Source organism: Meriones unguiculatus, chromosome 10 (assembly GCF_030254825.1).
Source record: "Meriones unguiculatus strain TT.TT164.6M chromosome 10, Bangor_MerUng_6.1, whole genome shotgun sequence".
Classification (NCBI taxonomy): domain Eukaryota; kingdom Metazoa; phylum Chordata; class Mammalia; order Rodentia; family Muridae; genus Meriones; species Meriones unguiculatus.
The window spans coordinates 42,033,883-42,155,441 of NC_083358.1; the positions used below are offsets into that span (position 1 = coordinate 42,033,883).

The 121,559-nt window shown below is 43.9% G+C and overlaps 2 protein-coding genes across 8 annotated transcripts; one reads left to right on the forward strand and one right to left on the reverse strand.

Moving 5' to 3' along the window:
* The first annotated feature begins 39,089 nt into the window (after positions 1–39,089).
* Positions 39,090–59,488, forward strand: Dnaja2 (DnaJ heat shock protein family (Hsp40) member A2). 2 transcript variants are annotated; one of them, XM_021644691.2, is made up of 9 exons: positions 39,090–39,287; positions 40,480–40,539; positions 41,031–41,254; positions 46,685–46,765; positions 46,992–47,125; positions 49,043–49,239; positions 56,715–56,859; positions 56,994–57,121; positions 57,709–59,488. In XM_021644691.2, exons 1-9 carry the CDS (start codon positions 39,210–39,212, stop codon positions 57,898–57,900), a joined length of 1,239 nt encoding a protein of 412 aa, XP_021500366.1. In that variant the 5' UTR covers positions 39,090–39,209; the 3' UTR covers positions 57,901–59,488. The 2 variants fall into 2 exon arrangements, with proteins under 2 accessions (XP_021500366.1, XP_060248288.1); XM_060392305.1 differs by lacking the exon at positions 39,090–39,287 and adding an exon at positions 39,746–39,927.
* Positions 59,489–68,137: 8,649 nt separating this feature from the next.
* Gpt2 (glutamic--pyruvic transaminase 2) lies at positions 68,138–102,037 on the reverse strand. Of its 6 annotated transcripts, none has more exons than XM_021644683.2 (12): positions 101,472–102,037; positions 100,862–101,105; positions 91,417–91,506; positions 89,515–89,623; positions 85,659–85,789; positions 82,323–82,566; positions 78,316–78,395; positions 76,366–76,502; positions 75,091–75,265; positions 73,364–73,519; positions 72,298–72,410; positions 68,138–70,139 (listed from the first exon to the last, which is right to left on the reverse strand). In XM_021644683.2, exons 2-12 carry the CDS (start codon positions 101,081–101,083, stop codon positions 70,049–70,051), a joined length of 1,548 nt encoding a protein of 515 aa, XP_021500358.1. In that variant the 5' UTR covers positions 101,084–101,105; positions 101,472–102,037; the 3' UTR covers positions 68,138–70,048. The 6 variants fall into 6 exon arrangements, with proteins under 6 accessions (XP_021500358.1, XP_021500355.1, XP_021500357.1 ...); XM_021644680.2 differs by having other exon boundaries at positions 101,421–102,037; XM_021644682.2 differs by lacking the exon at positions 101,472–102,037 and adding an exon at positions 101,320–101,442.
* Between the last annotated feature and the right edge of the window lie 19,522 nt (positions 102,038–121,559).

Genomic DNA, 121,559 nt, shown 5'->3' on the forward strand with positions numbered 1-121,559 from the left:
GTACACAGAAGATTAAATGATTAAAGCAAAATGGTTAAAGCCACAATTATTATCTCAGAAGGTGAATGAGCTGGGCTAAAGTTTAGCTCAGTGGTAGAGCACTGGCCTTAGGATTAATAACCACACCACAGAGCAATACAAAACACCCTTAGGGTCAGAGTGTGCCCAGCCTTCTCAGCCATTGAGGGATAAGGCAGCAGGTCCTGGTTTTCCAGTTCCCTCAGTAAACAGGACTGCTTTGTTTGGGAAGAGGCAGTGCTATCTCTTCAAAGCTAAATCACTCTGGTACCACTGAACCTTGGTACCACTGAATCTTGCTTTCTATCTCTGAAATTGAGGGGGAAAAATAACCTTATTTTTGTCAGTTTAGAAAATTGGAAGTCAAATTAGAAAACTACCATCAAACATGTTCTGTATCGCTGATGTATACCAAAGCAAGTAGGACAGTGGCCCCGCTGGAATAGTCCCTCCCAGGACAGCAGAAACTGGGGACCCACGAATGTTTATTGAATTAGAAATGAATCAAAAAAGAAAGAAAAATTAATCAACTCATCTGAAGAAATAAAAATAAATAAATAAAGATTTAAAAGCACAGGTTTCCTAAGATGTTTAACAAAAAGTGAGAGAACAGGTCAAATCCTTCCAAAGAGAGCGTTCCTGTCTTCTCTGCTCCCTTCCCATCCTTTGACTGGACCCCTAATTTTTTAGGAGCAGGGACTGTCAGTCATGCTGATTACAGCCCCTGGTTGACAGAGCATTGTCACATTTTCCCATTTGACCACTGAAGTAAATGAAGTGAGCTTCACAGATGTGGACAAGGAGCCTCAAAGTCATGGGCTCTCTCCAAGGTCACACAGGTCTGAAACCTATAGTACCATTCCTCCCTCACAGTCATCTCCCTGCTCTCCTGCTATCTCCCTAGACTCTGGCCCCTCTCACTGCTTCCCCTTTGAAGCTAGAAATCAGTATCCCAAATGTTCAGGAGGAAACGCCATTGAGAGGTCCCCTTCCTACAACGTGCTCTTTCTTTTCAGACACCCTTGGAATTGTGACCCAAACAGCTATCTCTTCCTCCCTCCCTCCCTCCCGCTCTTCCCTACATGCCCTCTGAGCAGGAGGCCTACCAATAAATACTGGGAACCGTCTCTGGCCGGCTGAGGGCACAATGTTTTGTTAAGATTCACACAGTTGAGTTTTTCTCATCTCGGTTCTAATGGACCAGCTGTCTAAAAGCAAAGCTCTAGTGATGGGGGGGGGGGGGGAGAGGATCATTCCACAAGCCAGCCTGCCCTCTGCTGACCAGAGTTGGAAACTATGGTTAATTTATGTGGAAAACCACTCATCTGAACTGTTCCACTGGCTGCAGCCAAGGGACCCAGCTCGCCTGAGTCTTTTCTGACAGCATCTTTCGGCCCATGCTCTCCTTAGCCGCAGGGGCACCCTCCAATTACGTCCTCACCAAGACCGCCGCTTTCTGGAACCTTTCCCCCCAGCTTCCATCAGTCAGAGTGGTTGGCAACTGAGTGTCTCTTCTATTGCAGTAGTCTTGCTGTGAGGTGTTCCCTGTGTGACCAGGAGGTAAGTGCTTTAGGGTTTAAGCCATTTGGGAAGAAGGTTCAGATGAATTTCAGAGAAGCCAGAGAAGCTGTGTGGTGGCCGAGACAGGAGAATAACTCACTTCACTCGCCCATGGATTCAACATCCATCTAGTAACTGATTTTAGGGTCTCGGCTCATGAGCAGAGAACGCAAGGCAGCTGTACCGATATTAATTGGCAGGGAGACCACTGAGGAAGGCGCTTTCTCTGTCATGGCATTCTCTTTGAACACTTATCAGAGAGCCTAACTGATGTCCTGATCAGCTCCTAGCACTCCAAGTCCAGAACCAACCCTAGCTTCTGCCCTGCTGAAATGCTGGGACCCCATGTCCCAACAGCCACCCGTGGAGGGGCCTGTGCGCTTCTGAATGAAGAGTACCTGTCTTTACTAAGAAGTCAACTCTGGAGAGAGAAGAGGCACAGACATGAATAGAGCCATTGCCCTCCTGCTACATGACCAGAGGACCCCCATCCCTTCGGATCTACTCCCTCTGACAAAGACCTCCTCAGCAAAACACAGCTATAATGCCCCTGCCTTGCATTTTTTTCATATTCACTTGCAGTTAGGACTGAGAATTTCCTGCTAAAAGACTACTTTTCTAGCTTCCTTGATGGCCAGGCCAAGCAGTCTGGAAGGAAGGGACCAGGGCATGGTTCTGCCGCTATAAAGAACTGAGTCCCATCTTCTTTTGCAGGCATCTTAGGCTACTTAGGGTAGCCTGAGACCCTACCAAGGTATTTGATAGGGACACATAAAGCCAAGAGAGAATGAAGAACCAGGCTGCCTCCATCTTAGGCTTAAATGCCATCTTACAGTAAAGACAAACTAGGTTCATTTCTGTTTATGATTAACCCTCTGTTTCTCAATGACTGGGCTATGCCCCACCTGTAACCTTAACTACAAATGGTTTTATACAGCCTGTTCCAGGAATGGAAATAATCTTTGCTTCAAAAAATTGTTTATAACCATCTTGCAACCCTACTTTTGTTTTAAAGGTTATATGACCACCTATAACCACCTTGTCATACCCACCTTGAAACCATGCCTTTGTTTCAAGAGGTCATTAAGACTAACTTATGTTATTCTCCTATAACCCTACTTATTTTACTCACCAAATCCCCCATTTGGAAACCCCCTACCCCTGAGCTATAAATATAAAAGCCTTGTCTTCTTCAAACACCATGGTAGGGAGAGGTGGCCTGTGTGTACGAATAAAAAAAATAAAAACAAACCTTGCTTTAATTAATTGCTTGCTTTAATTAACTTAGCCAAAATTATTTGGGCCCTTGGTCTTTCTCCTACCATCTCTGAGATTAACAGTACCTCCTACAGAGACTAGCTAGCCCCTCCCCCATGCTGTACATAATAAACATGTTCTAGGTTGTTGCACAGTTGGTACTACAGCAGAACATCCACAACCCACCTGACCCCAGCTTCCCTGTGTGTTTGTCCTTTCATCATTCTCTCACTGCCCCAGTCAGGCTCCCAGGACCTAGCCATGCAGTATGTGGCACTTTCTCAGAATCTCCTCCTTTCCCTCTGCTGCCCAAGAACCAAGGCCAACCCGGCTGCAGGCTTGAGATATTCCCATGCTCTGAGACCAGAAGAAGGTGTGAGGTCATCTAGGGTTGTGGGAAAAAATAGATTCCTTTTGTTGGCCGATTTCAAGAATAAAAATAAGATAAAGCAAGGTCTCAGCACTCGGCAGATTTTGAAAGCAGAAACACACACAGAGAAAATGAGAAGAGACATATATAGCATAGTACGCAAAGAAAGACAGACTCTCCAGAGCCAGCCGGGAAGCCAAAGATGGTGTTGAAGTTGGGGTTTGTATATGTTTTGGTATGACTGATTTAAACTACTGCAGGGACTAGGTAATCCAGAAAAGGAAAGGGAAGCTGATTATTTCTCCCCTATCCCCAAATTTGGAAGTCTCCTTGTTTTCAAACCTGGGACAAATGGCTGAGATGCCTATTTAACATATCAAAGCCGACCTAGCCTCCAGGTTCTCCCGGAAATCCCTCAGCACCTGCCTGGTACAGGACCCTCCAGGGCATATGCTGCCCCCTACCCTGAACTCTCCTGCCCAGGGAGCAGGGCTGGTCTTTCCCTATATTACCCAACCATTTTGGTTTCCTGCTCTTTTTTTTTTTTTTTTTTTTGTCTTTGGGTCTCCTGGCTGCTGATCAAGTTCACCTCTCTCCCCTCCCCCTCTTCCCTCATGGCCCAGCTCAGGGTCATGTATACCCTGGACTCCCCTAGATGTCCCTGCTTCCATATGCTACTTTTTATCTACAATAAACTTTCTCTTCCACCATACCTAGGAACAGTCATGCTATCTTTCCTTTTCCTTTTTATTTCTTTTCTTTTCATTTACCACTCAACAGTTTCCTCCAGAGGAAGAGCACCAACTTTTTGTCTTGGTTAGGAAGAAGAATGATGAAGTCATTAAGTATTTAAGTAAAAGGTACATTAATTATCTAAAGTTCTCAACTTTCCTAAAGCTGCAATGCCATGTTGTGGTGACCTCCAACCATAAAATCACTTCATTGCTACTCCATATCTATAATTCTGCTACTGTTGTGAATCATGATGTAACTATCCGCTGTGACCCCAACCTATCTGCCTCCTGATGGGGATCTGTCTGACTCTTCATCCCGATGGCCTGCTCTGCCTCAGGGACCTGAACTATTGTTCCTACCTTTTACTATTACCAACCTAATGCCTAGAACTTCTTTGCTCTATCTAGATAAAAATCATGGATGAGCAAGAGACTATTATTTTTAGGTATTCTGCCTGCGTGTACACCTGCAGGCCAGAAGAGGGCAACAGATCTCATTTTGGTGGTTATGAGCCACCATCTGGTGGCTGGGAATTGAACTCAGGACCTTTGGAAGGACAGCCAGTGCTCTTAACCTCTGAACCATCTCTCCAGCCCTGCAAGGGGCCCTTTAGACACTGCTTTATGTCACTGTTCGTTTCATCAGTTGTTGACAGCAGCAAGCAACAGCAGTGGGCTAACAGAGTGTAACAACTGGCAGCCTCTATTCTGACAATCTTTTGCCAAGCATGGGTATCAGGACCCTAGAGCCATAGCAGTCAGTGTCTGAGACCTTTGGGGCAGCAGAACACAGGGATATCAAGAAGGTAAGGAAAGGAAAAGGAGTTTCTCGTCCTGGAGTCTAGTTGAAGCTTCTCTCCAGCTGAGAACCAAGAATTCCGGCACAAGGGCTAGAGAGATGGCTCAAGAGGCAAAAGCGCTTGCTGAGTGAGACAACCAGAGCTCAACCCTGTGGCAGCAACCCCACAAAGTTGCCTTCTGAGCTCTACACACATGCCGTGGCACATGTGGGCCCAAACTTACATATATATCACACATGCAATAATAATAAAGTCTTAAAAATTCTGGTTTTGTTATAATGAAAAAAATTCCCAATTGTTAGATTTTAACAATCTAACAGGAGCCAGATGCTGGGGTGAAAATCTACTAGCTCCGAGAAGCAGAGAAAGCACCCCGCCAATCTTCCTACTGAGCTGATGTTCCAGAAGGAGAAAGCCAAAAGCCCCTTCTTTTCCACACTGTCTTAAATACCCTTCAACTCAATGCCCCTTCCATTCTGTTTACTCCCTGTCAGCTGGTTTCTTGCTCCACCTCTTGACTTAGGGTTAACTTTTATTTTATCCTGTGTACAGAAAGCTTTTGAATTAAAGGTGTGTGCCGGGGCTGAGCCACACCATAACTAGAAACAGGTTTTTACAGTTCACAGTCTTGGGGTTTACAATGGGATCAAATATCCTACAATATTCTACCACACTTGTTTGCTGTGAAAGTTGCCTATATAAAGATAATGCTATTATTATATATAAATATTTTGAGGAATAATATTAAGGAGCTGGAAAGGCAGCTCCGCAGTTATGAGCTCCTGCTATTCTTGCAGAAGACCTGTATTTGGTTCCCAGCACCTACATGAAGATTAACAACACTGTAATTTTAGTTATGGGGGATCTGCTGCCCTCTTCTCACTCCCACAGGTGCCAGGCAAAAATGCAGTTCACACACGTAAATAAAATAAGAAAAAAATCTTTAAAAGAATGTTGAGACAGCTGTTTATCCAAGGTATTCAGCTTTTCTCTTTTCCCAGCTATAAACCCCATTTTTCTAGAAATCTCATAAGAAACCTCACTTACAACAATCTTAACCGTCTTGTGTAACATTTGTGGTGCAATGTTTTATCTCATCAGGTAATAAAATCTACCCAAAGCACTTACAGAACCAGCCTATAATCTGAGGCAGTGAAAAATCAGGGAAGGAAAGTAGGAGAAGAGTTTGCTCTTGAGAAGCCCACGCCCCTGCTTGAGTGTATGCTACCCTTTCTGAGTCCCTCTTTATCAAGCCCCATGCTTAAACTAAGTTAAAATTTCTTCCTGATAAACTCCACAGCTTCATACTGTTGGAGTACACCGGCTCAACTGACTCACCCTAAAATGCTTTGTGGCAGTTGAGTCAAGATCCCTGGTTTTGCCGGAGTAGAGATCCAAGAGCATCTCAGTCTGCTGGAGGTGACAGTGTGGAACTAGGTCTCTCATGCTGTGTCCCACTGTTCACAGCCTGGTCCTGTTACCTGGGAAACCGAGGTCTCCTTTTGGGTTCTTAGTCTCATTAATTAAAAATAAAATAAAATTTAAAATGTACTTGGAAGGAGGCTCAAGGGCAATTTTGTTGATGCTAGCGGCAAAACAACAGGACAGACTGGCTAAAAATCTTGGCAGCAACCAGAAAGGGGAAGATGGAGGAAAAGACCTGCTTTTTATGTTAGGCACAAAGGTCAGAAAAACAGTAGGAAAGCCCAGACTGTCAGGGAAAGCGTGCTGAGGCTTTTTGCTGGTGCTCAAGAAAGAGATGAGGAAAAGATCTGCTTAGTGTCAGGCTGCAGATCTGACTTAAGGACACTAATTTGGATACCAAGATCATTCAGAAATTTAAATATATATTTCCATACCTTTCTGCTTTTGAAGTTTCTGCTGTTATTCTAGTGAGCCTGCCTTTATATGTGACTTGCTCTTGCTCCTTATAACACACTTTCTTTGTTCTGTATAGTAAATATTTTAGCTATAATATGACATGGGAATTTGCTTTCTGATCTTGTATAGTTGGTTTTCTGTATGCTGTTGGCGTACTTTTTAAAACTATTTCATTTACATTTCTTATACCTCTTCTTCCCTTCTCCACCCCAATTACTTCCCATTACCCCAAAACCAGGTAGGAGAGAAAGAAGGTTATTGGTAGACAGAGGTTAGTTTTCCTTAGCCATTTCCTGCTGGTTAGGGCCGTCGGATTGCTTGGGGCAAGTCCAATTTTCGTTTCAGACTATCTCCAACTTCTTCTCAAACTGCAACAACAGCAACCAGGAACAGCATTGGAGGGGTGGGGAAGGCCCTTCTCTCTCTGGGCCCTGGCATTTATTCTTTCCAGAGTCCTCAGAATTAAACTATATGCATCTGGCAAAGAGCCCTTCTCAGAGCCTGCACAAGGCAAATAGTCTGCTGCTGTGGACCATCTGAATCAGTCCCACATCCCACACCTGGGATTAAAACAAAACATGTTTACATAATATAATTGAATTTTTAAAGATTCCAAAACTTCCACTACAGTATGCCTCGTATATTTAGATGGGCTTCTCTCTCCTGCTTTTGGAAAATCTTCTGCTATGATTGTACTAGAAGTATTTTCCGTGTATTTGGCATGGCATTTTTCATCTTCCTCTATGCCTACAGTTTATAAATTTGGTTTTGCATGGTGTTCCACAGATTTTGCATGGGTTGTTCTTTTTTCCTTCCTTCCTTCTTTTCTTTCTCTCTTTTTAAAATTGTTGTTCTGTTTTTAATACACCAATTTCTGTACTTTGTTTTCAAGACCTGCTTGTCTGTCTCCTGTCACCAGTTGTGTTACTCAGGCTTTCTATCGTTTTAACCGACCTGGTGAGTTGTTATTTCCAGCATCATCGCCAGTTGGCTTTTCTTCATCATTTTTTGCTTACTGACTTCTATTGTTACATCCCACCTTGTCTAATTCTCTTGGGATTCATTTTGGAGTTAGTCATGTTTCCTTCACTTCTTTCAAAATATTTATCACCAATATTTTTAAATCTTTATCTGCAATTTTATATTTGTGGGTCATTATTCTAGGACTAGTAATTGTTGGAAGAAATATATTGTTTTGGCTTTTCATATTTCTTGTGGTTTTTTTTCCCCAGGGGCAATTGCACACCAGGACCATGATCTCAGTTGGAAATGTTTCAGATATTTGAGGTGCCATATTAAGGTGCTCAGGGCATTCAGCCTACAAGTTAGTACAGAGGGCCAGACCCACTGTGATAACAGAGCAATACTCAACTGAACAGCCAACTCTGATATAGTGATGGTTTCACAGTGAAGGGATATTGATGGTACTGTACATGTGAGTATACTAGTTATTGTAGATATGCGTCAAAAGAACAAAAGCAAAATAAGAAAAAACACAGTTGATAGTGGTATAGAGAGAAAGTAAAGGAGGTGTATGTAAGTATGAAGGGCAACTGTATAGTGATGAGAGAACCATGTCTCCAATTCCAGGAACAAGATTGTAAAATCTCCCACCTAAGAAACAGCCTAGAGATAGCCACAAAAATGGGAAGGGACATCTGTTCAGGGGAGCCTTATTTTATCTTCTAGCAGAACATTCTTCTTTTTTTTAAAGATTATTATTTATACAACATCCTGCCTGCACACCAGATCTTACTATAGATGGTTATGAACCACCATGTGGTTGCTGGGAATTGAACTCAAGACCTTTGGAAGAACAGTGAGTGTTCTTAACCTCTGAGCCATCTTTCCAGCCCTAGCAGAATATTCTTAACACAATGAATATAGCTCATTGACCACCTGGATGCAAGCCAGTCAGGAATTAAACCTTGTGACTTCCCTGCCACGTACCAGTTTGGGCTGGTTTGGACAAGTTTAGAGAGCCCCTTCCCCTAATTAGGCCTAGCCTTAGGCAATCATAGATGCACTAGTTCCCTTGATTTTGACCTGTGCCAACCACAATAACGATGACCTACCTGTCCCTGAAATTCCCCAATTTCCCTATAAGAAGATCTGTGTGCCTTTGTCTAGGGTCTCCATTTTGCCTGGATTGTGGCCCCAGCATGATGGTCTTCTGCAGAATAAACACCTATTGTTGTTTGCATGCTACTTGAATCTGGGGTTGTTCTTTCAGTGTCTTCTGGACCCTAACAGTGAGAATTCTGCAATTTTGGTTTCTTTAAAAAACACAGGGATATTATGTTTTTGTTTTAATTGCGGTGTTGTGCTATGGGCTGCTTCAGACTGCCCACAGCAGCAGACTATGATTTGCCTCATGCTCTAGCAGGGGCGTGGTTTTGCCAGCTGCAGATAGTTTCTGTGATTGTGTGATATTTGGAATTCTGAGAACTTCTCACAGGGTATAAAAATGCTAGATTGTTGGTAGTCATGCTCAAAGAAGAAACACAATGCAAGAAATTAGATTCAGGGATCTCTCTCTCTCTCTCCCCCAATTTGCTTCTTTCTCTCCTATCTAGTGATAGGGGTAAAAAAGGAGAGGGGGAAATAAAGGGTAGAAAAAAGAAGAACCTACAAAGTGAAGAAGACCAGGTACACAACTGTAGGGACAAAAAGTCAAGGTGTGATGAGGGAATTGGGGTTAAAGGTGCTAAAGAGAAAGATTAAAATATTCTATCAGAAAATATAAAACAGTCTGACATCAGGAGGCTGAGCCATGGCCTGGGCTCTGGACTATGGAAGCTAAGATAGTTGGGTCTTGCAAAGTCTCTCCCACCCCTGCCCCTGGAGGCCCTCTGCAATGGACAGCCTGTGCTCCTTGTTGAGTCATCTCATGGATGACGGGATTCCTGATGTCTCAACGTAGGTCAGCACTTCACAGGAAGAATTTCAAATCTGCTCACATCTTTGTTAATTCCTTCAAGGCTCTGGTTAAAACACTGGCTCTGTCCTCTAGTGTATTCTCAGGCTCCTTCCTAGGTTTTCAGTTTTTTAAATGCTGTTCAGATATTTACTCAAAATAAAAGAAAAAGTCTCTTTGTGTGTGTGTGTGTGTGTGTGTGTGTGTGTGTGTGTGTGTGTCTGCAAGCACCATGGTGTACATGTGGCAGTCAGAGAACACCCACGTGATAGTCGGTTCTCTTCTTCTACCATATGAGTACTTGACATTGAACTCAGGTTATCAGGCTTGGCAGTGAGTCCTTTCATCCAGTAAATCATCTTACAGGTCCAAGTTTCATACTTTTAATATCCCAATACATATACAGTCTTTTTTTGGTGGGAGGGTTGGGGGGGCAGGGTTTCTTTGTGTGTAGCCTTGGGTGTCCTGGAACTTACTCTATGTAGACCAGGCTGGCCTTGAACTCACAAAGGTCCTCCTGCCTCTGCCTCCCAAGTGCTGGGATTTAAGGTGTGTACCACCACTGCCCACGTCATATAGTCTTTTATTTACAAACTAAAATCTCTGTTTAAAGACAACATGTATTCCACGACTGTGCCTAACCAGGCCTCCCACTTCTATGCCCTGTAGCCTGTAACATCACAGAGACAGAAAACCAGGGATCTATTACATCAGCAGACAGAGAAAGATAGTGTGTCTCTTAGCCCAGCACACATGGCATGTTCCTTGTTTTGCTCTAACTTTATAGCAAACATTTTTATGTTCCATAGTGCTCCCAGCTTCTTTTTGCTGCCAAGATTAGATTAAGAGCTGATGATTAAGATTAAATTGATGATACAGTTCTATGTTCTCCAAAGCAACAGTGGGCTGAAATCATCTCAGAACTTTCCAGAGCAGAACCATCTTTGCAGGACCAGCTGTGGGTCTAAAACAATCTAGGCTACAAGTTGCTGCCCATAAACAGAAGACTAAGACTTACTCTATATTGTGAGAAATTTTTCCAGGTATCTGTGTGTGGCAGGGGGTGGGACAGGTGACCAGGCAACATACACCTCCCCTCCTCATAAGGTCCCAATGACAAAGCAAAGTGTAAGTCTACCAACGTTTATTCTGAGGAATCAATGAGTTTATTAGATGTTGAGTTACAGCCAGGAATGTGGTGGCCTTCAATCGACCACACTGAAAGGACTATACCCAGCACACAACTTCCCTTTGGCTGCATAAATGGAGCCCCTTTCCTAGTCTTTTCCACCCAGTGGACCTCTAGTCCCTCCCGAAGGCCAAATGCAATTAGGGAAGAATTGCTTATGCCTAGTTGGGATGGCCCTCCCTGTCCTTCTCTGATGAAGGAATGTCAACAGTCAACAAGCCCAGCTGTGATGATGTTTTGCACGCAGGCACAGCTGAATCATGAAAATGGTGTTTGGCTCAGAGGATGGTTCTATACAACATCCTGCTTCTGGTTTCAGAACCAAACAGGCTGGAAAGAAAATGTCTTTCCAAACTCAAAAGCTGGCTTCCTTATATGAACAACTTGTGCTAAGTGCTAGGACCTATCTCTTGTTCTTTAACTATAATTCTCTTTTTACAGGATCATAACCCCTCTGAGTTGCACCACCACTCAAGGGAGCCTGAAGGGGTAATAACTAACTTAATAGCTAAAACAAATGTTTAAAACCTTTGTGGGGGAAAAAAAGTTGCTTTATCACCCTACTTAAGCATTTAACTAACTATACATAGATGCCTTTCCTACTGAGACTCTCCCTACAGAGCTGGCCAGAAGAAATAAAAACAACAGCAACAACAACAACAACAACAACAAACAAAACAAAACAAAACAAAAAAAACATGTAGGTATTTTTTTAATCCAGCAATAGATGACTGGGTTGAAGCCAAAGCAGTAGACCATTGCCTAGCATGTACAAAGTCCTCAGTTTAATACTCAGGACTTAAAAAAAAATCTAGGGAAAATAAATGACAGTATAAACAATGCTACATTTAAATGAAGATCTGCACTTTTCAGACAATTCTTATGGATACCATGATATAAAAACCTCTTTTTATGTCTACTGACCTGTGTTTTTTTTTTTCTTAAGAAAGTAACTTGATTTGCCTATTTGATTCTTGGACCATAATTGTACATCTATCGGTGCCAGTCACCTGCCTCTTGAATGTATGACACTGTAGAGTGGTATACGAGGCATGTTGCTATGCTCCTCCGACATTATTTTCCCGTGCCTCTGCTCTGGATCCTGTCTTCTGCTGGCCCCAACAACCAAAGGCACAAAGAATCACTGTCCAAAGATTGGGTCAATCTGATCTTCTTCATTATACAGACATATGGCCAAATGAAAACATCCTGAGGAAGGGGTCCCTTCAGTCTTGGATGGGAGCCAGAGAAAAGCTTCACAAAATATCACTGCACAGCTGTGTCCTAAAAACACAGAAGGGGTTTGCACAGTTCTCCAGTAATGGCTTTCTCCAGCTAAAAGTTGCACTGCCCCTTTGCTACACATGCTGGCAGTGCTGAACCCTTTCTTTGCATGTACCCCATCATCTGTGAAAAGTGCTTCCTGATTCTAGAAGGCAGATTTCCTCGGGCAGGCATCCTTAGCCCTCCATTTCTCAGTTTCATCAGCTGCTTCTGTTAACCCAGTCACATAGCCTGTCAATGCCAGTTGTGACAGGGGGATGCCAGTGCCCCTTGTTATGGGAGCCATCATAGTTGATACTGTAAAAGCACTTGTCATTTCAGCTTAGAGTCCTCCAAGACCTGCTTTATTTTCTTTTTTAATTTATTTCTTTTATGTATATAAATGCTCTTTCTATATGTACACCTGCATGCCAGAAGAGGACACCAGATCACATTACAGATGGTCGTGAGCCACCATGTGGTTGCTGGGAATTGAACTCAGGACCTCTGGAAGAGCAGACAGTGCTCTTAACCACTGAGCCATTTCTCCAGCCCCAACACCTGTTTCTTTTTGTTTTTTCTTTTTGATCTCCATAATCTTTTCTCAGCCCATTAGTCCTTGTCTAGACATTTGAAAAACAGTTACCTCTTTTGCTAAACTGCTCAAAACATTCTCAAATCCTTTCAGACAACATTCTATACAGTATAGTCCCCATTAAGAATACCCAGTTTAAAACAAAAACAAAAACAAAAAAGAACATCCAGTTTGTGAAAACTATTTGTGGAAAACACCGAGGCACAGTCTGCCAGAACATCCAAAGAACCAGCTATCAGAAGATAACCAATGTCCTAATTTTATTTTACCCTCTACCTCTTACTCTTGCTCTGGGTCATAAGACAACGTCAGGAGTCGGTTCTCTTATTTCACTGTGGATTCCAGGGATTAAACTCATGTGATCAGGTTTGTGTGGTAAGCATTTTACCCACTGAGATATCTCACTGATCCAAACTAGCAGACATTTTAAAAGGAAAGGAATATGCTGGGCTGCATCGGCATTAACTGGAGATAGCAGGAAAAGCCCTCTGTCACCAATGGATACTCAGCACTAGGGTAACTGACAGAATGGAATCAAGGCACCATTTCATAAAGGATTGCTGCTGGGTAGCTCAAAAACCTCTCTAAACCACAGTCTCAGTAAATTCAGAGCTCAGTGTCATGGAGCTATATAGTGGCCAATAAATGCTGTTAGACAGTGGAGAAGGAACTTGGGGTCAGATCCATGGTTCAGTCAGTGAGCTGAAAACTGAAGAGACCACAGTCTATACTATAGACTTTCCTGTAGACTACAGGGAGACTCTGAGTGTTCAAGGAGATTAGGGATACAAGAAATTGATAACCAGCAAGTTTGTTCATTGGGCCAGAGAGTTGGCTCAGAAGGTAAAGGCACTTGCTGCCAAACCTAATGACCAGAGTTTGATCTCCAAGGCACACAAGATGGAAGGCAAGAACTTATTCCACAGCTTCTTTTTTAGGTGTTCACACTTGCGTTCCTATAGGGTTAAAAAAGGTGGGGGCTGGACATAGTGAAGACACCTTTAATCCCAGCACTAGGGAGGCAAAGGAAGGAGGATCTCTGTGAGTTTGAGGCCAGCCTGGTCTACAGAGCAAGTTTCAGGACAGCCAAGGCTTTCTCAAACCTTGTCTCAAAACAAAACCAAAAACAACAACAAAACAAAACAAAAAACCAATGTGGCGGGTAGGGTGGGGGCCTAAAATTGAGGCAATAACAATAATTTAAAGGCTTCCCAATGGGGAAAAAATGTCCAGGCCCAAGTGGATTCACTATGAAATTTAGCCAGTCTTTTAAAGATGAACTACCACCAATCCTTTTCATATTATTCCATGATGTCTATTTCATAGAAGAATAAAAAGTTTCAAATTATTTTTATACAGCTAGTAGTACCCTGCTACCAATACCACATAAAAGACACGACAATAAAAAATAGACCATTCTCCCTGATAAACATACATGCAAAAATTCTCAATAAAATACTTGCAAACCAAATTCAAGAATACAAGAAAAAAAAGTCAGCATGACCAAGTTGACTTTACCCAGTGATACAGGGATGACTTAACATATGCAAATCAAGGAAAATAACCATGAGATCTTTTCAATTGATATGGAAATGGCCTGCGACAAATTTCAACATCCTTTCATAATAGTCCCTATGCCTGAAGAGGGTAGGAGGGGAAACATCTCAACATAATAAGGACAGACGGAAGAAACCTACCATAGGCTTAGATTTTTCAGCAAACCTACTTTACTTACCTTCCTTCCAACCCCCGAAACCTTAGGTAGGAGATTAATAGGGAACAGGGCTGTAGTTCTCTTTTATCTACCTCCTGCTGATCAGGATTGATGGGTCATTAGGGGATTACCAGACTCAATCATCAAGATACCAGCAGTCCAGTCCAAAGGCCAACATGGAGTAGCAACATGAAGTCAGTGAAAGCTACAAGACCAAGTTGGATTGCCTGGAGAAGAATGTTTCTCTTTGCGAAGTCAAGCACGAAGATCAGTGCAGTGATGCTGATCCAAAAATCGGTGTCTCACTCTGCCTTGGCCTTTATCTATGTCCTCTTCTCAAAGTCTACCCATGGATGTTCTCAGCTGGCCAAAGTCACGCTCCTCACACATTGAGGGGTCACAGCAAACCATCATGTGCCCTCTCACAAACCAGCCTGGGCAAAGCGTCACATGCCCAGCTTGCACTTCAACCTATACCCTGCCTGAAGAAATGGCTCAGAACTTAAGGACACTGTCTGGTCTTCCAGAAGACCTGGGTTCAATTCCCAGCATCCACATGGCAGCTCACAACTGTCTGTAACTCCAGTTCCAGGAGATCCTCACACAAACATACATGCAGGCAAAATACCATGACACATAAAAATAAATTTTTAATTTTTTTAAAAAATTTAAAAAAAATAACCTATACCCAACATCTTGTAAGTGTCCACTAAGATCAAGAACAAGAAAACACCATCTCCCTTCTCCACTTCTGTAAAATACAGTGCTTGATGACTTAGCTAACATTAAAGTCAAGAGAAGGAAAAAAGAAACAACACATCCCCCAAAGTTTTCTATTGGCAGATGACAAGATTATGGTAAGAGATCCTAAAGACTCCACAAAAAAACTCTTAAGCCTGATAAACATTTCCAGCAAACTAGCAGGATACTTCATTAAACAAAACAAAACAAAAACGAACAAACAAAAACCAACCAACCAACAAACAAAATACTGAGAAGGAACTCAGTATTCTATTCACAATAGCCTCAAAATAAGAAAACATTAAACAATTCCCCACTCCTTCCCACCCCTCTTTCCCCCCCTTGGAATACTCCTAATCAACAAAGTGAAATATCTCTCCAATATAAACCTTAAAACACCAAAGAAGAAATTGAGAAAGGCACTAGAAGATGGAAAGACTTAATATTATGAAAACTGCTGTTCTTCCAAAAGCAGTCTGTAGATTTGATACTATTTCCATCAAAATTCCAACATCATTCTTCACAGAAAGAGAAAAAAATCTTAAAATGCATATGGAAGCAAAAGACCTCTGTCAAAACAAAAAGAAAAATTCTTGAGAACAGTGTGTCCATCAGGCCATTTATTGATTAAGTTGTTTGATTTCTTGTTTAATTTTCGAGTTCTTTGTATACTGTAGATCCTTTTTTTTTTTTCAGGATCTCCCATTGTGCCAGCTAGTCCAAATGGCTTTCACATTTCAAACATGGAAACAAAGATTAAAATCTAAAGACCAATGGCAAATCAGACTGTACCCAGAAGAAAACAAATTGAGAGTTCTGTGATGTGAAACTTGATCCCTGATGTCATATTATCAAACAACTATTCAGCAAATGGCTCAACTGAGACTTCAAAATAACAGGCACTGTAAGTGTAACTTCTTTAAAAACTGGTACCAGAAGCACAAACCAAACCATGGTCCAAAAACACAAGGGTTTGCCAGGAACTTCCTAAGTCATAAAGGTGAACAACTAGAATACTTCTTCACAAGTAAGACTGGGGCAAAGTGAAAACTTATTTTATTTAGTAATTAACCCATCTGGGTTTATATGAAACCACTATCAAGGGTTAGGAACCAGAGAAAGACCGAAAAGCTACCAGTGGGGAATTTCCTTGTGTTCCAACTATAGGAAACCACTTTTGCTCCTGGTGGCTTCATTAAAACTGTTACAGGTCGGGCTGCAGAGGCTCCTCCAGAGGACCCAGGTTCAATTCTCAGCACCCACATGGCGGCTCACAACTGTCTATAACTCCAAGGTCTGACACCCTCACACAGACATACATGCAGGCAAAACACCAATGCACATAAAATTAAAAACAAACAAACAAACAAACAAAAAACCTGTTAGAGATCACTTAGATGATTAAACTCAACCCTCTCAGTTTCCCTGTTTTGTCGTTTTCCTTCCTCCCTCCCTCCCTTCTTTCCTTCCCTTCTTTCTTTTGTTAAACCCGAGAATCATGAAGTCCTCAATTGTCCAATTACAGCAGGTTGTATTTTGGGGTGCACCTGGGACTGGCAAACCAGCTAGCAGCTGCTCCACCCTATGTTGGGATCTGAGAGAGCAGCCCCCGCCAGCCTCCTCAAGTCTCTTTTATAGGAGACATAAGGTGTTCACAAGGGTGAGAGAACTGTCGTCCATATATTGCTAGAAAGATGAAAAGGGAAGAAACAAAGGCAAGAATAGATATCATGTGAATGAGGTTGCAAGTAGTTTACATCAGATCTAAGGAACAGGAGCGTCTTAATTACAAATAGAAACCTTATTTTGCAAGGATTTAACATAGGACACAGAACTTATTCTTTAACACAGGACAAACGGGAGCTTCTTTTTAATTATAATTAAATTTTAAAATTTTAAATTAAAATTGCAAGGACTTAATAGAACAAACAGGAACTTCTTTTTCATTGTCTTAATTGCAAACAGAACTCTTTGTGTGTGTGTGTGTGTGTGTGTGTGTGTGTGTGTGTATGTGTGTACCAAATTGTTTTTTATTATCATTTATTACAATTTATTCAATAAGTATCCCGGCTATGGCTCCCTCCTTTGTCGCCTCCCAATCCCACCCTCTTTCCCTCTTTTCCCCCTATGCTCCTCCCCTAGTCCACTGAGAGGGAAGGTCCTCTTCCCCTTCTTTTTTTTTTTTTATTCTTTATTAATTGCACTTTACTCACTTTGTATCCCCCCACCCCATGGTTCCTTCCCTCCTCCCGTCCCAATCCCTCCCTTCCTCCACCCTCTGCATGCATGCCCCTCCCCAAGTCCACTGATAGGGGAGGACTTCTTTTCCTTCCTTCTGATCCTAGTCAATTAGGTCTCATCAAGAGTGGCTGCAGTGTTTTCTGTGGCCTGGTAATGCTGCTTCCCCCTCAGGGGGAGGTAATTAAAGAGCAAGCCAATCAGTTCATGTCAGAGACAGTCCCTGTTCCTATCACAATGTAACCCACTTGGATACTGAACTGCCATGGACTACTTCTGTGCAGGGGTTTTAGGTTACCTCCATGCATAGTCCTTGGTTGGAATAGCAGTCTCAGGAAAGACCCCTGTGCTCAGATTTTTTGGTTCTGTTGCTCTCCTTATGGAGCTCCTGTCCTCTCCAGATTTTACTGTTTCCCACTTTTTTCCCTAAGATTCCCTGTACTCTGCCCAAAGGTTGCCCTTAAGTCTCAGTATCTACATTGATAGTCTGCAGGGCAGAGCTTTTCAGAGGTCCTCTGTGTCAGGCTCCTGACTTGTTCCCTCTTTTCTTCTTCTGATGTCCAGCCTCTTTGCCTTTCTGGATAGGAATTGAGCATTTTAGCAAGAGTCCTCCCTCTTGATTAGTTTCTTTAGGTGCACAAATTTTAGTAGGTTTATCCTATATTATATGTCTATATGAGTGAGTATATACTGTGTGCATCTTTCTGCTTCTGGGATAGCTCACTCAGGATGATCTTTTCCAGATCCCACCATTTACCTGCAAATTTCATGATTTCCTTGTTTTTTATTGCTGAGTAATATTCCATTGTGTAGATATGCCACAATTTGTGCATCCATTCCTCCACTGAGGGGCATCTGGGCTGTTTCCAACTTCTGGCTATTACAAATAAGGCTGCTACAAATATGGCTGAGCAAATGTCCTTTTTGTGTACTTGAGAATCTTTTGGATATATGCCTAGGAGTGGTATGGCTGGATCTTGAGGAAGCACTATTCGTAGTTGTCTGAGAAAGCGCCAGATTGCTTTCCAGAGTGGTTGTACAAGTTTACATTCCCACCAGCAGTGGAGGAAGGTTCCCCTTTCTCCACAACCTCACCAACATGTGTTGTCTCTTGAGTTTTTGATCTTAGCCATTCTGATGGGTGTAAGGTGAAATCTTAGGGTTGTTTTGATTTGCATTTCCCTGATGGCTAATGAGGTTGAGCATTTCTTTAAGTGTTTCTCTGCCATTCGATATTCCTCTGCAGAGAATTCTCTGTTTAGCTCTGTACCCCATTTTTTAATTGGATTACTTAATTTTTTGCTGTTTAACTTCTTTAGTTCTTTATATATACTGGATATTAGCCCTCTGTCAGATATAGGGTTGGTGAAGATCCTTTCCCAATCTGTAGACTATCATTTCATTCTGAGGACAGTATCCTTTGCTTTACAGAAGCTTTTCAGTTTCATAAAGTCCCATTTATTAATTGTTGCTCTTAGAACCTGTGCTGTTGGTGTTCTGTTCAGGAAGTTGTCTCCTGTGCCAATGAGTTCAAGGGTATTCCCCACTTTTTCTTCTAAGCGGTTTAGTGTGTCTAGTTTTATGTTGAGGTCTTTGATCCGCTTGGACTTAAGTTTTGTGCAGGGTGATAAGTATGGATCTATTTGCATTTTTCTACATGTAGACATCCAGTTAGACCAGCACCATTTGTTGAAGATGCTGTCTTTTTTCCATTGAATGGATTTGGCATCTTTGTCAAAAATCAGGTGTCCATAAGTGTGTGGATTTATGTCAGGGTCTTCTATTCCATTGATCCACCAGTCTGTTTCTATGCCAGTATCGTGCGGTTTTTAGTATTGTTGCTCTATAGTACAGCTTGAGATCAGGGATGGAGATACCTCCTGAAGCTCTTTTACTGTAGAGAATTGTTTTAGCAATTCTGGGTTTCTTGTTGTTCCATATGAAGGTGAGAATTTTTCTTTCAAGGTCTGTAAAGAATTGTGTTAGTAATTTGATGGGAATTGCATTGAATCTGTAGATTGCTTTTGGTAAGATGGCCATTTTTACTATGTTAATCCTGCCAAGCCATGAGCATGGGAGATCTTTCCATCTTCTGATATCTTCTTCTAATTCTTTCTCCAGAGACTGGAAATTTTTTTCATACAAGTCTTTGACTTGCTTGGTTAGGTTCACACCAAGGTACCTTATGTCCTTTGTGGCTATCGTGAAGGGTGTTATTTCCCTAATTTCTTTCTTTCTCTGCTGTAGGAGTTCCCTGGTAGAGCAAACAGAACTCTTAACCTGCAAAGCATATTTTTCCTATTTTGGTCTCCCATTAACTTATGAGGTGTATATTGTCCCTGTTTTTGTGGGTCTCTCTCTTTCCCTCTCCCTTTCCCCCTCCTTTTTTCTCTTTTAGGTTAAGACAGGATCTTACTCTGTAGTTCAGGCTACCCTCAAACAATGTATAACAACCCTGCTTCAGATACATGTATATTTTGGTTTTGTTGTTTTGTCTTTATTTTTCAAGACAGAGTTTCTCTGTGTACCCTTGGCTGTCCTGGACTCCCTTTGTAGCCCAGGCTGGGCTTGAACTTGTGATCCTCTTGCCTCTGCCTCCTTCAGCAAACTCTACTGGCATATGCTACCAAATCTGGCTCTTGGCCCTCTAACATTTAATCTTACGTCTTTAAGACCCTGCAGATGGACTTGAGGGGGTCACTGGATCTCTTTGTCCCTCTCCCCAGTGTGTCCACATTGACAGAAATCTCTTCTGTGTGCTTTTTTAGTATTCATATGGCTTACTATTTACTAGTCCTTGGTTTCTCAACAGTGCGTAGCCAACCCTGGCTTCTTAGGATATAGCATAACCCCAAGTTTGGTAACAACAGCATCATGTTTTAATACAGTTAGTAACAAGACACTAGAGCAGAACTATGAAGAACCAGATATGGTAACACATGCCTAAATCACAGCACTTGGGAGGCTGATGAGACAGAGTCTGAGGCTGGACTGCACATTGAGAACCTATCTCAACCAACATGTAGCAATAGTAACAATGAGTATAATAATGGAAAGTAAAACTACCAGACCAGAATTGATATGCAACTTTAATAAAGAATAAACAGTGTGGGCAGAAACATAGGAGGCAAATTCAAAGTGGGGGAGGCATATGCCCTTGCTGAGGAATGGGACCCCTTTATATCAGTTGAAAGGAGTTACCTAGGCTGGCTTGCCACATTGGCCATTTGTTGGGTTCCCATCTGAAATGAGTTCAAGACAGCAGCTCACTATTTTATATGTTATAATGACACTTGTCTTCCCTAAGATTGGCCATGTGAGGCTACATTACAAACTTAGAGTCACAGTCTATACTTCAAAAATCAAGTTCAGCCACATATCCTTGAGAATTAAGTAGCTGATTAAAACAGCCAAATTAATAGTAAAAAGCAGAAAACTCCCTCCCCCCATGTGGCTACACTAGGAAGAAAGACAAAGAGGTCCAGTGACCCCCTCAAGTCCATCTTCAGGATCTTGAAGTGAGAATAAAGGTTAAATGGAAGGCCAGGGCTGTGCACATCTAAGCAGTTCTGGCCAGATGTGGCCCTGCACATTAGTGACCTATCATTGGCCGGGCTCAGTCTTATTCTGTATGGCGATGGAACTGTGTGAAATCTCTTTTTCAGGAGACAAGTTCCTATCTGGTGCTTGAAATTTCTGTTTCTTTGGGGCTCATTGTTTCAATAGTTTTGAAGTGAGAGGCACAAGTGTCTTTTTAGACTATCTTCCTTTCCGCCAGGCCAGTTACCAGGGGCCATTGGGGTTAAGTCCACTTGTTCATCTGAGGCAACATGGGTACACTCCAAGCTGTGAATGATCATCTGCCAGAGAGTGGATTTTCTTTCTTTCTTGAGACAAGCTCTCACTATGTAGACCTGGCTAGCCTGGAACTAGCTACGGCTATGTAGATCATGCTGTCATCAAAGTCATAGCTAGCTACTTGTCTCTGTCTCTTAAATGTTGGATTAAATACACAAGCATGTTTAGCCTCTAATTCTGTAGTTCCCTTTTGGCTATTTTGTCTCTACAACACACACACACACACACACACAGAGAGAGAGAGAGAGAGAGAGAGAGAGAAAGAGAGAGAGAGAGAGAACTATTTGACTGTATAAAAATTTAATATAAAAAAGGCTAAGGCTCAGTGGTCAAATGCTTGCCTAACATACACAATACTTGTGGTTTGCTCTCTGATATCATATATACACATAAAGTAAATAAAATAAGATGAAAATGACAACAGTAAACTGAGAAAAAAAGCAAAACATGGGGCAAAGGTTAATATCTTTAATTATATGTAAATACTTGAAGATCTTTAGAAAAAAAAAAGGCGCGTAAATTGCTTACCTAGCATATACAAGGCTCTGGATTCAATCCCCAGTACTGGGTTGGGGATAATGTACATATTCATTGAATTGCCAAGTGTGGCAGCAAAGGCCTGTAATCGCAAAATTTAGGAAATGAAGGCAGAAAGGAGTTCAAGACCAGCCTGGGCTATGAAAAACAAAACAACAGAATCTGTAGGAAAAGAAAATGGCTGAACAAGATATGATGGTGATCAACTTAGCAACGAGGAGGCAGAGGCAGGAGGATCACTGTAGGTCAGTCTAATCCACATAGACAGTTCCAGGCCGGCCATGGAACCCTATCAAAAAAAGAGAAAGAGAGGAGGAAAAAAAAAAGGAAGGAAGGAAGGAAGGAAGGAAGGAAGGAAGGAAGGAAGGAAAGACCAATTAAGTAGGAAAAAATTATAGCATCTTCCTATGGTGGCATAAATCCAACTGAATGACTAGGAGATAGACTCAAGGTAAGGCAGATAAGGAGAGGGCCCATGATGAGGTAAATTTCCTAGATGACTGGCTTTTTCCTTAATCTGCTCACCTGGACAGCCTGGTAGCTTAAAACAAAGCCCTGACCAACTTCTTCTCCTACCATTAGGGCCCCAGCCTGTATATTGGTCTGCCAAGTTCAAGGCCAGATCAGGATATGTTTAGCCCAAACTTGTGAAAATCTATTATCACACCCTTTCCCCAATCATCACAGATGAGGAGCCAGAAAGACTGTAAAAAGCAGAGGGAATTGATGTTCGTGGCAAAACACTATTTGCCAGACATGACAATGCCACTGCACATGTAAACTCACAGCACCTGAGACTCCATGCACAAGAACACACCCGATCAAGCCAAACCAAAATGAGGGAGGTGCTCAGGAAGTCCCGCCCCATCTAAAGAGCATTGGTGTCTTGTGGGAGATAGTGTTTTCTTCAGAGCTGTGGCTCCTGAGAGACTATCCATGATTCAGTACATGGTCTTTGTGATGGTTTAAATGACAAGGCCCCCACAGGCTCTTATATTTGCATGCTTAGTCTCCAGTTGATGAGCTGTTTGGAAAGATTAGGAAATGTGACCTTATTGTAGTAGGTGTGTCCCTGTTGGAGGAAGTGTGTCTCTGCGGGTAGGCTTTGAGGTTTCAAAAGCCCACACCAGCTCGGTCTGCCTGTCTCTCTCTTGTCTCTCTCTGTCTCCGTCCCTCCCTCCCTCACTTTTTCCTCCCCCCACCTTGCTACCTACAGATCAGAATGTAGCTCTCAGCTACTTCTCCAGCACCACTCATGCCTTTGTGCCATGCTCCCTGCCATTATAACGGACTAACCCTCTAAAACTGTAAGCAAGGCCCCAATTAAATGCTTTCTCTTATAAGAGTTGCCTTGGTCATGGTGTCTCTTTACAGCAATAGAACAGTGGCCAAGAGAGTCCTATACTCATGCACAGACAGACAATATTAGTAGACTCAGTGAGTTTTGGGAAGAAAAAAAAAAAAAAAAGAACATGAAATTAAAAGGGAAAGTGATAGGAGTCTAGGGAAGGAATTGGAGTGGAAGAAATGGGGGAGGGCACATTTTATGTATGTATAAAAATTTCAAACAACAAAAAGTATTTTAAAAAGAGAGAGAAATGGTAAAAGATGGCTGTTATGGTTTGAATGAGAATGGCCTATAGACTCATATATTGGAAAACATAGCCCCCAGTTGGTAGAACATTCAGGACATATTAAAAGATGTGGCCCTGCTGGAGGAGGAGTGCCACTGGGGTGGGCTTTGAGATTTTCAAAAGCCCACACTATCCACAGCTTACGCTCTGCCTTCTTCTGTAGATCAGATGCAAGCTCTTAGCTGTGGTTCCAGTGCCATGCCTGCTTGCTTGCTGCCATCCTTCCTGACATGGTAGTCATGGACTCTACCCTTCTGGAACTGTGAGCCTCAAATTGAATGCTTTTCTCCTGTAAGTTGCCTTGGTCATGGAAACAGAAAAGTAACTAGGAAATGGCTCAGTAATTGAAACTACTTGCTACTCTGCAAATGTGGGTTCAGTTCACAGCACCCACAAAGTGATTCACAACCACTTATAGCTCCAGTTCCAGAAGATCCCAACACCTTCCTTTGGGTCATGGGCGCCAGGCATGTACATGGTGCACATATGCATACATGCAGGCAAAACACACACCTACAATAAAAATTAAAAACGAAGAAAGATGTTTTTATAGGAAAGGCGATGAGAGGATGAAGGGATTAGGAGCCATATCATTCAGCTCTCTGGAAGCTTCCTGCTGAGCTGAGGTATCAATGGATTGGGGTGCTCCCATCTTACCTGCTAATGGGTAGTCTGATACTGGTCTTGGGTGAGTAGCTGGTGTTTGTATTTATGTATCAGTAAGACACTAGGCATTATAAAGCCATTTGAAATTGAATTTGTGTAATTCTAGAAGAAATCAATGTTTGACTTTAAGAAAAGGTTAAGAGTAAATAGAAGAGTTATTAGGACAGATGACACCAGAAGAAGGAATGCCTACAAAAGCCATGTTTCTAAGTGTATCAGCTCCCTGAAGGATATATTTGCTATTGTTAGATTAGAGGAATGTAGGGAATGGCAGCAGAGTAAAAATAATTATATAATAAGTTAGTTATGGAGTCCCTTAAGGTTTATCTTGGTTAAATGATTATATAGCTTTGGAGTTTCCACTTAGAAACTATATTGGCAGAAATTAGCAGACTTGTTTTTAACATGTGGGTCACAGATCCTTTACTGTAAAAACAGAAAGGTAACATTTGTTCTATCCTAAGTTAAACATGTAAACCTGTGAAATAAACTTCTACTATAGTCAGTTTATGAATGTGGTGGTTTGAGTAAAAATGCGCCCCCATAGACCTTAGAGAGTGGCACTACTAGCAGGTGTGGCCCTGTTGGAGTATGCGGCTTTGTTGGCGGAAGTGCATCACTGGGGGGGAGGGGGACTTTGAGGTCTCAGAAGCTCAAGCCAGTGTCACTTTCACTTCACTGCTGCTTACATTTCAAGATGTACAGCTCTCAACTTCTTCTCCAGCACCATGTCGGCTTGCATGCCAACAGCTTCCCGAGATGATGATAATGGACTAGACCTCTGAAACTGGAAGGCAGCCCCAGTTAAATGTTTTGTTTTCTGAGAGTTGTTGTGGTCATGGTATCTCTTCACAGCAATAAAACTCTAAACAATGACTGCAGCACATTTTTAGGTACTGTCTTAAGGAGCCTTTGGGGAGAGGGGATAATAATCACTGACTGGCAGAGGACTATAATGGTCAGTCTCATGTTCCCTGTGTTTCCTAAAGTCTCCCCTTGAGCTGACGCCATTTGTATGTAGCCTTAGCCTTGACTGAAGTCAGATAGCCAGAAACAGTGGGTGAGATTTGAAAGAAAATTAATTTCATTGGCTGGTTATTAGAGGTGGGTTAACATGGAAGGGAAAAGAAGAGGCAAAAGGAAGGTTTTTAGTGCATTTATGACTTCTAACAGAAGAGCCAGGCTTAATTAAGATGGCCACTGGAAGGCAAAAGAATGATTTCACTCTGGATAAAGTACACAAGTTCTCATACATAGGTCTAGTGTAGAAAAGAGTGTGATAGAACTACAACCCAGAACATGGCATTGCATGAGGGCTGCCCGATTAATCATCAATTATCTGTTTGGTCAGGGAAACTTCTAGAAAGGAATTTCAGCTCTTGTGCTGGTTCACATGAGGCAAGCTGTTGGCTGATCACTTTTACCCCGGAATCCTGTCATAGGAATGTTAGGCTACACACAGAGCTAAGTAATAATTTGACTATGGGGGCTGGCAATGGTTAAGAGCACTGGCTACTCTTCCAGAAGACCTGGATTTGATTGCCAGTACCCACATGCTGGCTCACAGCCATTTGTAACTCTAATTCTAGAGGAATTGAATGCCCTCTTCTGGCCTCTGCAGAGACAAGGCACATACACATGGTGATTCACAGACATACAGGTAGGCAAAATACCTACATTAATATTCTATGTTAAGAGACTAAAACAGCCCAAAATAATGTTTGACTTTTGGTTTAGATAGGTTTCTATTGTTGTGATAAATACTAGCAAATATCTGACTTTTATTTTTACCAAATAAAAGCAACTTAGGGAGAAAAGTTTTATTTCAGGTTACAGTAGCAGTCCATCATGAAGGAAAGTTAGGGCAGGAATTCAAGGCAGGGACCTGGAGGCAGGAACTAAAGCAGAGACCATGAGTAGTGTTGTTTATTGGCTTGCTCAGTTTGCTTTTTTATATACCCCAGAACCACCTGCCCAGGTATGGCACTGCATATAAGTAGCCTGGGCACTTTCACATCAATCATTAACCAAGAAAATATTCCACAGACTTGCCTACAGGCCAATCTGATGGAGACAGTCCCCTTAAATGACATTCATTCTTTCTAGATGACTTAAGCTTGTGTCAAATTGACAAAATCTATCCAGTACAACTGTCCAGTACAACTGGCCCTATAATATTTAAATTTCCCACAGCTGCTGAATTAAGTTGCTGAAGTTCTAATCACCAAGGTATTAATTTTGTTCTGGGAACTCTATTTTATACTTCCCCTGTTGATCAAGCATATCATTTTGTGTATTTAGAGCATATTGTTTCATGTCCCTTGGTACTAGAAAGGATTATTCCTAGGATACGCTATAGGCTAAACAGGCAGGAAGTCAGTCTTCAGTAGAGAAAGTGGTTGGTAAAACCACTAAGAAATCTGTGAATCATATTAAATCTACTAGCCTTCATGGTCTGTGTCTGAGTTTTCTCTTTTGTCCTATAAAGGTAGCAGATAAAAAACAAAAAACAAAACAAAACCAATCAAGTATTTTAATTTGGATAAGAAGAGCTAACCCAAATCGTTAGATATCTCTAACTAGAGCTATGAAGTTCTTTTAAGATTGTCAGATGGCTGACCTTTAAGAACATTCAATGTGCTGTATCTTAACATTTTTATTTTGGGGGGTGTGGGGTCACTGGCAGCCTAGAACTTGCTATATAGACTGGTCTGGCTTTGAGTTCATAAGATCCACTTGTACTACCATAGAGATAAACAGTATGGTACTGCTACCAAAACATAACAGAACAGAGGACTCAAATAAATTCACACAGCTATGGACATATACTTTTTAGCAAAGATTTCAAAAATACTGACTGGAAAAAGACCACCTACAATGCTGGCAAAACCTACAGAAGAATGAAATTAGAACTCTATTTTTCTTTCTGACTGTCCTGGACTGACTTTGTAGACAGGACTGGCCTGGAACTCACAGAGATATGTCTACCTCTGCCTCTTGAGTGCTGGGATTAAAAGCCTCCACCAACACTGTTCAGCTAAACCCTAATTTTCATCCAGCACCCCTGCCAAAAAAAAAAGAAAAGAAAAAAGTAAAACAGGAAATGCAGAAACTGATAGAGAATATAGTAATTTCAGATGTAAGTATAGGCAGACACTTTTTGAAAAAAATAAAAAATAAATAAACAGCACAGGAAATTGTCCCAAGTACTGACAAATGAGGTCAGGGTAAAGGTGCTTGTTGTGTAAACCCGGAACCCACATGAAAGTGGAAGGAGAGTACCAACATAGTTGTCCTCTGACTCTTACAAGTATGTCACGGTGCACATGTGCACACATAACAAATAAAGAGCTAAGCTTCTACACGACAAAGAGAACTATAAGCAGCAAAGTCTATAGGAAAAAAATCTTTGCCAGCTATATTTCAAACAAAAGGTCAATAGATAGAAAATATAAAGATTTGTGAAAATTAGCCACCCAAAAAGACTATAAATGAGTCAATAAACTGAGCATGCAGATAGAAATGAGCAATATTTAGGAAAATGTTCCACAGCTTTAGCCATTGGGGAAATGCAAATTAAAACGAACCAGAAACTCCATCTCATGCTAGTCAGAATGGTTATAATAAGGAAAACACATGACAAACAGTGCTTATGTGGGGGAAAAAGGAAACCTTAGACACTGTCTCTATAAGGGTAAATTAAATAGAGAAAATCTTCTACACAAAAAGACATAGCCATGAAGCAGGCCCACAGCTCTAGAAAATGTGCTGCCCATGGGATTCCAAAAAGCAGCTAAGCAAGCCCCAGCTCTGGCCCTGGAGCCAGCAGTTTCTGAGTCTGTGAAACTACGTCTTTATCCTTCCCACTCTCAACTACAAACACTGTTCTCAAGACCAGTAGTCCTGGGTCCTCCTGTGGCTGTCACCAGGTCTTCCCACAGACATGGATACAGGTTAAAGGCCCTGTTGATCCCCAGTAGAACCCTGGGACTTTGACTTCCTTTCAGATCCTTTTTTCCTCCAGGATCCCTGAGAAACTCCTGGAAACTTCAAACTCTGGGGGATTCCTCAATGTAGCAAACTAGCCAGGTAAATTTTGACCTACAACCTGTACAACAGCCCTTGATGCCTAAAAATAGAACTTTGGTCTGTTCAAAACTTTGGGCTTCAAGTTGAAGTTGATCCACCCTTAACATGCTCTCAACAACCAAAACTGCTGTACTAAATTTGGCATGTTCAAACGTGCAGCCTTGTGGGTATGAAACAAAGTTCCTCCAGTGAGTTGGCAAATGGTCATAGTTCCCCATCTTCAGGCCTCCTTTTACCACTAGTTCTGCCCTTCCCTTTGCTTCTCTATTCTTCATATCATGTTTTAATAAGCTTACACTTCCAAACCTAATTCCTGGGATCCTTTCTCAGATCCTGGTCTGGCAAATGAGCCCCTCCTTATCAAACTCCAACAGGGCTTCCTCCATCTCTGCCTCTCTCTCTACACACACCTTCCCTTTGCCCACACCCATCACCACAATTTATCCACTGCTGCCCTCTAACTTATTTAACTTCTGACATTTGCCCTCTCTATTCCTCAGGATTGAACTCTTGGTCTTTAGATCTCTTTTTCTTTGACACAAAATGTCCAATTGAGATCTTTGATCTCTTCCCTCCTGGAGGACTTCCTAGATTTGCCCAGAACAGGAAGACAGTTCTGGTCCACATGGTTGCTGATGGTTTTTAATTATTCCAGGTGTGCCATAATAAAATTTATCTGTGCTAAGGCACAAAACAAGAGCTGCTGGAGCAAAAGCTATGGCAGCAAGAATGCACCAGCCATGTCCTCTCACTGATCACAGCCTCTTTTTTGCTCCATGAAAGACCCAAGGAGTCTCAGCAACAATTGCCAGCTTCCAGGTCTACTGCAAAGTGGCCCAGCCAGTTTTCAGTTCAAGCAGTCCCTCAGCAGGCCAGACTGTATAAGCTATGCTGGGTCTTAATATCTGCTCTTTCTCCTTGACCTTGACATCAGTTTCTGGATTCATTAGGATGTCTGGCTTTTACAGAAAAAGAAATGTCTTTTATCTATATATTATATTTGTGAATTGTCAATCACTGTTTAAAATTATTAAGAAATGTCAGGAGATGGTGGTGCATGCCTTTAATCCCATCACACAGGAGGCAGAAGCAGACAGATCTCTGAGTTTAAGGGCCAGCCTGGCCTACAGAGCAAGTTCCAAGACAGCCAGGGCTACACGGAAACCCTGTCCCTGTCTTGAAAAAACAAAACAAAACAAAAATTGCTGAGAAGCTGGTTCTGGATATGGGATTTGGACTACTTCAAACTCAAACATGTTTGTTTCAAAATGTCCTCTAAGACCTTTGTCCTGGGTCAGGCTGGTCCCAACTCTGTGGCAAGGAAAAGAACAATAAAACAAGCCAAGAGTAAAGTCATTGTGCCCTTAATTTATTCCATGATATAGAGATTTTTATATTAGAAGCAGCTAATGGGATATTCATCTACAGAGAAAATGGAAAGGACTTTCTGCCTTGAAGTTTCTCAACCAGTAATTCCAAAGGCAATAGTTTTGACAGAGTTTCCTTGATTGATTTCTACAAGAGGTTGTAGATGTTCTGCTACATACTCATTCAAAGCCAAAAGCATGGTTATGATAGATGACACTATGTACTGTAGAAACAGTCTTGTGTTTTCTATAACATTTACCTGGAAACTTACAAAGCCTCATAGTTTAACAGTATGTACATAGGTAAATGTAAACTTATTACATTATCCTATTATCTTACATTATGTTTTCTATTGCTGGGACAAACCACCATGACCTGAGTTCTTTAAAAATCTTTTTATTGTATTCTCTAGACTAAAGAAACTTAAATCCAGTTTACATGTGGCAAATTCAAGAAACCTTCCCAATGGAGATAGTCCTCTCTAAATAAAAATAAATTAAAAAAAGAAAATCACGATGAGTGTTTATCATGCTTGCATCCTATCTGGAGTTTTAAAACTTAAAAATGGACTTAGAGCAGGTGGAGGAAAAGAAAGGTACACATTGCTCCAAGTGAAACAGAAAGGAGAATTCCTCTGGGTACTTATGTACCCTGATCTCATGATCATTTTCTTAATCTTTAATAAAGAAATTATCATTTTATCAGTCACTTAGTTATTGTTGGTATCAAATCATTTTCTAAAAATTAATTTGGTGCTGAAGAAATGGCTCAGTGATTAAGAGCACTTGCTACTCTTACAGAGGACCTGGGTTCCATTTCCAGCACCCATGTGGTAGCTCACAACCATCTGTAGACATGCTCCTGGGGCACATACATGTGTAGGCAAAACACTCATGCTATAAATAAAATAAATGAATCTAAAAATATTTCAAATTAATCTGTTCTTTGGCATTTAACACATATAACTCATTTGGGTCTCACTCATCCCTCCATTATCTCTTATCCTTTTCTTTCTCCACTTTCATTTCTGTTTGCTTTTGGGGAGTGTATTTTTGGGGAGTGTATTTTTGGGGTGATGTTTTTGGCTTTTTGAGACAGGGTTTCTCTGTGTAGCCCTTATTGTCCTAGAACTCACTCTGTGGACCAAACTGACCTCAAATTCAGAGATCTACCTGCCTTTGCCTCCCAAGTACTAGGATGAAAAGTGTCAGCCACCACCTTGTCAGTATTAAAGTTTTTAAAGTAAAAAATCAAACATTACAGCCAAAAGCGTTGGCGCACTTCTTTAATCCCAGCACTCACGAGGCAGAGGCAGGCCAATCTTTATGAGTTTGAGGCCAGGCTGGTCAACAAAGCGAGTCAAGGATAGCCAGAGCTGCAGATAGAAACCCTGTCTCAAAAACAAAAACAAAAACAAACCAAAAACCAAAAGAAAAAAAAAACTATTATAAGAACTGGCTAAAATGTGTCTCTTTAAACTACTTACAAGCATGTGGTTCTTAAAACATTAGGCAGCAGTTAAAACCCTGGACTGGTGTTGCTTACCTTCTGGGTATTCAGTAACCATATTTGGAGGTCTATATTGATATAGTCAAAGGGATTAACAGGAAGAATGTTCTCCCCCTCCAAGGTCAACTAGATCCTAGGGAAGTGTGGGACATGCCTTGAAATACTCTGTAGCCACGGGGTGTCACCTGTCTCTTGTACAGGGAGGGCATGGAGCACTAGCTGGTGAATTCCAACCAGTGTCCAATCTCTAAAAAGGACACTCAAAGGAGGAAAAATTTCTTCCATACTTCCAAATGAAACAATGGTCGAGCAAGACCTCTATGTTATCCTCGCATGGATGGAACAATCAACAGAAGAAAGACTAGATGAGCTAGAGGTTTCTCCAAAATCGAAGAGACCTTTGAGTACAAGATCTTCTACTGGCCTTTGCAATAAAAGGAAAGTAATTACGTTTGACACCTACATGGCCTAAACCACCCAGCAGAGAAGTATAACCAGGATTAACATGGTAAGCACATTTCTTTAATAGTCCATAGGACTGCACTCCTCAGATATTACTCTATTTTTCACTAATGATTCTCATGTTGGGAAAAAAAATATTGCTCAGATATATGACATGATCTGGGCTCAATGCAGCTCTGTCTACCTGCAGGAGTAGAAAACAAGCCTAGCTCCTTAAATGCCAAGCCCAAAATCAAAGAAGACTAGATGGCCTGACTTTTGCTGACAGAGGGATTTGTGCTACACCAACAGATCCAACAAGGCACCATCAAGCACACAGACTTCAACAAGCTTTCTCCTCTGGATTGGCTCTTGGGTCGCTCTCATCCTGGCTCCTCCCCTCATTCACACTTTCTTCCTAACTAGCCACATACTTTCGTTTCTATCCTGCCTTTTAAACCTTCTGCATTGAGTTACCATATCGCTTGGGTCACAACATAGCATGCTTTTCGTCAAGTCATGCCAGACTCAATAAGCTGAGTGATTCCAGGCAAAGAAAAAAAAAAAAAAAATCAAAGGTTCGGGTTACAGAGAAAGTTTCAGGCCATCCAAGGTGACACAGCATGATTCTATCTCAAAATACCAAAAGGCAAAGAAGTAAAGTAATGCTGCTGCATAGTTTTATGTCAACTTTATGCCAGCTGGAGTTATCTGAGAGACTGTCAATTAAGGAAATGCTTCCAAAAGATCCAGCTATAGGCAAGCCTGTAAAAATTTTCTCAATTAGTGATCAATCGGGGAGAGCCTAGCCCATTGTGGGTGATGCCCTTCCTGGGCTCGTGGTCCTGGGGTTCTCTAAGAAAGCAGGCTGAGAGCACCATGAGGAGCGAGCCAGTGAGTAGCACTCCTCCATGGCCTCCGCATCAGCTCTTGCTTCCAGGTTCTCGCCCATGCTTGAGTTCCTGTCCTGACTTCCTCTGATTAGGAACTGTGATGTGGAAGACTAAGCCCAAGTTTCTTTTGGTCACAGTGTTTTATCACAGCAATAAGTAACCTGACTTAGACAATTATTTATTTCAAAATTTCTAAAAGAATAGGTTTTACAGCCGAGGTGGTGGTGGTACATGCCTTTAATCCCAGCACTTGGGAGGTAGAAGCAGGTGGATCTCTATGGGCTCAAAGTCAGCCTCGTCTACAGAGTTCCAGGACAGCCAAGGCTGCACAAAAAAACTGTCTCAAAAAGAAAGCACTCCCTGCAAAAAAAAAAAAAAAAAAAAGGATTTAATTTTACTTACTTACTTTGGGTATGCTAAGTACACCCAAGATACATTTTAAGTGTTTATGCCACAAAACAATGTAAGTGCAGTGATGAATATGCTAATTAGCTTGGTTGGAATAATCACTTGACAAAATAAGCACATATAAAACCATCATATTGTACCTCATAAATATATACAAATTGTTCTGCCAGTAGATTTGTTAACTTTAAAATAAATTTAAAAGTATTTCTTCTTAAGCATACTCTGAATGTGAATAGCTTATCTTTATGATAGGTAGTGTTAATAGTCTATCTTGAAGTTAGAGCATGCCTGTGGGGATTATCTTGACTAGGTAATCAATGAAGGAAGACCTGCCCACAGTGGGTGGCACCATTTCCTGGCTACAGTCCGGGACTGTGTAAAATGGAGAAAGAGGAAATGTGGGAAAACTCAGTAAGTTAACATGTTTGCCACCAAGCCTGACAACCTAAGTTTCTCCCATCAAGTGGGCCCAGCTATAGGCAAGCCTGTAAAAATTGATGGGAGAAAGCATACTCCCACGAGTGGTCCTCCCTGCTCCACATATGGGCTGTGACATACATGCAAACACACACACACACACACACACACACACACACACACACACAGAGTGAGAGAGAAGATAAGCACTAGCGTTCATTCATTGATCTCTGCTTTATTTTTTGGTCGGTTGGTCGGTTGGTTGGTTGGTTTGGATTTTTGCGACAGGACTTCTCCGTGTAGCCTTGGCTGTCATGGACTTGGTTTGTAGACCAGGATGTCCTTGAACTCACAGAAATTGGACTGCTTCTGCCTCCTGAGTGCTGGGATTAAAGGAGTGTGCCACAACTACGATTACCTGAGGATCTCTGCTTCTTGATTATGCTGCAATATGATCAATTCCTGTTGCATTAACTGCTGTGTCTCAATAAACTGTAGTCTCAAATCATGAACCAAAATAAGCCTTTCTCCCTTAAGTTGTTTCTGTCATTGTTTTCTATCACAGAAACAGGAGAAGCAATTGACACAATTCATTTGTTGTTGGTGGGTTTGTTTTTCGTTGTTTTTGTTTTTTGAGACAGGTGCTCCCTGCAGTCCAGGCAGGCCTTGAACTAACAGCAACCCTCCTAACCTATCACCTCACCACTGGAATTACAGGCCTAAGCCACCACTTGGGCTACATTTAATTTAAGTAATTTAAATGAATGTTTATTTATGCCTCACCCTCATTTCCACCTTAAGTTCAAAATATATCCAGAATCTAACCATTCTTAACCAACTCCACCATTTCTACATTAGTTCAAATAATATCTAACCTGGATTTTTTTTATTCTTTTGGGGGTTTAAAAAAGAGTTTATTACATTTGTGTGTGTATGTGTGTGTGTGCACAACTGTACAACTACATACACCATGACATGCATATGGAGGTCAGAGAACAACTTTCAAGATTCAGTTTTCTCCTTCTACCATGTGGGTCCCAGGGATTGAATGCAGGTCATACGGTCTGGAGGCAAGTACCTTTGCCATTTCCCTGGCTCATTTTATATATATAAAATAGATATATATAATATATATTATATACATAATATATAATATATGTGTAATGAATATTCATAAACATGAATATACATATTCATATGTATATACCCACACCATCATACATATAAATACATCTACAAAAAGTTTAAAAATACATATATACACATACACATGTATGTGTATATATATACATTTAATTTTCTAAATTATGTGTATATATGTATATATGTGTATATATGTATATATGTGTGCATATGCATATGAGTGCTGGAGACCACAGAGGCCAAAGGTATTGATTCTATGAAGCTGGAATTACAGACGTTTGTGAGCTGCTTGATGTGGATCCTGGAACTGAACTCAGGTCCTCTGGAAGAGCATCAAGTTCTGAGCTATCCCTCCAGTCATATTTTGGATTTTTAAGACAGGGTTTTGCTGAAAAGCTGAGTCTGGCCTGGAACTCAGGATGCCTCAGCCTCTGAGTGTTAGGATTCAGGTCTATAGTACCATTTTGGCTCATTAGACTGGGTTTTATTACAACAGCTTTTCAATAAAGCTAAATGCTGGTTTCAAAGCAGCATTAAGACTTAGTTCAGTAGCATTATAGTTGCCTAACGTGGGCAAAGGTCCCCAGCACCGAAAAAGAAAAGAAAAACCAAACAAAAACCCTAATCAGAACCTTTAAATGACCTTCCTAGCTCACTCAGACTTAGTCATATTTATAATGGATCCCAGTCCCCACAGTTTTCTGACATTAGCTTTTCCAAGACATTTCTAAATTGCTTCCTAGTCATACTAGCCTCCTTACTTTAATTGTTAGGCATGTTCTGCCTTCAGGGATTTCATCAAATGTCTTCACAGCTAAATGCTTCATTTTGTTCAGATCACTTTAAATTTCAAGTTTTCACTTTTCTTTTTTTCTAAAAGGCACATTACCATTTGACACCTTACATGGTTATTTTCTATTTGCCTTCCCCCAGTAGGATGTAACTTCTAAAAAGAGCATGAATTTTCATTTATGGTGGTATCTCTAGAACTGAACAGTACCTGACACATAGTAGGTCCACTATAAGAAGACTGACATGCAAACTTCCAAAGGAGGGAAGCAACTAACAAAGAGTCCTACCCAGTAGGACTATGAATTGCAACAGCCAGTATGGCAAGATAGCCCCCAGGGTACTGTAGTAGCACACACACCCTGGCACTAACAAAGAGCTCACTAATTAGACTCAAGATATGCTCAGCAACAGAGAAATCATGGCTGGTGCTGGTAGCCTAGCCTCCTTAGTCCTAGTGAAGTTACGGCTCTTGGTGGAGAACCATCACTTTACTAAACCACCGTAATCCCTAACTACATTCTAAATATTTGTCCCACACATAAATGTAGTCCTCACGAATCACAGAAACCTCTTTTTGAAACAGACAGGGATGATTAAGAAAACCAAATTAAACCAGGTATGGTGGTATATGTCTTTAATCTGAGCACTTAGGGAGGCGGAAGGAAGGAAGGAAGAAAGGAAAGAAACCAAATCATGGAGCCCAGGAGCCCAGTCCCAATGGACACATCCAGAACTTTTGAACCCAAGGATCAGGGAACAATGAGGAAGAAGGTATGGAAAGAATGAAAGAGCCAGAGACTCAAGAAATTTTCTGTGAGACTGTGTTTCCTCCTAAGGTCAGAAGCTATACCCCATAACATCTTACCACTATGACTGCTTAAACATGAACCAAGCAAGAACAACAATAGATTCGGTAAAGTGCACAGGAAAAGTCCTTAAGGCTTCAACCCTACACCAAGAACTACTGGCAACTATGGAATGCTGACAGTGGGAGAAATAGTGCCCCTTAAGGAAGCAAAAACTGACTGTTATACAATACCAAATGGTCAGCCTTGAAAAAAGAACATTTTAAATAAATAAAAAAAAAGAATAAAGGAAGTGCTAGTTAAAAGCAAAAAACTTTCTGAATAATATATACAGGGTTGTCTAAAATAATAAACTGCACACTTCCACATTTAATTACCTGTGAATAGGAATGACCTCCAAAATATAATAATGTAACTCATACACTCCTTCCCCAGTTCCTATCCATCTCCTTTATCCCAACCCGAAAACAATCACAAGCATACTCAATCAAAAATAAAGGAATTGAACAACACTATAAGCTTGGAAGAAACCTGAAATCACCTTAGCCTCAAACTAAATTATTTGCCTAATGAGAACAGCCCTCAGATCCACTGTGACTCAGCATTTTATGATCCTTAAATATGAAATAAGATGAGGGTGTTTCCTTCTTCCTAGCATTAGCTAAATAATAGAGCTAAGATAAAGGACGTATCGCAAAAACTCAGAAAATGTCTAACGTGCTAGAATGCTCACAGACGATGCCAGGATGACAGCACGTATCAGATGACACACAGAGCTGTTCTGAAATAACTTGTGACCCTACAAAATTAGCAGACAAGATGCTGACTACAATTACAACTCAGAAATGAACACAATATTATAAATAAATAAACACAAAAATTAAAAAATGGTTTAGAGGTAAGTAATAAATAAATAAAGTAACAGAGCTAAAGGAATTTCCAGATGCTGGTTACCACAATATCACAAGCTAAAACTTAATCAAGTAAAGATTACAACAAAGAAAAAAGATAAACTAAACTAAAAGTGAAACCAACTGGAAAATCCTGTTCTTTTCAACAGTTCATGGACAGAAATAAGATAAAAATAGTAACTATACATAGGTACTTCCTTTCCTGTGTAGCTGAATCTGGCTGAAAAGGGGAGAGAAGTGGAATTAATCAGCAAGCAGGAGACGTAGGGATGTGAGAACATGAGAAGGGAGTGAGGCACATTAATCACACAATAGAGGAGTAGAAGCAGCCCAGGGAAGCCAGATATTTCAATGAATAAAGACAGCAGAAACAGCCTGTAGGTAAGTGGGCCAAAAATAAAGCTCACACTTCATTGCTCTTACTCCTACTGTTTCCACGCCCCAAGCATTGGGACTACAGGTTTGAGCTACCACACTGCATTTATGTGGCTATGGAGATAGAAATCAGGGCCTTGAAAAACAAATTTGTTCACTGATTTATTGCAAAGCCAAAGGGCAGCCTAAAAAAAAAAAAAAAAAAAAAAAATTAAAGCAGTTGAATCAAAAGTTCCCTTTTTGTTTTTCTACCTTCTCTTTTCCTTTTCGCTAGAGGCTGAACCCAGGGCCTTGGTGCAATCTATGAAAGCATTCTACCAACTAAGCTACATCCCCAGACCATAATACTATTAATAAATGCCATCTTACACTGAGGAAACAACCCCAGGAAAGTAAATTGCACAGCTCACTGTTAAGGCAGAGGAAGACTACCAGCTTACACAATCTAACTTCACGATTTACACTGTCTCATAGGAACATCTCAAATTGGTGAAAAGTGGAGAAAAGGCATTTCACAGTATTAGATAGGAGAAAATCCCTAGTCGTTTTAAATGGAAATAGGACTTATGCTTTTGATGACTGAGGGTCTTTGTAACATTCAAAGCCACAAGAGAGGATAAGCTGACTTCGAAGCAAGTGTGATCAGGCTTCAACATCTGTCACTACCTTTGATTTGGCTGATCTGGGTGTGTAGGTAAGTGTTCCCTTTCCTCTTCATTGCTTCATGTTTGTCCCCTACTGAAACTTTTCAACATTTGGTCAAAAAGGATGACCTTCCCCAATAGAGGGGACAAGTCTTTGTCCAAGGGTATGGAATAGCTGCGATCTCCTGCTAGAACTTCCAAGTAAGTTCTCAAAACCAGATAACGAATCTATATCCTAGTAAAGAATTTAGACCCACATTTAAGAACAGCATTCATGTCATAAACCATATCTGTCTACAAAATAAGCATAGTGGGGCCTCAAATAAGACAGGAAGGTTCTCCAGGTTATGAATCAAGGAAAACATCACAGATGGAGCATTTTGAATGGTAGAAGGAGCACCTGATATTTTCATCAGACTCCTGAGAGCTTTCAGGCTAAATTTTGGAAGTCCTTGGCATGACAGTGAAGGCCCTTCCACAGCTCGGCCAGGAAGAATGACAAGAAAGCATATTATCTCGATTGACAGACTTATGGTCAATGAGCATTTGTTTACTAGTTCAGGTTTTAACAGACCACAAATGTTTTACTATCGGAAAACTAGTTGGAAGGCAAGCTGTATATTTTGGTACGTCGTAGAAGCACAGAAATCATTCGCGCTAAAGCAAATGAGAATCGGCTGACAATCACCAAGTGATGGCACGCAGCCAGACTGCTTTATGCCAATCAAACCTTTGGTGTTAGTTAATTTTAAAGCTGTCAAGTGAGACAATGTAACACATGATCCGGTGGAACAGGGTGGCTTTGATTTATCTGAATGCCCCAAACCAATTTTAAAGGGGCGCTATTTGGGGAATGTGTAAAGAGAATTGTCCTTTCCTTCGATGTGAGAGGCGTGGCTACGCCTTTAAAAACTCGTCTGCATATATATGTATATGTGAGTATTTATGAATGAAATTGCTTCCCATACGCAGAGATGCTGAGGGGGGAGTTAAGGAGATGAAATGAACTGGTGAACGTGTTGATAAAATCACACTGGGGGTGTGATACGCGGTTTGGGAACCTCACACCCACCCACGTGCTGTTTTTCACCAGGGCCCCGGAGCACCACTCCAGGGGGATTCCAGGCCGGCTTCTTCCCCTCAGGCCTCAGCCGCACCGCGGTTCCTCACGATCGCCGCCCGGAGCTCTCCTCCTCTCGGCGGGCGCCCGCGTCACCGACCGGCGTCAGCAGAAGAGCCCACCTGCCGCCCACCGGCGCCCACCGCCCCGCCCGCCTCCGGGGCGGGCCCGTCGGCGACGTCACGGCGCTGCGCCGGGTCAGAGTTCAGCCCCGCCCTCCTCCCCGTGCCGTCTCCTCCGCCTGCGCCGCCGCCGCTCGTGGTCCGGGTCGCGCTCCTTCCGCTCCGCCGCCTGCTCGCGAGTGCTGCCCGGCAGGCCGCCATGGCGAACGTGGCCGACACGAAGCTGTACGACATCCTGGGCGTCCCTCCCGGCGCCAGCGAGAACGAGCTGAAGAAGGTACTGGAGCGAGCCGGCGGGCGGGCGGGGCGAGGGCGCGGGGCCTGCGCGGTCGCGGCGGCCTGAGCCGGGCGGAGGCGCGGCGGCGGCGGCGGCGCCGGCGGCGGCGCCGGCGGCTCGGCTGACCTTGGGCCTCCGCCCGCCGGCCCTGCGCAGACGCGGCCCGCCAGCTCGTCGCCCCCGGGCCACCCGGAAAAACAGGTCGGACCGCGGTCCCTGCGCCGCGCGGCCGGGGAGGCGCTGACCGCCGGCGCCGGTGTGGGGCCGCGGGCCGCAGTCGCCGGCGCCGAAGCTCCTCCCTCGCCCGGCAGCCCGAGCAGCGTGGGTCTGTTTGGAGGCATTGTTCTGTGGGCACCTCTAAATGCCCCGTGGCCGCTTCAGGGATGACTCCTGTGTCCCAGCCTAACACCTGAGTGTACGCTCCACCAAAAATAAGACGTCTCATTGTTGTCCTTTGTAGTGGTACAGAATCATCTCGGGACTTCAGAGCTCTTAGGGCATTAATAAAGTCCCACAGCATCTCCTCTGGCTGTCGGTGTCCAATCTGAATTTGTAAACTGAGAAAAATGAGAATGTCCCGTAAGCAGTGGGACCGGTGAAGTCCAAAGGAAAAAGACTTCCTGTTACCCTACCGGAAATGGTAGGCTGTGTTATATAATTCATGAGTCTGAACACTTACATGGTGCATGCCCAAATCACTTAATTGAGAGTATGTAGCTTCACTTCCATCTAGGATCCCCGTCAACCAGTCGTGAGCTAATGAAACATCGGGGTTTTTTTCCTGTTAGAGGGTAGGTAGGAGCCAGCATGGGCAGTAGAAATATCCTTTGCTTAATTTATAGTAGTCCTTGAGTTTCTGTAAAGCGTAGTCACTTAATCGGGAATTTGTTTGGTTATTGTGGTTTTCTTGGTTGCTGGCCATCAAAGACATTTGATAACAGTAAAAGTAATAATAATGTTTCAGCGACCTTTTCTTTGTAGTTTTGTTTTATTTGTATTTTTCATCTTTTTTTCGACAATAATTTTGGGTACATTATTAGCATGTAGGCAATATTTAGATGAAAAATGTCAAAGAGTTCTGATGAGTAAGTGACATTTTTGGGAGGCTGTAACGGTAGAATATTGTTTCCAGAAAAGTGAATTTCTTAAATTTTTGGCTGTGTATAACTTTTTTCCAAAATCTTTTTTGAAGGCATACAGAAAGTTAGCCAAAGAATACCATCCTGATAAGAATCCAAATGCTGGAGACAAAGTAAGTTATTTGAAGTTTTATTTTTGGGGTTTTAGTTTTAAACTGAAGTTTAAAATCACCTTCCCAGAAACAAGGAATGTTGTAGGAAAACCAATTATGTCTACAGAGTGAATTTTTTGTTACTATTTTAACTTACTTGAAAATGCCATAATGAAACCTAATGCTTGTAATAATTTTAAAAAATAAGAAAAATGATAGCTATTGTGATAGCTCACTTGATTGATGATGGAAGGAAAGTTGTGCTTCGACCTCTCCATACATGCTCCCACACTCACATTATAGAGACACGGTAATGATGATGGTGTCTTTCAGAGGATTGTTTTAGTTTTACAGTGAGAATGCTAAGATTTTGAGCAATAGGTGGTAAAGAGGAACTCAAAGGTAACTTGAAGCTGTTTTTTAGGATTAAGTAGCTTCTGGGTTTCTTAAGTCTTTCTCACATTCTTCCACTTAAAAACCCAATTGTTTTCATTTTTACTTTTTCCTTATAGTTTAAAGAAATAAGCTTTGCCTATGAAGTACTGTCAAATCCAGAGAAGCGGGAGCTGTATGACAGATATGGAGAACAAGGTCTACGGGAAGGTAGCGGTGGAGGTAGTGGTATGGATGATATCTTCTCACATATTTTTGGTGGAGGATTGTTTGGCTTCATGGGCAATCAGAGTCGAAGTCGAAATGGCAGAAGAAGAGGCGAAGACATGATGCATCCACTGAAGTGAGTCTCTTTAAAAAGTGCTTCTCCAAATGGTGAGATGCAGAATGTAGTTATAGAACATTTTGTTCTTTGTTTTAAAATTTTTACTGTGTTCTCATTAAGTGACTAAATAAATTAATTGAATTTATTGTGCTTCAGATCTTAAAGGATATAGGGGTGCTCTAGAAATGTAGGTCAGTTGATAAGTGCTTACCTCACATGTCACACGTGCGTGATTCTAGATTTGATCCTGGGCACTGCATACCTATAATTACAGCACTGGGAAGGTGGAGACAAAGGATCACAAGTTCAAGGTCATATACACTCAGCTGAATAGCTAGGTCAGTCTGGTTTACCTGTAAGCCTGTCTGAAAACAACCAAGATCCCAAAAAATAGTTGGTGTTTACTGATATCTTTTTCACGTGTTTGTTATATGATAGAAAATTTCAAGTGTGAAGGTTATATGCTTTGAAGTATTTAAGTCCAGGCTTAAAAATAATGGTTGTTTGCTTAGATTACTTAACATGGTAAAGTCCCTCAATCTCATTACTTGATCCTCAGTGTTAACTCCCCTAAATTGGTTTCCGTGGTGCTTACTGGCTTCTAGCCTGGTATAACCTGCCAACAAACGAATGTTGTGGACCTCGATTTTTGGCTAAGACTCCACAATTCTACAATCTGAAAATAACCATTTCACTTTATTTTGTAAATTATTTTCATTAATAATGGTTTTATGAGAGAGAGAGAGTGTGTGTGTGTTGTGTGTTAGGACAAAGTTTCATGAAACCAAGGCTGATTATGAATTCCTTGTATCCAGCTTCCACCCCAGAAGTGCTAGGATTACTGTGTTGCATGATCATGTTCTCAGTTGTTTATTTAAAGTGTTTTAGTTATGGCTTTTGATGTTGTTATGGGGAGGACAAGTGCCACAGTGCACACATGAAGATCAGGGGACAAATTGTGGAATTGATTGAGTTGGTTCTTCTACCATGTGGGTTTCAGGGATGAACTCGTGCAGGTTTGGTGGTAATATAAGAGTTTTGCCTGCATGTATGTATGCACCCCACACAAGTGACTGGTGCCCTGGGACGTAAGAGGGTGTCAGATCCCCTAGAACTAGAGTGACAGATGATTGTGAGCAGCCATGTGGGCGAAACCAAAACTGGGTCCACTGCAAGAATGAGTTCTCAGCCCACCATATTTAGCTTTTTATACAAGTGCTGGGGATTGAACCTGGATACGAATGCTTGTGCTACAAGCATATTTACCAACTGATGTGTCTTCAGGAACACCCCCCACCCCACCGCCTTTTTAATTTAGAACTGCAGCTTGTTAGCTGGCCTGCAACACAGAATGATCCTCCTCCTTCCTTCCTGGATGCTAAGATTGCAGGTGTGCACCATTGTACTTGCCAACTAACATTCTTTTGATTGGCTCTATAATTCCATTTCATAAACTTGGCTTTTATGTGATGGACAGGGGGGTTACAGTAAATATTGTTGCTGTACATGTCTTTGTGTGTAGTTTTATCACTCTTTGGCAGATTCCCGGCCAAGCATCCATGGCTTTATTTATTTTTGAGATAGTCTCTCACTGTAACCAAGCCTGACCTTGACTTCGTAGCAACCCATCCTGCTTCAGCTTCTCAAGTGTTGGGATTACAGGTGTGAGGCTCTGTTCCCTGATTTGACATCCATGTTTTGAAGCTGATAAAATCTAATAGCTTTATAGAGGAATTTTGCCAGTTTAAGGCTCACTGGAGAGTGTGAATATTGTCAGATCATTACTTACATTTTCCTTTTCTGGTCTTGTAAGACTTAAGACGGTAAATTAATATTTTGGATGTGGTGGTATGTTGTTGGTAATTTTTGATCTATAAGTGGTTTTTAAGATTTTTATTTTGAATATGTGTGTTCAAATTTTTATTTTGCATATGGAAGTCAGAGGACAACTTGTGGGGTTTGTTCTCTTTCCCTATGATTGAACTTAGGTTACCAACAAGTGCCTTTATCTGCTGAGCTATCTTGTTCACCTGTGTTACTTTTATACTGTCTGCAATATATGAAAGTTTAAGCTTCAGAGTAACAATTTGGTGAGGTTGAGCACCACAGAATACTATATGTGCCTTGGAGAATGACTGAATTATCTGTTTCTTTACCAGAATTCAAGGGTTTTAAAGTAGTAAGGAAGGCTTAAAGTCTGTGTGTACATAGATCAGTGACACAGCACCTGCTTAGCATGTATAAGGTCAGGTTTACCCTCAGCTCTACGGGGGAAAAGATTTCAAAACACAAAAGTAGCCAGGTGTCATGGCTCATGGCTTCAGTCTTAGCACTTGAGACAAAGGGGTAAGATCTCTTGAGTTTGAGGCCAGTCTGGTCAACACAGCCAGAACTATATAGTGTCTCAACCAAAACAAAAATCCAGAACAATCAAAAATAAACAAGATTATTATTAAATCTGTCATGTAAATGGATAGTATTGGTGAATAATTTTTAGAATTTTTTGATACCTTTTCTTATGCTTTCTCCTCCAGATGAACCTCTCTTTCTTTCTAACAAATCTCCCCTAATTTCCTGTCATTTCTTCCCTTGGCCCTTTTTATTTAATTACAGTTCCCTGCATGAACATGGGTGATGGGTTATTTACTTGAGCAAGGTCGACTTACCGTTTGCTGCATCACTGAGAGTGAGTCCCTTCTCTCAAGCAGCCATTAACTACAGCTCCTCATGGAGGGCTCGGGCTGTTTTGTTTTTTGAGATTAGTCTGGAAATTGATCTTTTAATTGACCTATGCTATATATGAATAAAATTGTTGTGTTTGATCGTTTATGTATATACATAAACACACATGTATATATAGTTTGTATGTTTATGTGAGACTGGATTTTTCTATTTAACCTTGTCTGGCCTCAAAGTTGCTATATAGAAAAGGCTGACTTTGGACTTTGGCGATCTCCCTGTCTCAGTATTAAGATGATAACGTGTGCAATGTATATATCTGTACACCATGAGTAGGGAGTGCCCCTGGATGCCAGGTATTGAGTTGTCTGGAATTGGAGTTACAGACAGTTGTTTGACATCCATGTTTGGAATTGAAGCCAGGTTCTCTGCAGGAACTGCTGAGGCATCTTTCTAGCCTCCATGTATATTTTTAATAAGCCTTTTTTTTTTTTCTGTACCACTTTTTTGGAGTATTATGGATATATATAAACTACTGTATTCTTTGGTGTATACAGATTATTTTGGTTCTTTTTATTTAGTCTTTTGAGTTGGATATTTTGAAGATATATTAAAATTTTTTCGGGGCCACCATGCTGACATTCCTTACAAACACCAAGGTACCCCACAGCTCCATGTCAGGGCTTCCTCTCGGAGCTCACCCTGTAGCAAGCCCAGACCAGATCTGTATCAACTACTACAACATGAACTTGCCTGGCCAGGTCTAGAATGTTGTCATCTCTATTTGAGAGCTGGCCCTGCACTGCCATCCTTGGAGCCTTGCTGCACACAGTATTCTGTGCTTATTCACCTGTAGTGATGCTCACCTCCTAACCAGGAGAAAGAAATGGTTTAAAGGGAAAAAAGAGAGTTGTTCAGATATACAGTAGCATGATTTGGCAAACAGGATAAACATCAGAAATAGGAGAAGACAAGGAACAGGACAGGAGCCTTCCACAGAGGACCTCTGAAAAACCAGGGTATCGAAGGAGATACTGAGACTTATAGCTAAACTTTGGGAAGGTTGCTGGAATTTTTGTGGAAGAAGAGGGAGATAGACCTGGAAGGGACAGGAACTCCACAAGGAGAACAACAGAGCCAAAATACCTGGGCCCAGGGGGTCCTACAGAGACTGATATTCCAACCAAGGACCATGCATGGAGAGGAAGGAAGCCCATTGGCTGCTCAGTTTTCAAGTGGGTTCCCTAGGAAGGGGTACAGGGCCTGTCTCTGACATGAACTCAGTGGAAGGCTCTTTGATCACCTCCCCCTGTGGCATGCAGCTTTGCCAGGCCACAAAGGAAGACCATGCAGCCAGTCCTAATAAGACCTGATAGGCTAGGGTCAGATAGAAGGGGAGGAGGTCCTCCCCTATCATGGGACTAGGGAAAGGGCATAGGAGAAGAGAGAGGATGGATGGGACTGGGAGGAGACGAGGGAGGGGGCTGCAGCAGGGATACAAAGTGAATAAATTGTAATAAATATATAAATAAAATTTAAAAAATGAAAAGTTGTTCAGATATACAGTATAATGTTTGATAGGGTCTTTAAAAACTGAAATGGTTGAAAGTTTCCCCATTGAAACTATGTTCTTTTCTCTTCCGGCAACAGTATGTGGCTTTTTAAACATACAACTAGGTGCCTCTTAGTTTTTTTTATTTTTTAATTTATTTTATATGTATGACTATCTACATACATGTACCTGCACCACCTGTGCGCCTTGTGCCTGCGGAGGTAAGCAGAGAGTCAGATTCCTTGGAACTAGAGATACAGACAGTTGTAATCTTCAATGTGGGTGTTGGGAATTGAACCCAGGTCCTCTGGAAGAGCAGCCAGTGCTCTTAACTACTGAGCCATCTCTCCAAGCACCTAAGTGCCTATCTTAAGCTATAATACACATTTGTAATTTGATCATCCATAGTGTGTGCCTTGCTTCCCTATAAAGCTCTGACTCCAGAATCAGTGCTTGCATGACCTTGGTCAAGTTAGTTAGCTTTTCTGTGCTTAGTTTTATCACATAAAATTGGGTAATAATTGCAGTTAGTAGCTAGGGATTTAGCTTAGTTGCTGGAGTGCTTGTCTGATACAGAGGAATCTCTGGGTTCTCACTATGCACATAAAATGGGCAAGATGATATATGCCTGTAATCCTAGCACTTGAAAAGTAGAGGTGGAGACGGAAAGATCCATAAATTCAGGGTCATTTTTGTCTGCGTTTTGAATTTGAAGCCATTGTGAACCACAAAATCCTGTCTTTAGGGTGTTGCTGATGATTTGGAGTCATCAGTGCATAAATTGCAGTAAGTTGTTGGTTCAAGAATTAATTTTTTCTGGGTGGGGTGACACACACCTTTAATTGCAGCACTCAGGAGACAGAGGCAAACAGATCTCTTGAGTTTGAGACCAGCCTGGTCTACAGTGTAAGTTCCAGAACAGCCAGGGCTACACAGAGAAACCCTGTCTCACAGAAAGAAAGAAGGATTAATTTTTGTAATTTTGTATGTGTGTACCTGAGAAAGCCAGAGGCATTGGATTCCCTAGAACTGTAGTTATAGATGGTTCCAATGTGGCTGCTGGGAACCAAACTTTTGTCTTCTAAAGAGCAGTATTGTCCATATTGATAGTTATTTTTGAGTTCTTTGTTACAAATAGTCACAGTGAAATTTGCCCTGTAAGCTATATTTTAATAATATTGGCACAGTTTGGTTGAACCTGGTTCTTTTCTCTGCAGAGTATCTTTAGAAGACCTGTACAATGGCAAGACAACCAAACTACAACTTAGCAAGAATGTGCTCTGTAGTGCATGCAGTGGGTAAGTGTGTCGTTGCTTACGCAGTATCTGTCACTTTTTGAGTGGCATGCTCAAAATCTTTATCAGGTAAAATAGTTTCTTGATTTAAAGCTTAATAGGAGCCAAGCATTTTCTGATACCTCTAAAGATCAATTTAGTTACTCCTGGGAAGTGAAAAGCACAATTCGTATTTTTTAATGACTGTAATGGTTTGTAGACAAAAGTGTGATTTATGCTTTTGCTTTAGCCAAGGTGGAAAGTCTGGAGCTGTTCAGAAATGTAGTGCTTGTCGGGGTCGAGGTGTGCGTATTATGATCAGACAGCTGGCTCCGGGAATGGTGCAGCAGATGCAGTCTGTGTGCTCCGATTGCAATGGAGAAGGTAAATGCACCAGTATTTTCTTTGCCTTTTTTTTTTTTAAATATGTTGGGAATGGAGAAACCATTTACAGTTTTTTTTTTTTTTTTAATAAGCTTATATTCATCTTATTTACAAAATGAAGATCCATTAGAAGATTAAATATTATACCGTTACTGTTTGGGCCTCGTATCTCTAACCTATGCTGACTTTGAATTGTATATTCAAGGATGATTTGCAGTTCCTAATCTGCCTTACCTTTGAAGTGCTGAGATGCTGCCAACGGAGCTAGAAATTAGTCTTTATAACTTACCTAGACCTGGGGGTATTCTGAAAAGTCCTAATTAAGTTCGAAATCTGTTTTTAATAGTTTGGTTTTTAAATGAAGTTGCTTTAATCAAGGGAAGGAGAGATGTGGCTAGTGTAACTGAGAAATTGTTTTAATTAGATTAACTTAGGTGGTAGAGCTTTGCCTCCCTCACCGACACTGGCGAGTAACCCCAAGTCCTTGAGTGTGCTTGGCAAGTAGTGAACTATACCCACCAGCCCTTATTCTGATCAGTTACCACTGCCTATGCCTACCCTGCCCTGATGTAGGCATTAAACTAGGATTCTTACTGCTGAGCCACGCCCCCATCCTTTGTTTAATGGTTATTAGTATAGTTGTAGAGCTCCCTTTTGCAAATTGTTCTTGTAAGTGCTGAGGTCATTTTTTAAGAAGGTATATATTGGGCTGAGGTGACAAGGTAGTTCCTATAGTGCCTGCCTTATAGCATTAGGGCCTAGCCATGAGTGTAGTCCTAGAACTCCATGTTAAGAAAAGCCAGTAGTATACACGTAACAACCCCTATGCTAAGGAGAGAAGTTGATCCCAGGTGCACACTGGCCAGCCAGCCAGCCTAACCTACTAACCTCTAGGTTAGTGAAAGTTTCTGTTGTAAAAAGTGGGACGGAAGATAGCTGAGGAATGACACCTGAGCTTGCCTCCCTTCCCGGCTTCATGTTGTATTCTGCTGAGGTGTCTCTGTATTTTACCTTGTTAAAATTGCTCACTTCACTATCAAAGAACCAAATCAGCTGAACTCTTAACAGTTGAGTTGAACAAGGTGTAAATCCCCTATGCACTGTAGGAAGCAGGGGCAGGAGGATAGTGAATTTCAGGTCTGCCCAAGCAACATAGTAGCACCTCTTTTTAAAAACAAGGGCACTGGTGTCAGTTATTAGAAAACCTTGCTATTTTCTTTACACTGTTATAAACATCTGGACTTGTAAATCATCATACTATAAGCAAATATCACACGAGAATATCTGCAAAAGAAAAACTGTTACTTTAAACTTGATAAAGAGTTGTTCGGGGCCAGCTAAACACTCAGACATCTCTAGTTGGTTTTGAGAATTAATAGTCAAACTACCTAAAAGCAGGATTGGGGGTATGAGGAAAGTTCAGTGGTAGAACCTGTGTTTTCCCTCGACCTGGGTCTGATCCCTAGCTAATATCTGAGCAAGGTTTAGTCTTTGAAATAAACTGAGGTACCAACTGTACAGTTTAGTAACTGGCCGTCAAGAGTATTTGAAGATTGAATATAGATGAGTTCTTAGGCTAAGGCATCCCTACTGAAAAGAAAAATTAACATTTTCCTTGGACTGTCTCTGTCCAGTGGTAATCTATTTGAAGTTAGAGCTGAAGACCTTTGCAGAAGTGTTGCTAGAATCTGCAGCGTCTGACTTGAGAAACTAAGGAAGTGTCAAGATATGTTATACTCTAATCATGGGTTGCTGGGCCCTTTGGGTGACCTTTAGTAAGATAGGAGTTTCTTCATTCATGGGAACTTCAACCAGTGCTGCCCAAATTGTATCTTTTTGAATTAAGGCATTGTTAAGACTCAGCTTAATATTGGAGTACTCTTTGTTACTGGAAGCTTGAATGACCTCTCTTTGCAGGAGAGGTCATTAATGAAAAAGACCGCTGTAAAAAATGTGAAGGGAAGAAGGTGATTAAAGAAGTCAAGATTCTTGAAGTTCATGTAGACAAAGGCATGAAACATGGGCAGAGAATTACGTTCACTGGGGAAGCAGACCAGGCCCCAGGAGTGGAACCTGGAGATATTGTTCTTTTGCTTCAGGAAAAAGAACATGAGGTAATTTCCTATTGATTTATTCACTTTTTTTTTCCTTTTTGTTTTATTCCGAATTGATCTTACCTGTGAGAAACAGGATAGATCTGTTTGGATGCCTTGAGTGAAAGTGAACACAAAGTTGTTAAGGTGTGACTGGGTTGACTTTTAGCTCACAATGAGCTTGGCTTACTTACAGAAAGTGACTTATGTAAATGAAACTGCTAAGACAGGTATAGTAAAAAGAACCATCAATGTTAGTCTTTGCCTTGTTCTTTCTATGTAGATCACCATACCCTTAAAGAATCCTGTTGTCTCTGCACCTCATTTTCCCTTCTGTGAAATAAAGGCATTTGACTGTATAGTGTTAGACAGCATAATTTCGCTATAGAGCTCCTTGGATGCACTGTGAGTGGGTACAATCTTCACTCCTTGAAGCACCACTCTTGATTAATCTTAATATACTTACTGGATAGATAGCCAGCTAAGTTTTGTAAGTTCAGGAGTTTGTTTGTTTGTTTTTATAGTCTGTTTTACTGTGATGTGAGCAAGGGGCTTATTTTTGTCACAGTATGTATTAGAGGATAACTTTGTGGCACTTCTTACACAGTGGGTACTGGGGTTTAGCCTCAAGTTATCAGTCTTTTGTGGCAAGCAATTTTTCTCTCTGAGCTGTATTACTGGCCCAAGTTTCAGAGATTTAAAACTTATTTCAGTTTCTAATTGAATGTGTTACATCTGTTATATTCAAGGCAAAATGAACTTATCTGGCAGTGAGGTCCATTGTGTCTTGTTTTGATCATACCACTGAACATGTTTCTTAATTCATTCCCTTACCCCCCCCCTTTTTTTTTCTGTCTTATACCCTAGGCTGACCTCAAACTTGTCATCCTTCTTTTTCTGCCTTATTCCACCATGCTTGACTCACCTATAATTTTTAATGTCTTAGTGGCACATGCCTATAATCCCAGGACTTAGGAGGCTGAGGCTGGAAAACAATTTTGAGGTCATCCAGGGCTAAATAGGAAGACTCTTCCTCAAACAAAAGTAACGGCCTATATGTAGTGTCTTGTCAACTTCTGTCCTTAAGGAGTGTATCTGGGACTGTTTATAGAAAGAATCGTTCAGGAGGTTCATGTGAAAAAGCATTTGACACAGAGTTGTGTTTTGTACTTGCTGAGGTTTATTCAAGAGAGCTTTAAAAGGTTGCATTTACTCTTTATTTACTTATTTTACATAGCCTTGATTCTAGACTACTGGCCACGTCAAGTCTGCTTTAAAACCTCATTCTTAAATGCTTTCCAGGGGCTGGAGAGATGGCTCAGTGGTTAAGAGCACTTGCTTTCCTTGCAAAGAACCCTGGTTCAGTTCCCAGCACCCACAGGGTGGCTCAGAACCTCTTGTAACTCCTATTTCCAGAGGATCAGATGCTCTTTTCTTTGTGGGCACCTGCATACATGAGTTGCCTATGCATACACAGAGGCACACACAATAAATTAATGTTATTAGGATTTTCTAGAGGAACAGAACTTACAGAGTAAATATGTGTGTCTGTTATATGTATTATTATAAAGGAGGTTTATTAGAATGGGTTACAGGCTGTGGTCCAGCTAGTCCAACAATTATGGTCTACCAGCAGAAAGTCCAAGAGTCTAGTAATTAGTTGTTTAGTCCATGAGGCTGGATGTCTCAGCTGGTCTTCAGTGTACGCTAAAATCCTGAAGAAATAGGCTGAAATGCCAGTGAAGGAATTGATAGTGAGGGTGAGAGCAAAGAGAGAGAGCAAGCTTTCTTTTTCCGTGTCCTTTAATAGGTGTTTAGCAGAAGGTGTAGTCCAGATTAAAGATGGATCTTCCTACCTCAAAAGATCTGAACTAAAGGTATATCTTTCTCTCTCAGAAATCTGTATAAGTGGGTCTTCCCACTTCAAATTATTAAATTAGTGTAAAAAAAAAATCTCTCACTGGCATGCCCAGCCATTTGGGATTTAACTAGGTGTAGTCAAGTTGACAACCAGCAATAATCATCACAATTAACATAAAAGATAATTGCTAGGTAAAATTCAATAATCTCAGATTATTTGATGGGTAAAGAGAAGAACTAGGTCTTCAGGGCTTGCTCTTCATGGCCTTCAAAGACAGTCCAGTCCAGCTTGATTACAGAGCCATTCCATGTCTTAGGCTTTACCTTTGTATGCTCTTACAACCTCATGCTGGCTTCCAAGGCAGGGCTGAATCTCTGGTAATTATTGTCGCCCCCCCCCCCCCAAAAAAAAAAAAAACAACCTTGGTCCATTCATTCATTTGGTATTTTCCCAAGGAAGAATGTGGCTTTTTTTTTTTTTTTTTTTTTTAATAAATCACTTCAAAATTGCAATAGAGAACAAGGTCATACTGAAAAGCACATTTTAGAATTTGACTTATTTTCACAAAAGTGCTCTCTGGACTGTTCCTTCTGATATATTTGTCAGATCTTATGAAGAAGGATGTATTATTGGGTATTTTGCCTTTTCTTCAGTACTACATATTTGAGATGGCTGGAAAATGAGAATAGTTTCTAGAATTCTGCTTTAAGGTCTTTCTGGTTTTGTTTGTTTGTTTGTTGCTTTGTTTGGTTTTTTTTTTTTGGCTTTTCAAGACAGGATTTTACTATATAGCCTTGGCTGTCCTGAAACACTTGACTCAAAAATCTGCCTGCCTCTGCCTTCCAAGTGCTGGGATTAAAGTGCCTTAAGGTCAGTCTTAAAGGATAAAATATTAATTACTATTTTTGATGAAGCCTGGGTTTTGTAGGGATTAGAAAATGCTCTGTCTCTGAGCCACATCTCCAAGTCCTGAATTTTGTTATTTGAAGATTTTTCCTTGGTGGGAGTTTTGATTGCTTCCCATTTATTCTATATTAGTGTGCACAACACCTACAAGGCAAGAGGTGGAAAGCTAGAGAGGTTAGCCACATCATTGAAAGGCAGTAAAGTATAGATTAAACAACAGTGCTTTATGGTACAGGTATCACTATGATATTCTGAGTGTTGTTCCAGTATTTGAGATTAGACTTGTGGACAGCAGTAGGATTGCATGGAGTTGCCAACTAACTGCTAATGGATTGCCTAGGCTAGAAAGTAGTGAAGAGTACACATTAGAGTGCCAGTTCTGGTTTTATTGTGACCAGGGCACTAAAAGTGAGCCAAGGGTGAGGTTTAGACAGCTTGGTTAACTTACCTCACTTGGAAGGGAAAAAAAAAAAAACAACCGCAAACCTACTATAGTTTGAACTAGAACATAGGACTTCGTTATATGCTCAAGAAAAGCAATACGTTGTTTTGGACATTTTACCCTGCACTCCAAATACTTATCTGAAGAAATTGAGACCATAGTCAGGTTTCAAGGTGTAGTGGCCAGAACTGTGTAACTGGTACAAGTTTTGGGGGCATTAAGTCATGTGCATTCGTCCTGCTGTGCTGCTCTTCTGTGAGTGCTGGTGTCTGTGCAGCACAGGCACAGGATTTTGGTTGTTCCTTCTCAATAACTGCTTCAAAAATTATTGAAACTTAAGAAAATTTTACTATGTGGTGCTTCATTAGTCTTGCCACAAGTTCTCTGACAACAATAGAGAGAGAAAGGAAAAGTTAGGGATTTATCTGTTTAAATGTTAGCATTAAATTTTTAAGTTGCTACCTCCCCCAAATGATGTTATTTTTTAACGTAGTTCCTCTTGTATTGAACACTTCAGTACAAGAACATGGTGTCACTTCTAGCTCCTTCTGTAGCATTCACAAAAGTGTTTGGTAAAAATTGTTCTTGGAATATTCGTGTCCTGAAACATTGGCGTTTTGTAGTACATTTTTCAACAGCATTGAAGCATGCTGCTTTTTAAAAGTCTGATGATCCTGTTACAAGGGACCCTTAATAAATGTGTGTAACTAATATATATTCTTTGATTCTCATACTTGCAAACCTGAGCATCACATTCGAATTCCTCAGAGGGCTTACTAAATCTACTGAGTTGCTGGGTCAAATATGTGTATTTCTGACACGCTCCCTGGTACTGTTGAAGGTGATGTTCTAAAGCCATGCTTAGGAGAATTTACTTTATGAGTGAATTTAGGAGTATCATTTAGAAAAAGACAAACTTGTCAGATGTCTTATGAACCAGCCAAAATAGTCTTCAGAGATATTCCTGGGTTTTGCATCTCAGATTTGTGGAATCAGTAAGAGAGAGCACTAACTGAGTAAAAGGGGAAGAACATTTCTGTTCTTTGCCAAAATAGAAGTGTGGAGGGAACTTGCAAGTCAACTTCTTAGCCCCTCGGAGGACTAGGTATTAATAAAGAAATGGGAGACAGTGCTGGAGGGCTGGCTCAGTGGATAAGCACACTGGATGAACTAACATGAGGACCTGAGTTCAGATTCCAGCACCCACTTAAAATGTTGGCATGGCCACATGTGTCTCTCTAACATGTGGATAACAGAGATAGTATTGTGGGTTTTCATGGCCACCATCCTTGCTCTAGGTACAGTGAGAACGATAGATCAGGACATCCGAAGTCTTCCTCTGCCTTCTCAATTCCTTTCTGTGCACACACATCTGTATATACCACACTCACAGAAGAAAACCCATCTGAAGAAACGGGAAGCTGATAAATGGAATATTCATGTGTTTTAAAGAGATGAGCAGAGATTTCCGAGAAATTTAGGTGTTCACTTTTTTACTTTTTAAAAAAAAAATATTTATTTTTATGTACATTTGGTGTTTGGAATACATATATGGCTGTGAGGGAGTTGCATCCACTGAAATTTGAGTTGCAGCCCAGACAGTTGTGAGCTGCCATGTGGGTGCAGAAAATTGAACCAGGGTCCTCTAGAAGAGCAGCCAGTGCTCTTAACCACTGAGCCATCTCCCAGCCCAGTGTTAATTCTTTTTGTGGTTCTTTCTAACGGTGGTTGTGTTTCTTCTTTTGGCATTGTAGGGTCAGTTAGCATACAAATGGGATTAAAATGAAATTAAAGAAGATCTGGTAGTCACTTTGGAGACTGTCTTTGGTCCAGCCAGTTTTTGTTAGCCTATAGACATCAAAAATTAGCTTGGGGTTTAAATAAAAAAAAAAAAAAAAAAAAAACTAGGCTGACTCAGGATAACCAAGACAGTTTTAGTTTATTTTGTTTTTTGTTATTAGTTTGTTTTGGGTTTTTTTTTTTTTTTTTTTTTTTTTTTTTTTGATTTTGAGACAGGATTTCTCTGTGTGTTTGCCCTGGCTGTCCTGGAACTCACTATGTAGATCAGTCTGGCCTTGAGCTCAGAGATCCTTCTGCCTTTGTCCCCCAGATAAAGGTGTGTGCCACCCACCATTCCTGGCTCCAGCACACTTTCCATTGAACAAATTTAAGTGACCTTTTCATTACAGTTAGTTTTATTTCAACTTAATTTCAAGTTTTAAGTATAGATTTGGCAAGTTCTAAGTAAAAAATACAAATTGAGTATTTTAAAATTGATCCCCCCCCCCCCCCGCCCAGACATCAAGCTCAGGACATTCTTAGCATTTACTCCACCTTTACGATGTTGATGCAGAAACACAGCTCTCACCTTCAAGAGCACAAGAGTTTATTTTGGACCTGAATGATTAACCATATCCTGCAACATGAATTTGGGTTACAGCAAAATCCGTGTTCCAGTAGGGAAGCAGTAACGGAACAAGTGAGGGCACTTTCTAAATACATCAGTGGAAAGTAGGCAGTTTCAGAAGGGCCTGGAGAGATGGCTCAGTGGTTAAGAGCACTGGCTGCTCTTCCAGAGGTCCTGAGTTCAATTCCCAGCAACCACATGGTGGCTCACAACTATCTGTAATGAGAGATGGTGCTGTCTTCTGGCATGCAGGTGTACATGCAGACAGAATACTGTATAGTAATAAATCCTAAGAAAAAAGAAAAAAAAATCATACTAGCTAGAGAGATAGCTCAGCTTTTAAGATACTGACTGTTTTTCCAGAGGACCTAGGTTCAATTTTCAGCACCCACATGACAGCTCATAACTGTTTTTAAAAGTTCCAGTGGATCCAACTCCCTCATATTGACATACATGTAGGCCAAACACCAATGTCATGTATTTTTTATATACATAAGAAAAGAAGAAGCCTGCTCTTTGATCACTTCACCCTGAGGGGGGAACAGCCTTACCAGGCCACAGAGGAAGAAAATGCAACCACTCCTGATGAGACCTGATAGACTAGAATCAGAAGGAAGGGGAGGAGGACCTCCCCCATCAGTGGACTTGGGGAGGAACATGGGTGGAGAAGAAGGAGGGAGGGTGGAGTGTGGGATTGGAAGGGAGAAGGGAAGGAGCTACAGGGGGGGATACAAAGTGAATAAACTATAATTAGTACAAAAATAAAAAGAAAAGAAGAAAATACAAAAATCTCAGCTATAGTCCTCAGATGTTTATCTGATGACTCTTGGCCTTGGGTTGGTAGAAACTACAGTTTTGTTGATACATTTCAAAGGTTTTATCTGTTAAGTCACAGGATGTGAGAGCTGACACAGTGGTGGGCAAAGTGGCTAGTTGGGAGGACTAATGATAGCCCAAGATAAATTACTATCATCAGGCTCTGCACTTGCAGTGTTCCGGTTTTATCACCCTCACAGAAGGCTTCAGTTTGAAGCTGTTTCTTTCTGGAAACTTTTATTCACACTAATATGCAGTGTATAAGCTTTTACACTTATAAGATTGAATAAGCTAACTTTTTAGCATTTGCTTTGTAATTTACATTAATCACATTTGAATGTTTTACGTTTTCTTGGATTTTTGTTTGTTTTTGAGGCAGGTTTCTCTCCATAACAGCCTGGCTGTTCTGGAATTCACTCTGTAAACCAGGCTGGCCTGTCTCTGAGTGCTGGGATTATAGGCATATACCACCATGCTGCCTGGCTCAGTTTTGTTGTTTTGTTTTGAATTTATGGTAATGTGTGTTCTCTCTGCTTGTATGTACGTGTACCACATGCATGCCTGGTGCCCACTGAAGGTCAGAAGAGGGCCTTGGATATTCTATAACTGGAATTATGGATAGCAGTGAGCCAGCATGTGGGTGCTGGGAGCCAAACTCTGCAAGAGTAGCAAGTACTTTTAATAGCTGATTATTTCTCCAGCCCCAAGTTTGAGTTTTAAGCGAAATAAAACTTCTTTGTACATGTGTGAAGTGCAAAATTGAGCCCTTCACTTTCCTGGCTGCACCTTATTAGTCACACTTGTTTGTGTGTGGTTTTTTTTTTTTTTTTTTTTTTTAATACTTCTGGAATTCTTCTTGCCTCATTGGGATCATATAATAGAAGTTTCTGACATACTCCATGAGAATAACTAGCTTTGCTGATAAAAAAGCTTGGAAATTAGGGACAGTGGCACTTTGGCTCTTGCAGTGAATGGTAGAATTAAGATTTCAAAATTGAGGAAGGTCCAATAGGATGGTATGTGTTCATAACTTTAAAAATGTTTTTTGTGTGCTTTGTTGATAGGTGTTCCAGAGAGATGGGAATGATTTGCATATGACATATAAGATAGGACTTGTTGAAGCTTTATGTGGATTTCAGTTCACATTTAAGCATCTTGATGCTCGTCAGATTGTGGTGAAATACCCCCCTGGCAAAGTAATTGAACCAGGTAAATGATTTCATCTGATCCAGGTTGTCCATCTATTGTTAAAATTTGTATTTGTAGGGAGTAACAAAGGAACAGTATTGAATATCTTTCTTGGCTAAAATTCTTATCTGATTTCTTTTTTTTTTTAATGCTAGGATGTGTTCGTGTTGTTCGAGGTGAAGGAATGCCACAGTACCGTAATCCTTTTGAAAAGGGTGATCTTTACATAAAGTTTGATGTGCAGTTTCCTGAAAACAACTGGATCAACCCAGACAAGCTTTCTGTAAGCTGTTTTTTTTTTTTTGTTTTTTTTTTTTTTTTTAACATTCCTTAAGCAGCTAACTTTGTGGCTCTCCCTTTGGCTTCTACTCATTTTCTCCTTGCTTCCTTTTGTGTTTCTTTTCTCTTTGTTTTGTTTTATTATAGGGTCTCTGCTTACGCCTCAGGCTGGCCTAGAACTCCGGGCAATGCCTCAGCCTTTTGATTGCCTGGGTTGTAGGTCTGACCAACCATGTCCAACGCTTGAGACAGAGTCTCCATGCTGGCCTTTAATTTTTAATGTTTGTGTGGTTGATTTTTGTTGTTGTTGTTCTGAAGATGATGGCTGATAAAAATGTTTATGGGGCAAAGCAAGGATTGATTATAAGTGGCTGGAGGATGGGTTACGGTCTTTGAACTCTGGAGAGCAGATCCCTCAGCCAGCATTCTATTTAGAAGTACAGTGGAACGTTTCTGCAGTGAAGTTTTCTAGTGTTTAAATACAGTTATTTATTTTGTACAAGTGTCAGCTACATAGTGAGAAGACCCTGTCTGAACAGTATTTGAGTGTATCTGTGTGTGTATACACATCTCCTCTTTTGTTTCATGAAGGAATTAGAAGATCTCCTGCCATCTAGACCAGAAGTTCCTAATGTAATTGGAGAGACAGAAGAAGTGGAGCTTCAGGAATTTGATAGCACTCGAGGCTCTGGAGGTGGTCAGAGGCGTGAAGCCTATAATGATAGTTCTGATGAAGAAAGCAGCAGCCATCATGGACCTGGAGTGCAGTGTGCCCATCAGTAAACTGCAGGCAACTGCACAGGTGGATTTTCTTTCCACATTTGCCCAGATTTGCCAGCTGCTGGAGTACCTGAAGAGTCCAGATGAACTGACGGACATCTGTTGATCTATGTGTAACTTCTAAAATTGGTATAGTATCCACAGAGTGTGTAATTTAAACTAACCACGAAGCTTTACATCTTCATTTCGACTGTTCTGTAGCAGAGTAAAGCACTTGAAATAAGACTCCCTTTCACATGTGGGTTATAAGTTTCAGTCCTGGTATCTGCTTGATTTTTATCAGTTTTGTGTAGACTTTATGTTTCATATTTTAAACTCAAATCCAGCATTGTAAAGTTTGTACAATTTGTCCTGAAGCTTTGTGTTTGGCTGCACCTGCATAAGCTGCTACAAATAGAATAAAGAATTCATAGCCTGTATCTATCATTTAGATGCATGGAAAAAATGGGCTTTGCACACAATGGGTTTGAAGCTGACTGGGAACAATGGAAAAATTACATTAGCCATGGTTGTAAAGTTTTTTGGCTTTTTTTTAAAACCATTTTGTGAAAGGTTTCTGAAACTTGATAATAAAAAGCAGTTGGTGTAAATTATTCTGTGTCACATTTTTAGAAAGAAGAACATATTTTGAACTGTAAAAAAGTATTCTTTACACTGAGGAATGAGTCTTTGGTTCTGGTTTTTAAACAGCCTTTAAAAATCCATTGGCCTGAGGCTTTTGCCTTAAGTATCCGCCCATTTCATAGTTTCAAAACACTAAGGTTGGTTGAAACGGGCTTTCTTTTCTTCAGTTGATGCTCTGTAGCATCAAGAACATCCAAGTTGTCTAACTCCTAAGTTACCCTGAACATTAGGACAAGCCCAGGCCTCTGTTAGCTTCTTGTACCCCACTTGTTGAAAATAAAATAATAGATCAATAGTAAAACTATGTTTACACAGACCTGTTAAAATACTGTTTTAATGAAATGTTATGAAAAGCTGCTCTGTCTAATTAAGTTGAATATCTGAATTTGGGGAAGCATTGACTGATATTCTATGACTCTTAGGCTAGCAAAGGTTTGCAAAGTGGCTGAACCAGCAGTGCAGGAGGGTTCAGGTTGATCCATGACCTGATCAGCATTTCACTTTGATTACAACTGTCCTGATGGGATGAAAGATATGTTTGCATCTTCTGATGATTACTCTTTCATTCCTGCAGTATTTTTAAAACATGTCCAATTGAGGCCCAAGTGATACCAGGTACATACATTTTACATTTGTCAAAGGAACGACAGGACAAAAATGGAAATGCAGATTTTTCAATGTAGTATACCATCTCTTGAGTCTAATAGCACTTGAATTCATTTCTAGAGCTATTAGAACCTCGATGGAAAAAAAAAATGTCCCAAAACTAATCAAGACCTGTGAGGGTTAAATTACTGCCCTATCTACTCTACCTCCATTGTACAAAAATATTTTGCAACAAGCCTGGGCGAGATTCAACGGCATAATAGTTTTGTATTTGAGGCTATTTCCCCAGAACACTTTAAGCCTAAGCAATGCAGTGATAATATTACCTTTGTAACCTTTCCAATAAAGGTTTATAAAACAATTGTGCAGCAGTCTTCAGTTCTTCTGCCTAGAATGTTTGTGCGAGCTTGCGTGGGTGTGTGCGTGGTGCTGGGGACTGAACTCAGGCCCTTGGATATGCCAAGCAGCTGGTTTCCCAGCTGAGTAATCTCCAGCTGCACAGGGATTTTTTTTGACCAGAGGAAAAAAAAATGTAAACAGGAAACCTCTGACCTATAAGTGCTTCTAACTGAATCACTTTATAGCATTCATACCATAAAGTTTATCTTTAAGAAAATGCCCATTTCAGTGTTTTCCCATATATTTTTGTGTAGCACTCACTAGTCTGTTAATTATAGAATTTTTCGTCATTCCAAAAAAAAAAAAAAGCGGGCAGAGGCTGGTCTACAAAGTGAGTTCCAATACAGCCGCAGCTACTGAGAAACGCTGTCTAGAAACACAAAACCCCTAATTAATCTCATTTCATTCTCCAACCTTTTATGCAGTCCCTAATTCTGTTTAGATATTACAGTGAAATACGTTTTTGAGTTTTAGTCTTATCCATCATACAGAATTATTTTTTTTAACCAAGTTTTCAGTATATGCCAATGCCACAGGTCTTATTCACTTCCTAGTGGACATTTAGAATATGTTATTTTAACTGCAGCCATGAACACAGGCCAGTTTTGCATGTATTAAATTCATTTAGATGCTTACCCAGGAGTGGAATTGGTTCATGGTAACTAACCATCTGAGGACTTGCCAAACAAAATGGCTTTACCTTCGTACCCTATCAGCAGCACAGGGATGGTTTTCATTTGGCCCACATCCTTGGCAACATATAACTTTTTGATTACTGCCATCTCGGATATAAAGCAGTTTTAATTTGTTACCCTGATGATTAATAAAAGTTCATGAATCCTCTCGTGCTTAGTTGGCTATTTATGTATCCGAAGTGTTTTCCCTTCTGCCCTTTTTCATGTTTCAGAATGCCTTACAGCTACCTGCATGGGCAAGTGTTGGCTCTGATAGTTGTGACTTAATCTTTTTTTGGATAGCTTTAGCCACTTTTGAGGAATATTTGTTTTGAGACAGGGTTTTGCTATTGTATCCTAGGCTGCCCTTGCATTCAGGGCAGTCCTCCTTGGCCTTTCATGTGCTGAGATTAAAGGTGTGCAGCATTGACTCCTGGCCCTGGCTCCAGTTTTCAGCAATGACTTCTGAAGTGTTTACTTGGGCAGCACGTTCCCCTACTCGCTTTGGTTAGATTGTCCTATAGGTTTGTACTATAGTTAGCTCGTGGATTGCTCTAGCCAGGAGGGTGGGCCTTGTGCATAGCTGCTCTTTAGCTCTCCACTCTAGTCCTGTATGTTGGGCAGCTCATGTCTCAACAGGTAAGAATTTTGTTGAAAACTAAAATTCGACAAAATCTAATGCAAGCCAGATACGGACACACCCTATAATTCCAGCACTCAGGGAAGCAGAGACAAGCGGATCTGAGTTCAAGGCGGCCTGGTCTACAGAGAGTCCAGAACAGCCAGAGCCACACAGAGAAGCTCTATCTGGAAAAAGAGCAAATTTAATACACAGTAAGATACTGGTTACTTAGATTCTTGGTGAAAGATGTAGACCAATTTGCAAAGGTAAGTAAGTACCTTTATTAGCGCAAAAATGGATCATCGATAGCCCCAGAACTGAGTAAGTTTGGATTTGGGTAAAATCGGGGGGCCTGTCTGTCTGATTAACCTTGCCCTGCTGCATCTTTGTGCTTCTCTATGTGAAAGAACTCACCTTCCTGTTTTGGTTTCTACGGCGCCTTTGGGAAGTAGGACTCAGTGTACCTTGGGATTTGTGAAGTGATAAAATTGTGATGCGTTCTACAAAAGGGAACTTGATTAGAGGAATGAGGTCCAAGCCTCTTCTCAGCTGCTTCAGAAAAACTACTCTCAGTTCTGTGGTGGTCTCAGGATGCTGCTGCAACCCATCTGGTAGAAACAACACAGCCAACAGTAGAGAGATACTCTATCTAGAAATGATAGTGTCTCAATCTGATGAAACAATGGATCCCCAAAGAAACAGTGATTTCCCCAGGAATTTCATGCTGGGGGGAAGGAATTTGTGCCAGGTGGAGCTTGTTTCCAGGAAGGAGATTTCACACACTTCTACAACCTTGTCCTTTCCTGACAGGATGAGACAATGGGTCAGTGGTGGGCAGGACCACACCTTGACTGGAACTGCTTAGATGTGGATATCCTTGGCCCTCTATTTAAACTTCGGTTTTACTTGACCCTGAAGATGGACTTGAGGGGTTTGCTGAGTCCCATTTTTCACTGTGACCACATTAAATAAATCTTTCTGCTTTCCACTATTAATTTGACTCTCTTTATTGGCTTATTGAGGGCAGGTAGCCAGATCTGACTTGCACAGCTGTGACCACCAAGTTCAGTAATGCAGGGGTGCAGTTTTCTCACACGGAGGTCAGCAGCTTCCTTTCTTGGCACATCTTTAGGTGGGATATTTTGCAAGATTTAACGGTAGCAACTACCATCCATTGTCATCACCTTTGTGACAGTCGCAAGAAATTTCTTTTCAGCTTCGAAATTAGCAGCTGAGTACCTGCCTCCTCTAGTGCAGGTCCTCTCTCAAGTGCATGGCAGGTGAGTACCGTGTCTGCCTGCCATCTAACCAAAACTGAATCTCCCCATTGTGGTGGTGATTATTAAGGACAATCCTTAATAAGAAAGAAGCATGTTCCAAGGCAAGCCTGTCTGCGTGGGCAGTTCTGGAGGGATTAAGGAAAGAAACCAGTCCTCCAGAGCAGGCAGCACCCTGCGGCAGCTGGCCCAGATTTAAAGAGGCCAGAAGAAAACCAGTGTTGCTTGTCTGCCTGCCTTTGCCTTCTGCTAAGTGGGTGTGTCTATCCCATTGCTGACCTGCTTGCTACCATCCTTAAGTGACATCCTGCAGGCTTTCAGCACCAGACTGGAGCTGCTGCAGTATCCAGCCTGATGGACTGAGGGGCTACTGTGCTCTCTTCAGCATGCAGTTGGCCACTATTGGCCTCTTCAGCTCCTATCATGAAAGCCAGCAGAACAATTAGGCTCACACTATCGCTTCCTCTCTTGTAGAGAACCCTGATGGATACACTGTTCTCAGGCATTTTAGCTGTAGAATTACTTTTTTTTTTTAAGATTTATGTATTTCATGTATATGAGTGCTCTATATGCATGTACACCTGCATGCCAGAAGAGGGCACCATATCACATTATAGATGGTTGTGAGATACCATGTGGTTGCCAGGAATTGAACTTAATACTTCTAGAGCAGCAGCCAGTACTCTTAACCACTGAGCCATCCCTCCAGTCCCCAGAATTACTCTTTTTAACAACTCTGCATTCCAGGTGTGGCTTCATGTTTCCAGTCCCCAGTGTATACCATCCTGGCTTTCTCACTGTGCCAGGTGGAGCTTTCCTCCAAGGTAGGAAAGAGGACTAGCTCTTCCTTGTGTTTTTAAATTATTGTTTTATGTGTGTGGTTGTTTTTTTTTTTGTTTTGTTTTTTGTTTTGTTTTTTCCTGCTTATCTGTATTCTATGTCTGCTCCTGATGCCAGAAGAGAGTTGGTTTCCCTGGAACTGGAGTTATAGAGGGTTGTGAACCGACTGCAAACTTTCTAGGACTGGGCATGGAACTCAGTGGCAGAGCACTTGCCTTGCATGAGTAGGGCACTGGATTTGATCTGCAGACCCAAACACACAAAAATTCCTAGTGCATCACTGGCACAAAATAGAATTTAAATAAGTAACCGACAGGAGTGCTTCATACTCTTTTTGAAATAAATCTTAGATATGGAGGATCTGAAATACTGACTTGAAAACAAATTCTAGAAGAACAATATCATCCTTTAATAAAGGATTGAGAACAGAAAAAAAAATCCATGTTCCTTTTCTTCTTTTTCTTTTCTGTGATTGGCTTGGAACTCTAGAGGTATCCCATGCTGGCTTTGATAGGATTATAGCACTAGCTATAATCCTAGTGCTAGGATTATAGATTATAGGTGAGGCACAAATAGGTTTTTGCTGTGTTGCCCAGGTTGATTTTCAATGCCTGGATCCAAGTGATCCATGTCATCCTGAGCCCAGTCATCATGCCTTGCTCTCAAATATGTTTAAAATGAAGTGACCTTGCAGGGCTGGACACCAGCAATTCTTTTGTAACCTTTTTCTTTTAAACTATCAAAGCTCTTGTGCTGACATATTTGGCTTCTCAAACAAGTAACAATTATTTACATGTGTACTTAAGTACAATTTAAATACAGAAAGCTGTGATATAACTCATAATAGAACCAAACCTATAAAATGGGGATCTGTATTTAATGATGTCCACTTAACAGGACACATGAACATACTGGCTGCAGAATTTAACTCGGACAAAGATTGAAGTCATGGACGGTCCAGAAACTAATGGCCAAGTCCATATCACTGTTATTAAAAAACACTTCAACTCATACATACTCTCTTACAAGTAGAGTGAATTGTGTAGTGACCAAATATATAGACACTGCATTGTTGGTCTTATACTAAGACCTAAACAAACAAACAACAAAAACCTCCAGCTGTGAAAGCAACATAAATAAACAGATACTAAAATATCAGGCTGTATCTGCTAAGTCACACACCTGAAGAGGCTGATGTCAATCCATTATGATACTCAATTTGTACAATAAATTATGAGCTGGGGATTCATTCAGTCAAGGACAATGCTGTGTAGATAGCTGAGAAAATCTAGGTGTTTATTAATGAGATAGCCACCTAAAAGCCAAGTAGCAACTTTATTTGCCAATGCTGGTATCACCAGGAGTTGAGCCCTTCTTTGGGTCACTGATGACTGAACTGGAATCTTCAAGTAAATTTTGGCCTTTTCATAAGCATCTAAAGATTGATTCTACAGAGTTTATCAGGAAAACTGAGCTATTTCTTTTAAAGGTAGGCCCCCAAATCTTTTGATAACAACTCAGTGAGAGGGGCATAAGACAATATTCTAATACTCCCTTCCCACTCTTTTCTTACCTACTAGTCCAGAAAGATACATGTCTTAATAGCTGAAACTTCAGATTCTAAGTCCCCTGATGTAGGTCCTCTGTAAGAGTAGCAAATCCTCTTAAGAGCTCAGCCATTTTCCAGCTCCCTGTTATGGTTATGGTTTTTGTTTGTTTGTTTTTTTTTTTTTTTTTGAGACAGGGTTTCTGTGTAGCCCTGTGTGTCCTGGAACTCACAATATAGACCAGGCTGGCTTCAAATTCAGAGATCTGCCTGCCCCTGCCTCCTGAGTGCTGAGATTAAAGGTGTGCACCACCACACAGCCCTACATTTGTAAGCACACACACACACACACCATGGTGTGCATGTGAAACTCGGGAGACAACCTGTAAAAGTTGATTCTCCAGGAACCAAACCTAAACCATCAGGCTTGGCAGCTTACCTGGACAGCTCCCAGTGTGACATCTTTCTATCTGAGCAAGACATTCTAAAGCGTTACTATATTGTGCATGGGTGATTAATATTTTGTTAGCGTGAGTCTGTACACGTGCTCTAAGACATTTTATAAGCCCAGTGACTGAAAACACACCATACGTAACAACAGTATGGAAACCATCTGAAGGCCATGTATTAAATGCACCTTACCTGAGTCACTGCACACCCAAGGGCTGGAGCTGGGTGAAATGCGAGCCCTGTAACCCTAGCATCAGGGAGGGAGGGGCAGGAGAATCAGCAGTGCAAGCTCCCCGTACTCAGTGCTGTGCTCACTCTTGATGGACAGTTGGTAGGATTAGAATCGCTATGTGTAAATAAGTATTTGGTTCTATCTGTGAAGGCTTATCTCTGTTAGGTTAACTGAGGGGGAAAGACCCGCCCCTAAGTAGGGAAATACCATTCCACGGTCTCGGGTCCCATAAAGAATAAAAAGGAGAGCTGGGTGGCACACACTGTAATCCCAGCACCCAGGGAGGAAGAGGCAGGCAGATAGATGTCTGTGAGTTCAAGGCAGGCCAGCCTCGGTTACTAAGCAAGTCCAGCACAGCCAAGGCTACACAGAGAAACCCTGTCTTGAAAACCCAAAATAATAATGACGATGATGATACAGGAGAATGTATGCTCAACACAAGCATTCATAAGTGTGAGCAGCTGCCTCGAGATGTTGCTGCCATGACTCCCTGCTGCCATGTGCCTTTAAACTATGAGCCCAAATATATTCTTTCCTCAAGATTCCTTTTTCAGGGTGCCTTATCATCATAAATGGGAAAACAGTACCAAACAATCAAACAAACAAAAAAACAAACAAACAAACCCTGTTGATAAGTGGGGCTGTTGCTGGGATAAACTCAACTGTGTAGTTCCTAGCTCTTTGGAACTGGTAGGCTGGAGGAATGTGGAGGCGTTTGAAAGTTTGGGCTAGAAAAGCCTTTGAGTACCGCAAGCAGAGGTTAATGGGCTATGCCTGTGGGAGCCTGGAGAACAACTCTGAAAGAAAGGAGGACAGCGAAGGCCTGGCTCATGAGGCTTCAGAGGGGAACAGGAGCTAATAAAGATGGAGGATGGGGCCATTCATGTGATATTCTGGTAAATAATCTGTGTGAATCTGATGAAATAGAAAGGCTGTTGTCTCAGTCTGGGCCTCTGCTGAGGCAGCATGCCACTGTGGGGGGCACATGGCAGGAAAGAGAAGAGGGGCTGGGGAGCTGACAGCCCCTAAGGGTGTGCCTCCACAACTCACATTCTCCCACTAGACCCCACCTCCTGAAGTTCAACTATCCCTTGATAGTGCCACAGGCTTGTAACCAAGGCTTGAATGTACAACATTGGGGGATATTTAAGAACCAAATCATCAGTGGGGGTGAGCCCAGCCCATAGTAGGTGATGCCATCCATGGGCTGGGGTTCTGGGTTCTATAAGAAAGTAGGCTGATCATGCCAGGGGAAGCAGGCCTCTGTGGGCTACTGTGCATGCACACGCACACACACACACTTCTTGAACACACACTCCTCCATCCCTACACTAAAGTGGCCCATAGCGAATGTTATTTGTTGGCATAGCACTGTCCCAACCCCTTTCTTTGGGGAGTAACTTCTGATTCGTTGTTATTCAGTGAGGCTGCTAATCCTAAGACCTGTTCTCACCTCCTCTGTGCACAGGCCCCACAAAGCACCCTATTATCACAAGCCAGAAAAACTGCCTCAGGAACGGATATGCAGGACCATGAAACTCCCCAGAGTAAACATTCAAAACGAGGCCAGTTTCCCTATAACTTACCCCGGTAGCCAACTTCTTCCCTTAAGCTATGTTGAATGGGTTCCTAATGATTCTTAGTAAGAGTCCCAATTATTTTTTCTTTGTGTACTTTCTAAATTTTAATAAAGATATAGAAAGCTTAGTTTGGGGAATTTTAAATTTAAAAGCCATATTTCAAAATAGATGTAGAGGGCTAGAGAGATGGCTCAGAGGTTAAGAGGACTGACTGTTCTTCCAAAGGTCCTGAGTTCAATTCCCAGCAACCCCATGGTGGCTCACAACAATCTGTAATGAGTTCTAGCATCCTCTTGTGTCATGCAGTGTACATTTAAGCAGAACTCTGTGTACATAATAAATACATAAATAAATTATTTTTTAAAAAAATAGATGTAGAATGGGAAATGTGATCAAAACCAATATAATGTCCTGTATCAACACACCATGTCCTATAGCTTCCCAGCTCCTATCCCCACCTCTCCAGCCTTATGAAGACTCTATCTCTTCTTATTTCACTACCAGCAGAAAGCCAAAGTCCACATTCCTTTCAACATCTTCTTAGAGCAGGAAATGGTGGCACAAACCTATGATCCCAGCACTTAGAAAGCGAAGGCAGGAACATCAGGAGTTCAAGGCCATCCTTAGACTACACAATGAGCTTAAGGTCAGTCTAGTGTACACAGCAAGTGCTATTATGCTAGACACTGTGCCAACACAAAAACAAAGACAGACCCACGAGGCATCTCCAACTTAGCGACTCCCTGTCTTTACGGTCAAACCTTACGAAGCAGAAGCTATTGGTTCGACTTTGTGATAGTTAGGTAGATTTACCATTCAGGAACACACACACAAAGATATAGAATTAGTGACATCCACTCAACTGCTTACTATTTTGTTTTGAGATAGGCACTTACTATGTAGATCAGACAGGACTCAAACTCACAGACACTGTCTGCCCCTGCCTCCCCAGTGTTGGGATTAAGGTGCATGCCACCACGCTCAGCCCCATTCACCCTTTAGATTTTACTGACAGAGTTGATCAATCACCACTCTGAGCACATATTTTATTGTTCAGAACTTCCCAGCACAGCTATTATCAAGGACCTCTGTTGAGGAGGCCTGAAGAACTGATGATGAAAACCATCAATGAGCAGGCAGACCTGTGCCTGCTCCTACATCCAAACGAATGTCGTCTCTGAGGTGTGACTGCCCAGGTCCAGCCTGGCCCAGGCTTCCACAGCGCCACCCACATGCCTCTTGGAGCGCTGGGAGGAAGAAAAACCTCAAAGCTGTAGCCTCTTAAGTGAATCCCCAAATGACAAACAACTTTCTTGAGTGACACCGGCACAGAAAAGGGCAAGGGAATAGAATCTGTAGAAAATCCAAACTATCATAGCCAGCATTCCTATTTGAAGTTAATCTCTTAGAACAGCTAAACTTTTATTTAAAAAGCAAATCAAGCATAATTGTCATCTTTAAAAAAAACATGTAAACATTGCAAAATTTGGAGGATTATTTATAATTTGAAGACACTTATAAAAATTATTGGACTTGTTAGGACTATAAATACTAACCCTCCTACCCACCATGAAAAAAGCAATTGTTACAAAAATATAAAAAATATACTAGCTTCTTGTTAACCTTTCATCGGGGACTCTCAGCACTCTGGAGCACATCTGGCTTACATGCCTAGCAAGCACACACCCTACCTTTTCAACTTTTAAAGGAATAGTTCCAGAACGTTCCATCTTGTTACAAATGTGGCTACTCACTCCCTTCACAGTAATATAATGCTCTTGAATGCTAACAGATTGAAGTTCTTTTTAAAAATTGCATCCCCCTGCAGTGTGGAATCATGGCGTAGGAGGCTGGTTTCCAGCCTTTCTATGCAGCCCTCACATTTCTCTCTCTAGCCTCTTAAGCTCCCCCTGACTCACTGGGCACCAGCCTGCTGAGCTAGTCATAGCTTCCCTCACTTCTCGCTGAAGAAAGTAGACGGTAAAGGGATGATGGGAAGGAGAACCTGGCCTGGAGCTCCCTGTAGCACCTGTTCACTTGGAGTGCTCATGGCCCCACCCAGGTGTGCTAATTCAAGGAATAAAGTTCGTTGGTGGCTGCTACTCTGACATGGAGGGACAGCTGATGATATAGGACACTGCCCACAGGTCAAGAGTGAGGCCGGAAACTGATGTGAAAACACCCTGACTCGGATGGCATGTGTTCCTTCATGGCAGCCAGTGTACCAGGCACTGTGATCAACTAAAGTTACAAAATGAACCAAATTTAGTTTCAAACAATTAAAAATACACTGGCAGGGGCTTAACTGTGAGATCTTTAAAAGGATCACCTCCTAATTCAGGGCATTTGCTTATCTTTGCTGCCACCAGCAGAGGGCAATGAGTATAATTATAGAAAGGCTCAGCCAAACCTTCTGGAGGAAACTGCCTCTAACTAACCAGTGGGATGGATCCATCCACAGCAAAGAGAATTGTCACTTAACCAAGACATTTCAGGGCTTTTCCCAATGCCCCTGAAGTCTAAGGAGACCTTTTATACCAAGGTCTCAGCAAAAGCATGTGCAAAGCTCAGTGTGCGAAGCCATCACGCTGCTAGGCTGTCCAGAAGACACAAGTTGAACCCGCAGCCTGCTTTACACCCAGTTCCACTCAGGACCTCTGACCTAGGCATGGCCCCTGCCTACTCTGTGTTCAGTACAGTGTAACCTGATATCTGATGGGACCCTTCTCTTACTACTGGCTTCAATATTCTTGTCCGTGAAGAGCTGCCTAGCCCCAGACCAGAATGACAAGCTTTCTCCTAGTCCTCACTGCACTTGCAGATTTACTGTTCTCAAAACTACATTTTCACACTGCTAAGGGCCTTAATTTCATGGATCCCACTGTCAGTTTCTGGATTTCCAGTCCTTACCATGTTAAGTCACATATTTTCTAACACCTGCTGGTTTCTCCAGATCTGAAATATCTCATCTCAATGTACCCTGGCTGCTTAGAACCCAAAGGAACTCTCCAAACACAACAGCGATAGTTGATCCTGAGAATTCCAGCTATGTCTGCTGAACAAGTTGACTCAGTCTGGTTGCATTAAAGAACACAGGGACTGCACGACATTGTAAAAGCCCCGCTTGCTCGGAAGAGAACTCTCAACATCAAGGCACAAAGAAAGAAGTCTCCTGGGAAAAATGATGATGAACAGGGTTGGTAACCTGTTGTGCAGTCTGAGGCAGAGTCCATGAGGAAGACCCAGGTAGTATTGGGACGGAGAGCCAAAAAGAGGTCTCCCTCAGGTGCCTGAGGCATCCTCACGCATACTTATCCAGGAACTTGAGGTGAAAATCTTTCACCTTGTGGAGCACTGTCTTCAGTTTCTCCACCGGAGGGAGAATCGTCATTCTGTCAGGAAAGAGAACAGCATCAGCCTGGCTGCTCACAGGATGAATCCAATGACACTCCTTGCACTGCTGAGTGGAGATGAGGCAGGGAGGGTGAGCCCTGAAAGGAGAGATGGCCCTACCTCATCTGCTTTGGGAGCTCAAGACCCTGGAGAGCACCTAATGATTGTGAAGCTATTGTCTCCCCAGCCCTTCCTTCCATTCTCAGTGTTGCCCAGACAAGTGGTGAAACCCTGAGGTTGAGCAATACTCTTGTCCCAGCCTCCAGGAAGCTGAGAGTGCAGACCCCTATCACCATAGTGGTTTAGACACAGGCATTTTTACTACGGTACAACCTGTCTACTAAAGCAATAAACTGGATTTTGAGTCACCAAAATATATTTTTCTCTATTGCAGAAGGTCGGCACCATGGTTTTATTGTTGTTATTTGTTTGTATGTTTAAGGCAGGTTCTCTCTATGTAGCCCCAGCTGTCCTAGAACTTGCTATGTAGACCAGACTGACTACGAACTCCCAGAGATCTGCCTGCCGCTGCCTTATTCCCACCCCCTTCTTGTTTTATAAAGCAGGGTTTCATATGGCACTGGCTATTCTGGAACTTACCCTGCTGCTTAGGTTGGCCTTGAGGTCACAGTAATTCTTCTGCCTCAATTTCTTAAAGTACTTACACTACAGGCATGCCCTACAAAATGTGGCTCCAGCAGCACGTTGTGACTGGTATGGAGAACTTTCTAGAACATGGCTCTCCCCCCCTCCCTCTTTTGTGGTGCTAGGGACTGAATTTAGGGCTTTGTGCATGCTAGGCAAATGGTCAAAATGCACTGTAATCCTAGAACATGATTCCTAGTCTTTCTTTCGAAAACTGAACATTTCACTCTGTGTGTGTGTGTGTGTGTGTATGTGTGTGTGTGCATGCGTGCACGCACAGATACAGAAGTGTGTCCTGGTATTCAGTTTCTGACAGCAAGCCAGCCACAAATCACAACTTTCACTTCAAAGATATTTCCAGTCGCCACAAAACTAACCTCTCTCCCTCCAGTCCTGACAACATTTTCCCAACTCAACAACTTTTGGTGGTCTGCTGGGCAAGGAACCCAGGACTTCACACTCATCCTGCGATCCTAAGCTATACTGCAATCCCAGCTCTCCATTTTGGATGGATCATGAATCATAGCAGAAGACCTGGCCAAGGATAAAAAGGCCAGGTAGGAGATAGTCTTATAACACCACCCGTATCTCTGAGCAAAGACCTGGCTCTAGGTGCTAGCAACTCATGACAGTTCTTTCTTTAGCATCTGCTATGAGAGATGCTGCCATAGCAGCTGTGAAGAGATGATCGTATTCTGACCAGAGCGGCCTTGGTGAGGATCAGCTATGGGAATCTGTGTGCTCATCTGCGCAGAGCTGTGAGCAGCCTCTCTGTGTGTGGACCTAATATATGTCAGTGCGGTACTTAGCAGGCTTTGGGGTCCAGGGTCATGGCCTGTGGCACAGGAGCCACAGAACACGCATTCTGTGAACAGGCGTTCTATGCCAGGCTGTCCTGGTTGGCTTTTCTGTCAACTTGACACAAGCTAGGGTCAGCTGGGAAGAACTTCACTTGAGAAACAACTCCATCCATTCAGTTGGCAAGTCTGTGGGGGCTTTTTCTGGATCAATGACTGATGTGAAAAGACATCCCTAGGCCGATATCTTGAATATGTAAGAAAGCAGGCTGAGCAAGCCACCATGGACAGAAGCCAGTAAGCAGTGTTCCTCTGTAGTCTGTCTCAGGTCCTGCCTCCAGGTTCCTGCCTTGGTTTTCTCTGATGATGGACTGTAACCTGTGAGCCAAATAGAGACTTTTCTCCCCAAGCTGCTTTTTGTCATGGTGCTTATGATAGTAACAGAAATCTAACTAAGGCACTAGCTTTGTTCTGTGCATCCAGAGGCATGGAGTGTAAAAGGGACAGAAGGCAGCTGAGAAGCAGGCCAGTCCAGGAATACATAGAGGGACAGCTGCAAAGCGCCCCAGTTTTCCTTGTTTCTGACAGTCTCAGCTTGCCATGATGGGATCCAGTCAAGGAGAACAGTCTCAGACCCTCAGTCTCTAAAGCAGGAATCTAAGTTTCCAGGACAAGCCAGGGACCAGCACCCCCACCCCCACAGTAAATATCATACCTGAAGTGGTAAGTGCCTTCTCGCTGCCCAAAGCCACTGCCAGGCACGACACAGATGCCTGTCTCCTCCAGGAGCTTCATGCAGTAAAACATGTCTGGAGCCATTTTATGGGACTGTGGGAGGAGGACAGAACTTGAGATTCATGTCTGGCTTTACACTAGACCGACACACATCAAAAGCCAAAACCAAAGCCAGAGCTGGTTTTGGCTCATACTTATAATCCTAGGACTTGAGAAACTTAAACAAGAAGAGTGCCTTGAATTCAGGGCTAGCCTGAGATACATAGTGGGGTCCACCTGGTCTACAGAATAAGACCCCATTGAGGGTGGGAGGCATTAAGGCTCGATAGAACCAGAATGCAGAATTTTCTGTGGCAGAACCCTTCCTTCTCCTTTTCCTGTCATGGCCAGGAAGCTGGTTCAGGGACCCAGACAGCTGAGGCTACTGTTAGACAGGCAGAGGCTGTGGCACTCCTGATCTTCACTCAAGGGTTCCAGCATGCCCTGTCCCCATCGTGGTAACTGCTCAACAGGCACTGGCTGCAGGACGCGGTGGTGGGGGTGGTGAGGACTCTCATTGCTTCTCCAGCACCCCATTTGGGTCCTGCCCTTCAGAGCCAGAATGTCTTGTTTTAATATTGTTTAGATTTAATTCTTCTATGTGTATGGGTGTTTCACTTGCACGTATACTATGTGAATGCCTGGGTCCTCAGAAATCAGAAGAGGGTATTGGTATCCTAGAACTGGAGTTATGGATGGCTGCCAGCCAGCACGGAGGTGATGGAAGCCAGACCCAGATCTTCTGCAAGCTCTATGTCTCCACTCCAAGAGCAGTGATGTGGTCCACTCTGGACTCTCGCTTCGGGTTGGCCTTCTACTTGCTCCATCACCACCATACTCTGCTGTAGCTGGGACTCTAAGAAGCTGTCACAAAGTAAACTGCATCTGTTCAGGCGGCCCACAGGGATCAAAACCCCTAACATCAGCACCAGGGCTCGCCAAAGCAAAAGGCCATGACCCAGACAGCTCAAGCGAATCCAGGAAGACAGCCAGCCCTCCACTCTGACCTGAGCTGCCTCCACGGCCTTGGCAGGAATGAGAATCCGAGGAAAAGCATACATAGCTCCTTGCAAGGGGTTGCACTGAATCCCCGGGACTTGGTTAAACAGATCTTCTGTCAGCTTCGCTTTTTTGGCCAGATTACCGAGGACAAATTCTTTTTCCTGATGATGACAGAAAGCACAGGTATCAATGATCCTGGACAAGGCTACAAAATGCTGTTCTTCAACACACAGAACAGACTGACAGAAGACGGGCAGCGGGTGACAAGCACTGTAAATGGAGCAGGGGAAGGGTGTGGACACGGATGGATGGGTAGGTCTTTCTGTGGGATTTTTTCATCCATCGTTCTGAGCGGCCCTGGCCCTTGCCGGAATAGCCTAGAAACTCTGAGTGGCACGGGCCCCTGGAGACCAGCCCCATCGTGTTATGTATGGGCAATCCCTTTGCATTCTCTGCCAGTGTGCTGTACAGGGAGACAGACCCAGGCAGACTCAGCAACTGTCCCAGAGCTGGGCCAGCATTCAAAGCTGGAATAGACTCAATCAGGGTTTCTGCAAGTACTATTGTACAAGAGAGATAACAAGGTAAGGCCCGAAGACGGCAAGTAAACAGAACACGGTATATCCAGGCAATGACACACAACCCATCTTCAGACCTGCACAGACCTCTGCTGTTATGGGCAGGCCTCCACAGGGGTGGACCCTGTGCCAAGTGGAATAAGCCAGTCGCAGAAGGAAAAACATTGTATAATCCCACCTATGCCTATATACCTTAGGGGGATTCACGGAGACAGAGGAAAATGCTGGCTGCCAGGAACTGAGGAAATGGAGGAAGCGGAGATCTACGTATTTATTATTAGGTCTAATGTTTCAGTTGGGGATGATGGAAAGTTCTTGAGACAGATGGGAGATGGTTACACAACAATTTGAATGTCTTTCCTTAATGAAACAAAACTGTCTGTCTGTCTGTTTATACAGGGTCTTTCATGACAGCTCTGCTGTCATGAAACTCACTATATAGACCAGGCTAGCCTCAAACTCACAGAGGTCCTCCTGCCTCTGCCTCCTGAGCACTAAGATTAAAGGCATTCACTACAGCAGGATAGAACTGCATATTTAAAAAGAGAAAAAGTTTAGTTGTTCGTATTTTACTACAGAAAAAGAGGAAGAAGGGCAAAGGAGAAGGGGAAGAGAGAAGAGAGTGTGGTGGGTGTGCCTGTAATCCTAGCCATTAGCAGGTTGAAGCAGGAGGATCTTGAGTTCAAAAACAGTTTGGGCTATGAAATGAAACCCTGTGCCCCAAAAACCAAACAAGCAAATCTCCCCCTACATGGCCCCCCACCCTGAAAGAGAACAAGATGAACCTATCCCATCTGTGAACTGCCCTTTAGATTCTACAATCTGAAAGGGTTTCATTCTTTAATTCAATGCTGCGCCACCTAGCTACCTGCCCTTCTCTTCAGGTTTCTAACAAAAATCTCTGCAGGACGTGGGACTCTCCTTCTGGGATCCCCATTCCTCCTGATGCTCACAGGTGAAAAAGAGGGAGGCCATTCACCCACACAGAAAGTCTTCCCACTTCCAAACACACTCTGATGCGTCTTTAGACTTAACCCACCAGGCTGGCTCAGCCACCAAGAGACATCATGGGTGCCCTCTGAAGGACAGACAGGGATGGTCACACACAGGCACACCATGACCCTGACAATAGCGGGTGGGTCAAGCAGACTCACCCTGCTGAACTGCTCAAAGGACTCCTCTCCTGGTACTGGGGGATTCACAACGATGTCCATTGCGGCCTGTCCGGACACTGGTGGGCAGAGACGAACTGAGAGTAGCTTCACCAGCTGGCCTTTGATCTCAGGGTGCAAATTGATCACCTCCATGTAGCCCCCTCTGTAGCCACACCTGGAGAGTTGAGGAGAGGGAACATACCCGCCAGTTATGGGAAGACCTCGCAAATGCAGTTTGGACACCAGACTCTCTAACGGCCTCAGCACTGAAGGCAGCTGCGGCTGAGTTCTTAGCAGTGGGCATAAACAGCTCATACTACAAGGCAACTTCCCTACAAGTAAAAGCAAGTTCGTTCGTTCTTCTTTTCCCTTCTGTCTCCTGGGAGGTGGAGATGGTTCCCATCCTAGAGATGGACACTACATACTGAGGAAGCGTACTCACGGGGCGAGGTTCTGGAATGACCTCCAGGAGCACAGCCTTGCCTTCCTGGTATCTTTGAACCATTATGTCAAAAACAGATACATTTTCACCTATTTTAGAGCCATTTTGTTATAGCTGCTAATTCTGAAACCTAACTCATACACTAATCTATATCAAATTAAGCCAAGAACAATCTAAGGAGACAGCTATCTTGACCTAGGCAAATCGCTCTTTGGACTTCATATGCCATTCCTGCGGCTTAGAGTGTTGTTCTCCCAAATGTCTCTCTTCCTCCAACTCCAGTCCCACCTCCTGGCATTTCTACATCTTCTTTGACCTCATTTCTCCAGCAGCTACGCGCCTTTCCCTTTACCTAGTTCTTCATTCCTCAGTAACATAGTGGCTCTGGAATGCCAGGGTCCTCAGAGCTCAGGGTAAGTGCTCAGAAAATACAAGTCACAGATATGGGCCCAAGTCATATGCCACACACACACCCCGCCCCCCCGTGCAGAGCTTGGTATCTATCCACCTAATTCAGAGAACCCTCAGACTTCAGTCAAGGTTAGAGCAGAAGACCCAGACTTAGAGCTGCTATGGGAACCTGCTTCCATTCCCATCACTCACCCACAGTCTGGTTTCTTTTGAACATGGCCACATTTCACTTGAGCTTCTGTATAAGAGTAGTTCTTATGACCCTAGATTCAAAAGGGAGATGCAGCCTGGTTCCTCCTATTCTTGCAGTAAAGGATAAGGGCTGCTTTCTAACCATGTGAGTGGACCAGGGCCAGGCAGAGAAGCAGAGCTGGGGCCAAGCACACCCGCCAATGGCAGAGGAGGAGTAGAGGCTGACATACTCGCCCATGTAGCCCTTGGAGGTGGAGTGGAAAGAGGCGAGCTCCACGTTGCTGGAGTACTCCTGCCCCATCTGGTAGAGCACTTTCTTAAAGGAGTGGAATGTACAGTCCGGAGAGTACACGTTGTCCTGGTACACCTGCAGGTGAAACATGACCGCTACAGTGAGTCCCTCTGGAAGGCTTGAACAAATAAAGGCTACGGCTGAAGAGCAGTCAAGGGTCTACACTTGTGAGGGGTGCGTAGGTAGAGTTAACCTGTAGTCAGGTGTAGGGCACAAGTCCGACCTGGAACAAACCAGGCAGCCCCGCTTCCATCGCTGTTTCCACAGATAAGCCAGAATGTGCCTGAAGGAACTTCCCGAACAAGCAAGGGAAACACCCCAGACTGGATGCCTATCTTAAAACGGCTTAGGAGCTTCTCTGACGTCTTTGACATTTACCCTCCCCAGTTTCTAGCCTGCTGCCTGAACACACCAGGCCAGTGGCAACACCAGCAGCTCCCACCCTAAAGCATTATTCACTCCCCTCGCGGCAGCAGTTTCCTGTCCTCCGCTCTCTCTGCTTTTGGGGTGAACTCCATTGGGTGACCTTAATGCCACTTGCCAGGTTTGGGATTGTTTGCCTTTGTCTCTGCTCTTTTTCTCAGAGCAGAACCCATGTGTACTTCGCCCTTCCCTGTCTCCAGATCTAGCACTGACAGCCTGGAAGCCCCACCCTGCCTGCTCCACAATCAGGGAGGTGGGCTGTCTAGATCAGTGGGAGAGCCAGGCCTCCAACAGCAGAGGCCCTGGTCTCTTCCCAGACCAGTGGGGTAGTCGGTACACTGTCAGAGGTAATCCCCAGGTCTCTCTGCTGCCTCTTTGTTTTAGAAAGTAAGGTTTTTAGAGCCATGATTAATTATGGCAATTTAAGTGTGGTAATGGAGTGGGGTGCTTAAGGAAAAAAGAAGGTCGCATTCTAGAAACTACGGCTAACCAGAAAACATGCGGAAATGAAGGGAAAGTGACAGTGGAATATGATGGAGCTTCAGTTTCCTTCTTCCAAAGCAGGCAAAGAACTGTGGGCAAGCCTAGCCTCGTGACTGGGGTTCAAGAAGTCACAGCTATTGACCTGAGATTCCTATGGGCTCGGGGATGACTGGACAGTGAATGCGGGAGAGACGAGAACTACCAAGCTGGAAGCCGCACCTGAGGAGGGGCCTCAGCCATCCCCCACAGGGTAGCTACACGCCATCTTGGAAAGGAGCCCATGGATCTCCCTTGGGCACAACCCTCCCTGGCTGGGCACAGAACTTGCACCTGGCCTGGGCCTGCTCAGTTTGCATATCGCAACCCCAGGCTACAGCAATTGGTTCAATTAATTGTGGCTGGAACTACAAGGATGAAAAGCTGCTTTTCAGGCTGGGGTGAGAGTCTACGTTCAAGGCCAACATACAGAGATGAAAGGAGAAGGATCTGGAAGACACAGATTGTGACACCATCATCATCACCATTCTCCAAGTTTAAAGTAATCTCTTTTAAGATTCTGAAATTTAGCTGGGGGTGGTGGCTGACACCTGTATTCTCAACACTAGGAGACTGAAGCAGGAGGGTGGCTATGAGTTTAAAGCCAGCCTGGGCTGTACAGTGGGTTCTAGAGCCGCCTGGGTTACACAGCGAAGCCTGTCTCTCTCTGTCCCTCTGTCTCTCTCTGTCTGTCTCTCTCTCTCTCCATATATATGGAGAATGTGTGTGTGTTTACAATACAACTGAAATCCAAACCAACAGAGAGATCATTTATGTCCCAAATTCATATGTTAAGAATGAACACCCTCACCGTTGCTTGCTCAGAATCACTCTGCTAGACAATTCTCTCTGGCTATAGAACAGCTGAGCTGGATCCTCCCCTCTAAGAGAGGGCTCACCCCTCCCTCTCTCGACTTACCCCACCCATCTCTGGGACTGCTCTTACCTCATCAGCCAGGAGAAAAAGCTTCTCTTCCCAGGCAAAGTGAATCACATCTTCTATGCACTTTCTGCTTTGTACCTGGCCTATAAAATCCCCAAAAAAACCAAAATGTAGGTTGTAATGCTACGTAAGTTGTCCCCGAGTAATACTCCCACCCAAATCACTTGGGTGTCCTGTGTTCCCTGAAGATCCCAGAACGAACACCCTCCTACTTGCTCTGCCTGTCTCGAGACAAAGCTCCAGCCACGCCTACAGGCTCCACTCCTGTCTAATTCAATGAGGTCAGGGATAGGGAAGGAACAGCATTTCACATCTAACTTTTCCATTATTCGTGTGACTGGGGTGTGCACATATGTGCATGATGTTTGTCTCTTCTGAAGGACGGAAAGGCACGGAAGTGTCATAGTAAGCAAGAAGAGAACTGGGGTTGATCTCATCAGCTCCCCAGCAGCAAACAATAAAGAAAATTGTGCTGGTTGATATGGTAACTGAGCTGGAGTTACTGAGGAAAATTTGTGGGTGTCTTCCCAGAAAGGCAGATGCACACACCCACAAGTGAGCGACAGACTCATCCCAGCTCACCCTGAAGCCGGCAAGTGCTAACATCAGTACTTGCAGAACACCGAATGAAGGAGCCAGGCTGGTCAGTGGCTACTGCAGAGAGAAGTGGCACCGCAAGGGACCCTGAGAGAGCACGCTGTATAGTTCTCCTTGGCTTCCTTCAGGACTCGCCTCAACACCAGAAGGGAAGACACCCACCAACCATGTCAGAGAACGGGTGCAAACGGCAAGATGGTAAGTTAGCGGCCTACAGGCATACTGCTGAGCAGACAGCAAAGAGGAGAAGGTGGGAGTAAAACTTTCTCCTGAATCCCCCTCCACACACACGCACACTTGGAGTGTGACACCAGGGATTTCTGCTGTGCTCAGTGGGCTTGCTGATTTCTTTACTGTGTGTACAGCATCTGTGTCTGTTATGTACATGTGCACAAACATAAACATACACACATGTATTATTTCTGCATGTATAGATATCACAATGCAAAAAAAAACATTTAGAATGTTACCTTTTGGCTAAAAGGAAAAATGTCTATATATTTATCTATAGAATGATATAAAAATATAGAAATGTATCTTAGAAGGAGTCAGCCAGTATTTTCACCTTACACTATTTAAGCAACGAGCCAATTTCTTAAGTGAGGCTGAAGTTTCTTTGGCTGTCAAGCGCCAGCCAGGCTTCATGAGAAGCAAGCTCAGGGCTCTTCCTCTCCAGCAGAGCGGCAGGCCGGCTTCTCCACAGAGTCAGCGCTGCTGTCACAGACAGAACCTGCTGGTAGGCTCACCCTGCCTGCAAACCACATCATACTGGGATAGAAACAGAGACACAAGCACTAGAATAGACAAAAACATGTTCACAAAATACTAATGTGAAATTTCACCAGAGCCCTGAAAGGGCTTCAGCCTGGGGGAGGAAATGAGACCAAACGGGTACAAAAATTCCACTGATATACATAATGCACACTTGAAAATAAAGAAAAGTTTGTGTTTCTCCAGGGCCTGGGACTCAGCAATCATGAACAGCACAGCCATGGAGACACCCAAGGGACAAACATGACCTGTTGTAAAGAATAAGAGAAATCATATCTGGTTTTATAGGGGCTGGACTATGCCCAGTTTAGGGAGACATAAGTCACAGCTTTGATACAGGCCCAAAAAGCTGCAGAGAGGTCCCTAAGTATACCGCACCAGAAGACAGGCCTAAGGAATGCCCTACAAACTGACAGGAACACCTGTGATTACACCTCCTCTCTTGTAACACACCACAGCTGCCCTGTGAGGACACCCCAGCAGAAGATAAAGAGAAATGGCTCTGGCGTATGCTCCAGGTAGAGTGATACACACCTCTAATCCAAGCACTTGGTATACTGAAGCAGGAGGGTTACAAGTTCAAGGCCAGCCTAAACAGGACTTCTACGTGAATAAACAGAAAAGCTCTCTTATCAGAGACCTAGTGATCTGACTGTTTCTGAGATGGGCCAGTAAGTAACCTAGGACTATCAGTAAAATCACAGAAGATGTATCCTCAGGTTTCATCTGAGGAGCAATAGCTGGAGTTGCTGAAGGCCCTCCAGGGAGAGATTCTGAGAAGGACTCCAACTCAGGGGACAGCGATGCTGAGCAATGAACTGAGGTCCTTCCCACAATAACACTGAATCAGGTTACTGCTTTATGCCCAGGCTTTATAGTTCTACCATATGGCCTTTCAGTTTTGATCTGGGTTTCTGTCTTGAAACCCAAAGCACCCTGGCTTAACATCTCAAGCCACTTTGACAGTTTTTAACCTAGCTGGTTACAGTGTGCGTTTGGAAAGTTTCCATTTCCTACCACCCCTCTTCTAGCAGCTGACTGAGTTCCAGCCATTAAGACCCCAAAAAGCAAGGGCAGATGGTGCCCACTCATAAATTACCCTTCATAAGAATTGCTTATAAGGCTGGGCGTGGTGGCACATGCCTTTACCTTCAGCACTCGGGAGGCAGAGGCAGGCAGATATCTGTGAGTTCAAGGCCAGCCCGGTCTCTATAGTAAGCTCCAGGACAACCAGAGATATATAGTGGACCCTATCTCAAACAGTGAGAGGAAGGGGGAGGGAGGGAGAATATTATTTATAATAATATACATTCAAGTTTCTCTTTACTTAGAACAGGAAAGTCTTTGGTGGAGGTACAGACTACTAGGTAAAATGATTTTACACAAATACCTGAGCAGAAATCCCTCACTCAATAGGCCAGTGGCCTATGCCTGCAACCTTAGCACTCAGGGCCTGCAGGAGGACTGCTGTGAGTCTGAGGCCTGCCTGGATGACAGAGCAAGTACTAGACCAGACAGGAACATACTTTCCAAAGACAAACAAGAAAGTACAGCCGACTCAGCATACAAACGCCAAGGGACTTGCTGTCCCAAGTGTGGCTCTGGGATCAGCAGAAGTGTCATCTCGGGCTGAACAGACCTGCCAATTCCCCAGCCCTAGCCCAGTCATTAAAGTGCTAGTGAGTGGAGCCCACATTCTGTACTTTAACAAGCTAAAAGTTTAGGAACCAGTATCCTGAAGTAGTTCTCACCGGCTGTTCAAAACACTGCCATCTGGACTGGCCGGAGAGGTTTTCAGAGCTTGCTCTGTGGTACTGATCAGCACAGTTCCGTGTCATTTCCCTGAACTGCATCATGGGTCGGACCTTCATGCCACCCCCTGCCAAGGCACTGGAACACACAACCCAGCGTCTGCAGCAGTCCCACCTCTGCTGCTTTCGGGAACTAAATGGGGTTGTTTGCAGCTATTGAAGCATCATTTCACGTTTCAGAGAAGCAGATTCCACAAACAAGTCTAATGTATTTTGGCCCCAATTCAACTTAGCTCAACAAAGGAGAGAAGAGTTCTTGTTCTCTGATTCAAAGAGCCCTGGAGACACATGAACCAGCAGCTCAGGGGTCAGAACAGGCAGGACTGTATACTTTTAAGAAAAATATTCAAAAGAAAAATATTCAAGATTTGGGTGCTTTTCAACTTCTAGAAAGAGGCTTTTTTGATTTTTTTTTTTTTAATATGGCATTTTCTTCTCAAAGGAACAGCCAAACTCTGCACACCAGTATTCTGAAACCAGTTGAGAGAAATAAGATGTAGTGAATGTAAACTGAGCCTCAGGCTAACGATGATACTTTGAATGAGTAACCTCAAAGAGATGACTCTTTACAAATGGAGGTTAAATATGAGAAAGAACAGGCCCTGTTCGTAACACAGCCCTACTCAAAAAGAAAATATATAAAAAAAAATTAAAATGCCTGCTTCTCAGCTCCTGAGGTGGCCTGACGCGAGTTTCATAGCTCTTAGCAAGTCTGGAGTGAATTGGGAAACTGGGACAGAGAGGACCTTTTGTTACTCAAGGTTTTAGTCAAGTGTCCTGCACACCAGCCACACCAAGCCCTTGAGAAAATGGTGAGAGTCAAGCGCAGACCTGTGGGGTTTCCGGGGTTGATAATGCAGAGAACTTTGGGGTCACAGTGGTCTTTGGCTTGTCGCACTGCCCGCCGTAGCTCATCCACATTCAAAGCCCAGCAGTTCTCCTCATCTAGATAGTAGTTCACCTGGACAGCGTCGAGCTCGGAGATGACGGCGGAGTACAGGGGATACTGTGGGATGGGGATCATCACCCCTGTCCGCGACCTGCCTCCCCCGGAGACCAGGAGCTTCAGGATCGTCTGCAACAAAAAGCAACATCTCCAACAGTGGTTCTCAACCTCCTAACTCTGTGACCCTTTAATACACTTCCTCCTGTTGTGGTGACCGCCAACCATAAAATTGTTTTTTGCTACTTCATAACTGTAACCTTGCTGTTATGAATGTAAATATCTGTGTTTTCCAGCAGTTTTAGGAGCCCCCTATGAAAGAGTCATTCGACACACCCACAAAGGGGTCAAGAACTACTGGTCTACAGGGTTCCTGCTGCTCCTCATCCTTCAAGGTGATGAGCAAACAGGCCCGATGAGCTCCAACCCCAGCTTTCCACCAGTGGCCCTGCGGCCTGCTTCCGGTGCAACTCTGTCAAGGATCTTCGCTTCCTGATCCTGTTTTCTTAGCTGGAATGTGAGGGGTGCTACAGGCAGTAAGAAATACAGACTGTCTTCAAGTTCTTGACAGCTGACGCATGGCACGTGGTCAAAGACTGCAGGTACAGAGCAAAACGTGCATAATCCCAGCACTTGGGTGGCCTGGGCAGAAGGACCGCCATGAGTTTAAGGCCAGCCTGGGCTTCACTGTGAGGTCCTGTCTCAGAACACACACCCAACCAACAACCAAGCAAACGCTTTCTAAAACAGTGTCCAAGCTGGTACTGCCCTGGGATTATCTGGACCTCACCCTGATGTTCTCATTTAGACTCTCATTTAATACTTTATCAGTAGTCATCAGTTGCCCACACAGGACCAGGCAGACTCCTAAATAGGAGGCTGCTGAAATGGCTCCAGGAGCCGCCAGGTGGTACTTTCACCTATCTTCAAGCTAAGCGGGTACATACTCATAGATTTCTTTTTTTCTCTCTCTTTCTCTCTCTTTCTCTCTTTTTCTCTCTTTCTCTCTCTCTTTTTCTTTCTTTCTTTCTTTCTTTCTTTCTTTCTTTCTTTCTTTTGCTTTTTGTTTGTTTGTTTGTTTTTCTAAATAGGGTTTCTCTGTGTAGCCTTGGCTGTTCTGAACTCACTTTGTAGACCAGACTGGCCTCGAACTCACAGTGACCCACCTGCCTCTGCCACCCCAGTGCTGGGACTAAAAGTGTGCACCACCACGCCCAGCTTTTATAGATTTCTTAAGAAAACAAGTCATGGGAATCCAGGGAGGTGTTGTTGAAGTGGCTATAGGTCAGTGGCTTAGTAAACCAACATCTTCTGCAGGAAGACCTTCCTTTTTGCATGTGTGCATAGAGTCTATCTCAGGTTCAATTCCTTGCTTCAAGAATCCCAGCAGCCTGGAAAGCATGGTGACCACTTCCTGTCTCTAGGCCTATTTCCTCATGAACTCCAGTGGAAGATTAATGCACTGTTTATTTGAAAGGCTTTGGGAAACAAACACTCAACTTCAAAACAAGAGCCTGTGAGGTCAGCAGACAAAGAGCCCATAGGATAGGACAATAACAACCACTGCTCAAGTAGCAAAAACAAACAAACAAAAAAACAAAAACAAAAAAAAACCTCATGACTTAGAGTTAATGGCATTTATCACAGGGCTAGAGCCTGAGAGAGACATGTCAAAAATGAATAGAGGGTCAGGGTATGTGCAACTAAGTAAGCCATATATACTTACCTAGCATACTGAGGGCCAGATTTGATCCTCAGATCAAATCCCAGGAGGCCATGGACCCCCAAGCCTAGAATTTCAGACTTCAGCCACACAAGCACTGATTCTAGTCCACGTAACAAAAGCCACAGCAGACTCTACAGCCACGCAGCCACTGATTCTAGCTCACCTACCCTCATGTCATCATGCACACTCTTCAGCCACGTAACCAATGATTCTAGTCTACGTACCCTGGGCCACTGCTGACTGACCCCAGCAGGAGCCAGCTCTTGCTCATCGCCTAAGTGCTCCTTCACTTAAGTGTTACTTGGCTCTTTCTGGCCAAAGATAAACTGAATAGTGGTTGAATCACGTGGACTCCCCTCCCTTACCGAAGTGCTGATGTTCTCTATTCTTAGGATGACCTAAATCCTCAGCATGGCTTCTACGCCCTGTAGAACTTAGCCATTACTTGCTTCCCTAGCCCTGTTTTTGGTAACTTTCCCTCACTGTTTAAGCTTAGCCACCTCGACTTCATTTCCAAGTACTAGGCCTCTTTCCAGACCAAGATCTTTGTATATACCTATCTTCAGCTCAGAAGCCACCTCCTTTCCCACCTTCCCCAATCCATTCCTGCATCTTTTTAGTCTTTTTCAGAAGTGTCTTCTATAGCTCCTGCTGCTATTACAGCACATTTTTTTTTTAAAATCTTGCTCTTCACCATAGAACAGAAACTGAAAACTCATGAATTGAGTTTTATATATGTGGTGTTAGTGCTATTCTGTCATAACATTGGCATGTAGACAGAGAACAAGTGATGAACCTGGTTTCCCCAGCACCTAGCACAATGCCTGCCTGAGGAAGGCCACTGATATGTGCTGAGCAACAGAGAGGTTGATCAGGACCCTCAAGATTCCTACAGCTCCTTGCCAGCTGGACCTGTGGGTGGATCCTCTGGAGGGACACTGAAGCTGCAGTTGTATCCAGCCAGGATCATGGACACTATCAGGAACTAGAAGCTACTGGAACAGGGGTATCAGTGGGTGGCCCACACTGCCCACTGAGCTCTCTCCTGCCTGGCTAGCTAGTTCAAACACTTGGGCCCTAACCTGCAAGGCCATTCTTCACTCTAGTGAACACTGAGGTAAGAATGGACAACCAATGGTTGTGGTGGAGCATGCCTTTAATCCCAGCACTCGGGAAGCAGAGGCAGGTGACTCTCTGGGAGTTCAAGGCCAGCCTGGCTACAAAGAGAGTTCCAGAGCCAGACATGGTAGTGCACACCTGCAATCCCAGCACTCGGGAGGCAGAGTCAGGCAGATGTCAAATCTCTGAGTTCCAAGACTAGCCTGGTCTACAAAGTGAATCCAGGACAACCAGGGCTCCACAAAGAAACCCTATCTCGAAAAACAAAAGCAAGACAACAAACAAACAAAACAAAGAGAGTTCCAGGACAGCCAAGGCTACACAGAGAAACTCTGTCTTGAAAAACCAAATAAATAAATAAATAAGCCTTTGCACATACAGAAATACCATCGCTAGCTCCAGTGGTCAGGTAAATGTTGTCTGGGTCTGCAGGCACACCATCTCTCCTTGTGATAAAGGCTGCCACGTCTTCCCGGATACAGTTAACCCCCTGGCTGGCACTGTAAGATCCTGTAAGATAACAAGCAAGGTAATGAGTAGAGGCAAGATGTCTGGTTCAACAAAGTGAATGTGATTCTATCCATGTAATTAACTGGGGGTAGATAGCTGTAGACACTAAGGAAGGGCCTCTTTCCCACCTCTCTGGGATCTGGAACTAGCAAGCTGCTTAGCTACTCATTTGGGCTCATCCTTCCATCCAGGGTTTACTGAGTATCTGCTATGTTACCCTGGCTTCCAACGTGTCAAACGGCGCCCACACCTGGGATATAGACATGTCTTACGACAACAGTACCCATTAGATCTGGGGTTTCCCTGCCTCAGTCAGTTGCCTGCACATGGTTCCACAGAACTGGAGAGAGTGGGTTGGCACTAATTCTCCAACATAGCTCAGAGCTCTAAGCACCAACACAGACGCTGGAGGCCGACTGTGGAGCATTAGCCACCACGGGCCCCTTCCCCTCACACCTCTTCTTAGAAGCCACCTCCCTGAGTAAGCGCTCAACTACTTCCCGGTTTACAAACTGGCACGTCACCGTTGCCAAATTCCCTAGCCACCCTAAATAACCCAGCCCTCCTTTCGCTGATCACACTCAGTCCTGAACCTCGAGGTTTCTGCCCCCGCTGTCCCACTATCTGTTATGCATCTGTGAGTTCTTTGTCACCCACACCCCTCTTTTTTTTTCTTTTCTTTTTTTTTTTTTTTTGGTTTTTCGAGATAAGGTTTCTCTGTGTAGACCTAGCTGTCCTAGACTCACTCTGTAGACTAGGCTGGACTTGAACTCACACCGATCCGCCGGCCTCTGTCTCCTGAGTGCTGGGATTACACGTGTGCACCACCACTCCCAACTGCCCATCCCCCTCTTGAGTTTGAATGCTAACCTGTCCTCTTTTATGCCTTCTGTGTTTTGTTGTTGTTTTTTGGCTTTTGGTTTTTTTGTTTGCTTATTTGTTTGTTTGTTTGTTTGAGACAGGGTTTCTCTGTGTAGCCCTGGATGTCCTGGAACTCACTATGTAAACCAGGCTGGCCTCAAGCTCACAGAGCTATGTCAGTGTTGAGATTAAAGGCGTGCACTGTCAGTTAAACTCCCCCTGATGAAATCCTGTAGCTTTCTCCCTCTTATCCAGTAAGTCACAAAAGCTGGGAAGGACACATACATATAAAATTCACAGGAATTATTTTTTTAAGAATTACATATGTGGGTAAGCATCTATGTTTGTGTGTATGCACACACAAAAGTATTGGACCCTCTAGGAGCAAGAGTTACAGGCAGTTGTGAGCAGCCTAACATGGGTGCCGGGAACTGAATTCCAGTCTTCTACAAAAGCAGGACGTGTTCTTCAGGCTGAGCCATCTCTCCAGCTCCTGATTATTGTTGGTGTTTCTCTCCTAAGTAGGAACACACTCCCTGAGCACAGAAAGCCCATTCACCTCACCCACTTGCATCCCTCAGTGTGGGCACAGCACCCGGTATATGCGTGCCTGGAGTGGGTGAGACAGCTCCCATAGTTCCTACCTCCTCACTAGAAAGAAACTTTTTTTTTGAGACATGGTCTCTATGTAGCTATGGTTGGCCTCAAATTCTGCCTGCCTTGGCCTGCCTCAGCCTCCTGACTGCGGAATTAAAGGTATGTCACCATGCCCAGCCAGTGAAAAACGATTTTAAAGATCACGAGAAAAACATAGGTGAACCTTAAGATTTCATGCACAGGGCCTAGAAAGACAGCTTAGCAGTTAAGAGGGCCCCTGTCCTTGCAGAGGACCCAGATTCAATCCTCAGCACCCATATGGTGGCTCACTACCACCTGTGACTCCAGTTCTAGGGTGATTCAACACGCTCTGCTGGCCCCATGGGCACTGAACACACCTGGGGCACACAGAGACAAAGTAGGCACAAACACATATGCTTAATTTTTTTTTTTAACTTAAAAATGGATAGAGGGATGGCTCAGGTTAAAAACACTGACCGCTCTTCCAGAGGACCTGGGTTCAGCACCCACACGATGGCACATAACTACCTGTACCTCCAGTTCTAGGGGATCCAATGCGCTCCTCCTGCCTCCACAGACACAAGTGGTGCACTGGCATACATGCAGGCAAAACGCCCTATACATAAATTAAAATAAAAAACAACCCTCATGTGCATACTCAATCATTTGTACTTGAGTCGGCATGCTCCTAGAGTGCATTGACCCATCCCACTTCCTTTTACTCCTACGGCAGGAAACAGTTTGGGCTGCCTAAGGCCCAGCTGACAGTGACCTCAACACCCCTGTTAAAGAGGGGCCACACTAACTGTCCCTTGCAGTGAGCAGGGCCTGGTTACCTCTATGTGTAACGTGTGGCCCTAGCATCGCATCAGCCCTTCTTTTAAGTGCAGGATGTGGGAACAAAATAAAGATGAGAAAGAAGGCTCCCTAGTCTATTCTTGAGTCCCTGGGACAGGGCCTAGGGTAGGCCATGGAACTCTTATGCTCTCCTGATCTCCTGCTATCGCACCCCAAGAGAGCCCTTCCATAGACACAGCCTTCCACCCCACCCCCTAGCTCTAGCTGACAAAGAGGGACAAAAATCAATAGACGAGGTTCACTGGGGGAACAAAAGTCCATTTCCTCCCCCCTCATGTTAGCCACACAGACACACGTAAAACAAACTCCCCTCCCCTGCCTGCCTTTCCAGTGGACCTCCTGGAGATCTCAGGGCCACTGGGTCTTTGAGAAAGGCATTTACCCTCTGTGTTGGGCAGAGGGTACGGGAAAAGAAATGCCTCTGCAACACATGCTGCCTACAGCTCAGAGCTCACACTGCCAGGCAGGGAAGCAGGGGGTACTGGCCCCTACCAAAGAGACACTACAGTGCCCAGATCAAGAATGCTGATAGAACTGCCATGGCCAGCAGGCACACACAGAGCCCACAACAAGGGACAGAGCAGAAGAAGAGGGAGGGGAGCACGAAGGGAGGCAGATGCCAAGGAGCTGTTTCTGACTGAGCAGTTCAGAAAACTATGTCTTACTCTTGGCTCTAGGTCTCAGAATATTAGGGCACAGAAAGCTTTAAGAAAACTGGTTTTTTGATTCAGATATGCTATGCAGGCACTCTGGGGAAAGACGGGGGAGATAAACAGGAAAGAAAATGAGATGAGAACAGAGAGCTAGAGGCCAAGAGTTGGATTCTAAGCAGGGTAGGGAGGAAGAATATCATTTTCACAACCACAGGGGTCAAATCCCAGGACCTCTCTCCACATAGCCAGAGCTACTTGGCGCTCTATCAGGAGTCAGATTGCTGGGTCTGGGTCTGGGCCTGGGCTCTCCACAAAAAGGAACAGAGGCAAGGTTCAAGGGGTAATGGGAACAATTTAATTAAAGAAAGCTAAACAAAGCAGGCTGGCTGCTTCCTACCTCAGCAAGTAGTACCCATTTTTCAGACAATGTCACAGACACAAGAAACTTGAGCAAAGCTAGGAACTGACCTTCTATTTAGCCTCCTGATGCTAATGCTGGTCACTGAGCTACACTTCCGCCGGCCTAAACAAACCCAAATCCAGAAGAACGAGGTACTTGCACTTAAGCACCCGAGCCACCAGAAGATGGCCTTAGAAAATCAGAGAGCGAAGGTGAGCATCTGCCACCTTCCACACAACAGTCACCTCTCAGCCCTTTGCTTGGGGAAGGGCCCAGACCCGTCCTGAACCCACATTTATCTCACATCCTGGAAGACCTTGCAAGTTGGGCCTCACCCAAGCTGTTTCCACCGCAAGCCTGCAGGATCCGCCGGGCTCGTTTCTTAGCATCTTCCGGGAAGCTGGGGCTGTTTAGCAGGTTTGGGTAGGTGCAGAGTGCCATCACCTAAAGAAAGACGGTACAGTTGAGCCTACAGTATGGTACCCTAGCACAGAGGACACTGGCCAAGCTACATCGAGAAGACAACTCGAAAGCTGCACTGCAAAGAGGAGCCATGGCGGAGCGTGAGAACCCTACACAGCCTTGGCCTCCGCTCATCCATGAAGAACACTGGACCCAAACACCCAGGCCCAGAGGAGCTAGAGGGTCTCCTGGGCAGGGGGCCAGGCCTCAGTGGGCAGCAAAATCTCACTGACGGGAACAAGGCTTTAAGACCCCTGAGGACACATAGCCTGAAGCCCTTCTCATCATGTTCTTCTGGCCTAATCTTCAGATCTGAAAGCTGGACTGGCTTTTCCTCCTTGTAACTTAAAATCACCCTAAACAGCCCAAGAGGATTAACGAGGGCTTTGTGTGACCAGGTGCAGCTGTCTAAAGCTGGCAGCTGGGAAGCCAAGCCACGCTCACCAAAGGGAAGAACAGGTCAGAGCTCTGATACCGGTCAGGTGACTCACCGGCTTCTTGGCTTTCCTTCCTCTGTGTAATGAGCAAGAACCTAGCCCCCCTCCCCCAAAGGCACTATGAAGATCAGAGAAGACAGGTGATGGCTACAAGGAGCTGACACACTGCATGACAAGTTAGAACAGCTGTGGCACAGGCCTGGGTCGGCTTTGGGGAGGAGTTTGAAGCCTATAAAAGTAAATATTGTTGGGAGCCCACTCACACCCGGAGCCCAGATCCACACCTGGAACCTCTGCTGATAATCAAGGACCCGGGCCTTCCTCCTGCCTCCACTCATCTTACTGTTTGCTGCCCTAATCCACTCACCTCTAGTCTTCTGAAACTCAGCAATAGTGCTTGCAGGGCATTCCTCGGACCAGGACCTGCTGCATATTCTCCTCTGTTATACAAGGGCTGTGGTTCGGGCCTTCTAGCCCCCAACAGCTCTCTGACCCAAAGGACAAGGTGAGGGAAGCTCCCTCTGGGTCGCTTCTGACACAGGTGGTGGCACAGGCAAGAAAAAGGGAACACGCTGCCCACTTTCAAAGTTTGTTACACAAATAGGACTACTGTTATTTCGGTCCAAAACAGGCCCAATCCTTCTCCAGGAAAAAGCTTTCCATAGCTCAGTCTCCTACTGTTCAGGCTTAACAGTGGCATTTTCTGACCACGTTTTCCCTTTCCCTGGCCCTGCATTGTTAGCCCTCGCAATGATGTTCAGACATAAACCCGGAAACCTGCCATCAACTAGAGCCCTTCTGAGGGAGCTGAGTTATACTGGAGGTAACTGAGGGCAGGTGGCAGTGGCTGCTCTAACCTGCGCCTTTTGCTGGGCTTGAGGAAGACCTCCACCTGCCTCCAAGGCACCCTGACAATTTCCACTTGCATAAGGCCAGCTAGCAGCTCAGGGGTTCCCTCTGGGCTGTATTATCACTCTGGTGTACCTCCTCTTGCCCCACTGGGCTTGCACCTCTGTCCCACATACAAACATGAACACCCTCACCGAAGCTCTTCTGTCAGGACCCCACACCCAACACTATAGGAAAGAGCCTTCTTGGAAGCATCCTATCCCAGACCAAACCCAAAATGGGTTAAAGTATTTTTTGCTATAACATTTGGAATGGGAATTGCTGAGAGAGAGGGAGAGAGAGAGAGAGAGAGAGAGAGAGACAGGGGACAACAGGCACCTGAAATAGCTACTACTTCTGGGGCCCATCTCTGAGGGATGCTGGAGCTCACTGTACTGATCCCTCCCAGGTTCTAGTTCAGGGCCCCTAGAGGGCCGTGGGCTGGCTCACCTGACGGAGGAAGGTGATTGGCTGCTGGCCCATAGCATGGGCATCCCCAATGTTGGCTCGGATTACCTCAGTGAACGGCTTTTTGATGCCCTGCAGAGAGAAGGCAGCAGGTGGTTATTTAACGACTCTCAGACCCTACATTCCAAGCGGTAGTATTGCCATGGGGTATTCATAAACAACGCTATTTTGAGCCTCACCAAATGTCAAGCACAGTGCTAACTAAGCCTGGGACATGCCTAGTCCCATTTAATCTGCACAACCATTTCCGTGAGGAAGAACTAGTAGCAACCCCATTTTACAAATGAGGAAACTGAGGTTCCAAAAGCCTAACAAACTTCCTCAGTGTCACAAACTGATAAACACAAGCATTAGGATTTGAACTTGAAGCTAGGCCCTCCTGTGGGTGGCAATCACTCTGCTCTATCACCTCCACTTTCTGGACAAACCGGAAGAGCTGTCAGGTAGCTGGTGCACCCCGAGCCAGCTTCATGGCCTGTCATTCCACAGGGATGTCTAAAAGAAGGCACTGGGACCAAAGCAGTATAAGAGAAATAACAGAGGCCAGCAGCAAAATATGCCAATTGTCAGGGAGAGAGAGCCTACATGCCCTGTACCCTCTGCCCAAGCACAGTTTCACTCTGAAACTATAAGGGGCTAGAGTTCACGTTCCTTTCCGGAAGACATTCGTCCCTGGGAGCTGGCCCCTGGCCTTGTTCTCCTGCAACCCTGGCTTTGCAAAATGGCTAGTTTTCTTTTCTTCTTCTTTTTTTAGCAGCAAGGACAGATGAGACAATGAGCTAAGCACTAAAATGGGGATCACAGGGGAACTAACAGAGATATTTGGATGTCACTAAGGAGGTGAAGGAAAGACACTTCAGCTGCTACAGAGGCTAAAAAGGGTCATGGAGATGTGAGACATGGGATTTTCTACACATGATAAATCCAGAATCAGCTACTGGAGGCGTAGGCTAGACAGGCTCAAGGACCTTTTCTGGTGACTGAAAAGACAGTCAGGAATAAACATCACCTCACACAGCCAGTTTAGGAAGGAGGCCCCAAGTGTTACTGGGCGGGAAGAAGGGATGACAGTGGGAAGGCCTGGCCGCCTCCCCATTTCCAGCCCTGCTTTCCCAAATACAAAATTTAAAGATTCAATTCCATGGGTCTGATACTGGTGAAGTTTGTTCTGAGTGTGAGTGTGTGTGTGTGTGTGTGTGTGTGTGTGTGTATGTGTGTGCACCACGCTCAGGTGTGTGCTTAAGCATGGGCAAACATGTAGAGGCCAGAGGAGGATGCGTTACCCTCCATAGCTCTCTACCTTATTTCTCTGAGACAGGAGGTCTCACTGCCCTGGGAGCTCGCTGTCAGCCAGCCATGGCAATCTCTGCTCCCATAAGCACTGGGGTTTCAGGTACAGGTGAGACGGTAACTGGTGTTTAGCTGGGGATTTGAACTCAGGTCCATGCGTACATAACAAGCATTCTTTCTTTTTCTTTTTTTTAAAGAAACTTCTGCCTTCTTTATTTTATTTTTAAAGTTTTATTTATTTATTATGTATACAATGTTCTGTCTGCATGTACACCTGCACCCTAGAAGAGGACACCAGATCTCACTATAGATGGTTATGAGCCACGATGTGGTTGCTGGGAATTGAACTCAGGACCTCTGGAAGAGCAGCCAGTGCTCTTAGCCTCTGAGCCCCACTAAAAGCACTCTTACTGAGTCGCCTCTTCGGCCCTTCCCCACCATGCTTTTTTACAATCAGTAATACACCTTTCAACTGAAAAAACAAAAACAGAAGAAAGACAGTGAGCTCCAGAAACAAAAACAGCTGCCACCTAAGTTTGTTTTTTTTTTTTTTCTGAGCCCCATTTATACCCCTAAATTACAAAGCATAGCAGGCCAAGAAAAGAAGCCTAGAAAGAGCTTCACAAACAGAAACCAAGTCTCTGAAAGGTGCATCTGGGGGATAGGAGACCCTGTAAGTGACTTCGGTCCCATCTTTTGAGCTATTCAGAGATGGTCAATATGGAACATTATTCCTGGCAGTCAAACACCCCCAGACCTCTTACTGCACCAGGCTGCGTTGGAGTGAGAGCAGGAGAGAAGGGCATATGGCTGCAAGACTCATCCCGCAGGCATGAACCAAGCAGGCCAATGGGGGATATGAGGTACCTACCTACCTAAGTCGCTGTGTATAACTGCAGGCAAGCACCCCTAGTGCTGTCTAAGTTCCTGCCGAGGAACCCTTTAAATCACGGTAGCTCTCAAGCCTACAGCTACTGAGCATTGGTGACTTCTGTGGTATAGCCAGAGACTATTCTTCAGTAAGAAATAAATCTGTCACAGCTATGAAGGCCAAGACGCAACACAGTTGCAGGCCTGGGCCCTGGGCCAGCCCAATACAGGAGGAGATAATGCCTGGACGTCCCTTCACTGTGGCCTCCCCTGGCACCATTCAGCCAATTCAGGGCTTGCTGACACAAAGCCTGGGAACACTGAGCAACTCCTTTGGTCTTTTTGTCTACAGACCATGGACACTTTGCATGATGGATGCGCTTGGGACAGGAAAGTGACTCCCTTGAATTGACAAACAGGCCACTCTACATAGCCAACAGCAACCACCGGGGAGGGTGTTCTGGGCAGACAGGGTCTACATGGGTTGGGAAATACCGAGGTACCTCAGAAAGACTTTGACCCAAAGTGCTCATCCAGGCGTGGTTTGCACACTCAGCGGCACACTGTCCCCAGTGAGGAGCCTTGACATTGGCCTAACAAGCGCAGAGCGTGCTGGTTGCCGCTCACAGCATTCTAGAGTCCATCTGCGCAATGCACCTGCACGGTGTCCAGCTCACAACTTTATCCCATGCGCTGAGAGAGGGCCTGGAGGAGGGCGCTCTCTTCTCACTGCTGTGACTTACCCGGGTTGGACAATGGTGAAACATGTCTTCAGAGGGAAGCTGAGGAGAGGCTCAGCTGATGAAGTGCCTGCATCACAGGTGCAATGACCTGTGTTCAAGCCCCAGAATGGCATAAAAAATAAAAATAAAACCAACTCCAATGCAATGGGGTATGTTTGTAAAATCAGTGCTGGGGAGCTGAAGACAAGTGAATTCCTGGGGTTCACTAGCCTAGCTGAAGCAATGGGTTCCAGACCAATGGGAAGCATCTACAGAAGGAAAGCAATCTTGTGCTATGGCTTCCACATGCAGCCTACACAAATGTGTACCTGTACGTGCAAGAAGGTGCACACACACACAGGGCTACTTTAAAAGGAGCGATCGTCAGGTGTTGTGGCGCAGGGCACATGCCTTTAGCCTCAGGGCTTGGGAGGCAGAGGTGAGTTCAGGCTTTCTCAGAAGCCTGTAAAACAGGGCATCAGATCCCCTGGAGCTCAAGTTACAGGTGGCTGTGAGCTTCCCTGTGTGAGTTCTTGGAATCAAATCTGGATCCTCTTAAGAACAGCAAGTGCTCTTAGCCACCAGGCTGTCTCTCCAGCTCCCAGGCTGTACATCTTTAATATATACACTTTGTGCTTGTCAGTTACACACAGCCCAATAAAGCTAGAGGGGAGGCAGGGACAAGAACAAGTTAGTTTCCTCGTTCAAGGGACAGCCCAGGCATTCCATGAGACCTACCCTCAAGAAGGCCTTTTGTTCAACAAATACTCCCAATACAGCAAATAAGGAGGTGAGAGTGAGGAAAGGTAGGTGCGGGCCAAACAAAGAGAAAACCAAAGCAAATGGAAGTGAAGAATAAAAAGTGCTGCAGTGGCTGCAGAGATGGCTCAGCCAGTAAGAGCTGCTCTGGCAAGAGAGGCCAAGTTCAGGGCCTGGCGCTCATGCCCAGCAGCTCACAGCTGCCTGTAACTCCAGCTCTACGCTTCTGGCCTCTGTGGGCACCTCTATTCACATACACATGAATACACATAGAGAGACACCGACACACACACTGGGCACAGGAAAGGGGTTGGGCACAGGAAAGGGGTTGGGCACACAGGTTGGGAGAGGGGCCTTCCCAGACCTCAGAAATTTTTTTATGAAAGGCTCCTTGATCCCAGATTCAAATGGGTAACTGATCAGACTAGAGTAGGCAAGAAGTCCTGAATGAGGCTCTGGAGACAAAATCCAGTGAGATCCCACAGGTCCTGAAAACAGGTACATTTCACAGGAAAAGAAGCTGAGACAGTGCAAGGTAAGGCCCTGAGCTCTGCAGTGTTAGGTCTCAAGCCCGAGATAACTAGCTAACTGAGGTGCCCATTTAACACACCAGAGAGGACCTGGCTGCAAGGCTCTCCCAGCATCCCTCAGTTACAGGGTACGGCTGGCATTCCCGTCCCCTACTCTAAACTCCTCCAGCCTAGGGGCTGGGTTCCCTATATAAATCCAGCCGCTTTGGTTACCAGGCCCATTCCCCTTTTGGCTACCCTTTCCTCTCCTGTCTCCCTCTCCTCACCTGACTCAGTCCTCTCTGGACTCTCCCAGATGTCCCTGCCTCAGGCTATGCTCTCCTCAGAGCTACAACAGACTTTCTCCTCTACCACACCTAGGGGCAGTACAGCCATCTTCCTTCTTTCTTTCTTTCTTTCTTTCTTTCTTTCTTTCTTTCTTTCTTTCTTTCTTTCTTTCTTTCTTTCATTTTGATTTTTCATTCATGCAGACAAAGAGAAAAGTCAAGATTTATAAGAAACAGGGTTGGGAAGATGATGCATGAGCGAGGAGTACTGGCTGCTCTTACCAAAGACCCAGGTTTGGTTCCCAGCACTCATAGTGGCTCACAACTGTCTGCAGCTGTAGTTCTGGGAGATCTGACACCCTCTTCTGGCTTCACAGACACAGGCACACATGTGGTATACAGACTGACAGACACATAATAACACACACAAAACACACATACACACAAAATAATACACATTTAAAATAAATAAATCTTTTAAAAAATAAAACTCGTAGGGAAAGCTGGACTCTTGTAGGGTCGTCTATTACAGCAAAGCCGCTGCTGCCCAGGAAGGCCCACACTGAGAGGAAGGAAAGCAGTCTTTGGCACTTCTTATCCTCAAGCAATTTTGAATAGTTTGCGAACAAAGAGGGGGTCTCCCTAGGTTGCCTTACTGGGGCTCAAGGGTCTTTTGGCCTCAGTTCCTGAGTAGTTGGGACAATAGACCTTGCCACACTGGCCTGAGAACAAAGACTCTTTATCAATTTTAATTAGCTTCTAACTGTTTAATGGATTGCCACTAACACTGCAAACTAGTTTTTGAAGAAGAATGAAGGGAAGCCAACACACTCTAAATGACTTACTGCGGGCCACAGCCCCCGAAGCCTGGGATGTAGGTCTGTAACAGAACAGGGTGGACGGGTCTCTCATTGCTTTGAGTAGGCTAATGGCTGGCCAGGCATCCTCCTGTCTGTGTGGCTCCTGGCACTGAATTACAAGTGTGCACCACCATGCCTGGCTTTCTCATGTGAGTTCTGGGACTCAAACACAGGCCCTTGTGCTTATACAGTGCACACTTTATAAATATATATATATATTAGGATAGAGTTTTCCTATATTGCCCAGGCTGGCCCTGAACTCCTAGACTCAAGTAATCCCCGTCTCAAACTCCCAACCAAGTAGGTAGAATTATAGGTCCCTATCACCACTCCCAGCTGGTGTTTACTTTTACAGTTGGAAAAATAAAGCCATTCCTCCACTCTACTGTGCCAAGCCCTGATCCTTGCCCTTTAAAAAAGCAAAAGGAAAAAAAAAAAAAAAAGAGGTAGGCTGAGAAATTGTCAGGTCTTTTCAGAAACCCTTTAATTGCAGCTTATTAAAAAGTGCTGTTCCCAATGAATGATGGGATCTGAAACCCCGAAACAGTCTGGAGCAGCTGTGGGAAGGGACAGCCTCCCTGGCCTGGCTACTCACACCTTAGCCTCTTTCCCCTCTTCCTTCAGGCTATCTTATCAGAGAAGCAGAGAGCACGGGGCCCAAGCCCTGGCAGCCACCCTGAAGACAAACACCAGACCCACATGGCTGACCTATAATATTGGCAAAGCACCCACTGAAACAATGCCGTAAGCAACCGAAGGCGCTGGGACCCAACACAGCGGTCACCTCAGGTCTCCCAGGACAAGACTTAGATAATGGAGCAAATGTGGGCCAGCTAAGCAAGAGCCTTCTTTATAGACTAGGCCAGCTGGTGCCTGGTGTCTTCAGACCACATACAAACTTCTTGGCCAGATCAAATCCCTTAGAATATTGGCCCAATTTGGATTGCTATAATTCAAAATAGAGGTAGGAAAAAAACCAAACCTGTGCCAAGCCAACACAAACAAAAAAATAAATAAAAACTGAACAAGGCTCAGAACACAGGTCTAGGTCAACAGTAAAGCGCTTGCTTAGTATTAGGAAATGCTAAAGCCCTAAAACTTAAGTCCCTAGCACCAAGCCCCACCAATCAAAAAGAAAAGAAACAGACAAATATGGCCGACAAAGTTGGATGAAAGCGACAGAGTGTGGTGGTGCATGTCTTTAATTCAGTACTTGGAAAGCAGAGACAGGTGGATGGATGTCTGTGAGTTCCAGGCCAGTCTGATTTACGCACAAAGTTCCATGTCTATTAAGACTACATAGTTAGCAGGGGATGGTGGCACACTCCTATAATCCCAGCACTCAGGGAGGCGGAGGCAGGAGGATCTCTGTGAGTTCAAGGCCAGCCTGGTCTACAAAGTGTGTCCAGGACAGCCAAGGCTACACAGGGAAACCCTGTCTCGAAAAAGAAAAAACAAAACTACATAGTGAGAGCCTGTCTTAAAACAAAAGCAAACATCAGTGAGTGTGTGTGGACAGAGAGGACTTCTCAGCTAGCTCGGGGGAGTCAAACTTGGGAGTGTAGAACATCTTTTGGTAGTCAGGATGCTTCTGGCCCAGCGACCAAGACATGCATCCACCTGAGCTGCACCACGCCTGGAAATGCTCCCTAGTGCCCATGACCAGCCAAGATGCACAGTAAAGTCCTGAGTCATCCAAATGACTTCTGTCCATCTTCTCCATGGCATTCACCCCACCCCCTGCCACACAGACTTGTATGAAGTACATCAACCCCTCCCCTTAAACCCAGAACTTCCCAACTACCTACTCTTGGAACATTCTCACATATTCTCTGTCTGCTAAAAAAATCCCACCAAGCCTTAATGAGCTGGGGAGAGCGAGCTGGCAATGTGGCAGCCTGAAACCAGGGTCGGTGTGCTCTTGCTCCACATCACCTCTACTTTACCGAGCCAACACGGAAGCTGCTATTTCGCAAAAGGAGGAGATAATTCCTGGAACCTCTCCCAGCTCTGGAACCAGGGAACTCAGCTGCGGCGTGATAAAGCAGGGAACACTTTAATCCTAGCCTTGTTTTAACAGAGAGACTGTTGCCTCGAGAAGGGACAGCTGCAGCCTCCCAGATACCAAAGTTCAGAAAGAAAAACACATTGCTCTATGTGTCTAGCCCACCAGTGTGTCAGGCAGGCACAGAAACGGAGCCAGCCTTCTCTGGGCCAACCTTTAAAGAGCCCGGCAGGCAGGAGAGAGGGTGCAGGGGTGAACAGCAGAGGCCTCCAGTTCAGTTCCCATATCAGGTGGCCCACAAGCACCAGCAACTTCACTTCCAAGAAGATCCAACTCCTGATTTGCTTTGTTTTGTTTTTGGAGACAGGGTTTCTCTGTGTAGCCCTGGCTGTCTTGGACTCACTTTGGAGACTGGGCTGATCTCAGTCTCAGAGATCCTCCTGCCTCTGATTCCTGAGCATCAAGATTAAAAGCGTGCGCCACCAATGCCCAGTGAAAAGCCTACTTTTCTGGCCTCCATGGGCACTTGAACTCCTTCATGTGAACATAACTACACACATACACATATTTAAAAATAATAAAAATAGCCAAGCAGTGGCAGGGCATGCCTTTTATCCCAGCACTTGGGAGGCAGAGGCAAGCGGATAGAGTTCAAGGCCCGGCTGATCTACATACTGAGTTCCAGGAGAGCCAGGGCTACACAGAGAAACCCTGTCTCAAAAAAACAAATAATAAATAATAATAATAATAATAGTAATAAAAAAATCAACTTAGCCCCACAAAGAGTCAGCAACAGACACTGAATTCTCACTTATCTAACTCACTGGGTGTCCGATGCAGGTAGGACTCATCAAACTCCCTATGGGAAGAAGAGAGGGACCCTGAAGAGTTCCTCTCACATATTCAAGGGTACTGAGTTACCACATTCCCATGGAGAGACAGCTACCTGGTGACTGGGAACAAAATCAAGAAACCCTCCCATCCATCCACATTCTGAGTCAGAACAATCTGGCAACGTTTTCTTTTCTTTTTGTAAAAGTTTTCCTGAGACAGAGTTTCACTGTGTAACCCCTGCTGTCCTGGAACTCACTCCTTAGACCAAGCTGGCCTCAAACTTGGAGATCTGCCTGTCTCAGCAGTTAGGATTAAAGGCCTGCTCTATTACCACCTGACTAACATTTCCTTAATAATCTCAGGACTGTTTCCTTTCCAAGTTCCCTCTTGTCTCTTCCAAATCCCTCCCAAGTTAAAGCTCAGAACCCTACCACGGCATTGTGGCGTGTGCCTGTAAACCCCAAAACCTGGGAGGTGGAGGTAGGAGGATGTGGAGTCCATAGCCAACCTAGGCTACATAGTCAGACCTTGTCCCCAGAACAAAGAACTCGGTTTCATCAAGGGCATGTCTAGGTACAGCCAAGCCACCCTGGTTGGGACAGGGAGAAATCACCCCCTACCTTTTTTACAACTGTGAATTCAAGCCAACATCCCTGCATCACCAAGAAAAAGTCTCAGGGTCACCTCATTAAGGCAATAAGGACCCAACTCTCTGACTAGAGCAGTCAAAGGTTCTCGAGGTGCAAAAGAAGGAATTCCACCCATCCCTTCTCCAGAATTCCAGTCTTGTCAAGCAACTGTGGCTGGCAAAGACCCAACAGGCCTGAAAAAAGGGTTCGGGAACAAACCAGCCACACAACCTTTTTCCCTCCACTCCTACTTAACAGGGTTTTCCTCTCACCACCCCCCCAGCCAGCCCCTTAGTCTTACTTTCTTCAAAGCACTCATTCACTGAAACGCTCACTTCTATATCCGCTTGTTTTCCTCCTTCCAAGGGATCCATGAGGGTAGAACACTTAGGGAACATGCAGTGCCTGGCAGCATAGGCCGCTCAGTAATTGGGTACAATTCAACAAGTGAACCGTCGAAGGCCTCACTTTGTGCCAGATGCGGAGCACTGGCGGGTGACGGGCAACAGAGGGGGCGTTCTCTCTTTCAAGCCAAAAATGGCACAATGAAGAAGCTGGAAGCCGGGGATGGAGGTCCTGCTGGAGGACCCGGGAGTGGCTTGCTACGGTTCTTCCCGCCATGAGCGCCCCCTGGCCTCGCGCCCCGCAGGCCCCGCGCTCACCCGCTGCAGCTCCATCTCGATCTCGCCGGCCTTGAGCACGATGGGTCCGCGCACAGCGTACTCCACCGCCTTCACCTGCGGGTTCATGGACTCCAAGGTGAGGATGCGGTCCCGAGGGCTGCGCTCCGGACGCACCTTGAGCGCCGCCGAGGCTTCAGCTGCGGCGCTGCTGTGACTACGGCCCCAGGGGCCCCGCCGCACCAGCACCGCCGCCCGCTGCATCGCGAACCTGCCGAGGCTAACCCTGGCCCAGAAAGAACGAGAGCATGACATCGCGTACAGCCCTGGGTGGGCACCAGCCCCCCAAGAGCCCCAGGCTCTCGGCCAGCAGCGCCAGCCTAGCTCCGGGTCTAGATTCCCACCCCCTGGTTCCCGGGACCCCGCACCGCGCTGCTGCAGCACGGAGACGCTGCACCGCTGGATTGCTGGGCTGCGCCTAAGGTGCGTATGCAACGTGCCTGTCGCCGCCAGGCCGCCCGCACCGCCCGGGTTAAGGTGTGCCCCGGCAGCTCCCAAGCCCGGTGGCCAGCCACCGCATCCTGGCGCTTGGCACCCGCACCTCCTGGCTCCCTGCATTCGCACACCCACCGCCGCCGACTCCGCCTCGGACCTGCGCGCTGGCTTCTGGGTCTTGTAGTTGTCTTGGCCGTACCAACGTTGCTGTGACAGCGGGATAAACTACAAGTCCTCTAGGGCCTGGCGCAGACCGGACTGGGATGGGCAGGGGGTGTGGAACGGTCGTCTGGGCGGTCTCTCGTGGGACAGAGAACCCCGACTTTATGGCAGTGGCTGTGCTTCCCCTGAAGCTTTTGGAATTTAGTTATTCGCTGCTTGGCTGCTTCTCCCTAGTCGCAGACCCCGCCTCCCTTCTCCCTCACCTCGCGACACCTACAGGGACGTGGACCGCGCCGGTGGTGATGCATTCTTTGCCTTGAGTTTCATCATCCAGGCCATATGTTTCTACTGGCCGCTCAGGAACAGCTGGTTAGGGAGCAGGGCCGCTGAGACTTATATGCCACCCTGTCTCCTTTCTCAGTTTCAGTGTTCTTGTCAGCAAAAGGCTGTGGGGGGGTTGTCGGAACGGACCACACACCAGGTGGTAAGGGTTTCGCCATAACACTCTATCTGAAGTCCCATCTCACCTCTATTATTCCCATTTTATTTCTTTCTAGCCTTCCCAGCATCTAAACTTACCTCTTTTAGATACTTTTCAAGGGCTCAGAAGGACAGGAACAAAGCCTTTTTTTTTGCCTGATGTTTTCACAACATTTCTAACACATAGGCACTTAGTAAATATTTGTTGAACAACGAATGTACAGGACATGGTGGCAATTACTTTGGGCAAAGGTATTCAGCCAGTAGGCTCCGCCACACATGCGCTTCGCACGTGCCGAGCAAGCTTGGGACAGGAGTAGGTTGGGTGTGCAATTGGTGCAAAAGGAAGAACAATAAGCCACCCAGGCTGAGCCACAAACGTCGACAGAGAAGACATGGCGAAGTCACTTTCCTTCTTTCCGTCCCAGACTCCTTTTCTGCAAAATAAATTGGGTCAAATGGCCTCACTTTTCCCCTGCTGTCTTGAAATTTTGTAATTCTGGGAGTTTTCAGGCAGAACAGCCCAGGGCTTGCACGGCCCCAACAAACACGTTAGGCTTGTGAAAGTTGGGGAGAGGCGAGGTTAATTAACCACCGCAGAGACAGTAGCAGGAGATCAGGGTCTGAGAATAACTGCACACAACCACTTTGGAGTCGTCTGTCACTGTCCTCCCGTGTGAAATGGGCGGATCAGTACCTACCATGTGCAACTGAGGAGAAAGTTGTGGGAAAAACTTGGAAGAACTTGAATCCTGAAGTTGCACATCACTCTTGTTGATCTCTTCTTAAGGCAATGCCATATTCTTTGATCAAACAAATTGATTACTCATGAAAGAGGAATGCATCAGGGAGAACAGAAACCCCTACCTTAGTAAACTGGCCTGACTCCTCAAGTCCCTGCAAAGAATTTTTTTGGGTGATATAGGAGGGTGCTGCTGCTGCTGATTTTCCCCCTCCTTCTCCACCATCATCTTTCTTCTCTTAGCAGAAAAGAGATCGTTTATTAAGGGGGAGAAGCAGATAGCACAGAGTTGAGGCAGGCCACAGGGAAGGCAAGAATATAAAAGAGGCTGTGTGGGCTTTTGTTTTTATCTTGTCTTTTGTCTATGCTCCATGTGGTACAGTGCCCACGGAGGCCAGAAGAGGGCGTTGGATCCCCTGAAATTGGAGTTACAGATACTAGTGAGTTCCATGTCCTCTAGAAGAGTAATCAATGTTCCTAACCATTGAGCTTCCTTCTGGCCCCATGTCTGGGCTTTTAATTGAACAGCACCTCTATCAACAAGGTCTCCTTCCCAGCTTTTGTCTCTGTGTCCAGCATTTAGTCTCCAGGTTGAAGATTCTGCCAGTGGCATAGGACCTCCAAGTACTTCATTGCTTCTCAGTGTTCTGTCATCACTCGCTGCGCCCAGCCAGCCACACAGACACACTCCTCCATCTTTAAAGCACACTTGAGTGACACATGATATAAATTCATCCCCTCACTGTCCTTGAGTCATTGTATTGTCATTCCAGCTATCTCTACCATAATCAGTAAGAAATAAGGGATCTAGGAAGAGGTCTTTCAGAAGTAAACTCAAGGCCATTTGTACAACTGAGAAAAAAAAAAACAGACAAACAAAACACAACATTCAGCATGCTGCTCAGTTACACTGGCTCCCACATCATCATTGCAAAACACAAGTAGCTCAAGTCCCTACCATGTCCAATGCCACTGTGTCTCTGAGATTGTGTAAGAAAGCTCCCAGGCTGGGGAATGTGACTTAGAGGTAGGTGGCCTGTCTGACACTCTTGAGGTCAGGAGTTCAGTCCGGAGGTAGGGAGAGGAGGGCACTGACCAAAACAAACAAGCAAAACGCCTCCTGTAAACCACTCTTAACTGCGTACAAAGCACAAAAGGGCAAGCAGGATTATTTCCACTTTCGCAGAGCCTCGGGTTAAGCAACTTGTTTGCCAGCCAAGGGAGCATAGAGACACAACTCCACTTCAGAAACCAGGTACTGTAGTTCTGTCCTTCTGCGCATTACCCATGCATTTCCTGTCCCTCCGATTTGCTGGGACTCTGGGATCAGTCTTGTGCAACTCTCTGAATTTGGAAATTTGAACTGTTGATCGCAATGCACTAAGCTTTGAAAAGTTTCTTCACGGTCCTTGCAATAAGGGGTGGCGATTCCGTGAACTCTGCTTTTGTTTTGCTCTCCATACCAGCTGGAGGCCAGTAGGAACAAGATCCTAAATACTGAAGGTAAAACTTGACAGCAAAGATCACGAATGCCCTTCCTGCAGGCAAGATGAATGCTCTAAATAGACAGCAAATGCAGCCCACTGGCACAACTACTTATGTATTTACAAGACCTGGTGCTTTCTTCACTCCTTAATTGAACAAGGTCTTATTGGAGATCTGTTACGTGCTGACTACTGTGATATCAATAAGTCACACAGACTGTCCCTGCCGAGAACAGTTTCCAAACAAAAGCAGATGCCGTCAACTCATCATATACCCAAACCTGGTTAGGAACTGCAGTGACTGCTGGAGAGGAAGGGATGGCATTTTGTGGGAGCAGAGAAGCCTGAGTGTGTTAACCAGATTGCGTGGCCTGTGGGCTTTGGAGAATGATAAAGGACAGCAGTACTGATAGTGCGGTCTTTGGGGAAAGTTTTTTGAAGCAAGGAACATTTTTTTTAACCTCTCACCCCACCCCAAGACATAAGGAAAGAAAAATAACAAAAAAGTTCAGGCTTGCTGGCATAATGACTCGTGTCTTTAATCCCAGCACTCCAGAGTCAGGGATTGTAGATCTCTGAGATTGAAGCCAGCCTTGTCTACAGAATGACATAGTGAGCCTCAAGCTAGCCAGAGCCATTTAATGAGATCCTGTCTCAAGAAGGGGGGGGGGGGCAGCAACCTATTAAGTTTGAGACCGGCCTGGGCTACTTGAAATCCTGCCTCAAAAACAAAAACAAAGGAAAGGGCGATAAGGTAGCTCAGGAGGCAAAGGTGCCTGCCATGCAAGCCTGGTTGCCCAAAGATGGAAGGAGAGAACTGACTCCATAAAGTTTTCCACTGACCTCCATATGTGCACTGAGGCACACATGCCCTCTATGTACATCATGAGCACTCATACATACAGCAGCAATTTAAAAATAAGTAAATTTCCCCTCCTCACAAAAAAACAACATACAGAATTCAAATATGATAAGGGATTAATACCCATATAGCCAAGAAACTGAGGGACCAAAAAAAGAAAAAAATCTGATTTGAAAATGGGGCAAGCTACTTAGTCATACCAACCATATCACAAAGCTTTGGGGTCAACTGAGCAACCCTTTGTAAATGAAAAAGGTCAAGAGCGACAAACAAAAGACTCCTGTCTTCAACTTTGGCTCTCCAAACGTGTGCATGCACATTTGCCCAGCAAATGCACACATGCATGCACATACCATACACACATGAGAAAATGTGAGGAGAGGGGAACTCTCACACACTCACTGTCCCTGGGAATATAAGTTAGTGCAGCTATGATGGGCACCAAACAAGAGTTTCTGGTGGATTTGAACTGCAGTGATGTGGAGAGGTCGGGTGTTACAGGCCCAAAGCCTAATTATAATTTATCTTGGGCTAAACAGCTGTCCCTCACTCGCCTCCGCTGCAGGCCTGGCACCCTCTGACTAACAGATAAAATTGGTTTGAATCTATTGTACTTGGCAGACCACTAGCTTCCACCACCCAGATTCTCTCGAACTGGAATTCTCTCTGCACTAATGCTCAAGACAATAGACTCAGAACCAGATTGCACTGTCCCCTGATGATGCTGCCAGGCTGAGCACCATGCCAGAAGTGTGTTTGTCTGGTGGGATGGTCTAGGCACTGTTGGCTTTCAGGCAGGAACAGAGGAACCTGGAGACTAAAGGTTCTGTTTCTCTAAGGAACTGCTAAAACACTCAGGGCGAGGCCCGTGTGGCTAAGCAAGTCTCCTGGTCTCACCAGGGGGAGGTGGAAATGAGTTTCCACTGGGTGTTACAGTTAGCTCTTTTGAATGAAATTGCTGGTATCAGATGGTGGTGGAACGTAGGAGTTCCCAAAGCCTATGATGATACTGCAGCGCTACGGCCCTTTGGTTAAGCTGCTGTGTTAACGGCTCTGCCGGCCAGAAGGTAAGCCCTGTAAGGTACAGGCCCAGCAATTCCAGGTCCGACAGGTGCTTTACTGGCACTGAACACCAAGGTCTTAACCATTGCCAAGCAGGCTCCAGAGGTGACCGAGGCAACTATGACCACTGGCTGTCAGCCAAGTCCTGGGAGTTGTGCAGCAAAATTTCAGGGAGGAGAGGAGCCCTTACTTCCCAGAATAAATGACAAATCTCAGACAGTGGTGGTGAAAAGCTGATGGTAGCAGGCAGCACGTTTATTTCTTGTGAAGTCAGAGACTTATAAACCTTGGGCAATGGGAGGGGTTTTGAGGGTGAATGTGTTTGATTTGCTGGGGCTAGAGGTGCCAGGGATACTTATTTACATACAGTAATGAAGACCTATCAGAAGACAGGGAAAGTAGTACTCAATTATCCTATGAGTGGGTGGGAGAAAACTCCAGGTTGAAAGCCAAGACATCAAGACATCACATTAGCATAGGGTGGGTGTTCCCAGAAATCCTCGGGTGACTGTTGAACTGGTTCTTATCAGGAAAGGGTTGGGTTTGTGATCTCCCTGAGGGCTATTGTGATGCTCCTTAGAAGATCTGGGGTTTCCCAGATGAAGTGAAGAGGGAAAACATCTGAGAAAAGGAGTTTGTCACCATGTGCCAAGCTCAGAGGCTATCCGGAAATGTGAGACTTCAGCCTTTAGCAAGTGCTGCATTAGACAAGCCTCAGTGGGAAAATAGACATCAAAGAGGTCTGAATTCTGGTTTCAAATTTATCATCAGTGCAGTTATGTAACCTCATGACACCATTGTATCCGGATTTAGCCTAGATACCCTCTGAGAAGAAATTCTTAAATGCCCATCTTCATTTCTGAGCTACTTGGTATTCTAAGAACGCCAGAAGCAGCACAGCCCCTCCAACCAGCCTGACTCCCGGTACAGCAGACCACTAGCTAAAAAAAAAAAAAAAAAAAAAAAATTCCTTTGGAGGTCACCGAGGGTGACAACAGTCCCTGCCTCACATGGAAGCTGAAAGGGCTGGTCATGATAGCACTCTAATTCCAGCACTTGAGATGCTAAGGCAGGGAGACTGCTGTGGGTTTGAGAGTGTTCATGGCCACATAGCCAAACCCTATCTCAAAAGGCAAAAGCTAAAAGCCCGATGTCATCACCCATAAAATAAACGTGATAGGTGCTGTATAAAATATTTGACTGTGAGGGGAGAGACTGAGAGGAGAGGAGGGGAAACTTTGGTCAGGATATAAACAAACAAACAAACAAACAAGTAAAAATTTAAAATATTTGGCTGTACACTTCACAATGTACACATATTTCAAATCACTACATTTTATATCTTTAAAAAGACTTTTGTATCTGTGTATGTGCATGTGTGCAGATACTTCTAAGTTCAGAATAAGCACTGGATCTTGTAATTAATTTTTTCTTTTCTTTTCTTTTCTCTTTTCGCTTTTTGAGACAGAGTTTTACTGTGTAGCCTTAGCTGTTCTGAAACTCACTCTGTAGGCCAGGCTGGCCTTGAACTCAGATATCTACCTGCCTCTGCCTCCTGGTGCTGGGATTAAAGGCCTGTGCCACCATGCCTGGCTCAAAGTAGTTGCTTATCTATTGCTGTCGTAAAACACCACCAAGGCAACTTATAAAGGAAGGGTTTATTTGCATTTACAGTTCTGGAGGGTTATTATTCATCACTATCATGAGGAAGCAGCAGGCAAGGCAGCTGAAACTGCAAACTGAGAGCTTACATCTGAAGAGCAAGTAGAGACAGTGAACTCAAAGCCAATCTCTAGCAACATGTTTTCTCCCAACAAGGCCACACTTCCTAAGACTCCCCCAGCACCAAAGGTAACCTTTTGGTATAGTCAATACATTGTGTGGTTGCTGTTCTGGCAGAGAGCGGAGTACAGGCCTGACTTTGTATTATTATTCTTATGGACCATGACTGGCTTCAAAGTTTGTAAACATTCACCTTCCTCACTTGCTTATTGGTTTAGTAAAGATCTGATGGCCAATATCTAGGCAGGAAGTGGAGGGTACAGAAAGAGGGGGCAAGGGAGAAGAACAGACTCAGGGGATTAGACAGTGTGACAGAGGAACAGGCATATCAGGGCTGAGAGAGGGGGTTAAAGAACCGGCCGCATATATCCTGGGATATGTGCCAGGATTAGTCAGGTCAATTTAAATTGAATATCTGAGAGTCTGTCCAGCTATAGGACTAAGCTTTTTATAAATATTAATAAGTCTCCATGGCTTTATTTAACTGCTGGCGGGTTCAAGGAAGTGCTGCTATAGCAAGTGTTCAAATGCCTGAGAATATGGAGGACATCTAAATCAAACCACCGCGGATTCCTCTGGCACTGTGGTTACAGGCGACTGTGAGCAGCTCAGTATGGGTACTGCCAACCAGCTTGGGTCCTCTGCCAGAAAAGCATGTGCTCTTGCCTGCTACTGAGTCATCTCATCCTTAACTTGACTATTTTTCAATGCCTGACGTGCGTTTAATAGACTCTGGTCCCTGACCATTGCCCTGCTGAGTCTGCATTAACAGACAGGGGATAACTATGATGATGAAAACAGTTTTGAAGGATTATCTGTCCTTCTGCTGTCTGGATAAAAGTGTAATACCCAAGAACGGCTGAAATTTTAGAGCCCTGTCTTCTGCACACACACACAATTAATAGATGTTGGTCAGGTATGGTGGCACAGGCCTATAATCCCAGGTACTGGGGAAGCTGACAGGATTCAGGTCAGTCTGAGCACCCTGGGGAGATCCTGTCTGAAGATAAAAGGAAACAGAGCTGGGCCTGTCAGCTCAGTGATAGAGCACATGCCTAATAGAAACAAGACCCTGGATTCCACCACTGACAAAGCAAGAGAACAAAACAAACTCAGAACCCAAACAAAAACACACACTGTAAGCGAGGCAAGGTGGCGCACACCTTTAATCCCAGCACTCAAGAGGCAGAGGCAGGAGGATCTCTGTGAGTTCAAGGCCAGCCTGGTCTACAGAGTGAGCTCCAGGACAGTCAGGGCTACACCGAGAAACCTTGTCTCAAAAAAACCAATGTAGGGGCTGGAGAGATGGCTCAGAGGTTAAGAGCAGTAGCTGTGCTTCCAAAGGTCCTGAGTTCAATTCCCAGCACCCACATGGTGGCCCATGACCATCTATAATGAGATCTGGTATCCAGGCAGAACAGTGTATACATAATAAATAAATCTAAAAAAAAAAAAAAAACCAATGTAAATAAATAAATAAATAAATAAATAAATAGAACACCACTGTGTATCAGCTAAAAGACTGTGGGACATAGAGACTATGTTAACTATGTGGAAGTAATTTGACGGCTACATTCCTCATATAGAAGCTTGATTCTATGAGCTTATCCAGTACTTGGCTCTGGGTAAAAATTAAGAAAGTCAATGATATTAAACTGTTATATGAATATGTAAATTTATTTTTATTTTATGACTACAGGTGAGTTAACTGCATTATGTATGCGCACACATATGTGTCTGGTACTCCTAAAAGCATTGGATCCTCTGGAATTGGAGTTACAGATAGTTATGAACTGCTACATGGGTACTGGGAATAAACCCTAGATCATCTGAAAGAGCAGCCCATGTCCTTCACTGCAGAACCATCACTCCAGCTCATGAATTAAAAACAAAAACCAGCAGTGGCTACATTTAGCAGGATGGGGGTGGTGGCGGTGGCAACACAGTGACAGGTGGATCTCCTTGGGTTCAAGGCCAGCTTGGCCTACCAAGTGAGTTTCAGGCCAGCTAGGGCTACACAGTGTTACCCATCTCAAAAACCCAAAAAATAAAATAAAATAATTAATAATAATAAATCAAATCAAAAGGAGGAATTGCCTTGGGCAGCCCTAGTGGTCCTGAACTCTTGAAACTGAGTGCTATAGACCTTGAACTGAACCTATGTTCTTCTACATTCTTTTGTTCTGTTTTTTTTTTTCCTTTCCCCAGATAGAACTCTGTCACAGAAGCAAAGGCCTAAAATGGGTGCTTCCCATAGGAAGAAAAAACAAAAAACAAAAAACAAAAAACAAACAAACAAACAAACCAAAAACATAGGATTTCTTCTTCTTAGAAGCCTAGGAAAGAAACAGCTCCTTCATAACCTGCGGGCTCTCACTCAGAATTCCAGCCTGAGACAATCCCAGGGGTCAGGGGAAAGCTGACTGGCTCAGGTCCAGCCCCAGGTTATACTTCTATGATTAGCCATAGAGAGTGCAGCTCCTTCAGAAACTCTTGAATGATGAGGTAGGTAGGATAACCAGGCACATTTATCAGAGGAAGCTGGATAAGAAAGGGATGGTGGCATCTTTTCTTGAAAGATCGCATGGTTGAGAGTGTGGACTACAGTGGAGACTATTTGGTTCTAACACTGGCTTTCCCGATTAAGAATGGGTGACCTTGACAAACTATCAAACTTCTCTGTGTAAATGGGAGCTATCAGATACCGCCTCATAAGAACCTTGTGACAAATTGATTTAATGTGCTTAGAACACTGGCATGGGACAAGGTCTAGATAAGTCCTTGACACTACTGTGAACCTCAAATTTGGTAACAGTGCCTGATAGGGTAATTATTATACAGCACATCCCCAGTAAATACGTGAATGCCTGGATAAAGACCAGTATGTGCTGTTTCAAACAGAGACCAACTCTAGCCAGGGGGTTAGAGTTAGATTCCCAGGATTTTGGGAATCCTAAAGGGGCTGGGATAGACTGACTGAAAAGGGCCCTTTCATTATCTCTTTTACTCCCCCAAACCCAACCAGCAGCTTCCAAGTCCTCCCCATTACAGGATGGAATTTGGTTTGGTTTGAATTTGATTTGGAGTTTCAAGGACAGCTGATGAACGAGTACTTTTATGAACCATCCAACGTGGCATTCAATTCACAAATACTGCTCTAGAGTCGTAGTTTGTTCTCATCTGCGTATGAAACACTGATTAATAAACAGTTTGTCCTTTGTTGCTCTCCTTGATGCTCTGTGCGGCTGTTTCACAATACAACTCACAACTGGATGGAAATTGTGGACTCCAATTGAACATTTGCTATAATGAAGTGTAAATTATCTTTCTGAAAAGGACATTTTAAATACCAGGCCTCAAACATGATAATTAGGTCCGAGACACAAAAGACAACTGTGTCCCTGGTCTTCATTTCAAAATTCAGATGCTGAATTCTCTGTGCCTGTGTCCTGGCTTGGCATCTTACTTCCCTCAGCCCTCCTCCCCTCCCTTTCTTCAGTACTAGCACATGTTGCTAGGTACATTTTTGTTATATAAAGGTAATGCAAATCTTTCTTTTTGAAGAAACTTATTTTGCCTTTTTTTTCCTTTGGTGTGGACTGTGGGAGGTTACATGTATTTGTGTAGGCAAGAAGTCAGCCTTGGGTGTTGCCCCTTATGATTTGTCTATCTTGTTTTGATTTTAGACAGCATCCCACAGGGATCTGGCACTAGGTGTTAGGCTATGCTAGCTGGCCAGCAAGCTGCAGAGAGTCTCCTGTCTCCACCTTCCCAGCGATGAGATTACAAATGCATGATACCACATCCAGACTTTCAAAAATATACTTGCTGTGTGTGTTTGGGTCTTTTGCCCACATGTATGTCTGTGTACCATGGGCTGCCTGGCACCTGTGGAGACCGGAGGAGGGTACTGAACCTCCTGGAATTGGAGTTACTGACGTTGTGAACTGCCCTGTGGGTGCTGGGAATTGAACTTTGGGTCATCTGGATTAGCAACCTGTGTGCTTAACCACTGAGATATTTCTCCATCCCTCTGGCTCTTTTATACAGATGATGGAGGTCAAACTCAGGCCCTCATTCTTACATGGCAAACACTTTTCTAACTGAGCCAGTTCCTTAGCCGTCTTTTGCCTGTCTTCAGGAATCTGCTTGGAGTTCTACAGTGCGTTCTCCCTGGCTAGAGCTGGGCTGACATTCACATATTTACTGAGGACTTACTGTATAATGATTATCCTATCAGGCACTGTTAGCAAATCTGAAGGTCATAGTCTGTGCCACAAGGCAAGTTTGGATACCTGGCCTCAACAAGCCAACGAAACTGATAGTGAGAGGCAGAAAAAGGAGATGCAGTCCATGTGGCCACATTTGGATGAGGAACAAAGAGATCCATCAAACCCCTCAACTCTGTCTTTGGGCTCCTGACATGATTTCAAAGTTTAAATAGAAAGCAAGGGTATGCACATCTGAGCAGTCCTGGTCAAGGTGTGGTCTTCCTCATTGACCCATGGTTGCCTGGGCTTCCATCTCATCTTGTCAGGGAGACTGACATGTTAGAACCATGTGACATCCCTTTCGTGGAGTTTTCCTTGCTGGCTGTCACATTTTCCTTCTCCCTGGCTAGATTCCTGAGGCAATTCTCGTTTTGTTAAGGTTCATTGTTTCAATAGCCTGACAGTCAAACCGAGAGACACAAATGTCTTTAGAATATCTTCATTTCTACAGAACTTGTTATAACTGATAAAATCAGATGCGATCTCCATGTTCCTTGTAGAGAGTTATTTTTGATTCATCTCTCTTCTGTTCTCTTCTCTTTAAAGGCCTTTGCTTACCTGAATATCTTGGCTTCTGTATAGTTACTTCCTGTTCTGAAGACTGAGGCTGAGGCCATCCAGTACACCCCCACTGACATCCCAGGTTTTGTAACATTTCCTCATCTTCCAACATGCTTTGAAGGACATTTTTGTAAAAGATTTTTTTTACACATTTGTTTGTTTGTTTGTTTTTGAGATAGGGTTTCTCTGTGTAATCTTGGCTGTCTTGGACTCACTCTGTAGACCAGGCTGGCCTTGAACTCACAGCAATCTGCCTGCCTCTGCTTCCCAAGTGCTGGGATAACAGGCATTCACCACTGTGCCCATTATATTGAGTTATGTTTATTTGGTGGTGGTGGTAGTGTGTGTTTGTGTGTACTATTGTATACATGTTGAGTCAGAGGACAACCTGTGGATCTTGTCTTCTTCCACCATAGGGTACTGAAAATTAAAATCAGATCATTAGGCTCAACAGCAAGTACTATTACCTGTTGAACCACCTGGTCCACTTTTTCCTTCCCATTTTGAGTCTTGTTTTTTTAAAGTTAGGCAACATCTTGACTGCGGAGAAGTTTTGTTGGATATTTTTGATTCTGATATTCCTCCCTCAGGCTCCTTGAGTGCGCCATTTTTTGGAGAAAGTTTTGTAGTTGGACTGTGGCCATTGCTTTACATGTCTGTCTCCCTCACTAGAGCTGAAGTTTAGGATGGACAAAGCCTAGTTGGACTTACTATCTGTATTTGTTATTTGAAAATACATGACAAAAACAACTTAAGGGAAAACAGTTTATTTTGGCTTATAGCTTGAGAGTACAGTCCATCATGGTAGGGAATCATGGTAGCAGAAGCATGAGGCAGCTTATCACATTACATCCACAACAGGGAACCAGAGGGGGGGGAAGGGAGAGAGACCATCCACAAAGCAAAGTGGGGACTTAGAAAGCTAAAGCCAAGTCTTTCCTTAAGGGCTGTTTTATTTTGTCTGTTTGTTTAAGTCTTTGAAGAGTCTTTAGGGCTGGTCAGTTTTAAGAAAGACAGGATGGCTGATGGCTAGCAATTATTGTATAAACATACCCAGATAAAGCTTTGAACTGGCTGGGCCAGTCCATCAGCAAGCATGGGCCCTACTAGCATGAACAGAAGCCTACAAGGCCTTTGTTTTAATCTTTTGTCTCAGGTCAGGAAGATGAAAAAGAAGCCAGCCATCTTGGAAGTTGACCATCTTTTCTCCCTAGTCATGAACCCCTTCTCCCTATTCGTCTGCCTGTTAGGGAATTTAACTCATAGTCCCTCAGTGACATATTGACTAGACAACTCCTATGCACAAGACTAAGGTTAGAAACTGGAAAAAGCAAAGTACTTCCCTGTGTTCCAGTCATATTGGAGGTTGGATGAGAGTAAGCATGTTGGATGAGACGTGTTGCTGACATGAAGTGAGCATAAAATCCCTGTCTGCAACATCCTAGTCTGTGGTTCTGTGTGTCCCCAGAGGCTTTTTTTTTTTCTTTTTTACATACAGCCTCTCTAAGAATCTATCCCTGGCTGTCCTGGAACCCGTGATGTAGACCAGGCTGGCGCAAACTCATACAGATCTGCCTGCCTCTACCTCCCAAATGCTAGTACTAGAGGAGCACATCGCCACACCCTGCTCTCCTTGATAGCTATTCAGCAGCCTGTTGCCAAGAAACATCTAACACTGATTCATGAGGGAATCTCCTGGAGACAGATGAAATGTTCAAAATCAGAGTTCAAGCAACCTAGAAGAGGTGAGTTTCTAATTGAGAATCTCCGTCTGCTTGTGAAAAATATCACCCTTGGGTTTGTTGACTGTTGAAGGGTAGGAAAGAAGGTCACTGGACTGCCACTGAGCACTGAGCCCCTCCTTCCAGCCAGCTATTTACAGTTCTGCTCTCCCTTGCCTTTACTCTCTGGAGGAGCCACCTATGCAGCTATATGAAAGCCATGATTCATTCTGGGTGAAGACAGTCCAATGTGGCTGCTTTTGAGATAGCCACAATCCTGTCAGTAATCCCTTGTCCATGCTCTAAGTAAACCCAATCAACTCACTGGCTTTTCAGACTGAACTATGGTGAAATCAAATGTTGGCTTGTCATTGGATATGAAGATTAAGGAGGCTGGTTGTTTCCAAATTTGAAAAGGGAGCTGGAAACTTAATCAGGTTCCATAAGGTGTGTAAAAGATGAGACATTATGTATATGATGTTAACAATTCTAAGGTCAAATTTCAATACACTGATGCTAAACCTCTGCTTAATACAATGTAGTTATTGATCATCTCTTCCAAACAAGGGCAGGCTTAAAGAACAAAAGTGTATGTCTAATCATAGTGTATTTAAAAGTGTTCGTTTGAGACCAGAGAAAAGGCTCAGTGGGTAAGAGTGCTCACAGCTCCTGTGAAGGACCCAGGACAGCTTCCCAGCCCCCACATCAGGCAGCTCACAGTAGCCTGTAACTCCAGCTCCAGGGGATCTAGTGTCTCTCCTAGGACCACGCACACACAGGTGCACAAACACACATGCAGGCACTCACCCTGTGGTGCTTTAAATGAGAATGGGCTCATGGGTTTAAATGTTTGGTTTCCAGTTAGTAGAACTGTTTGGGAAGAATTGGGAGGTGTGGCCTTGTTGGAGGAGGTGTGTCAATAAGGATGGACTTTGAGGTTTCAAAAGCCCACGCTAGGCCCAGTGTCACAGCCACTTCTCTCTCTGCCTGCTACCTGAGGATTGGGGTGTAGCCCTCAGCTACTTCTCCAGCACCTGCCACCACACTCCCCACCATGGTGATAATGAACCAACTCTAAGAAACTGTAAGCAAGCGCCCAACTAAATGCTTTTCTTTATTTAAAAAAGGGGGGGGCTGCCTTGATTATGGTGTCAAATAGAAACAGCAAATAGAACAGTAACTAAGACACATACATATACATAAAATTTTTTTGAAGTGTTTGGCTTTTTCCCCAGGCTTTACCTAAATAATATACAGTAGTTAATAGCACCAGACTGGTGTAGCTGACTTTATGGGTATTGAATAACCATCCTTGGAGGCCTTGTAGACAGAGGATTAAACAGAGTCTATAATTTGCCTTTGTCCTCCAAAGTCAACAATACCAGGATACCGGGTGCCACCTCTCAATGTCCTGTACTGTGCAAAGTCACCTGCTCTCTTGCTCAGGGAGGCCACGGAGACCCACCCAGTGATTCTAACCAGTGTCCAGACTACAAAGAAGAGTCCACACAGAGGAAGGATTTCCTCAGAGCTTCCACAGAAGCAGTAGTCAAGCAAGACTCTGACTGGTCCCCACATAGATGAAACAACTAGCAAAAGCCAGGCTGGAGGAGCTAGAGATTCCTCTCACGTCCAAGGACTAGATCCTCAACTGACCTTGACAGTAACAAAGAAAGTGATTAACTCTGGCCACCTGCATGGCCTTAAACGTGGAGCAGAAAAGTACAACCAGAGACTGATGGCCAGGGTTCCCTCAACAGTACTTCCCAGACGTTAGACCTGACTCCATGTGAGATGTTGTTTAGCCAACTATTTCTCGCTAGTGATTTCCTTCTTGATAAGGAAAGTGCCGCTCAGATATAAGGAAGAGACATCAGAAGGCAAGTAAAGGAAAACATAGGAAAGCATCATCAGCATTACTAGTCCTTGTAGAAAACCAGGAAAAGGCAGGACAGAGGATGGTTTTAAAATATCCAAATCTAAGTCTGCTAGAGTCTCTTGATGGGCTCTTTGTTTTGCCTTTGGGCTACAAGGCTAGCCTCTAGAGTGATGATAGCCTGCAGATAGCTGAAAACATTTTATGAACTGTTTTTCTCAATTACTTTTGCTAGGCAAACTTAAAATGTTAAAATTAAATTAAAATATTAACTTATAATTGGCCCGTATTTTGCCTTGGTCCATTTATAATATAAATTCATTTAATTTACCTTTTTTTTTTTTTAAATTGAAATAGGGTTTCTCTGGCTGTCCTCAAACTCACAGAAATTCACCTGCCCCTGTCTCCCAAGTGCTGGGATTAAAGGCGCATGCCTCTGCCACCTTTTTTCGGTTCTTTTATGGGTACTTATTCTCTATAATACTGGAATTTGAAAACAGGACTCAGAAGGAAGTTTTAGAGGAGGGCAAAGCAAGAAAGCTCAGGAATGGAAGTCTGTTCGCAGTTTTGTGGGGGACCAGGCGTGATTCTGGGAACAGGGATCAGGTAGTCTTTAGAGAGTGAACAAAAATTCCAAGTGTTGGGATGAGCATGCTTGGTACTTTGCTCAGTATCTGAAGAAGAGACAAAAAAGCAGAAGAGGAAAAGTTAGGTGGTTTCTCTCATCTGTTTGCTCTCAGCCATAACTCAGCAAAGCAGACAAGTGTGACAGTAGAGCTCTGTAACTCGATGCACCAAGGGAGAGGACACATGTGTAATGACTGTTACCATCCCTGGGACAGGTTAGTGGGCTTCATCGTCACCCAAGACCGGGGAAAGAACTTCCGTTCTGGTTTTTGACCTGGGGAAACTGCTTTCCCTTAGTGGGCCCTGGCAAGCCCAGACACCTTCACCCTCCCTCCTCTCATCTGGTATCTTGGATCTTTTGAAAGGAATTGTGGGACTTCCCTTTTTCCATGTGTGGCTTGAGAAGTGGGGTGAGGGCAGGATCTTCCAAGGGTGATTAAATGTACTTGGCAAAAATAATTAAGACAGAACCAATACTGCTGACTAAAGGACAATGTAAGAGTTTCTGTTCATTGAGTTCTTAAATATTATTAATATTCATGTTTGTAGATAGAATCTCCTATGAGGTACTATAGAGAGATATTTCAGGGCTTAAAGGTGCTTTTTGCTATTCCAGAGGACCTAAGTTTAGTTCCCTGGTACCCTCTTCTGGCAGCTCCTGGGGCCCTGACACCCTCTTCCGGATTCTGTGGGCGCCCACAACCATGTAACCCCGGCTTTCTTCCTGCAACACAGGAGTGAGTTCCCTCTTTACCCCTCCACTTTTGTTCAGTATTTACATTTCTTCTGCAAATTGACAACTTTGTTGGAAAACCTGCTCTGTGGCCTCTGCTGCTGTTTTGTGCATTTGAAACTGTGTCCTCCCTGCATGAACTGCATGTACTCTCAGCAGGAGGCACCTATTTTGAAGGGGAAAAATTTTTTTAAAAAATTTACTTGTTTCCGTACACGAGTGCTTCACAGGCATGCACACGTGCAGGCCAGAAGAGGGCAGAGACTCTCACTATAGATGGCTGTGCACAACCAAGGGGGTGCTGGGAATTGAACTCAGGACCTCTGGCAGAGCAGCCAGTGCTTTTATGCACTGAGCCTGAAGATGAACGTTTCTAAAAGGAGTGTTTATCTCTTCATTGTTCTGTGCCTTTTCAGGTTAAGTTAAATTCATCAGTTCACTTCAAAACGAAGCAAGAGGAAGACCTAGAAATAGCACTCAGTTCCTCTTCTCCTTCTGTCCCAGTCTTTCTGAAAATAATTTTCTTCTGGAAACCGGAGATGATAGCTTGCATGAACATGAGACATCTCAGTACTAAATAGTTGTTATAGAAAAAAATAGTCTTTAAATTTGGTTTTTGTTTTCTTTTTAAAATTTAGTTCTTGCTATTTTTAGCCATGTGTATCTGGGTTTGAGAATGTGTCTGTGAGTGCGCGTGCCCACAGAGGCCAGAGGTTCTAGATCCCCCTGGAGCCAAGTGACAGGTGGGTACTGGGAATCAAACTTGGGTCACCTGGAAGAGCAGTACCTGCTCTTAACCACTGAGCCATCTGCCCAACCCGCCTTTTGGTCTTTGTGGAAGAGTACAGGCACAGGAGACAAAGCCTGTTGTGCTAAGAAGCCCAAAGTATTCCTCTAGAGTCTAAGAGGGCCCAGCTTAAGTTAACTAGGATTCATAGCTTTGATTCCAAAAGGAATTTCAGGACTAACCAGTGTAGGAACGCAGAGTTTCAACTCTTCATTGTTGTTTGTTTGTTTGTTTTAAGACAGGTTTTTCCTGTGTAGCCTTGGCTGTCCTGGACTTGCTTTGTCAGCCTCTAACTCACAGCAATCCACCTGCCTCTGCCTCATAAAGTGCTAGATTACAGGTGTGTGCACCACATCCAGTTTAGATCAGAGTGTCTTAGTTCAGGTTTTATTGCCGTGACCATGGCAACACATTTAATTGGACCTGGCTTACAGTTTCAGAGGTTCTGTCCTTTATCAGCAAGGCAGCATGCAAGCAGACATGGTGTTGAGGGATCAGGTCAGATCAGCAGGCAGAGGAAGTACCTGAGCTTCTGAGACCTCAAAGCTCCCCCGTCCCCAGTGACACACCTACTCCAACAAGGCCACACCTCCTAGCAGGGCCAGTCCCTGGTGACTAAGCATTCAAACACAGGAGTTATGGGGTAAACTCTCTAATGCCGCCTGATCATATTCTTAGCTTTTGGCTTGGTGGAAGCTAATGGTCTGCTGAGCTAATAGATTCTAAAAAACGTTTTATCTGCCAATAAAACGTTGTTACGTCGGACACAGAGATAGGTCAGAATGGCTATTTAGGGAGCTAAGGTATTCCAGATAAATTATAATTATGAAACAGTCCCCTAGGCTCCAGAAGGCCTCCAGACCTCAGCACAACTGACTCTTATGATGGAAACACTATTCAGGCCCTGGCACCCAGCCTGCAGATGGCACCACCTGCCAAAACAAAAACAAAAACAAAGGCCTAATCCAGCCATAGTCTGGGAAAGTCTATATATTACACTTACTTGCTCTTTGGCTTCTGTAGCTCTGCTTCTGGCTACTGTTCATGATAAATGAGGTGCATCAACCCAGGATGTGGTTCTAAAAGCTTCCTCGGAGAAAGGCAGCGGCCTTTACTCAACACCTAGTGTAGTTGCAGATTGGCTAATAAAGACTTCCTATTGCCTGGAACCCGGATCTGAGTGGCCTTCTCTGATGGATGCCTCGGAGTAGTCAGGCTTTGCACCGGCAACATTCCAACCTTCCACATCGCCACAGTTCAAAGCAGCCAGCCTTTGCAGACTCTGCTTCTTTCTAGGAATTCGTGCTCACAGCCTTTACAGAAAATGTTAATTGCACTGAAATTCCCACTTCTTCATTGGCAAGAGGTTGATTTTTTTCTTTTCTTTTTGTTTGTTTTTCTAGATAGGATTTCTCTGTGTAGCCCTGGCTGTCCTGTACTCCCTTTTTAGACCAGACTGGCCTTGAACTCACAGAGATCCACCTGCCTCTGCTTCCCAAGTGCTGGGATTAAAGGCACACGCCACCATGCTTGGTGAGGTTGATTTTTTTCTAAGACTTCAAGTTGGAGGGTTTATTTCTCTCTCATATCTTCCCTAAATTCCCTGTCTTTCTATCCTACCTCAATTTAAAAATTCAAAATGTAAATGATATTAAAACGGGGGAAGGAGAGCTGGGCGCCATTAATCCCAGCACTCAGGGAGGCAGAGGCAGGCGGACTACTGTGAGTCTGAGGCCAGCCTGGTCTACAGAGTGAGTTAAGGACAGCTAGGACTGTTACACAGAGAACCCTGTCTCGAAAAACAAACAAACCAATGGGCAGGGGCAGCTGGAGAGATGGTTCAACAGTCAAGAGTGCCTGGTGCTCTTGCAGAGGACTGGAATTCAGTTCCTAACATCCACACCAGGCGACTCACAGTCAACTGTAAGCCCCAGCTCCATGGAATCCAACACCATCTTCTGGCCTGTGTGAGCACCTCCATTCAAATGCTCATACCCCAACATAAATAAAAAATAATGCAATTGAATACTAAAAAAACAAAAACAAAAACAAAAAAAAACCTTTGGTCTGTTTTCCCCACTCATCCATTAACTATTTGTGGAAAATCATGAGGTTTCTGAGAAAGGTCACTGATTAACTAGTGAGTGGAGATGAGCGGTTATCTAAAAGATGGTTCGTGCTTTGTACAGTGTGGTCACTGGGAACTTGGGGAAATACAAAGCAGTCTGAATACATAAATAACTATCTGTCATCTTCTGATATTTTGAAACTTAAATATGAATGATTGAAACTGTTGGTGAATTTTTCTGTATTTATTAGGAGACTTTGATCTTTCTTTAGACCAAAGCTAAAAAGAACACAGGAGAAAAACTAATAAATGAGAATCTATTTTAAAATTGTAAATAATCTAATGTAAAGATGCCAGTGTAAAACTAGAGCCCACTTCATGTCTAATGAAACAAAACATTCTTAAAAATATTATTCTCTCTGTTACATCCTGTAATTGATGAAAAAGACAAGATTTTAAGTTTTGTTTAAAAAAAATGTGTTTCTGCTTCTGACTTCTGGCATCCTTAGAAATTGTCTTAAACAAGCCAAGGCTCATGCAAGTATTAGTTTGTGCTGAAGTCTTTTAAATGACTTTGCAAACAACTGTTTTTACATTTATGTCTATGGATCTGTGCCTAGAAATGTGTATAGGCACCAGAGCTGCCTAAGCAGTGAGCAAAGCAGGCCAGAACCCAGTCCTGCTCTCATTTGGTCCTGGGCCAGGCTGAATAGCTTGGTTAACCCACTGAATATGGAGAAATGCAAGGCAGCTCGGTGGGGCAGGAGGAGAAGGAGGGACAACTCATGGGGAGGCTGAGTCATGCATGGTATGACTTACAGAAGGTGTATTAATTACTTTTTTGTTGCTGAGATAAAACATCATGTCTGAAGCCAGGTGTGCTGGCACACCCTTTAATTCTAGCATGTGAGAGGCAGAGGCAGTCAGATCCCTGTGAGTTTAAGGCCGGCCTCATCTACAAAGTGAGTTTCAAGACAGCCAGAGAAACACAGAGAAGCCTTGTCTAGAAAAACCAAAACCAAAACCA

Bases quoted from the DNA above. Each gene is read 5' to 3' on its own strand.
- Dnaja2 (XM_021644691.2), top strand. From the start codon at position 39,210: ATGGCGAACGTGGCCGACACGAAGCTGTACGACATCCTGGGCGTCCCT. The intron at 41,255-46,684 runs GTGAGTCTCTTT...TTTTCTCTGCAG, and splicing joins GACATGATGCATCCACTGAA to AGTATCTTTAGAAGACCTGT. The intron at 56,860-56,993 runs GTAAATGATTTC...TTTTAATGCTAG, and splicing joins TGGCAAAGTAATTGAACCAG to GATGTGTTCGTGTTGTTCGA.
- Gpt2 (XM_021644679.2), bottom strand. From the start codon at position 101,134: ATGTCATGCTCTCGTTCTTTCTGGGCCAGGGTTAGCCTCGGCAGGTTC. The intron at 91,507-100,861 runs GTGAGCGCGGGG...TTCTCTCTGCAG, and splicing joins TCGAGATGGAGCTGCAGCGG to GGCATCAAAAAGCCGTTCAC. The intron at 72,411-73,363 runs GTCAGAGTGGAG...CTCCTCCCACAG, and splicing joins AGGCCGTGGAGGCAGCTCAG to TCCCATAAAATGGCTCCAGA.